Source organism: Pseudoliparis swirei, chromosome 17, assembly GCF_029220125.1.
Source record: "Pseudoliparis swirei isolate HS2019 ecotype Mariana Trench chromosome 17, NWPU_hadal_v1, whole genome shotgun sequence".
NCBI classification, from domain to species: Eukaryota; Metazoa; Chordata; class Actinopteri; order Perciformes; family Liparidae; genus Pseudoliparis; species Pseudoliparis swirei.
Genome location: NC_079404.1, coordinates 18,815,573 through 18,937,468, shown reverse-complemented (window position 1 = coordinate 18,937,468; position 121,896 = coordinate 18,815,573). Strand labels below are relative to the sequence as shown.

The 121,896-nt window shown below is 41.7% G+C and overlaps 3 protein-coding genes and 1 long non-coding RNA gene across 7 annotated transcripts in view; 1 reads left to right on the top strand and 3 right to left on the bottom strand.

The window, feature by feature from the left end:
- Positions 1-1,216: 1,216 nt before the first annotated feature.
- On the bottom strand, positions 1,217-3,338 carry LOC130206826 (uncharacterized). Its single transcript, XR_008834187.1, has 3 exons — positions 3,297-3,338; positions 1,395-1,528; positions 1,217-1,277 (listed from the first exon to the last, which is right to left on the bottom strand). It is a non-coding gene; the product is annotated as an uncharacterized LOC130206826 (long non-coding RNA).
- Positions 3,339-4,319: 981 nt separating this feature from the next.
- Positions 4,320-69,276, bottom strand: LOC130206805 (protein bicaudal C homolog 1-B-like). The gene is made up of 21 exons (XM_056434969.1): positions 68,828-69,276; positions 50,008-50,054; positions 38,158-38,227; positions 34,334-34,413; positions 32,360-32,518; positions 30,991-31,044; positions 25,834-26,016; positions 22,604-22,855; positions 20,906-21,037; positions 17,584-17,791; positions 15,744-15,902; positions 14,948-15,135; positions 14,701-14,842; positions 13,067-13,220; positions 12,569-12,707; positions 12,438-12,477; positions 11,822-11,976; positions 11,476-11,638; positions 10,942-11,105; positions 9,570-9,669; positions 4,320-7,276 (listed from the first exon to the last, which is right to left on the bottom strand). The coding sequence occupies exons 1-21, from the start codon at positions 69,018-69,020 to the stop codon at positions 7,149-7,151; spliced, it is 2,910 nt and encodes a 969-aa protein (XP_056290944.1). The 5' UTR covers positions 69,021-69,276; the 3' UTR covers positions 4,320-7,148.
- A 3,416-nt stretch (positions 69,277-72,692) lies between these two features.
- On the bottom strand, positions 72,693-75,724 carry LOC130206819 (ubiquitin-conjugating enzyme E2-17 kDa-like). The gene is made up of 7 exons (XM_056434992.1): positions 75,573-75,724; positions 75,019-75,082; positions 74,605-74,636; positions 74,192-74,269; positions 73,917-74,022; positions 73,136-73,229; positions 72,693-73,043 (listed from the first exon to the last, which is right to left on the bottom strand). The coding sequence occupies exons 1-7, from the start codon at positions 75,594-75,596 to the stop codon at positions 72,998-73,000; spliced, it is 444 nt and encodes a 147-aa protein (XP_056290967.1). The 5' UTR covers positions 75,597-75,724; the 3' UTR covers positions 72,693-72,997.
- Positions 75,725-79,738: 4,014 nt separating this feature from the next.
- Positions 79,739-121,896, top strand: part of rgs7a (regulator of G protein signaling 7a) — a 52,879-nt gene continuing 10,721 nt past the window's right edge. For 3 of the 4 annotated variants that reach the window (XM_056434978.1, XM_056434980.1, XM_056434981.1), the window contains exons 1-4: positions 79,739-79,879; positions 80,896-81,014; positions 110,012-110,108; positions 113,304-113,354. In XM_056434978.1, coding sequence (XP_056290953.1) covers positions 80,937-81,014; positions 110,012-110,108; positions 113,304-113,354 — 226 coding nt within the window. In that variant the 5' untranslated portion in view covers positions 79,739-79,879; positions 80,896-80,936. Of the gene's footprint in view, positions 79,880-79,979; positions 80,035-80,895; positions 81,015-110,011; positions 110,109-113,303; positions 113,355-121,896 lie in introns of those variants that run through there. The other variant, XM_056434979.1, reaches the window with a different exon arrangement.

Here is a 121,896-nt window from a genome sequence, read left to right as displayed (position 1 = left end):
TGGTTCATTATCACTTTCTTATCAGACTCCCCAAACCCATAACACAACCTTCGGGTGGGAACGCGGAGTTCGGGAAGCTCCTCTGATTGTTGTGTTTAAGATACGGTAAGCAATAACATAACATACATTTATATCTCTGTCATTACATTCTGACATCAATAAGACAATTAGTCGACAGAGGCAGAAGTACGAGCGGATTGGTCGAGGACATTTAGTCAACTGCTTTGGACAGATGCAAAACAGACACATGCATGCGATGCGTTTGCATGCATGTGCACATGGCATGACACGGCTGTGATGGCGCTGGAGCAGCATTCCAACATTTCATTTCATGACTGGTCGCTGGGCTGAACTCTTGCATTTTTGTTCCTGAAATGCTAGGAAATGTCAGGGATTATTGAAGAGGGAAGGCAGGATTAATCCAAAATCCCACTCTGTAAGCATGCGTTACAGAGTGGGATTGTGTGAGGCAGCTCATGTGAGGCCTGAATCCACTTAAAAAATAAATGTTCTCTGCCAGGATTATTAAGAGTGCCCTGAAGACCGACGCTAAAAGAGGAGTGGAACTCGAGCCATGCAGAGAGAGCTGCTATTTAAATAGTTTTCCATGTGCTCTCATCATCCGGCCCGATGCTCCACACCTTGGAGCCAGTCGGCATAGCAACGCGAGGACCCTCCTTTGTCTTGGTTGAGGTCAAATGACCTGATGTGAAAGACACCGGAGTGGGGTGAAACAGTGGAATATTTTAACTGATGACATCAAAGAAAGTAAAAATCTGGTGATATTTAAGAAGAAATGTAAAGACATGACTCTGGAGAAGATTATTATTATAAAATAAATGATTATTATTATCGACGAAACAGCATAATAAGTAATAAGTAACGGTTAACGGGGACACGTTCTTGAAATTCTGGTTTGTTTGTTTTGTTTTATGTATATAAGTATGTGTATGTATATGTATGTCTGTGAATATATGTGTATCTATATATATATATATGGTTCTTTGAAATAAGTTTTTTGAGAAATCATAGGTTAGGGCACTTATAAGCTAGATAGCTTCAGCCTTGACCCTTTCGGTCAGCCACTTTCTTCTTTTGTGGAATTCTGATTGTTGTATATTTTGCTGATCGAAATAAACTAAACTTAAACTCAAACTCAAATCACACACCCAGTTTGTTGAGGGTCAAGTTAAACTAAGGAAAAACAAAAAATATTGTCAACTTACATGTGTGCTGCAATTTACATCCCTGTCTGTCCAAAATGTCATCACTTTATCCTGGTAGACATTTGGGTAAAAGACATAATTAGCACATGAATTCTTGCGTTATTGACAAATCGTGTTTCGTTCAAGATTTGTACATAAATTCTATTTTCTTTGTGTTCTTAATGTTACCTCAGTCCCTTTGTGATGGGATGCTTCATTGGTGAAAAGTAGCCAGTTAACAGGGCCGCCTGGTAAAGCGTAACACCGGGACTACGGGTGAGATAGTCTTTCATTATCAAGGGATGGTACTTACTCATTTCTTCCTATGGAGAAAAATACATTTGATTTTAAGACATTTAGTTTCTCGGTTATTTCGTTACTTTCATTTGAACTAAAACACATGCTAGTTATCTGACTGTCTCTCATCTGTTCCCGTTGATCTTTACGACCACGAACCGGCGCGGAAACCCGGAAGTGGAACTCTGGTTGTATACCAATGAAACATTAAACATTAGCCACAGAAGATGTTTTGTCAATCCGGGAGTATATTAATTTTTTCATAACTGAGTGCCACGTACATCCTGCTGGTGGGGCTTTCCTCTAATAGAGGTGAATGGTTGATGCCATCAGTTTGCTAATTGAGTTGGATGGGAAAACAACATTAACAAGAATACATTAAGATATGATTTTTGTGGTAATGATTGAACTATGAGTGTTTTGAGGATTGACCAGCATTTTCCCTCCTTAGAAAATATACAGTATAATATTTATATATTAATATTTAAACCCCAAAAAATAAATAATGGTCTGGCTTATTGTGTAAAACTAAATGTAGACTACACGAAATGCATTATAACCACACAGTCTCATCTTGAAATAAGGTTACTGAATGGACTAAGAGTTGCAGATATGCAAACAATAATCTGTCAGTTGTGAGATGTGTGTTGTTTTTCATGAACAGGGAGGAAAAAAACCCAGGTCGACAGACAGAATGAGCCAGACTGACACGATGAGCATATTGTCTGTTGGACGAGAGCCAGCAGTGGTGACAGCTCTTCTCATTTACACCTTTCCTGCGAAGGCAAGCTGCTCATGACAACAATATGTGACGCGACTGCTGTTCTCCAAGTGGGAGGCCGCAGGATGCAGAATAAACGCACGCTTGGTTAGTCATAGAAAAGCCCATTGCTCCTTTACTCTGTGTTTCAGCCGTATTTCACTCTGTCCCGTGTCTCACAATAGAGCGTTAAATTCAAATTAGTCATGCCGGCCACTGAAGGATTGCCAGCTGTGCTCTACACATAATCGTGGAAAGTGAGGCGAATAGAGGCTTTGATATTCATGATTTAATAGCTTTTCTCTGGGGGCCATTGTGCTTGAAGCGTCTGTGATTGCTTTATATGGTTTGAATATATGTGTATTTATTCCCGCGGAAGCTAGCTCTATACTTTAAGAAGAAAAAAAATATTACAATACAGCTCTGATCCATTAACCCGATGAGAAATTGGCAGCAGAGATGCATGTTTTGTCAATATCCTTCTTATAGATCACCCCTGAGCACCTCAGGATCACGGACCAGTATGTACGTCCTTCAGTGTTGTGCTATTAACACAAAGGAAACGATGAAGGAGGAGGAGGAGGAGGAGAGTGTGAGTGAGACACACGCTGCCACGGAACACGCTCAGTGGCACCTCCTGGTTCTGCTGAGGGCTCGTTTAGGCTCTCACTCCCTCTCGCTATTGTCACATCATGTTGGTGCCAGATACACAAAGAGGCCCCTGGGTGAAGTTTGGAACAGTAAATATGAACATGAAGCATTTAGAAAATGTAATCACCTTGCTTGAAAAATAAAATGCTGATATTCAAAACATACAAATTAGAGGTGACGAGTGAAATGTAAATGGCATAAGGACATGGCATTCTTTTTTTAAGGATTTTTAAATCCCCAAAATAAACCAGTAGTTTTGAGTGTTATTTCATAATCTGTAAACATGTAAAGCTGTTTTGCAGAGTAACCATTGCTCATGTTTTATTACAGAAGTGTCTTTTTAAGTGGCAACACTGCCCCCTAGAGGTTTTCATCTACATTACCTGTGCAGAGAATTAATCCAACTGGAGTCGATGAGTTTATTCTCCTATTTTGCCCCTCTGCTTGGATTAAATAAGAGACATCGTCATGACTTTATGTAAATGTGGCACAGTCAGGCGACAGTGCGGAGTCTTATGACACATAATGAAAACATAAACATCTCAATATAAATTCCACCTACTTAATGGTCCAGAGTCTATGCACTGGGCAGGTGGCCAGTAAATTAAGAGCCATCGATTTGAGACTGACCTTTTAAATGCATTTGTTCTCGAGCATTACACTATATTTCTCCATTAGTGGCAGCAGATTCATTCTGTTGGATTAAGCAGATCCTGGCTACGCGGATTAGGCGTCATGTCGGCATGCATGGCATCGGAACCACATGGCACGGGACCGGGCTGCTTCTCAACCTGCAGAGGATGTATGCGGTTTAGATTATCGCTGCAGGCCTTTCAAACCGACAAGACAAGGGAATTTAGTGTGTGTATAGATATAGATATGTATGTATGTATGTATGTATATATATATACACACACACACACAACCATAATATATACGTGTATATATATATATATACATGTATATGTGTATATATACATGTGTTTGTATGTGTATATATATATACACACATATACAAACACACATGTATATATACACATATACATGTATATCTATATACACACATATGTACACACATTTATATAAATATATACATACATATATAAATAAATATAAATATACATATAAATATATATATACACACACACACACACATATATATATATAAGAGTATACTGATTTAATACACACAGAAACACATTATATCCGAGTATACTGATTGAATAATACTGTTAAAGCAGGGACTTCAATGGTGCTGTAGTTAACCGTTTTAAATACTTGAGAACATTCGGGCTTAAAGCATCTTACGGATACTGAATAACTTCGCGCTACGAACATCTTCCTGCCCTTTAGAGAATATATCTGTCCATTCTTGTGTTATGCAGAAAACAAAACCAACAAAAAGGGACTTTGTTTGCATAAATTTATTACTGTCATAATATTTGAACAAACATTTTTTTTTGTTTCTGCTTGACAGTTTCTCCAAAATGTCCTGTTTATATCTGTACTACAATACAATTAGAATAACAATAGCATCAACAGATGCCGCAGTGAACAGAGCTTTGGCCACATGGCAATGTTTATACACAAATCCTTCTCTGGAACTTTGTGCAGAATTGTACCTTTCTCACACAAAAACAATGGTTGCATAAGATGAAAAAGTTGTACAAAAGTTATGTATTATCCTTAGTGGTTTACATTTATTATAAATGTACCATTTGATTGCAGTACAAAGACTCCTTCAAATAAATCCCTTTGGGAACAACAATATCACTAATACAACAAATCAAAGACATAATTGTGATTCTCCTCTCATCGGAGGGCAACGGCGAGACACGCTGGCGGTAAACGTTTCCACTCGAGTCCCTTTCGCCGAGCCTTCATCGATCTGCAATAACACGCGGCAATATTTGTTGAACATTCACTGGATAAGACGAGAACCTCGACGGCCCTCTGAGCAGACGCATCCGAACAAGGTAGGGGATGAAAACAAATGTCTGCGAGGCAGAAACACGAGTCACAGCACGTCGGTGCTCCACGGTTTCTATGTCGTACCATGATGCGTGGGGCCCGACCGGCCCCGGGTTTCCTCTGGGGACAAAGAATCCCATTAGCGTTCTCCCCCCCCCCCAAGATAAAAGAGATAATTACCTGGTTGGCGTCGGCAACCGTGTCGCACTATCATTTCGTATCGTGTTATTTACTTGACAACCACATTGAGAATGGCTCAAATCAGAAGCGCGGGAGGCTGGAAAGTGGTTAAAAGGGGACATGATGCACGACGAATCACCGTAAACGTGGACATTTAAGAGGAATAATGGACTTCTCTCTGTGGGAGACCACGTGAGGACCGCTGTTAATTTCTTTCCAAGTAAAACTCGGCGAGGTTAATGTCCACGCACTCGACCGTGATCCTATCTCAAGAGCGTCCTAGATTATACACACACTACTCTCCTTCAAACAGAGAAAAGACTTGTTGGTCTTCGATGTTATACACTAAGGAACACATTTTGCCAAAAGATTATTATTTTTTGTTTTTACAAAGAGGCACTTAAGACTTTGGAAGGCGGATCAGTGTGTCGGCTCAATCCTCATACAGTTTAAGAATACCACGCAAAACAACACTTGAGATATCCAAAGTTAAAGAACCGTTTGAAGAGGATGAGTTTCTCTCGTGAACGAACATCACACAGGAGTCCAGGCCGCTTTGATGGCGAACACGAGCGCGGCGTGTATAATCCTGGAACTTCATTAAACTCTGCTGAACCGGGTTTCCTGGAACAGTTTCAGATTTGTATTTGTTTTCATCTTAAACGTCACAGTCCTTTTGATGACTTTGGTTTCCTTTTTGCATCTCCTGAAGATATTCTCACGAGACACAATTTGCCTGTGAACTAACTGCTTGTTTGTGTGATGCGCCTCCCTACTGGAGAGGAAGGTCGGATCAATATGTTGTTATTCTTAACTTTTTTTCGCTGCAAAAAGGCACGGCTGGGTCCTTCTTTGCTGGGAATGGAACAGCCCGTTATTGGGAAGACCAAAAGGGCACCGCACACAGTTCTAGCGTAGCAACTCGAGCTCTGGATACACGAAGGAGTGCTTTGTGAGATCTTTGGCGCACAGGCGGGGCCACGGAGAAGCCAACACTGACAAATAACAGATGAGACAAAAGACCGTATTACTATAAACTAACAGGGAAGGAGAGCCATAGAAAAATGCCCGTTGACATAATCAGAGAGAGGCATTTAAAGCGTTGCCCCACTGCCTCTTGGCTCTGCTACTGTGTCATGGCACAGCCACATCACGGCTCCACGGATTAAAACGGGCAGGAAAAAAAGTAGAATATACTAATAATCTAATAACAAAAATCATACATGTATAAAAAAAAATACAAATGTAAACCGATTACTGTTAAACATCCCACCCATTCCCCTAAAATGGTAAAAACAAAAAATAAAATCAAAATGCGGAGTGAGTAAAACATATTAGATTTTTTTTTGTCTAGTAAACACACAGACATACAAACAGACTGCGGTTGGACACAAACACTGACCTCGGAGGAATGTCCACCAATCAAAACACTTAAGGCAGCCAAAGGTCAAAGGCCACGCGATACTTTCTTTTGGTTCAAGCGGATCGAGTCACCACTTTGCTGCATTGACACATGTTGCACTTCCTTTGGTGGCGCCCTAAACTCACTAGTAAGTGCTTACATTTGGTTTGGTACAAAAAGGCATCTGTGCTTTTAGTCAATAAAAAAACAACAACAAAAATGCAGTTATTTAAATCTAATGAATTAGGCTCTCACAGGCAAAATCTAGTAATATTAAAGTGCATGTCACTGATACAACAGCATAATACAAATGCAGGTAGTATCAATTTGTAAAATGATTTGTACTAATCATTCTGCCTGTTCCCTTGAACGAAAATGGGACAGAAATACTGGACAGTACCCTTCATCAGAACCATAACAACAAACCTTCATATAGAAATGCTCCAGATAGACTCACTGGCTCTATAAGGAGTGAACACTGAACCTCACTTTTCGGAGAAATCCCTTTTTTCTCGTTGGCACTTCGGGTAAAACTATGGCTTTTTTAATATATATATTTATACTATATGGCAACAACAACAACAACATTTGAACAGTCTTCCTTCAGCTTGAACCAGGGCTGTTGAGGCACAGAATGACACTGGAGGCGGGGCTCCAGGACGGCCCGTGGGTCTGGAGGCGCCTACCACCGGCCACTGACGCTGGCTATGTCTGCTTGAAACTGACGGGCAAGGCGCCCGCTGGCTCCCCCTTCCAGGAAAGAGGACCTGATGGGCGGCTCGAATAGTTTCCTCTGGTTCTTGTTTAGTTCTGTGTCGGAAAAAAAAAAGCACCGCAGAACATCAACAGAAGCGAACAGAAGCCGGAGTAAATCACAGGAGAGGAATGGAGACAATGAAAGAGGAAGTGGACACCTCGGGTAAAAACATTTGACACGGTGGGTTATTTTGCTTCCATAACATGTCGATACAAAACCTAGTGTTTATTTAACTAAATTGTCTATTTGGGTCTGTTGATTTCTCCTAAATTAATCAAAGGTTAACATTAGATAATGCCTAATTTGCATTATTACACATAATATTTCAGATAACCGGTTTTAATCCAAGTAATCAATTTGTTAAGTGTCATGGGACATTTATAAAATGTTATAAGTATTACGTTTGAAATACATATCCTTACATTGTCTCCAAAGGAGCTTTTCCTGGACAAACTTTCCAATTTCATTGATATTCCGAAGGCTTTTACAACCGGGTTTGTTCATATATTATTCATCGCCTCAATAATAAAATGTAATTCCTAAAACAAGGCCATTTGTTCATTTTAACGGGTGTTGACAGAATTGTCAGAGATATCCAAAAAGCTTCTCTCTAATAACCTTTTCCCCTCACACGTCAGCAAAATGAAACCAGAATTGTGAACATTACCAATGTTCAGATGTCTGCTCTCTAAATCTATGCAAATTAGCACAATGTTAATAAAATAATGCCCAGTTTGCATATTTAAACATGCAGTTTCAGAACACATGCAATACAAACAGTGATCGTCTTGATGCAAGTAATGAACTGGGCAAGTTCCACGAGGATATTTACTAGTTCAATATTTTGCCCCGTGCAGCTGGTCTTTTTCAGCCTCCGCTGATCAACAGACCCAGCAGGCTGACCCAGACTTCCCTCTGACCCGCAACACTTTCCAGCTCCCTCTGGGGGATCCCGAGGCGTTCCCAGGCCAGCTGGGAGATGTAATCCCTCCGGCGTGTCCTGGGTCTTCCCCGGGGTCTCCTCCCAGTTGGGCGAGCCTGGAAAACCTCTAAAGGGAGGCGTCCGACTAAGATGCCCGAACAACCTTCGCTGACACATTTCGATGCGAAGGAGCAGCGGCTCGACTCCACGCCGCCTCCTGACGTCCGAGCTCCTGACCCTCTCTCTAAGGCCGAGTCCGGCCACCCTACGGAGGAAACTCATTTCGGCCGCTTGCATCCGCGACCTCGTTCCTTCGGGTCACGAGCGCCAGCATAAACCGGCAGTTGGATTACTCGCAGCTCGCTCCGGCAGCTCTTTTTACTGGCAGACCGGCAGGAAGTCAGAACCTGGACCGCCACCGACTCGCCTTCTATCTCTTTATAATGAGCAGCAAAAACACAGAACGCCAGAGAGAGAGCGACGTGCATGTTCCGGGTTTGCAGCCCTCGAGTCCGTCAGCGGAGACGAACATTGAGTTGTACTTGGCTGAGGCGCCAGGCAATAAAACCAGTTCTGGCCTTGGATCGCTCTGCTTTGGCCTCGCCGGTTTCCCCGCGCTCCTCTGTCGGTCAACCCCGGCTCTGGTCTGAGGTTTCTGACCTATTACTGAATGCCCATGACAGGAAGCTCCCATCGTCAGCGTGATTAACACACGCAACCCAACAACTCCAGCCATTACAACGTCCAAAACATCAGTAATAAAGTGCGACAGCCACAACGTTCCCATTACACCCAGTTCAAAAACACGACGGAGGCTGCGTCGGCATCAGGGAGGCAGCTGGAGCAACTGGAGACAAAAACAACACGCTCATGTGAGAAAAATGTGCCTCGATCCCATTTAGTCCTGGCGGTGCAGATGACGTGTTTTCATGCATCTTTACAAGAAGAAATGTGTCGTCACATTCCTCTCTGGTACTTCTCCACCCGTCTGACGATATTAAAAAAAGCCACCTCTGGCTTCCCCAGCCAGTGGTTGGCGGTGTCGATGACCTCTGCCAGTTGGAGTTCACCCTTTGACCTCTGCACAGCTGGGCTCCACTCGGGCTTGTGCCAGCAACCGACAAAATAGGAAATATTAATGAACCGCACGAGTCGATTTGTGTGAACTGCCTCCAGCGGGAGCGGACAGGACGAGGCTCCAGCTGCTCTCGGCGGTCATCCGCACAGCAAAGAAAGCAAACCGGAGACCGGCGTGGTCGTTGTCAGGCTTATCTTTCCTGGCGCTGCTCTATCGTCCATGTGTTTGTTTTATTGGTCAATTTCGGTTTTCCCAGACAGATGATCGCAGAGAAAGACCGGGGAAGGAGGAAAGGCACGAAAGACAAAATGTTCAGAAAACAAAACGTGCTTTTCTTCACGTGTACCTGAGATGGCGAGCAGCATTTTCCTGCGGGCGCCGAAGGTGGTGATGCCCAGTTCCTTCAGGTCCTGGTCTGTTAGAGTCAGGAATGTCTGGAGGTCAATCTGAAAGCGGCAACAGGCCCGTTTAACACCACTATTACCACAAGTCAGCAACTTCTACAAGTGCTAAAAAAACTAAAGTAAAACTTTAAGAGCTTTTGCATCATCACATTGTCCAATGCACGACTGTACATACCCTGCTCCAACCCGTATGCTTGAGCAACGAAAAAGTCACCACATGTCCTTTCGTTTCTCCCTACTTTTATCTTGCGTGTACAAACATATACAGTATATACTTTATATTAATTCATAAAAAAAGACAATAAAACGACTGCACTGATTGTTCTTCAGAAGCTAAAGGAAGAGTAAATATGTCCATAAAGGGAGTAAATATTCTAGTCTTTTTTTCCCCAGACACCTTTTCATATTCAGCTCATAGTTTTACTTTCAGCAACGCTAAGCGAACACCTTTACCCACAAATGTGAATCTCAGTGCTGCAAAAATAGAAATGCCCGTTGATGCCCGTTTTCAGCTTGATAACCCAACATTAAAATAAGTGTAGAGGAGTAACTTGTTACATGCAACCGAGAGGTCATGAAGTTACAGTTACTAATCAAAATGTTGCCGATTACAAAGGCGTTACATCCGAAAAATCTCATTTTCCGTATAACGGTCTGTATAATGTTGAATATAACATTAATGCTGTTGTCATATTATAATCACAGTTCAAGTTATATTGAAGAACATTGAAGCTAGACGGTAAGTGCTGTTGAAAGGTTTTCACTGCCTGGTTTGATTATGAGATTTTTCAGCTTTATTGCTCACCTTAAATTTTTTTTTTTAAAGTCACAGAACTTTGATGAAGTAATAAAGATATTGATATACCTGATCATATGTTCTCCGGATATCCAGAAATCTTTAACCCATTACATTTAAAAAAAGTGTCCTTAACCCTCCTGTTACATTCGGGTCAATTTGACCCCATTCAATGTTTAACCCTCCTGTTACCTTCACATTTACTGACATATTTTACCCTTGGGGTCAATTTGACCCCAGCAATGAAAACCTCCAGAAAATTATTAGAATTAATATTGTTTTCCAAGTTTAAGTGTGAGGTACTTTATGTTTGTTTGTTGACTACCTAAATAGCCCTTTAAATATATAAAAAAGTTGATATTTCTTATATGTTTGACACAGTGAAAAACAGCCTGGGGTCAAATTGACCCGAAAGAACACCGACATTAAACATTGAATGGGGTCAAATTGACCCTAAAGGTAACAGGAGGGTTAAGTGGTGAAAATCCCAACTAGAAGAAGAGTTCCCGTTGCGCTACCTCCTGTTGCTGGAAGACGTCCGTGTACTTCCCCAAGCCCAGCGTGCTGAACAGCTCGGGCAGGTCCGAGCCTTTCAGAGACGAGTTCAGGCTGCAGCCGTTGCTGCCGGTTATCGAGGAGATGCAGTCCATGTAGTTGCTGCTGCTGAGGTAATGCTCTGCAGCTGCTCGTCGGAGGGGCAAAAACCAAGAAAAAACACAATGATCATTTCAAAAGAACGCAAAAAAGCAGCAACAATGAACTCAGGTTATAGTTATCACAGTCGGTAAGTCACAGAAGGAAAACGAAGGATGTTTAGAATAGAGCGATTGCACCATTTGTAATTAGTCAACAAATGGAGACAAAACAATGCGCTCCAATTTGAGATTGATGAGACGAATACAGGAGGTTGGTTTAAGAGGCCGACGCAGGGAGCGTCAGCTGAAGTGCCATCTCTGAACGCAACACATCGATAGCTGCCTCTCTCCAACAAGTGATGGACTGGCTAATTGTCCACTCATAGTTTCTAGCCAATGGATCAGTGCTTAACTGACCAGATTTGTTCTGCTTCCTCTTCGGGCTGCCGACAACGGAGGGGAACTCGTCGTGACCCGGCAGGCCGTTAACGCCGCCGTTCCGGTCTCGCCAGTTGTCGGATTCACTGCCGTTCCCGAGGCCTTCCCTGCTGCCGGAGCGAGACAACGACAGCGGAGAATCCTGAGACGGAAAGAAAAGAGAGAAAGACAATCCGAACATTTAACGAAGAGTTCGGACACTGCGCATCAGTAGAGGGGACGGAAACATCTACCTACAACGTACATGCTAAGACAAAGAAAACATTGCTTTAATATGAACGTGAAGACAGCAGTTATTTATCCAAGACGACAAAGCGTGGCTAACCTCGAAGGTGGTGCTCATGCTGGGCTTGTAGGAAACGTGATTGGCTCTGCGCAGCTCCTTGATGGTCTCAGCCGGCATGGACTTTGAGAAGCCCAGACCGCTCCAGGTGTTAGTCGGAGTCCGCACCTCAGTCACCACGGGCTTCTTTAACATCGCTGCGTGAATACAGACTTTCAGTGACACACCGACGGAGATAACACGAGGATATATTTCTTGTAAACATCTCAAATCTAGTCTGTATTTTTATGTCATCACTTGAATATTGTCCAGTTTGATATATTACATCCAGTGAGAAAAATATCAACTTGTTTAAGCATTGGATTTTACTGTATTTTATACACACATATTGAACCTTCTTGGCGTCGTTGTAAGCCCACATTTTTAGATAAGAGTTTTGTGTGTTTGAGCAATTATGGATCCAAAAAAGCTAAAAAGAATCAATGATGTTTCAGAGTTAGGATGAACAAGGGGAACGTTTTTCAGGGAACACATAATTATTGTGACCTTCAGATTTAGTGGCAGTGTTCACGAAAGGCGCATCCAGGCACCACTAATTAAATAAAATAAAAAATAGTCAACATTGAATTATTTGATCAGACAACAAATAACAACTAACCTTTGGTTGCCAACAGCTTCTTCTGTTCATAGTCAAATGCCTGAAATGACAGCACAGCGTTTTATTCCCTTATAATTTCAGAAAATCTCCAAAATGGTGTATTGTTTTTCTGTGCGTGTGTGTGTATCTACCTGGATGTTGGCGAAGGAGGTTTGTGGGTCCAGTCTGATTCGCTCCCTCTCAGCCGCTCGCTCGCTGCCGGGAGCCCGTTTATCGGCCACAGGGCTGTCTGAGGAGCTGGACTCGGCGTCCGAGAGGAGACAGTCGGAGCTGTTGGGAATACACACAAATATAGTTTAAAAAATGGATCTAGTCCTTCATCTCATTGTCTCCTCACCTCATCACAAAGGCTGGTCGCTCATACTGGTTTTCATCATGACAATTCTTCTAATAACCATGCTGTCCAGGGCGAGTGTGTGTAACACAGCCAATATGGGACAAAATAACCATCTCCTTCACTTTGGGTGTTAAAATCCAATTTTGTCAAACTTTTAAAAAATAAAATAAGTTTGCTTGGGTGAGGCCCCTGAATGCTATTTCACACCAGTGATTGTGCGACAGCATTTGCTGTAAAAGATGTCAGGAGAGATGCTGAGCAGGAGCAATGAGAGGTGTCGATTCAGACATACTGGAGGTGGGAGTTCTTGGTTCCCTGCAGCAGCTCCAGAGCCTGTCGCTTCCCTGATGACGTCTTACATGAAGCCAGCATCTGTTTCAGCTCAATGCCATTGGCTGAGTGCGAGGGGCTTCTGGGCATGCCCACTTCCACAAATGTGTCTGAACCTGAAGGAACCACACAAAAACATGATTTGATTATTTTCTTAACTTTTATCTCAGTTAAGCTCATTTAAAATGAGACATTTTTACAGCCGTAAGAAAATACAATATCGTAACAACTACAGCTGAAACGCTTCCCGTTTGATGTTATTTTTCAAAGTATGTCCGGTCCCTCAGTGTAAACGAGGTGTGAAGCCTGGTGGGCGTATACTATGCATGCATGTACTATGTGTGCATAAGTTTAAGTGTGACAAGTCTCAGTTGGAATCCTGGATTAATTAAAAACACAGCAGCTGTAATTATAGTGGTTTTCCTTCCAGCTCCTCTACTTTCAGCTTGTCAGGAACCTGCTCTGTGTAACAGGATGTGTGTGTGTGTGTGTGTGTGTGTATGCTGACTACATGCTCTGCTGTATAGCATAAAAATAATATGATGTCAGTCAATGTCATGAATTTCTCTGGGGTTTAATGTTTGAACAATCCCCCTGCACACTCTCATTCCAGAGTGGAGTCGGACTGGGCGAGCCAGTCCAAACACATTCTGGGACACAGGAGGTGGTAAGGGAGGGAGCGGAAACCTTACTGGGATGCACCGGATTGGGGGAGGACCAGCTCAGAAAACAGCAGGGAAAATGGAGATGCGTGAGAGTGAACGTTTGAGGGGAAAACCGCCGGCGTAAGACACAGAGGAAGCAAAGGCCTTTCTGAACCGCGAGCAGACCAGCAGTTAATCTGTCTCCGTTCCAACTCAATAAACGTAGTCAGAGGGAGGGTGAGGTTAGGGGGATAGTACAGAGAAACAGAAATAAGTTCATTCAAGGCATTTTTCTCCAAGTGGGTTTCAGGGTTACATAAATCTCAAGTGGAAAAGCTTAAATTGGACATTTGTGTTAAGTCGGCAAGGTCCAGCAGAGTTGAAAATGTGGACTGTTTAAAAAGAAATGGTCTATCCAAGGTTAAAATAAAGAGACTTTAAGTTTGTCACGACCATAACTGACCCGCAAGAGGGCAAGACTCCCAATATAAGTAGACTTAACAATAAACTTTAATACTTGATAAAAAAACAAAAAAAATTGCATGGCTAAAAGAACAAAATAGGCTCATATTTTGGATGGGGTAAAGAACAATAAAACTAAGATGCATTATTTAGGGCCTAATAGTCTGAATATACTGAAAACAGACGGGGTTGGCTGTCTGCATACAATGTTTTACATGTTCTTGGTAGCTTCAGCCTGCACAGTGATGTATTTCAGGATGCACGTGGCCCTTTGTCACATGGGCAGATTATCCAAAATCCTTCACGGCTACGAGGCCAGAATAAGTAGAATTTGCTATCACAACACTTTTCTTTCTAAAAAATATCCGATAAAAATCAAGTTGTAATAAAATCAGAGCAATAACTGTAGTTCAGACATATAGAAAAATCCCACAGAAAGTTGTAGGCTGGTTGAGTTTCTCTATATACTAGAAGATCATAAGAAGAATACCGTCATCTGGGCTGGACTTGCTGGACCGCGGTTCTGAAGGATTGTGTCCACTGGCCTCCTGGACCGAGTCACATGGGGCTGGGCTCAAAACGGTTTCTGCAAGGGACGCACTCGCTATCCTCCCGTAGACGGAGCTAGGATGCTATACATGCACATGTGGAGAAAAAACCCATAAAAGACACGTTTACTAAACAGAGAAGTCAAAGTGAACTCAAGGTAATGCAGCTCGGTGAATTACTGGGCCAACCTTGACGTGTCCGTTGAGGGTGCAGGGGCCCTTGGTGCAGTCCGGGACCCCGTTGGGCTGCTTATCTATGGGGGCGAGGCCAGGAGGAGGGGACGGCGTACTCTGTGTGTAACCCTGAACACTCGACAGCAGGATGCTACTCAATGTGGCCTGGGCGGCGGGGTGCAGCAGCAGCTGAGATGGGAAGCCTGAAAACACGAGCGGTGAAGAACGTAGCATTAACCATTTTAAACTTGTAGTCGCTCATCAGGGATATGTACAACGTTTTCCTTGAGACCTGCAGGTTTCTGTGTATTTGTCCATCCATCTATATTTATACAAAACCCAACAACATAAAACCCTGAGAGCATTAAAACAAAAGGATTAAGCACATTTTATCTGTGCAAATAAGCCAGTGAATCTTACCGTTTGTGGGTGCTTTGAGAATTACACTAAGTGCACTGCCGAGCAAATAGTGTCTAGATGGTCCCGGGCCATTGGCATACATTTAAATGAGTCAATACAGATTAAATGCACAGCATTTATCTTGATAGGCAGGCACAGTTATTGTTTCTGCTGCAGTGGGATCGCTGCAGGTATTTAATGAATAAAAATAAAAGTAAAAACCCTGTTAGAAACGGTCCACTAACTCTCCTCTTCACAACCGCTGCGTCGTCTTCAAGCACATTTTTTATCACATGGATAATTGCAATCAGATGCAGAAAAATGGAAAATTGCAAATGTAGCTGTTATATCATTAGCGCCATATCTTATAAAAAGAAAAGAAAAAAGAAGACGACATGGCCAATAAGCAGACCGTGGGTGCTGGTGAGTGAGCTGGGCCAGAGGGATGTGGCGGGTGTGGGGGTGCTCGGGCTCTGGGTCTGCATCGGGTTCATGGAGGAGTTCAAGCTGTTGAGGACAGCGTTCGGTGCAGCAGAGTTGAGAGAGTGGGCCGCCGCCGCTCCCAGGAAACCTGAGCGGAACAGAAAGGAGGGAGCAGGGGATGAATGGATCAGCGGTGGTCCCGTCGAAGCACAGAGACATCATTCAAGCTAATCACATGTTGCACTCAGGCCTTCAAAAAACTGGAATTTCATCAAACTGTCATCAACCAGAGAGCAAATTAGAGGAAGAATTTCCTGAATTTCTACAAGGTCGTGAATGCTAAAGTACATAACTCGTATGTCCTCATACCCAATAAAACCATGTTATTGAGAGCACCAACAATGTGGCGCTCGGTGTCTTAACCCAAACACAGCGTATGAAAACAGAAAGAAGCAGTTCTGTGGCTTTAACAAGGGGCTCGTTTGGCTCCAGGAATAAGGCCCAGTCTTCTTCTGGCTGACGGGCCTGTAATCTGAGGAAAAGAAGCATGTAGCAATTACTAAAAAGGCCAGGATGTGGCGGTCCACATTTCACCCCCGGGCCCTGGGTTTAAAACGAGACAGCGAGCGAGAGGGATTCTTCTGCACCGAAAAACTTTATTGTGAGCAATTAAAAAACTTTTTATTTTTTTATTTAATTGTCCCATCTCATTTGGTGGGGATTCAAGGACGTCAAATAAAACGTAATCCCAAAATCGGACAAAATTAAATAGAAAATAGAATCCAGATTTAACTCTTCTACAGTTGCAAAGAATTTGACCCAAACATACAGACTGGATATCAGTGCTCACATGGTCCTTAGAAACCCATGGTCGCACATATAGATAGGATATTATTAAATTATTGTCATAATACTCCTCTCTCAAACATGGGAGCGAAGTGAATATAATGGTGTCTGTGCTGTGGTCAGCATTTTATGATAAAGATACACAAAACAATAAATCTATTGCTGGTGTGTGCTAACAGCCATGATCTACTTCCTGCCAGCTCATTCCATCATCTGCTTTTCCAATATCCACTGACGCATAACTAATGTCCTCATTTCCATGTTCTCAAAGTCAAACATCATATGAGAGCTAAAAACAGATAACTGGAGTTAAATATACAACAAAAACAAAAATCGTTCTAAAGAAATCCATTTAAGTCACCCTTGGAAACAAATCGCCTCTTCCAGGCTGAACTTGGACTTCATGTTGAGGTCAGCGCTGCAGACAAAAACTCCTCCGCCAGTTCTAACCGTTCATCACTCGATGATTCATGAGCTCACGATTTGTTCAAAGTGGCGCAACTAAAATCTAATTTGAGGTTATTTTCTGATCAAAAATGTGGACATGCGGGACGCATTCCTCGGCATGATAATCATACCATCGTGGTGAGGTCAGTCCTGCAGAAGAACAACTCCTACTGTAAAGTGCATACAGATGACGGTGCCATGACTCACTAGCTGTGATTTATGTGGACGTTGAGGAGATATTTGTGTCCGATTAAGAAAAATCACTCGCACCCAGGGATTCGGTTAACCAGGTGATAACAAGCGTATGAGGAGATCCGGCCCAGAGAGCGCTTCAATAGATGTGTCGCTCAGGGAGAACTCTCTCTCCCCGTGTGACGTTGACGTATGAGGGCATTATCTCCCCTGCAAAGACATTTCATCTTTAAAGCATTTGCTGGAAGGAAAAAGAGGGTCACTTCTTTATCTTTGGACACCAGTCTTTTCCTCGCGGTGTGGAGAAGAAGAAAAAAGGAAGAAAGTTGTATATAGTGTCATACCCAGATTGCTCAGCCCCAGGCCAGCTGAGGCCAGGATGTCCAGGCCAACGGGGCAGATGAAGGACGGGGACGGGACGGTGGCGGCGGGATTCAACAACACGGACGGCGAGGAGGAGGACGACACGCCGCTGCTCTCCAGACCCAGGAGGCACTTTCGGGCTTCGTACATGTTCACTGCATTCCTCTCGACACTCTTGACTATGACGGACTGAGAGGCGATGGAGAAAAGAATAAGACAGGTGGAGTGGAAAAGGACGTGAGAGGAAAACGTGAAGGAGAGAGTCAGAAGAGAAGGGAGGGTAAGGACGTGAGAGAGAGAAGAACGAAGACAGGGGGGGGGGGGGATAGATATGAAAGGGAATGTTGGCAGCAGAGAGAGGGAGGATGAGGGGGAGACAAACATAAAGGGGAGGAAGGAAGAGGGAATTAGGATAGATTGGAAGGATAAACATTGATGTAGTGTGGGAGAGAGATGGAGACACAGTTTGAGGGAAAGCTTTTTTGAATCGCATAACAATAACATAATAATATCTCGCTCATTGATCGGATTGAAGAGCATGTGAGGCAACGCTCGACTGGTAAACCGTGAGGCACTAAAATCACCAAAATAATGAATGATAAAACAGGATATAATTTAAAATCAGTTAGAAAAAAAACGACATCTACATTTTCCACATTTCCTTATGAAACATCAAATAAAAACGGTAAGTGAGCACACATCCCGTTGCGGCTACGGGAGCGGCGAGCCTACGACATGCATTTGGACGGGTCCTTTTGGATTACTGCTGTCGCCTCGTTAAAAGGGTTTCTTAAGAGGATCTGGGCTGGGGCCGTGTTTACACTGGCACCTCAACGTCAGTCCCCACGGGCACGCCGGGTTCGGGCACCGAGCCCCTGGCTCAGGGTGGGACGTGGGCACCTCGAAGAGACGGGCGGGACCGGGCCAAGTGCTGGAATGGGATTAGCACATTGCACGACGGTGGACCGCGAGCAGCATCAGAGCTCGGCTTTGGAAACAACGCAGAGTTTGTAAATCACATTATAAAATGGACAGGATCAAAATATTTCCAGAATTATATTCCATTTAATAAAAAGTAGAATGAGCGTACCTCTAATTCACGTTAAGAACAAGCGAATCAAGTCGGTTATTATTTAGTTGGAACAGACGGCTCGAGTCCAACAGGTGAGCCGCGCACGGCCGGCTGCGATTCCCCACTGGGACCGATGAGGATGATGCCAGAACTCTCCTCAGCGTTGGCGTGACACGATTCCTCTCGGTACGAGGTTTCCAGTTTTTTCCGTTTGGATTTCATCAAACGGCAATGAAATGTGACAGAGATTTATATTTCACTTCAATGTCATGCTGTGGCGTTTGCCGGAGGGTAATTCTCCGATGGAACAGTGGCTCCTCTATTGCGTGGTGCTCTCTGCCAGACGCGGCATTCGAGTGGGACGGCAGCTTGGTGTTTCTCACGGTGAGAAATTAGGATGTGTTTACTTTTAAAGTTTGTTTAAATATTACATTTCATCTTTCTTGTTCATTCTCTAACATCGCGGCGAAAAAAAGAAAATAGTTCCGAAAAACGTGTGTTGAAGACCGGGACGTTGGAGTGTTTCACCGCCACGAGCCAATTGTTCGAATTTTCACGGCAATCAAAATAACAATAATAATGTTAAACTAGTTTTCTGCGTGCGCAAAGTGTATCATGTTCTTTCCAGGATGTTCATTTCTTTGTAAAGTACCTGGCAAAGTAAATGCTCAGTTCTGCAAGGCGATATAAAAATATGATATTAAGATGGCCGGATAGCAATATTCAAAACAATGTGTGTGCATAAAGGCATATATGTGCATGTGGTACACTCAAGTCAGTTTTTATGTCTTCTCTTTACTGCCATTTTATGTTTTTTACTGCCCTTAACCCTCCTGTTGCCTTAGGGTCAATTTGACCCCATTCAATGTTTAACCCTCCTGTTACTTTTATATTTACTGACATATTTTACCCTTCCAGTCAATTTGACCCCAGCAATTAAAACCTCCAGAAAATTATTAGAATTAATATTGTTTTCCAAGTTTAAGTGTGAGGTACTTTATGTTTGTTTGTTGACTACCGAAATAGCCCTTTAAATATATAAAAAAGTTGATATTTCTTATATGTTTGACACAGTGAAAAACAGCCTGGGGTCAAATTGACCCGAAAGAACACCGACATTAAACATTGAATGCGGTCAAATTGACCCGAAGGTAACAGGAGGGTTAACATGCTCAGTAGATGTGGTGCTGGACACACTGTAAACCTGATGAAGAACGCGTCGCTACTAGAGGATGTTTTAACTTCTACCAAGTCTGCAGCCATGCTCGCTGCTCTGTGAGGCTTTGAGCTACATGCTAACATCAGCATGCTCACAATGGCAATACTAACTTGCCGATCTAACAATTTGCACTGCATACACGGTACAATGGAGGTTGGTGGGCATTGGTCATTAGTTTTTCCAGGTATCTCTTGTATTTAGGCATTTAAAAGCCTATCCAGAAACATGGACGTCAAACTAGCTCGGGTTGAACATACTGTTGTATGTGGCATCGGTGCTAGATATTGGATTGGATTCAATCTGTTGTCATTGCACAGAGTACATATGTATGTATGTATATGTACATGTGTATATTTATTGTCAGCTATTACATTCTTATTTGTTTTTTATTTTTATGGGTTGCTTTAACTATGTTTTAATCGGTTTTATTTGTTTTCACTATATGTGTGGCACTGAGATTCTTTGAAGGAAGAGTGCGATAAAAATGAAATGCATTATTTATTATTATATGTATATATATATAGGTATATGTATATGGTTCTCTGAAATAATTTTTTTCGTGCAATTATAGGTTAGGGCACTTCTAAGCTTGATAGCTTCAGCCTCGACCCTTTCGGTCAGCAACTTTCTTCTTTTGTTGAATTTTGTATATTTCGCTGATCAAAATAAACTAAACTAAGTGCAGGTTCACAGGCAACAACATTTATTCTCTGCATTTAACCCATCCTTAGTTATTAAGGAGCATATTTATTGTGGACATATTCAAATTGTGGCCTGAGGAGGCTACATTAAATGTCGAAGGACTCTGCAAAGTTAATTAAATGCATAATCAGGGCAGCGTGAATGCGTGTGCAGAACGTCAACAGCAATCCATCTGATAATGGTCAAGAAATGTCAGTCTATTGTAAAAGTGACTGTCCGACCTCTCCCTCCATCGAGCCCCACTGAGAACAAGGCTAGAAATCCACTGAATCTCTCATCGTGCTGTGCAATTGAAAGCCCGGTGTCCTACCTTGCTGGGTTGTTTTGGCTTTGGTTTGATACTGATGAAGACATCGAGCTGCTCCATTAGTGCCGTGATACACTGGGGCTCCACCTCAATGTCCTCCTTAATGTCAAACATTAACACCAGAGGCAAGCAGCCCTGTGGAGCAAACACAAAATACGTTTATCATGTCAGCTGCAGACTAATATTCCTCAGAGCCGGGCGAGTACAGTGCAACATGACCATGTTCCTACTTTATAAGCTATTTCCCTTTATACTATATTATTTGTAGATCTACATGTTTGGCATGCCAATAAATGCAACATTACTGCTAAATTTCTACCACAGAGAGCTGGGAAAATTCCACCAAGAGCAATCAGTTTTGTATGATCACCACCACAGACATCTATATTTTTGGCTGAATGCTGGACAGCGCGCCTATTGTGAGTGGGTGTAATTAGCAGCACAGCTTAGAGCCTCCTCCTCCTCCTCCTCCTCCTCAAGTTGTTTTACGGCCTCACTCCAATCAGACAGTGAGAGGCTCCCTGTTGTGCGTCCAGACTTAGAGAGTCATGTTTAACCACTGCAACAACTTTGGCATTTGCTAAATGTCTTCGGGGCCAAATGGGAGACCGCAGACAAAGAAGGCTGCGGCAGAATTACTGCCCCACATTATGGATCTCCAAACAGAAAGCTGAAGCCACTCGGGGCCCCCGAGATGTCTCATGTGCACCAGCTCGGCAGAAGCGTTTAGCCAATGGCAATTAAACCACCATCACTTTTACACATTTTTGAAACAAACATCTGATTATGTTCCCGAGGAATTCAGATCCGGGGAGCCTCAGCGGTCGCAGACTCACAGGCAACAATGCAAGAATGACCACAGAGCATTTTTTAATTTAAATGTGAAGCGCTTTCACAGGGTCCAAAAGACGGTAACGTGCCGGCCTCTGCATAACAGTCTGGGCTGACGTTTAAGTCCACCAAAATCAACTGCGTACGCACGCCAGACCATTATCATTCCACAGAGAAGGATCGTCTGTGTACAGTCAGGACTCAAGCCAAGTGGATGCAAATGTGTGTGTTCATCTCTCATGCAGGTATGTGGCTCGAAGTCACGCAGGCTCAGCTGGAGTCGGCTGCAGATGGTTGGACACATGAACGATTCAGCGGCAGAGCCGAGCAAATCTATCACGGGGCTACACAAAACCCCAAAAAGGCAATCATGGTTTACTTCTTAAATCCCATCTCAAAACCCACGCATCCCATGATGAATGTTAGTGAAATAACTACATCCATTAAAGTTACCACAGTTGCCTGTGGAATCTGTACATGTAAAGAATATAATGCCAAAGCCATCCCTGACCCCCCAAAACAAAGCTGAGCAGTTCACAGGGTTCTTACACATTTTGACCGATGGATTTCCATGACCTTTCCATGACTTTAAACCAAATGTCCATGACCAAACTGAAATCTCAGTATAAACATTAAAACTGTAGAAAATGTTGCGTATTGAGAGCGTACGCCGGCTTATATTTTGAGCGTCTTTCTTTAAAAAAATATATTAATTATTTCAAACTCGGCGTAAATGAACACGTGATTTAAACAAATTTCCATGACTTTTCCAAAACTTTTATGATTTAAGTTTTTACCATGAATTTTCCAGGTTTTCCACAACCGTACGAACCCTGTTATTTCCCCGCAGCGCACACAGAAGGTACCCACCATGAGGTACTGCCGTGCCAGGCAGACTGATTCAATGGTGCCTTGAATGTAGACCGTGGATTTCTTCTGGGGGCTGTTCGGGTCGGGGAAGTGGATCTGGGCCCCCGTCCGCTGGGTGATGTGCTTGATGTTGCTGCCATTGCGGCCCTTCATGAAGAGGTGGTGCTGGGGTGCGATGTCCAGGTGGGTGGTGACGGAGATGGTGCTTGCCAGGCTCCCAGCCAAATGCTCCAACAGCAGAGCTGTACCTCTCTGGGGAAACGAGGATGACAAGCCAATGTAACGGGTAATATGACAATATATGAAGGACGTATAAGAAAATACACGTACAATTTAATAAGACCAAGAGTCGACATTCATTTTGTGAAACTAGGCCAAGTCGTCAAGGTATAGGGCGGAAATTAAACATTATTTTATATTGTAGATCATTTTTATGATTAATTGATTAGTCGTTTGGTTTCCTAAGGATGACCTTCTCAAATGTCTCGTTTTGTACACATCTCAAAACACTCAGTTTGACAACCATGCTATCAGAGTTTCTAATAACAATTTTTATAAATCATTTAAATTTTTTTGTCTATGTCTTATAATTGCTTATATTGCTAAACCAACATTCCAAAACACCCACATATTCAATTAATTACGATATAAAACAGAGAAAGGGCGAAACTCCTCCCAGCTGAGGCTGGAACTAGCAGATGTCTTTCATTTGTGTTTTATAGATACATAATTCAAACCATTAATCTAGAATCAACAAATCAACATTGCTGTAGATAAAGCTTTTGTCAATTGCACAATTTATTATCACCATTGCACTTATCTATGTACGTACAAGCAGTGAACAGTGTGAGGGTCAATATAAAAAAAATATTCCAACTCATTATGGATGCCTGATAGTTTTAGGATTAAACAATGAGCATAATGGACAATTTATGGACTCGCACAAATCTAAAACAATGAAATCCCATGAAAAAAATCAAGAAAGCTGGAACAATATTTAAATTAGAGCAATTGTCAGACTGAGCAGTGGAGCCATGTTGCCTTTTGGCCACAGAAAACATTGTTTTTTCTCTTTATAATCAATGGAAACTATTATATTTTCCACTGCATCTGCCGGCCTGTTGAACAACCTCATTCCTTTCTGGCTCTGCAAACCATCTCTCGGGCCAGTAAAGCAAGTCATTTCCAGCGTGCAACGAGAATCCACACACTGCGGCCAGCAGAATACAACAATCCACGGCGGTTTTGGCAATCAAAGGTATTCTCAGTGTCTCACACCACCACATAACAAGGCACACATATTCCTCTAATCTTCGAGCCTTCATCTGTCATACTTCCCCATCCCGAATGAACCCCCAGACCACACACACACACACACACACACACACACACACACACACACACACACACACACACACACACACACACACACACACACACACACACACACACACACACACACACACACACACACACACACACACACACACACACACACACACACACACAATTCCAAAGCATACAGTATCACCTTAAATGAGAGACAATAGTTTGATTAAAACAGACATTTATGTCTTTTCGGTGAAGGTGCGTTCACTTGCAGCACGAAAAGTTTGCGCTGCAAATATGAAGAGCGTATGCTGGCTTATATTTTGAGTGTCATTCTTTTAAAAGCATATTACTTATTTAAAACTCAGCGTAAATGCACATATGAATATTTCAAATTTCCATGACTTTTCCAAAACTTTTGGGATGTTTTTTTCCAGGACTTTTTCAGGCCTGGAAATAACCATTTTACAATTCCATGACTTTTCCAGGTTTTCCATGACCTTACGAACCCTGTATACACTGTACACCCAAGACGGTGAACGGATGCACATGCAAATACATCACTGGATAAATAACTGCATGGATGAACATATGCCAAATGCAGCCACTGGTAAACAGAACTGAGCTCCATATTGTTAACGGAGGCTCTGGAGTGGAAAGAAGTGAGTCGGTAGGCATGACTTGGCAGAGATGATGAATGGATGCCTCGGCAGAATTTGATTAGCCACAACTCAGATACCAGTTGAGGAAGTGCACCTGTGTGCAGACATAACATATACCATATGTTGTTGCAGAGTTGAAACAGCAAGAAACACCCAAGTCCGTTTGAAATAATACTCGAGAGAGTCTCCCTCCTACTGGAGAGCTGAACCAGCAGCTGTCCAACTCGAGTGACCAAACATCTCTCAGCCCCTGTGGTGCTGAAAGTAATGAGGCACTTAAAACGAGAAGAGTGAGGAACGCCGACAGTGTCGGTGGGCCTTGACGCGGTGCAGCTCTGGAAACCTTCTCTTGGTGTGTAACTCAAATATTGTTACAGGGAAATGACTGACAAGGAGAGCCCAGCTCAGGGTTGGGTTAGTTATTCTAGCAACTTTAACAGGACACACGCTGGCTGTGGGGGGAGGTCAAACTATGACCTTTAGGATTTGGTCTCTTCGTCCTTTTGCTCTAATTTAACAGAATCTATATTGTTGTCGTTGGTCAATTAGTACGGAAGCTGTTGTCTTCAGGGTTCTTACACATTTTGACTAATGGATTTCCAGGACTTTTCCAGGACTTTAAACCAAATTTCCATGACCAAACTGAAATCTCAGTGTATACATGAAAGTGAGAAAATTGAGTATTTAAACAATGACAATTATCCAGACTGCTACCCGAGCTATGGCCAGTGAACTTTCCAGTTAAGGTGCGTTCACTTACCACGCGGAAAAACTATAATTGCGTCGGCAGCTTATATTTTGAGCGTCTTTCTTTTAAAAACATATTAATTATTTCAAACTCAACGTAAATGAGGATGTGATTATAACTAATTTCCATGACTTTTCCAAAACGTTTGGGATTAAAACATTTTCCATGACTTTTCCACGCCTGGAAATTACCATTTTAAAATTCCATGACTTTTCCAGGTTTTCCATGACCATACAAACCCTGTGTCCTATATGGAACATAATTTAGCCGTAAAACAATTATTCAATGGACATCAAATTATTAGACAACAATTTTTACATGTTTTCTGAATTGCTTAAGTCACTTATGAAGCAAGCCATCACATTCCAGCGGCTGGAATGCGATTTGCTGCGTTTCTTTATTTCATGAATTTGTAAATGTCTTTTTTTCCAGGCACTGATCAGTCACTCAACTATCCAATATTCACTCAAAAATTAAGAGCCCCTCCCCACCTTGACGGCGTTGGCGTTGTTCTGCGAGCCGCGAACCACTCCGGTGGCCCTGTAGAGGCGGGTCGGGGGCTTGAAGGAGACGGTGAGGCTGTAGGTCTGCGAGATGTGCTGCACGGTGGGGGAGCTGGGGTCAGACTGCATGATGGCGGGAAGCTCGAAAGACAGCACGAGAGGAAGCAGCTCCTGCAATATGGAGGCGCAGAAAGAGAAATGAGAAAACCACCAGCATGCTGAAATACTGCCGCTATGATACGTTTGATAGATTATCATTATGCTGCCAGTGCTGCTGCCAGAAAAGATAGAAACAAAACCCGAAACAGGCACTGGATGACTTGTGTCACATTGTGCTGTCATTCAGACGGATGAAGACCATTTGGATAAAACACAGAAAAAGGGAGATTTCTTTAGATAGATAGATAGATACTTTATTAATCCCCAAGGGGAAATTTGTCGTCACAGTAGCAGCACCAATAAACTAAACACACGAGAATAAAATATAAAGATAAAATATAAAAAACAGGGATGAAAGATATAGATGTATACAAGTAAAATATAAAATGAAGTATATATATGTATATAACTAAAATGAAACATATATGTATATATATATACACACACAAATATAATACAATGACTGTGCAAAGTATACAAAGTAAAATATAAAATACAAAATAAAATATACATATATGCATACACAAATATAATACTAATGACTGCAGTGTAAAATTAAATTAAATATAGACAGTGTGCAAAATGCAAAGTGTGTGTAGTGTAAATGAAATGTGTGAAGTGCAGATCAACATAGTGTAAATATGAATGAATTTAGACTTATGTGAACTGACACACCGACATAACAGCGGTCCCTTGAGCAGAAGGTGGTACAACTTCACCTGTCAGCTTAAATAAAGCCAGACAAGCTAATCAAAATGAGGTCAGCAGTGGCAGCAATACGAGAGGCACCCTTTGTTACTTGAAGTATGCTACAGATATAAACATTATGGCTGCAGTTGATCTTGTGCTTAACGGAGATGTGCTCAAGGGGTGGGCCTCGTCTCCGGCCAGCTCATTTACATACATTCATTTCACAAATCACGGGATTAAACCACAGGAGCGGCAACAGTCATCAGCTCTCGTCATTTGTATCGCCGCCAGATATTTAAAAACAAAAGAGATGCAGACGGGAAGGGCCTCGCTTCATGCATACACATACTTATGCATGCATGGGAGAGAAATCACAAAGGCACACACCCATACACACGCACAAACTGAAGGGAATGTACATTCACAGACACACACACACACACACACACACACACTTATCCAAACACTGAGTCTCGGGCAGAGTGCCACTACGGTTTGGGCTGCCAGTGAAGGGCAAGCAGCATGAATTGCTCTGACCAAAGAAATGCTCCCCTGATCAGTCCCATATGCGCTTGGCCTTACATGTATATCACGTTTCAGCACTCGCTCTCAGAGGGCTTGAGAAATGTAGGTCAGCACTGAGGGGAACACAACAGAGGACAAGCAGAGCAGCAGGAGTCGGGCACTGAATGAAGAATGGACTGATTTTTATGGTGGCGCTGACCTCGGTTTGATTTATTTTTTAAAGTCCTGCCTGGAAGATATGAGATCCATATGTATTCCAACTGAAAGCACTGTTAAAAAGCCTCAGCTCTCCGGACATTAGGGTGAAAGATGAAGAAAAAGAAAAAATATCTTCGAGGTACAACAACCGACCAGACTTTTCACCACCTGCCTGTCAGCTCCGCCTCAGAAAAAGCTTCGAGAAATCCCTCGAGAATCCATCACCTCAACAACCGACTTGTTTCACGCTCAAACAAATCTCGACTCGAGAGAGCCCCAGAAGTACAGTCGGCCTTACAAGTGCACTGTAGTGGCTTAAAGGGATATTTCATTCACTGCGAGGGCACCTCAGGGAGAAGGCACAACCGTCGCCCCTTTGTGGTTTCAGGAGAGACGGGGGAGGATGTGGTGTCAAGGCCACCCAGAACCAAACACGCAGCCCACTGTCCATTGTCATGCACTGGCCACCTCAACAGCAGGGGGTCAACAACTGGAATAAACTAGGCTGACCAGACGTCCTCTTTTCCCCGGGCATGTCCTCTTTTTGAGACCTACAAAATGCGTCCGGCAGGGATTCCAAAAACGTCTGGGATTTTGCTTCGTCGGATATTTGCGTTTCTCTGGGTCTTTCACAAACTAGTATTTACCCCTTACACGTTTTGGAAATGGTATCTCCCTTACGTTTCACTTTCTTGCGCGAGCACTGACGGTATAGAGAACAGTCATTGGTCGACCGATCTCAGGGTTGCCAGATACACAATAATTATCCTCCAAATACGACCATTTTGAGCCTTTGGTACGATACTTCACCATTTCCAATCTGGCAACACTGAGCACCTTGCCGCCTCCACTAGTTCATTGTTGTTTGTGCGGCATGCTATACACCCCCCCCCCCCCCCGGCGACGAAGTGTCCTCTTTTTCACAAACTCAAATCTGGTCACCCTAAATAAACCCTCCTGCGTTTTACGATGTGGCGTTTTAATATCGACACAATACCACCTCCAAACATTCCCCTGGCATTCCTCTAACATCTGGGGGGTGTTGCATCGATACGACCCTCATGCTGGTCAGTTCAATATGAAACTGGAGCCAGGAGACAATTAGCTTAAGTTAAAACAACAACTTGTCTTGTTACACTCCTATTTCATACAAAGTAAACCAACGAGATACAGCATGACAATTGGTCAGCGTTTTTTTTTCACCTTTGGGCCGAGGCTCGGCTACCCGTCTAGTCTTTATGCAAAAGCTAAGCTAAGCTATGCTAGGTTAAGCTACGCTCAGCATCTCATTACTCCGGCTTCATATTAGTATTAGTATCAATCTTCTCATCCAAGACATTAAAGTATATTTCAAAACATTTCAAACTATTCCCGTAAAGCAAAACTGGTGCATAATTACACACCTGCCATTTAAAATAAGGGTCAAATAGGCTAATATGGTGATTGCTAACATTTACAAAGAATCCGTTCAATTAAAGTCCCTCCGGACAACTTAGTATGCATTCGTTTTATGACTGCGCATAGATTTTACTCGTGAAGAAATAAGTTTGACAGTCTGTATCCCGTCAGTGTCGGTACTGATAAAGTGAGCAAAGTGCAACCAATTAGATGAAAAGAACATCTCTATAAAATAGAATGTTCCCTTGCTGGATTTGAGGAAATTGCCTTCCAGGGTCAGTGAAGTAGTTCAAACATAATTAAAGCTATGTGTGGAAGGGCTGTCTAGTCGTGTTTAAAAGAACAGCACAGGATATTTCCGTGTATCATAGGAGAAGGTGATTATCAGAAGAAGCCAAGTTGACAGAGGGAAACCTTTCTTTTGATCCTCCCTCGTCATCCGCTGACTGCGTGTTCTTTGGGAGGCAAAAAAACAATCTCTGCGGTTTTCTACAGCTTATATTTGAAACCTCTTTCTACAACACTGCTGCTACGGTTGGGTTTGATTATTCTTTCTTTCACCCAGAGCAACAAAAAGAAGTAGACGATCTGGGTTGTGGCTGGCTGCTTATGAAAACAACCTCTAAGCACGGAGCGGTATGGGTATGCGTACATGCAGACATTTGCCAATACACACTGAACAAATACCCAGCATGACCTTCTCCTGTCTCCCTCTCCATCACACACACTTCACTTGTTAGTTTTGGTCTGCCCATAGTGGAGGAACGTGCTCACCGTAGACGTTCGCTGCGGTGTTGAAATACAGCAGAAGTTCAGGGATGTAACACTTCACACAAGCACAGAGGTCCTCACCTCAGAGCTGAGGCTGGAGGTCGGGATTCCAGTCGGACCGAAACTGAAGTTGAAAAAGAGGCTAGAAAATGGGCTGGAGATGGGCTTGCCAAAGGGGCCGAGTCTCAGGCATGTATTTTACAATTGTTCAAAGGAAGTGGTCTGGGAATAGATTAAGATGATCGGTGCTTGTGGCTTTGAGGAAGTGCTGAAACTGAGCCTGGAGTACACAATCGACTGCAACCCTGGAGCTCTCCGTCGGTCGGGTGAGGTAGTGAACTTGGCTTCCTCGAGTCTGATGTTCGGTTGGTGGAGGAAGTCACTGTTTTGAGCCATGTACTTGCGAGCAAATAACTACAACAGAGATTTGAGTCTGACGGATGTAGACGGTGGTGTAGCCCGTCATTGGCCGTGTACCTCATGGTCTTCTCCGCTATCTGCTCTGTCCTTTTTGCACTGGGCACCGTCGCCGCACCGTGTGCTTAGTGCCGCCTAAAACGATTGGTTTGAAGAAATATAAAACAAGCCAGAGCGGTTTCCCCTTCACTGCAGACCTTTTATTAGCATAGAGACAGCGCTGTGGAGATCGGCCTGGCTATGCAACACGAGAGGGGGTTAGTCAGTATCGCTAATGATGGAGCACAGATGGAGAGGTTCAATGGAAGAGCAGGTGACTGGCACGCCAAAGCTTCAGTCCAACATCGTCGAGGGGATTGTGGGAAGGGGGACGAGAAGATAATGAGGGTAGAGTGCACTTCAGTGGCACTCGATTGGCTCTTACTCATGGTATTTTTGTAGTTTGGCTTTCTTAAAGAAATGTTACTTTCTTGGTTCTTGTTGTTCCGAGCTTGTACTCATGGTTGAATGCACTTATTGTAAGTCGCTTTGGATAAAAGTGTCAGCTAAATGACATGTAATGTAATTATAAAGAGCAGCTTCCATGGCGTGCAGGCCAACAACAAAAGCCTACACACATTAATTACAGTGATTTTATCAAATGCATTCCTGTTATTAATCTGTCACACAACAACCAAGAAGCATCCCTCCTCTCTGTTGCTCGTATTATTTTGCATGAGGTGTCAATCCTACTGTCTCAAAGTAGCAGGACTCTGAACTTTGATAAATGAGATCCAATCTGATTGAAAATGTTTGCAAATTCAGGCGGCAGAAATATGACATGATGATGTTTTAATACTTTTCCCCCCCAAAGTAATAGTGGTCAATACTAAAATAAATTGCAACTGTCAGAAATGCATGTCGCAGTGGTTCATGAAGGTTAAAACTATAAAGTTACACGTCTGCAGAGAAATATCCCTTTAAGACAAAGGATGGATTCCTACTTACTCTTATTTTTACTCGAGCCGCCTCCACTCCTCCTGGCTGGCCTGCGATGGACACCTGTTCACAATGAAAAAGAAATATTTGAAAATCAGCTCGCCAGTGACCCATTCCAAGACCAATAATGGTTCAGATCATCGCACTTCATTTCAATGTGGAAAGGAAAATCCAGAACAAACATAATGAAAACGTCAAAAGTGTAACAGCGTCCACCAAACTCAAACCCAATTCCTTTTTGTAGCATATTTCCAGCTAATGTTTTAGAATCTTGAACCACATTATTACAGTTACAATGAATCCAACATTGCGATTACAAAAACAGCCTCTCTTTTTTCTTAAACAACCACCAAGGTGAAAAGCCAGATTAAAAGGAGCAGCGTGTAGGATTTATTGGCATGATTTGTCCTTTATTCTTTTCCCTATTTCAAAAACGCAACTGCTCACTCTTGTAGAAACAAGAAAACGGCGTTATAAAAAAAAAAGAAATGATCAAGCAAATAAAGTCGGTCAGTCTGGATTCTTCTCTGGTCCTCAGTACTTCCACATGAACGAAACAAAAAGAAAACGACTGTTACGCCTCATGTTTACGTGATGAAATGTGCTTGAACAACGTCCTGAATCCTTCAAAGCTCCACAGAGGGTAAGGGAAGAAGCCACTTGGATTTTCAGTTATGTATTATTACTTATCAACACCACTGCATTTCAATATGCTCTGTCGCAAAAAGACTCTGCTGCAGCCAGTCAGCTTTTGACACCAGGAAAAGAGACGGCTTGGGTCTTGGGCCTAAGAAGGAGTCTCTTGCTACTTATCAGCCTGTACTTGCATCATATGAGAGTAGGACTGGAGGGAGTTTAACAATGGAGTACCTTACTATGCAACATCCACAGAGATACGTTGAAATCAGTGAAGTAGACCTTTAAGATTATATTAACAAAGCCCCTGACAAGTGAATTTACTGGCTGCTCTGCTGAGCTCCTGGACCACTGCTCTTCTACACCGAGTCCAGGCAAAACACGCCGGCTTCCTCTGGCTCGGCCAATCAAAACAGCCAGCTGACCAGCCCGAGACCCTGTGACAGGTAATGAATGAGCCGAGGGTTCAGCCTGCAGGAAGAAAAAACTACTTTGAACTACTTGAGCTACTACCGAAGATCGTAAGTCGTGGAAGGGTGGCAAACACTCCAGGCGGCGGAACGCAATGTTGTTGCACTGAAAACATCAATCGTGAAAAAGTGTGGTTCAAGAGATTAAAGCAAAACTATTTGACAGGGAGAACCGTTGGATCGACCGGCAGTAAACGGCTCGCTTCCTCCATCTATCTCTCAGGCCTCGGTGAAAACAGCACAGTGTGAATCCATGTCGAAGCCCCACCAACCTGGTTGCTTTTCTCTGCCTGGTTGTTCCTGTTGGAGTCTGGGAAATGGATGTGGCAACCCGTCTCCTCCATCACCCTCTTGATGTTGTTGCCACCTTTGCCAATAACGTGAGAGTGCTCCGTGTGAGAGACGTCCATCTTCAGAGTCACCCTGTTACTCTAACGGGCGGAAACGGAGAAAACAAGCTCAGTGAGTGGAGAAAGGTGCATGTTATTATTCTCGTCTTTGAAAGGCAAAGACGACCAAGGGAAATGACCTGAAAACACATTTGAACTAGAATGGGCACTCGGTAGAGCGCATACCTTCGCATATCACAAGATTGGGCATTGAATTATGAACATGTTGGCATTAGTTGCATGCCAATTGGATAAGAATTGACCACGCTATGGTAAAAAGAAGATTTTGACCTTTTCATGACCTTGACCATGACCTTTGACCCAATCGATCCCAAAATCTAATCAAATGGTCCCCGGATAATAACCAATCATCCCACCAAATGTCAAGCGATTCGGTTTAATACTTTTTTAGTTATGCGAGTAACACGCATACAAATAAATAAATAAATACACGGCAATCAAAACATAACCTTCCGCATTTTCAATGCAAAGGTAATAAAGGATATTTGTTAATTCCTTATATTCTTGGCGACGATGGCTCTGCTGCGAGGAACTACAAAAGCACTTAACCACATCAGTACCGTCACACCTGCCGGTCGGGTTCATCATGCTTAAAGCACACATGTGCTTGTACTGACCCACTGCCAGAAGGGCAAACAGAGCTCCACACACACCTGTGGAGAGAGAAATAAACCAACGTGTCTGTCTGCTAGCTCGTAGCTTGCCAAATTGGTGTTTTTTGGTTTAATGCAATATATCTTTGTAATGCCCCATCGTTAAACCTGCAGTGTGGACCTGAAGCTGATCCCCCCTATTGGGAACTACTTCAACTGAAAACATATTAAAAAGTTAATTCCAGCTTTTAAAAAGTTTGACATTAAAAGGATGGTAAAGCTGGAAACTCTAAACAAGATCATATTTTAATAATGTAATTAAGAGACAAAATGATGCAATAAAGAAGCGCCCTAGTTCAGGTATCAACATTCACACTGATGGACAACTTTTCAGATCAGTGATTAATGACCTTGTTCCAAACATCGCCCAAACCAAATAAGTTAACTCTGTTTACTTTTAGTTTAGTTTTTTGTTAGTGTAACATTTATTATGCTTGCTATGTTTTATATACAATATATTGTTTATATTGTTTGCGTCAATGATTTGTACATTAGTTTTGTTGATGTAATCTTAATATTTGTAGACAAAGATTATAGAACATCCGGCCAAATACCACACACATTTCATGAACTGCATTTATTGCACTGTACGAAAAAATTGAAAATGATAGTGTATCAATTAAAATGTGTCTGCTGAGAGGCCATCCGTCTCCATCTTAAGAGTCACAATACTCAAAACTTACAATTTCCCCTGCATTAAACATGTTCACATGTCGCAGCCATTTCAAAGAGAGACTGATGAGTATCAAAACATGCAGTGCATTTGAATAAACCAATCATCCCATGAAATAAACTTCTCGTGACAAAGCCATATCTGTAAACTAAGCCAATAACGTGTTGTCCCTTTTGCCTTTGGCTGTTGAATGGGTGCTTTCTCACCCCCAGGGGGTGCTACAGTGCAGTCCCCCAGGTACTTCACTTCTTGTGTTGCCATGGCAATGAAAGCCTGCATGCACACACAGAGGCAATCCACTGCAAGGCTAGGGATGAGAGTATCTGGAGAGAGAGAGAGTCGTGCCAAGTTCGTACCACACTGCTGTGAGCAATCTGTCACTTGGCCCAGCGGGAGAGCCGAGGTGAAAAGCAGTCGGTTCACACCGAACACGGAGAGAAAGGCGAGAAAGAGGCGCTGTGAAGAGAATTACAAAGTTCATCTTCGACTCGATGAAGATGTTCACTGTACCTTTGTGTCAAGGACGGACATTATTCTGTCTTTGGCTTCCCTCACATTCTCCCTCTTCCCGCAGACCTTGATGTGTGGATCTGCAGGGAGACATTCAAAGAGGGAGAAAGAGAGAGCATGTTTAATATACGTTCAGTGTGTGTGTGTGTGTGTGTGACTAACCCTTGTTGTATCTTTGAAGAGATACAACGTGAGAGAGTGGGACACAATTTAAATCCATTCTACCAAACGCGACACAGCAGTCTGGATGCGTCAACAAATTAGAGCGTGTTGGAGAAAAGCTCTGCAACAGTAATTGCTTTGATATCTGTCGAGTCTCATTTAAGTCGGCGGGCAACCCCACCGGGCGGGGCGGGGGCTCTGTGGAATTACATTCAGACACAATCCGTCAGTCAGTCGAGTCGACAGGGACACCATTAGTCGATGACAATTGCTGCAATGTAGCCTCAATCGAAAAGATCGTCATGTGACGCGTATCGCCTCATTTTCCTAGACCCCATTCTGTCATTCACTGTTTTTCATTGTTGCACATGACTATCAGTGGACACGCACACACTTACTCAAAAGAGGACCAGATACGAGCCTGCGACAGAACGGCCTCATCCAAAAGTTCTTGTATAAATACACTCGCGCACACCCACAGAACATCGCGCTCGTAAAAAGGTCCCAATAGGTTGAGTAAACTGTGCTTCCAGAGTCTCGAAATACTGCAGTGAAAATAATCAAACACTGCATACCAAAAGCCATTCACAGCTAATGCTTTCCTCTGTGTCGGGTTGGGTAAGTCTACATCTGGCTCTGCCGCACGCCGGACCCCTGGAGGACGCAAATGCGAAAACACACGAGCACGGGCGTGTACTACACACTCGAGATCCATCGCCCCTCTGTCAAGCCCCCTTCCAGGAATACCCCACCCTGTCCACACACTTAGAGCATCGACAGTATAGTCTCACTGAAGCAGATTTAGTGTCACTAATATTATTTTATTAAAAAATTATTGAGTTATAAATGTAATTAAAAACGTATTAATATGGAAGATGTATGTGGTAGTATATATAAATATATTTTGATTTTGTTTATTGTTGTTTTTTTGTTGTTTTATTTTCTTCTTTATTTTATATTAATTTTCTGATTTCAATTTAGGATAGGAATTTAAAGCATTTTTTTGCTTCTACCTATACCTTTTCAGTCTTTCTCTTTTGTATATTTTATAGGATAATATTGTATTGTATTTGATTTGATTGACTGAATAAAAAATACAAACAAAAAAATACAAACAAACAATAACCACTCGTACGGATGCATGTTCAGACTTCCAGGGAGTGAAAAGTCCGAAACTAGAAAGAAAGACGGTCGGGAAAATAACATTTGCGCCGCCAAGGGGAAGTCCCCAAGTCACAGAATGCTTTTGATGAGGACTAATTCTTAAAAGGCCAAACCGAGACACTCTCCACGGAGCTGCAAAATACAAGACGGAGCAGCAGAGCGCGGGTTCGCGAAGAGGAAATTGTGTTTTATGGGAGGTATCTGGTTCTGCTCTCCATTTAATGTGCACTGGGAACTGTGGGGAACACAGAGTGCCAGCAAACAAGCACCGGTCTCGTTAAGAGTGTCACAGGGGTCAGGAAACCTCGGCACACACGAGATGCAAGATCCTAAGAGCAACAGGCGCTCTTCGAAGGCTCGGGGGCAAGGAACTAAACAAAAACAAAAACAAAGGAAATAGAGCGGAAAGATCGGTCGGAGGCTTATCTCCGCCTCGGCGCTGGTTACAGGACACGTTCCCATCATACAGCTGTCGCTGAGGACAATAGAAATCCTTCCACTTCCCACCGTGACCATCAGAGGGAGTCTAGCTCTTCCAGTGACTAACCTGCACATCTGGCAATCATTAGCCGGCCTAAACGAGCGTTTCAGTCGAGATGTAAAACACCCCCGCATTTTAAGAAATGGAGTTTGCTCTATGCTCTTTTTAAAAAAAAAAAAATGTTTTATGATTGATTGTGGAATAAAAAAGGAACACCTTCATGTTTTTATTTGGCACACACAACAGCTGGAAAAGCAAACAGAAAACAAGAGTCTCGCAGCTGCACAGAGCGAATGTTTTCAGTCGCACGGATTTGACACGGTTCCACTCGACAGGAGAAACTTTCTGACCCAGAGCTCCGTGCTGGCAAAGCCAAAGCATTTTTCCAGCTGAGGACTACGTTCGAAGAAAATACCACACAAATGAAGTCCTTTTTGGCTCGGCGCTGCTCATTCAAAACATCTGCAGATATGTGGGGACGCGTTACCGGCACGATACGAGATATTTATCACGCACAAACAAAAATCTTGAACCAGACTTTTAGAAATAAATATCTATGGCGGAGACAATCTCAAGAGTATCGACCGCTCTGCCGCCCGGTGCTGAGGGCCAGCCGTGAGGGATACGGCTCCTCGCTGGATTCAATCACCAACAGAGTGCTGATTATCACACCTGTGCAGGTGGCAGGGAGGGCCAGTCAGCCGCAGGTGATTCATCAAATAGAGGCTCTGGCATTTAGATGGAGTGTGGCCGTGTATGGTGAGAGGTCACAACCCCCACCCCCTTCACGTCTGCCAGTATCCTGCCGAGCGTAACCAATCCCAGACGACACATGATAGACAACACTAATGTGAGACACGGCAAACCAACACCTGTGAAAGGAGTATTATGTCACATTACAATAACTCAAAACAACGACATCATCGGCTGTTTTTAAGGACAGAGCGAGAATGCTGTGTTGGTCATATCAAATGAAAGGGACGAAAGAGCCTCCAGTCATTTGAAATGAAGCGGAATTTAAAGTCGAACTATTCTCTCGAGCTCCCATGAGCTCTGGTTGCTAAAATGCAGTCGGCTCGACATGCCTTTACTCTCACCAACGCACTCGCTCCTCAGATAACTGGAAGCGATTAGCCGACATTCTTCCCCTCCGCTCCTCTCGGTTTACGCAACACGGGAACAATGTCATTTTAAATATTTGTACACAGAACAACATTCCCAGGTGGTATTGGTTTTGTGAATGAACGGATACTTGGGATGAATGGGTGGTTGTGTGCGAATAATCTGCGAGGCCTTACAGTTGATTAAGTATCTAGAGGGAGGGGTGGGGGAGGGGGAGGTTCTGATGCAACGCCGTCGACTATTTTCCATACAGAGGGAGTGAGGAAGTTGCATTATGTCATCGGATTCCACATCTGGATGAAGACACACACACACACACACAGGCAATTCTCCCGAGGACAACAAAGCAGGCACAACTACACCTCCTTCAACCCGGCCCTCCCGGAAGAGCTTTAAATAACCATGATAATGTTTTATTGGTAACAGAGCGCTCGAACAACTCGGCAATAAATGAGGGAACCTCGATGCAAGAGTCTCCCCCACCCCCACCCCACCCGCACAGCAAAATCACAGATTCTTTAGAGCAGATGAAGTTTCATCGTTTCAAAGATATTTTTTTTAATAATGAATGCTAGAGCAACCCTGAAATACTTCCCCGTCTGAGTCCAATGGATTTCCTGGAAACATATTTCTGGTTGAAACAACAAGGACTCATAATCATTAACCTCTGTTGGGTTGAAAACGATCACAGCGATGTCGTTACCTGCCGGTCACACATTTGATTCAGTTTAGCTCTCGGTTTTGTTGCGAACGTGTCAATTCATAGATTATACAAACCCGTCATTCAACAAATACTCATGTCACAACAAGGCAACACAACAAATGGAAGGGGTACATCGATCCAATAAAAGAAGGATATGGGATTACGAAGGAAGAAATTAAATTAATTGATCACCCTTTTTGGACTTGGCTCCGATTTTCAGTTTGGAGGGCCAGGCGATCTGCGTTTGGGTCTCATCCATGATCTGGAACAGAAAGAAGAGGGCTGAAATCAAATTATCACAGATGTCAGGATGGGCGGATGAAAACAAAAACAAAATAAAACACAATGTTGATTCTTGAAACCATGACAATCATCAATTATGAATATATAGTTTTGGAGCAGCACACTCTGAACTCCACTGCTCACATAGTTGGCAAAAGGATAATGAGGAATAATGAGTCTACATATAATATTATACTTAAATACAAGTTTTGGTCACACAAACTTGGGCTGGAGTGAGTATTATACAATGTAGGGGTTTACCCCCGTGTTTTAATGTGGGTTTGGCTTAGCCGTGTGGAGAACTCTTCACTGCTTCTCCTTTACTCGGAAACATCAATTATCTGACTTCAGAGAACATGAAACAAGTATTAACATCCAACAGCCTTGCACGATGAAAAGTTAAAGTGTCAAAAGAAATAACCAGATTCATAAGTTATGGAACGCCGGGGAAAAGCCAAAAGAACTGAGAGTCCAGTTTAAAAAATGTCTGCTGGTATAAGCTCATGTGTCCAGACACGGCCTTGTTTCCACTCAGCACCTCAAATCCTCCCTCCCCAACACCACCAAACAAAAAATAAAATCCACAGAGCAGTGAAGAATATCCATGTGTGAGTGCTTTGACGAGTCTAGTCGTCGTAACCAGGTGCACCAATGTATAAAGAAATGCAAACTGCTCGTAGCACAAAAGGCAAAAAACACCTTGCTGTGCTTCCTGGCTACAAATCCACAAACAAACCCTGTGAGAGCCGTCTGCCACGGCGAGTGGATGATGTTAGCAGGGGAAAAGAAAACAAGGGGAAAACTGTCAAACCTTCCAAAAAACGGGTCGCTTACATGCTCTCTCCGAATGGCTCCGTCCTCGATGTGCACTGCACTTGTTTTCACACGGGGCTTTTTGTTTGATTAAATACTTTCTAGGGGTTTGAGTTATTTGGAGCGGAGGAGATATGAAGTTGAGGTTATGAAAGCTCCAGACAAGAACCCGAGGACGGCTCCAATCCATTACATGAGCAGCACTTACCATTCCTCGGTGGTCCAGTGCATTAACCAATGAGCCACACATGGGAGCGAGAGAGTGAATTAAGAGCGCCAGCAGTACCAATGAAGATAGGATGTTAGTCAGAGATATGAGTGTTTATTTATTTATATATATATATATATATATATACACTAGTGCTGTGAAAAATAACGCGTTAACTCAGTTAATTAAATTACAGGTTTAACTAGTTTTTTTTTTTTACGCATTTAACGCATGCGCAGAATGAGCTTCCAATCCGTCTGTTGTTGGTCGTCTCTCCAGCAGCATGTCATTCTGTCTCTAGTGTTGCGTTAACACGACTCCGATCTCCGTCTCGCGCGCCGCAGAGCTCGGATGCCGACGAAAAAGTCACTTGCAAAATGAGCTTCCAATACACCTCTTCAATCTGAACTCTGTCCGCTCTCATGCAGACGGTCTGTTCATCGGTAATGATCCTTCCGCAGGTTCACCTCCGGAAACGACTTTTACTTCCTGTAGATCAGGGTCTCAACACGTCGATCGCGACCTGCCAGTCGATCGCGGCGTAGTGTTGGTAGATCGCATGACATTAAAGAGATTGGCCCGCCCCCTGACATGTTCTCTAGAGCACGTCTTTGTTCTTTTATTAAACTAAACGTCTGTTGTTGATCGTATCTCCACAGCAGCATGTCATTTCTGTCTCTACGCGTTGCGTTAACACTTATCGAGAATTAATATTGCTTCCCAAGTTTAAGTGTGAGGTACTTTATGTTTGTTTGTTGACTACCTAAATAGCCCTTTAAATAAATAAAAAAGTTGATATTTCTTATATGTTTGACACAGTGAAAAACAGCCTGGGGTCAAATTGACCCCAAAGAACACCGACATTAAACATTGAATGGGGTCAAATTGACCCGAAAGGTAACAGGAGGGTTAAACATTCTGTTTAGGATGAAGATGTATTAATGTTCCATATGGAAGAAAACTGCTAAATAACTGCTGAGTTGCAGCACCATTGTATAGAAGAATGTATAAATGTATATATCCGTCTTTTGTCATAAATCTCTATGTTCTCACAAAATATACCGAGAATATCGGTAATATGTGATTAATCATGATTAATCCACAAAAACCTGTGATTAACCCGATAAAATTTTTTAATCGTTTCACAGCCCTAATATATACACATATATACACACACACATATATACATATATATATATATTAGGGATGCACCGATCTGATCGGCGCCGATCCATATCGGCCGATATTCCCATTATCGGTTTTGATCGGCGTTCTCAAAACGGCCGATCAAATTGGCCGATCAGATGACATAAAATCTGCGAGAATTATCAGACGTTTCAATCGCCGCGCACTGCAACGGAGACAATGCGCCCAGCGAGGGCCGGCAGAGGTCAGAGGTCAACGAGGGGATCCTCACGCACCGAGCGGCGTCCCCGTCCCCCGAGTTTAATCACTGGGTCAACTCAGCCGACACTTCCATGTCTGCCCCTATCGACTGATGGTCACGGTACACGCATTCGATCGAGAGCACGCGAGGGTTTTGATAAAGTTATCGGAAGGATTTACGTGACAACATCCGGTTTTGCAAAATTAGCGGAAATAACCACTTGAAACAACATCCGTTTTTCAAAATAAGATGTTGACAAACATATAAAAGTAAACAATGAACTGATTTTGTATCTTTATAGATCGTTTCTGAGATTTAGCTTAAATTATGCTAACATTAAAACATTTTTACTGGACCAAGGAAGAGTTTATAAAAATAAGTCAGACTTTTGTATGTTAAGAAAAGTCCTGTATATAGATTTCCCCAAGAGTCCCAGGCAACGACTGATGCAGATGTGTTCAGGACGTCCCTGACTTCCCCTAGCCTGGCAATCAAACATATTTACTGTCGCAATTAAGAGATTTTTCAAATTAAAAGTCCTAAATGTTTAAAGAAATCGGTAATTTCTTTAATGTTTGAGGTGCTTTATATATGTATTTCCTCATAGTCCTAGGCAATAATGCTACACAATAAATAGAATGCTTCAATCGACACCGTGATCGGTGATCGATATTATCGGATCGGCAGATACTGATTTCAATGATCGGCACCAAAAAACCTGATCGGTGCATCTCTAATATATATATATATATATATACACACACACACACACTTTATTCATCCCCAGGGGAAATGTGTTAGTAGCAGCAGTAAGCAAAGTTAGAGTAATAAGAAATGTTGGGCTTATCAGCACAGCAATTCACAGCCTTCATTACACATTTGTTTTGTTTTGACAAACATGTTCAAATCTTATCTGCTCTTTTTGCCTTGCCAACTATACACAACAGCCTGACCTCCTGGGGGAACGAGTGCACAAATCCAAAAAGGAAGTTCTTGATTCCCCCATATGCCCTCCTGGAAGCAGCACGGTCCGTTTGGCATCCTTTACAACACATTCCGACGGCGTGTCTCCCGTACCTGTCAAACCATTGAGACGGCCCTGAAAGGCCTGATGTGGGCCTCTCTATACTTTGCAGCTATAAACTCAGAGCCCATGATGGTTGACTGGAAGCTTATTCAAGCCTCACCGATTTTCTACAACATCCTATAATCACATAAGGTAATAAATGGACAGACGAGCAACAGATCGAGGTGCTTGGCCCACCGTTCTGCCACCGGCGGACCAAGATGCACCAAATCAGTTTGAACTTGTGTTCGGCATCATTTGATTCATTAAAAGGAAGCTGATACTTATCTTTTTAGGCTCTCAATGTTGTAAACAAAGCAGAAAAGGAAGAACTCTTACTTCCAAAAGAAGAGTTTATCCGCTCTGGATTCTGCAATCCTACGAACAATTCACAACAGATTGTTGCGAGCCGATAAAGTTATTGCAAAACACAGTCGTACAACAGTTGTTGAGTGTTGATGCATTCCTCATCCTCCCTCTTAAGCTGCTGGACTAAGTTTTATATTTTTGGGCATCATCATTACGATCAAGCGGCAGAGAAACGTGCTTCTGGTATCATTTGTCTATTGAGTGAATCATAGAACCAAAAGGAATTTTAGTATCAGTCTGTGTAATAAAAATAATGGAGTTTTTCTTCTTCTTCATACGATCTTAACTATTTTCGTTTGGGATTCTCATTTAGCATGACTAAGCTGAAAACAGTTCCAGGTTGCTAATGATCCCACACTAATGTCCTCCGACTGGAGACCTTCCCATTCATCCTGTCGAAATAATATTATTATTACCTTCGCATTGAAAATGCAGAAGGTTATGTTTTGATCGCCGTGTTAAAATTTTTTATTTGTATGTGTGTTACTCGCATAACTCAAAAAGTATTAAACCAAATCTCATGAAATTTGGTGTGAATGATTATTATCCGGGGACCATTTGATTAGATTTTGGGATCGATTGGGTCAAAGTCATGAAAAGGTCAAAATCTTCTTTTTACCATATTAAATTTGTATCCAATTGGCATGCAACTAATGCCAAAATGTTCATAATTCAATGCCCAATCTTGTGATATGCGAAGGTATGCGCTCTACCGAGTGACCGTTCTAGTTACCAACGTATTTAATCAGAATGATTTTACACGCTATGAAATTTGGGCCTGAAACCAACATCTGATGGTTCCGTTACAGGGTTCTAATCTACAACATGACGGCATCACGCAGTCATCTGGTAAAAGGACAATAAATCACAAATACCCTGTGACTTTTCCTCCATCAACTGAAGTCACGTGATCACAGCAACAGCTGGAGGCATCACAACATTAAAGGCCATCGTGTTCTCACCGATGAAGAAAGTCCTCTACCGTTCCGCCCTTTCTTTTGGCTCGTTCTCCCGCGACAATGACATACGCGTCTGGTTTTAAATTAAACGCCTCCTTGACAAAATCCACACGTTTAAGAAATACAACACTGCCGCCCGCAACCTCTCAGAGGATGCTGAAATTACAGTGGAAATGTGGGGGCCAATGGCAGACGAGTGATTGTGAATTCCATATTAAGGTGAATAAAAAGTGCCAAGATGTAGAAATCTGCAGTGTGGAACAAAAGTATTAGAAGTAACTCAAATTACACTTTCATAAAATGATCAAACGTCATGGCCTATGCCTCATCACTTTTCTCTCTACAGAGGGCCTTGTTCAGAAAGACCCGTTTCCTGTCCAGCGTTGCTGCTCTTGGCAACGTCGTGCAGATGGGACTGATTTCTGACAGACCACACACACCATTTTGAAAAGGGTGGATGGCGTTTATTTTTCATGGAGGGGCGAGCGAATACCTCTCAAATGGGTCGAGACGTTTGCACAAATTACGTTGCCTATACATTTAGTCATAGTCTGTGGCACTCCACCCATTCTGAAATGAATAAATACATAAATGACTGTGGCTGTGATCGGTTTCCCGGCACGACCTTGACACGATAGCTTGAGAGGTTTGCAGCTGGTGTCCGTCTACATGCTCTGCAGAGCTCTACGTGAAATCAAACAGGATATCATTAAGGCAATGTCCTGGAATGCCACGTGTGTGTGTGTGTCCAACACGCGTGTGTGTGTGTGCGTGCGTGTCTGGATGTGTGCACTTTACTAGAGCACTGCAGCAATCAACATGGCAGAGACATGTTTCCTGGCCCGCACTGTTATGGTGCAGCTGTTGATTCAGCTGGAGTGTGTGTGTGTATTTTTGCGAGGGGGATTCAGAGGGCTGTTGGAGGGGACGGGGTAAGCCTGAGGGAACGGCGTGGCCTGAACATCCCCCACGAGACTCAACAGTCATAACCGAGTTCATGTTAACAACTCGAGTGCGAACGCTAACATGTGCACGGTTATGAAAGGGCAACACGCATTAGTGGAAAAGCTCTTCTGCAAAAATATCTACTGTAAAAACATCTCACAATTTCATGCCAACCAAATATTTCATCTTTACAGTCTTCGGTTCTCCTATTTTCCCGGTGTCAGAGCAGTGAAATACAAGATGCTACAGAGCTAGAAGGCAAATAAAATAAATGACACCTGGCCTAAGATCTGAGTGCACTTGCACTTAAACACCATGCTTGGCATTATTTACAGAACCGCAACTCCTGGGAAACGGCGATGGAAATTCAGAGGATGAACTTGCAGAAGGGTTCAAAAGCATCGTTCAGATCCAAGCGCCTCAGTGGCGCAGGGATCATCTCAAGCACAGGGTTCTTACACATTTTGACCAATGGATTTCCAGGACTTTAAACCAAATTTCCATGACCAAACTGAAATCTCGGTATAAACATGAACAATTTAGAAAATGTTGCCTATTGAGAGCGTACGCCGGCTTATATTTTGAGCGTCTTTCTTTAAAAAACATATTAATTATTTAAAACTCGCCGTTAATGAACAGGTGATTATAACAAATTTACATGACTTTTCCAAAACTTTTATGATTTAAGTTGTTTTTTCCATCACTTTTCCAGGCCTGGAAATGACCATTTTAAAATTCCATGACTTTTCCAGGTTTTCCATGACCGTACGGACCCTGCAAGCAGCCGAGCTCCTCGGCCCTCCGCTGTCCCGCGGCTCAACTTCTGCACAGCCCTCCCAACAGCTCCGCAGTCTGTGCCATGATTCGACTCTCCCAACGGTTCTCCGTCCAAAACCTGTGACGGAACTGTTCACCGACGTGGGCTTCGAGCAAAGTAAGCCATTTGCAAAAAAAAATAAACATTGTTATAAACCAGACTGATAACAGTGACACGCCAGAGCAAAGACGAAATAGCAGGAGGGAAGAGCAAAAATGTGAGATAGGAGACCAAAACAACACCCGAAGAGAAAAAGAAAAGAAAAAAGCTGGCGAGTGTCGCCCATGTGGGCTGCGGGGACTTCGGCACGAGGCTCGGTTCCCGGCTGTGGGACCCTCCTGAGGTCCTCTTCACTTTCTCACCGACGCCATGAAGGGGAATGTTGCTCCGGACTCAGAGGAAGTCCAGCAGACGATGAGTAAGCGGGTTTGATCGACCGCAGCCAGCGGCTCTCGGGAGAAGGCACAGGGGCCGACTGTTTCATTTTGCTCTCGTCAGGGACTGAACTCCAAATGTCACTCCCAGAGCCCGACATGTCGAAGTGTGTGAGCCAACACTTGCCTCACGTCAGGGAGAGTAGCGACGCATGTACTTTAGTAGTCTCACCGAGTGTGTGTGTGTGTGTGTGTGTGTGTGTGATAGATGGGTGTGTTGGACGGGGAAGAAAGCAACTAAGAAGTTTCCACTTTCATCAACGTCGAGGTATTTCACACACCTCATCCATTTTCCTTCAACAATACCGTTCCACAGTGTTTATTTTCATGACTTTTTGACATGAATGACGATGATCACGCTATCAGAAGGAAACTATACAGTTATCCAAATGGAAATTGTACAATAAAAACACGACTTTCGCACTCCTCCTTCGCTGCTCTTTGCCGGCCTGCCAACCCAAACCGCTGCACGGTAATTTCTAATTGCCAACGTTACCGCTCGTCTTTGAACGAGCTTGTGACAGAATTCCAGCCAGAGGCTTTAAGACAAAATGTAAAAACACCAACAGACGGATTTTGTCAGAATGGCGTGGTGGATCGAGGTGGACACCTACACATCTTAAACATTACGGCTATATCCAAACCAAATGAGGTGGAGACAGATTTAGAGAATATCGAGAGTCCTTGTTAAGATTCCTGGGAGGAGGATCTGAAGGCGCCTGGTTTGCATTACTTGCTTCAGGGACAGTTAAATTGGCTCCTTCTTTGACAGTTAACTCGGCTCCCTAACCGCCAAAACCAAATATGGGGGGAAAAAATTACAGAAGAAAGCGAAAACGAACCGATGTCCATCATTTATTTCATTACAGACCATTAACATACTACGGAGGGAGTTGAAAACATATCCAGGAAACTGGATTTTAAACAAGACTGAATCCATTATAGTGCTTCGATAATTAATGAAATACCAGCTGTCAAAAAATACAATTAGCCATTTACTTTGTTGAAAATGTGATCCCTTTCATTCTCAGCGCCATGTGATTAGTCTGTATTCATTTTGAAACGGCACAGACACTTTCCCTCAAATACTTGAGGTTCAAGTTAAACAAATAGAGCGGATCAAGGTTATTTGACAGTTCGTACATTCGACATCTCAACTCATGTCGTTAATCGCCGCCGTCTTCCCTCTCCGTGGTGCTTTACGAAGAGAACTTTGATTAGAGTTGGCCAGCAAGGCAACATTTGGGGTTTGTTCCATTACAGCGACTAAGAACCTGAAAGCGACCCGGGGCTGCTCTGACACACAGAATCTGTTTAATAAAATAAAAATAAATCCAATCTGCAATCTTGTCAGTGCAATATAAAACAGGGTTCTTACACATTTTGACCAATGGATTTCCAGGACTTTTCCAGGACTTTAAACCAAATTTCCATGACCAAACCGAAAAATTTAGAAAATCTTGCCTCTTGAGAGCGTATGCCGGCTTATATTTTGAGCGTTTTTCTTTAAAAAACATATTCATTATTTCAAACTCAGCGTAAATGAACACGTGATTATAACAAATTTCAATGACTTTTCCAAAACTTTTATGATTTAAGTTTTTTCCATGACTTTTCCAGGCCTGGAAATGACCATTTTAAAATGTCATGACCTTTCCAGGTTTTCCATGACCGTACGAACCGTGATAAAAGTTAAAAGTTTAATTTCTGTGATTCGATTGGTTGCGAGTAAGCAGTTAAGCAATAAAACGGATCAACTGCAGATCAAATCTCATGATCGAGGACATTTTCCTTCACGATCGGTGTTATACATCGTTGTAGGAAGAAACAGGAAATGTCCCTGGAGCGTTATTAATAAAGAACATTATTTCCATGTTAGAGACATTGAGGCTTTAATAGAACATGTGCTTTAAAAAACTAATCCTTGAGGCTGGACCTGCTATGAAAGACCATACGGTAATGAAAATTACCACATTTAGTCACACACACGTGACTGAGCAATGAGCACTAGAGACACGATGGGAGCAGCTTTCAAGACCCTTTAAGAGGCAAATCCTTCTATTATTGGACGTAACGACGCCTCAGAGCATTCACTAATTAAATCAGTGACAAAGAAAAGTCAGTCTCTCTCGCTTCGAACACGAGGAGACGAAGTGGCGTATTATGGTATCAGGGTTCTTACACATTTTGACCAATGGATTTCCATGACTTTTCCATGACTTTAAACCAGGCCTATTCAACTAGCGGCCCGCGGGCCGGATACGGCCCGTTTGAGTTTAACTATGGCCCGCAAGACTGCCTGCAAATCAGTATAGCTTGGTAAGAAAAAATAAAACTGACGGACACGCCTCTTTTATACATTGAGACATCTAACCCAGAGCCATTGAGTTTCACTGTTGCCTCAACCAAACCTGTATGGTTACATCTTTATGTTACGCACCTGTGTTGGTTGCCGGTGTTACACCCCTACTGGTTTTCAAACCTACTGGTTTCCCTACGCGTGCGTGCGTTGTGTTCTCTTAACATCTGCAGCGGGGCTCTGTCTCGCTCACCAGATTAGTCACACATTCACAAACATATTGCTGGAGATCTTCAAGCCACCGTTCATATCCATTTGGGCGATTACGATTGTATAAGTGAGCAGTGCATCACAGCCACGTATGAAGAAATACATTTTAGAAAAAATAAAAATAAAAAGATCGCCCGACCTGGTTTCGATCTCTTTCACGCAAAAGGAGACTGCACTCAAAGAGGCACAGTCTGTGCGCTGCGCCACCAGATATTAGTTTCAGCTCAAGTAATTCATATATTGATCCATAGTGATGCTTGTTCGCAACACTTTTGCCACACAATACCGACGCATTTTCGTGTGTGACTGTTTACCTGTGGAAATATACATTACTGTTTTTCATTTTTAGCCATTATTTGATCAATATTCTGTGCGGCCCTCACACCCCCCGTGAAAGTTGAATAGCCCTGCTTTAAACCAAATGTCCATGACCAAACTAAAATCTCGGTATAAACATGAAAAATGTCGAAAATGTTGCGTATTGAGAGCGTACGACGGCTTATATTTTGAGCGTCTTTCTTTAAAAAACATATTATTTCAAACTCGGCGTAATTGAACACGTGATTATAACAAATTTCCATGACTTTTCCCATTTTTTTTATAATTTAAGTTTTTTCCATGACTTTTCCAGGCCTGGAAATGACCATTTTAAAATTCCATGACTTTTCCAGGTTTTCCATGACCGTACGAACCCTGTGCAGGGTTTTTCCTTGGTCAAAATGAGTCTTCGGTGCTCCCCAAAAAAAATGTTGCCGCGCTACGCGCGCACGGTCTGTGTCGCTCTATCTATTCACGCACCTCACAGTTGCGTTTTGATCAGACAAGAAGACACACTTATCAACTCGATTACTATTGATCAAAACAGAACGAGGGTTCGGCTGTAGCCTACTTGAAACATACTATTGAGAACTAGAGATGCACCGATCAGGTTTTTGGGTGCCGATCACTGAAATCAGTATCTGCCGATCCGATAATACCGATCACGGTGTCAATTGAAGCATTCTATTTATTGTGTTGCATTATTGCCTCAGACTATGAGGAAATACATATATAAATCACCTCAAACATTAAAGAAATTACCGATTTCTTTAAACATTTAGGACTTTTACTTTGAAAAATGTCCTAATTGATACAATAAAATTGATTGATTGCCAGTGTAGGGGATTTCAGATATGTATGGAACACATCTGCATTATTCATTTCCTGGAACTTTTGGGGAAATCCATTTACAGGACTTTTTTTAACATACAAAAGTCTGACCTTTATTTTTATAAACTCTTCCTTGGTCCAGTAAAAATGTTTTAATGTTAGCATAATTTAAGCTAAATCTCAGAAACGATCTATAAAGATACAAAATCAGTTCATTGTTTACTTGTGTATGATTTGTCGACATCTTATTTTGAAAAACGGATGTTGTTTCACGTGGTTCTTTCCGCTAACTTTGCAAAACCGGATGTTGTGTCACGTAAATCCTTCCGCTAACTTTATCAAAACCCTCGCGCGCTCCCGATCGCATGTGTTTACCGTGAGCATCAGTCTATAGGGGATCAGACATGTGAGAGTCGGCTGAGTTGACCCAGAGATTCAACTCGGGGGACGGGGACGCCGCTCGCTGCGTGAGGATCCCCTCGTGGACCTCTGAGGCCCTCGCCGGGCGCATCGTCTCCGTTGCAGTGCGCCGCGATTGAAACGTCTGATAGTTCTCGCAGATGTTACGTCATCTGATCGGCCAAGTTTGATCGGCCGTTTTGAGAACGCCGATCAAAACCGATAATGGGAATATCGGCCGATATGGATCGGCGCATCCCTATTGAGAACATATTCGCTGACATGCACGTGATGAACACAGTTTTTTTTTTTTCTCCATCGCAGACTTTTTTTTGCCTTAGGCGCTCGGGATTTGTCATAGGCGTTCGGGAAAACGGCTTAGGCGCGCGCCCAAATGTTCTCTATGCAGGAAAAACCCTGCTGTGGTATATTATTTGCGTGAGGAAGGCCCGTGGTGTTGAGTCAGCTGCGTTATAGGATCAGAGCCCCGGAGCGATTCAACGTCATTGTTGCTCCGTTGTCGTTTGTTTTGATCCGTGATTACGAGCGACCGGAGGAGCACCTGCCACCTGCTCCCAGCTCAGAGGGCTTGAACACAACCGAAAGACAAAGCACACGCCACCCAAGTGCACACGACACACTCACCTTCTGAAAGAAATCCTCCCCGCCGTTGACTCTCCCCTCAGAGGCAGCTAGAGTGGGACAGAGAAAGAAAATGTAAATCACGAAAGACGGCTCAGTGCAATTTATTTTATTTTTTAAAACACGATGTAACCCTAAAACGGCCAAATCACACACAGATTATCCCGTTGCCTCGAAATGTTACGGTATCTTCACGTGAAGCATTTATGGCGGATCTGTATTTTTTGGGATATTGTGTTTGGTTACCGTTACCGCTCATCGAAATATGTCCCGAGTCATTATCCATAATCCTGGAGATTAGATTCATCTTCTGTGTGACAAATTGATGGATATAGTGAAAGTGTTTTGAAGTAGGCGTTAATTAAGTACGTTATCCCACACTTGGTGCACTGGTGTCTATTTCCAACTTCATAAAAAAGGCGTTCACACTTTTGAAATGTGTCCGTCAGCATGCTGTACACTTTCCCCCTGTGGGGACTACAGAATGTAAACACCTTTAACCGAACTGCCAACCTGGAAAAAATAAAATAGGCGCGGAGAGTTCCGGTGTTTTAAAGGCATTTTTAGCTCAAAATGCCAAGAAACTGACAGCTGATCCAGCGAGCTGGATGGAAACAGAGGTCCAACCGCTGTGGCCAACGGGCCGGTAGTCGCTCCAACACATCTGCAAGCGCTTTGAGCCGGAGCCGCTTTGGTGAGGCCGGATAAGTGTGGGCTCTCCGAGGAGGATTCCCCCGTTCCTCGGACATTTGAGATGACAGCGACGGTCCCGAGGGGGATTTGTTGCCGTATTTTGGAGATAAATTCATCTCGATGTTATTTGAGCACATCGAAAAATCTGTGCGCAAATATAATTTACAGAATAGTGTTACAAATGTAAAACAGAATGAAACAAAAATCGATGAATACATTAAATTAATTCACAAATCAAAGCATTTGTGAATTTTCTTCGGAACATTTACAACTTGTACGCTTAAGCCTCAATGTCCCAAAATGCACCAGTATCACTCGGCCATTTTGGGATAGCACGCCGATATTTCCATATTTCAAAGTAAGAGCATGCAGTCGTTCTATGAGCGATTTACTTTTTGTTTTTTTAATAGCCAGAGATAAGTACCATGCATTTATTATTCTATAATGTAATTTTTAAGGAGTATTAGTGCATATTTATGTTGTGTGTCTATTGGATAGCACACACTTACATTTCTGATTGAGAACGAAAGGCACCAGGACTCTCGTGGGCAACTTTAGGTCCACCTGAATATATTCAAATATATCTGGTGCAGGCCCTCACAGGCCACATGATTGCCAACTCAAGAAGCAGCTCAATTCGTCTTCTAATAGGACGATAAAATATAATGAATTGCTGAAGCAGCATCTCATAGCAGGGCTCCAGACTAACTTTTTTTACTCGAAGCACAGTGGCCCCCAACTTAAAATTTTAGGGGCGCAAGCAGAAAATTTAGGGGCGCACACTATAAATCGACTTGCAAAGTGTTCCCATCATTTTTACTTACTGAAAAATACCCCCCCCCCCCCCAGAACGCAATTTTCGGATATTAGTCGGTCGCGCGCAATTCCAGGATGCTATATTTTCATTGGTTGCTGGATTGACTCTTACCCAGATACGGGTTGTTTTCTGATTGGCTATTGTGTTGCCCATTTCTTTTTTTTGATTGGCTGATAAGTGGCTCCTCACAGCAGAACTCCAGGGGAGCGCTTGATTCCTCCACGGTGAGGGCAGCGCGGCCAGCTCATGTTGGCGCGCTGCGGCACATTAAAACATTAAATAGCCGAGAGTTTTTTTCAGCGTGAGAAATACGATGTGTGGCGGGAGTGCGTGACTTAAGACCGAAATGCGTGAGTCTCACGCTCAATGCGTGACACTTGAGAGCCCTGAATTCGGCCTCCTCGGCGCACTGGTTAGCAGCCTCTTGTCTTCTAAATGCGACTGGGAGTGGAGCTGCACTTTCATTGCACAGGTCCCGGCACATTTTATGTTTCAGACTGGCGTTGTGTTTGATCAGCGTGTCGTGTTTTAATTGTGTAGTGCCAGTCTTATCAGCACATTTCTTGTTCCCCGCATGTTGTGGGAATCGACAGCAGAATGTACAGTTCATTGAATTGGTCTCCCTGAAATACCTCAGCCAGGTGAACTCGCGCAGCCACTCATCGCGAAAGCTGAATTTCCTGCCTTCCTCACAATCTGAGTCGGACTCATTCTCGGGATTTGTCTTCTCTATATCATTAGGTTTAGGAAGAAAGTACGAACTGATAGTCCGCTTCGCCATTGTCCATTGTTTACAGGAGACACCGCTATGTAAAATCTTTGGATTCGCGCGATAACCCCCAAGACCCGCCTCTTTTCACACATTAGCCTCTAACCGTGGTCATCCCCCCCCCCCCCCCCCTCTCACACACAGGCCAGCCTTCTTCTTCTGTTTTCGTCTCCTTTCTTCTTCTTCTGGAGTTAATGTCGGTTTGCAAACCAGTCATTCAGGCATTACCGCTAACTATAGTGGGCTGAAGTGTAGAACAAGTTTTGTCAGCAACAAAAACATAAAAAATCTGCTAATTTACTGGTCGCGCATGCGCGAGTTGATGAAAAATTTACTCGTACTGTGTCTAATTTTAGGCGCAAAATGCGACCATTTGGTCGCAGTCTGGAGCCCTGCATAGAAAGACTGCGCTCTCCTACTTTTGAAATTCCGAAATGGCGTTGGCAGCCGATTGCACGCTTCCCCCAAATGGTCGCGCGATACAAGTACATTTTAGTCCGGACCGGCGGAAACTTTGTCTCAAAATTCTGCGTTTGTGTATAAAGCGAATCCACAAGCGTAAGATTGAGATTCACAAATGCCTGAATGAAAGTTTCGAATGTTAGGAAGACATTCACAAATGATTTGCATGTGTACATGTGTGTAATATGTTGTGAGATGTGTGTATATTTGCAGGTTTTACAGTTCAGGCAGAAATGCTGGCCTCAGGAATGATGGTATGAATAAAAGAAAACCAAAGTCCGATGTTTCATCTGCAGAAGACAATGCGTCGACTTTAAAATGATTGGCCGAGCCTTCGTATACAAGGTGCAATCTTTAATTTCAAAGTATGCAACGTCTGCAGTAAGATGTGAAAGGCGTCCTTGTGACTTCACCCAGCAACACCGCATTTCAAAGCACAAAAAAGAGAAAGTTGAAATCCTCATCAAGCCCAATTTCATTTTCCACCAGACCTGTCATTATGCCCTTTCGCGATACACCGGGAGCATTCAACACATGCTTGTACTTAACGCAGGCTGCCCAGTAAACACAAGCAGGCCGCGGTCGATGGAGCCAAGGAGACGGGCAGACGGCCGAGTCGTCTTTCAGATGAAATGTGTGTACGTTAAACACTCACCAGCCCCCTCCATGACAATGTCAAGGGATTTGTCAGACTAAGGAAACCAGTCTTAGACGTGGTGGACCCCTCCGGGGTGGACTTTGCTGTGCCAGATTAAAAACACTGGTACTGATGCTGACTTGATTTGATGATGTAACCTTAAATATGTACTTATACTGGTGATGTGCGAATGTGTTATGTGCTGTGGTTTTTCGAATTATTTTGTATCCATTATCTATTTATTTTGTTGTTGTTCTTTACCCTTTTATTTCTCTTTTCACTTTGTATTGTATCCTTAATGTCCTGTCTTGCTAATTTGTAAAATCCAAATAAATATATATAAAAAATTTAAAAAAACACTCACCAGTCGATTACACTAAAAACAGAATTATGGCGACTCTTTGGCTCGTCGTTCAAGACAGATTAACAATAAAAAAGGACAATCTAAGAAGTATATGTATTAGTCACCAATGGCCAAAGTAGGTCAACAGCAATTCAGAAAACATTTTCATAAAGCGTTCCCAGAAATGAAAGAAGCACTCCCACCCCCAACTATAACCCTACATCACGATATTGTGAAGCCTCAATTTAAACAAGACAGTACTTCACCCACAAAGTAAAGCGAGGAAACAGACGCGTCCAAATACGTCAATGTTTTCGTCGCTTTACCTGCTTCGGAAACACAGTTTCACACTCTCGACTTCCATGGAAGAGTGACGCCAGCAGGTGGAGAGCGTCGCAAAACGGGGAAATAACAAAGTCTCACAGATCTTTGTTTAGAGTCACAGAGGCTGGCGCTCGTCGGGACGCACCTGGCGTACAGCCAGACGCCGTAAATCAATAGAGAAGACCGTGGAAAGGAAACGCACGTTCAAATAAAAAAAGGAGTTGGGGCTATCGTGTTATTAGAAACATTGATTCTACGGTTTGGTGATGGTAGTAATGTATTCGGTGGAAATAATAAACACTTGTTGGTCACCGCTATCCCAAACTGAAACGTGCACTACCGTTCAAAAGTTTGGGGTCATCCAGACAATTTTGTGTCTTCCATGAAATCTCACTTTTATTTATCAAATGAATTGAAAATTGAATAGAAAATATAGTCAAGACATTGACAAGGTTAGAAATAATGATTAATATTTGAAGTATTAATTTTGTTCTTCAAACTTCAAGCTCAAAGGAAGGCCAGTTGTATAGCTTATATCACCAGCATAACTGTTTTCAGCTGTGCTAACATACTTGCACAAGGGTTTTCTAATCAGATATTAGTCTTCTAAGGCGATAAGCAAACACAATGTACCATTAGAACACTGGAGTGATAGTTGATGGAAATGGGCCTCTATACACCTTTGGAGATATTTCATTAGAAACCAGACACTTCCACCTAGAATAGTCATTTACCACATTAACAAAGTATAGTGTGTATTTTTGATTAATGTTATCTTTATTGAAAAAACAGTGCTTTTCTTTGAAAAGTGACACCAAACTTTTGAACGGTAGTGTACGTTTGTGTGTCTTGATCTCAAAGGATTGCATTTAAATACCCATCGAGACAAAATGTAAACACTTTTAAAGATTGGAAAATTTGAGCCGTGGGATGTACACGGACACTTGTAGAATAAACAATAAAAAAAAGGTAACTGACATCGATGAAACATGATGGAGGGTTGCAGGCTTGGCTGATGATAAAACAAGCTGCTCTAAGTGGAAGTGTTTAGATCCAATATTTAGTTTAGATAACATTCAGCTTTGGAGGTAGAATGACTAAGAACAGTGCCGTCTCTTTTTAGGTGGCCTGAAGTAAGTTATCCAAACGGATGAAAGACCCCGTTACTGCCAGCGTTTCCTGAATGAACAAAGACCAACCAAAAGGACCCGAGCAACATCTAACAGACTGGGCTTTCTCTACTCGTCTAATGGTGCTCTTTGTATCTCTGGTGTTCTTTTAGCAACTAAACAAAAGTAAATCTCACAAGGTAAATTCTATTTCAGTGGCAAATTAATGAGTTGGATACAACAACAAAAAACATAGGAAGCTAATTAAAATACAAACGAGTCATAATACTCTCCTCAGTCATGCAGTTGAACTCTGGATTATTGACCATACACAGGGTTCTTACATATGTTGACCAATGCATTTCCATGACTTTTCCATTACTTTAAACCAAATGTCCATGACCAAACTGAAATCTCAGTATACACATGAACAATTTAGAACATTTTGCGTATTGAGAGCGTACGCCGACTTATATTTTGAGCATCTTTCTTTTAAAAAACATATAAATTATTTTAAACTCGGCGTAAATGAACATGTGATAACAAATTTCCATGACTTTTCCAATTTTTTTATAATTTAAGTTTTTTCCATGACTTTTCCAGGCCTGGAAATGACCATTTTAAGATTCCATGACTTTTCTAGGTTTTCCATGACCGTACGAACCCTGATACAATACATCCCAGCATACATTTCCCTAGAACGGTCATTGATTTGTAAACTTACTGGATACGTGACAGGTCTGTTATTACTCAGAGAAAACATTTACCGAGAAGGAAAAAGAAAAACGACGTGCGAAGTGACAGATGGGACCGAGTGTGCCTGCAGCTCCTGTGAGGCTCAGCAAGTCGGGCCAGTCATGAGACAACAAGCCATGTGCGGGTCGCTCTGGCATGATAACTCCATTTAGAGTTAAAAAAATTACATTTCAGCTGCACTCCAAAAACTGCCTCATAAAATGTTGAATTTCACATAAAGAAGTATTTCCTATAGAAACACTAAATTGCAAAGAATGACATGCCATCTCCTCTTCTCCTGGACACATCCAAGAAAGACATTACTGTCCAACACCAGTGTGGGAGAAGAAGGAGAGTCAAACACACACACACACACACACACACGTGAACATGTCAAGCGGCAGCACAGTCAGACTTTAAAGTCAACTGATCAGGGTTTTTACACATTTTGACCAATAGATTTCCATGACTTTTCCATGACCTTTCCATGACTTTAAACCAAATTTCCATGACCAAACTGAAATCTCGGTATACACATGAACAATTTAGAACATTTCGCGTATTGAGAGCGTACGCCGACTTAAATTTTGAGCGTCTTTCTTTTAAAAAAACGTATTAATTATTTTAAACTCAGCGTAAATGAACATGTGATTATAACAAATTTCCATGACTTTTCCAAAACTTTTATGATTTACGTTTTTTCCATGACTTTTCCAGGCCTGGAAATGACCATTTTCAAATTCCATGACTTTAAACCAAATTTCCATGACCAAACTGAAATCTCGGGATACACATGAACAATTTAGAACATTTTGCGTATTGAGAGCGTACGCCGACTTAAATTTTGAGCGTCTTCCTTTAAAAAAAACGTATTAATTATTTTAAACTCGGCATAAATGAACATGTGATTATAACAAATTTACATGACTTTTCCAAAACTTTTATGATTTACGTTTTTTGCATGACTTTTCCAGGCCTGGAAATGACCATTTTAAAATTCCATGACTTTTCTATGACTTTTCCATGACTTTAAACCAAATTTCCATGACCAAACTGAAATCTCGGGATACACATGAACAATTTAGAACATTTTGCGTATTGAGAGCGTACGCCGACTTAAATTTTGAGCGTCTTCCTTTAAAAAAACGTATTAATTATTTTAAACTCGGCATAAATGAACATGTGATTATAACAAATTTACATGACTTTTCCAAAACTTTTATGATTTACGTTTTTTCCATGACTTTTCCAGGCCTGGAAATGACCATTTTCAAATTCCATGACTTTTCCATGACTTTTCCATGACTTTAAACCAAATTTCCATGACCAAACTGAAATCTCGGGATACACATGAACAATTTAGAACATTTTGCGTATTGAGAGCGCACGCCGACTTAAATTTTGAGCGTCTTCCTTTAAAAAAACGTATTAATTATTTTAAACTCGGCGTAAATGAACATGTGATTATAACAAATTTACATGACTTTTCCAAAACTTTTATGATTTACGTTTTTTCCGTGACTTTTCCAGGCCTGGAAATGACCATTTTAAAATTCCATGACTTTTCCAAGTTTTCCATGACCGTACGAACCCTGACTGATTAATTTAAACGGCACGCAAGCCAGAACTAATAGTTTGCCGTTACCAAGTTAGCCGGACTTCAGCGCGTTCACACTTGTCGAAACAAACACGAGATATCCAACGCGTTTGGTTTTGGTCTTGTTTGGCACTTGAGCCGAGAGGAATCCGATACGGACCGCGAGTGGAAACATGAACCGTGTGAGCACAACATCCTGTTGGCACATGTGGTGTGGAGACCGGCCGTGGGAGAAGTCGCAGCAGAGGCAGGAGGGTGTCGTATGAACTCTGAAGAACACAACGATGGAGAGACCGATAGTCTCGTCCTCCTCGCCGCTTATTCTGAAACCGCACGGTGCCATCGGGTTAAAATACGTAGCGGCTCCAGCGCTCTAAAAAAAACATAAACAACAACATTTTTGACTGAGCTACTCGAGACACCATCGGGTCCACGGAGGGGCTTCTTCAAAAAGCACTTGTCTGGGTCAAGACCTCGGAATAAAGGTTAAGTGCACTACTTGATGGAAGAACAACTGAACGCTTTGTCGGTGAGATTAAGAGCGACATCATCATTAAGGATGACATCATCGATTAAGAGCGCCGGGGATGACATCATCCTGCGTGAGAGCCATAACTATGGTGACAAGCATCAAGGAGATGAGTTCCAGTAATAATTGTGGAATAATACTTGTAAATTGTTACGCCCGCTCCTCATGCTGTGCATGCTGCTTCAGGCGAGCTGCTGTGAGAGGAATGGAGGCACCAGGTTCTGATAACTAAGAAGAATGCGTGGGTTAAAAAACCCCACAACATCTCTGGTTCTGCTACACTGATTATGATCTTTTTTTGGGGGGTTTTCTTACTGACAATTGGTGGATATTGAATTAGCTGCTGCTATCTTCACCACCACTGCAGCGTCTTCGTGAACAGAGAATAATGTAATGTAAGGCGAGAGACGGATTAGTTAGAGCAAATAAAACGCTCTTCTCAAAACACAAAACTGCTTTATTGAACATGATGCGACTGAATAATTCAGTGAAAACAAATGATTATAAGGCTACTTCGTCTCAAACAAACAGTTTAAGAGGGTTGTTCGTCCTCGAATCCTCTGACTACAAGTCGTAGATCATGTGTGATCCCTGCTGAACAATTGGTTTTTAAAGTTATTGTTGCGTTGATGATCAACATCTGAGGTCAGCTGCTTACTGGAAACCTTTTCACATGCGGGAAACCACCACGTTCCATTGTGTTGGCTCTCAGATTCTCAATCCCTTCTTCACAATATTTACATTTGTTTGTGTCATGTTGATTCGATTTGCAAACATTCATCGCGGTCCCTCTTTCTCAAATAATTGACAGGCATTTAACCACAAGAATGCACAGCCCCTGCCTTTGATAGCCAAGAAGGCTAGGATTTTGTCCGCCATCTGAAAAAAAACCATTTTAAATTATAGGCTTTCCTTGAAACTGATCGGACGCTGAAAAGAACATCCCACATTTCTCATATTTTACTGGCTTTAGCAGCTCGGATTTGCATCAATGAGACCTCGTTTCCATTGTTTCTAGAACGGTCTAGAAGCGTTTTCTTGGCCCAGGTTACGCGAGGACAACACGGCTCCTCCCTTCCAGCATCACGGCTGAAAAACGAAACAAGACCCCCGAGCACACGCATCACATGTCGCAATCAATTCTGTCCTCTGGCGTTTCTTTTTTTTTTTTTCACACGGAGGAATGAATCTAAAGCAGATATTGATTTTGACAAAGTAAAAAATGACGGTGGCAGTTCATCAGATCCCCGCCCCGTTCTTGGCTCCGTCTAATTACACAATGCGTCAAATCGCCGTCGAGGACTCGACGCTGGCAGACTGCACGGGGTCTGGTATCCATTATTTTGTGGAGAGACGTGAACTTTCAGGGAGATTCCGCTGCTTTGACACCGAAGGAATGTAAACAGTGTTGACTTTTACAGTTATGGCTTCGATCAACACAACAATCAAATAATCAATAGAGACGCATAACAAACCAAACGGAGAAGGCTTGACGGGAATATGTTCACTATTAGCGAGTTTCAGTCCGGGTTCAACGGAAAGGTGAACCAATCCTTCATGACTTTCCACCAACAAGAGGACAAATACCTCATAGCACCTCAATATCCTTTTTTTTTTTTAAACACACACCACTATATCATAAAAAGGGGGAGTTTATACACATGGTTAACCCGACATTTGTGCCGTGCCAGAATGATCAAGCAAAGTCGATGAAGTCAAAACATCTCTATAAAGACAGGAGCTCTTTAAGTTACAAAAAGTAAGGAGAGACCCTGAAGGCACCGAGTAAATCTCAAAATTTGCAGAGCCGCTTACACAAAATCCTCTGCACTGGCACCGATCACAAGAGGAGTTAAGGTGGAATTTGGGATGTTCACAGAAAAAGTAGAAGAAAGCATTGCGAGGAGAAAAGTTAGACAACTCTTTATTTCACCAGGATAGGATTTCATAACAAAATGACAACTCCAATCCAGGAACGGTTTGACGTCTTCACACCAAAAGCTAAACTACTTTTCGCATCGCCCAAAACGCGTGAGTTTACTCGCTCGACCGTTCACCGCGTTCTCGCCACAAGCGTCGAGACGCTCCGCGAGGGGCGGGGCTTATCTCCGTGTCTCGTCTCCGTAAAGAGCGTTATCATCTCCTTCATCCACCAGAATAACTAACCACTAGTTCTGCTTTATATTTGTCGTGAACATCCCACACACTAACGCCCTCGTGTTTGGGTTCATGACATCACCCGTAGGCTCACTCGGCTCGGTCACTTTCACCGATGAAGTTACCGTTACGTCTGAAAGACTTCCGCTTCCAGCGCTACGAGAGCGGAACTCGAGAGCCGATTGGCCCGAGTTGTGAGATGACCGCCTCAAAGTTGAAATATTTAAACTTTACGAAAATTGCGCCGCTGAAAACGCGCCGCTGCAAACGCGTCGGCCACATCGCGTCGCCCCAAACGCCCCGCCCGGGAAAATATTGCGTCTATCGCAGCCACACGCGTCTGTACGTTGACTTTTCATGGGATTCGGTCACGCGAAAATATAGTTTCGCTTTTGGTGTGACCTTCAGTCCACTGTCGGCTCACACGCCTTTACTAAAGTGAGACGGATGGCTATCAGGGCCAGACACGCGAGCTCTCGTGAGAATGAAAGAACTACATTTCCCATATATTTAGGGGAGCGTGATGTTTTCACGCCAGATCTCCAATGCCCTCCTCACCGGTGTGTGTGCAGCAGCTGACTCAACACACAGCTAATGAGATGAGCCTCCGGGAGCCGAAGCAAAACACGAGCGCACACGCAATGGACCGTGTACTTGTCATTTAAACATGGGATACGTCTCCGTGCTGCGGCTGATTTAGCAAAACAAATAACAAACTTTGAGTTATTTTGACTGCAGCTGCTATTCAAATTGGGATACGAGGGGGAATGATAACTTTTACAATGTTAGAACTGTTATTGAAAAACAATACAATGATAACTGGATTTTTTTTTAGATGATCTGTACCAATCAAGTAGATTTATGAAGTCTATATAATATGACATGTAGGCCAAGACTTCTCTGCAGCACCATGTGGATTTGACAATAGTCCATATTGTAATTTATCACTTTAGTATTTTATACTGGACAAGGATCTGAATCTGCAATTATTTTTGACTGACTTCTTAAATAAAACAGTGGGAGTTTGTTTGGCTGTTGCACAAAACCGCACACGGGAGCCCCGAAGAACTGAACACTTCAGAACTCGGTGCATCGGAACCACAGTCACTTCTCTTTGGTAGAGGAGCGACCACCGAACACGTCGGCCAACTCCCGTATCGAGCAAAAATCACACTCTTTGCTGGAAACCGCTCCTCTCGCCTCTCAACTCCTGCCGGGTTGCCGAGCAACTGCGCTATCAAATCAATGCCCCCGAGTGCCACATGTTGCGGCGCTTTTCCCGCCGACCAAGACGACACCAGGACGGAGAAACGGGACTCTGCGACCCTGAGGTCACACAAACGAGAAGGTCTAAATATAATGAGAAACAGACTTTGAGTTATGGTTCCCCCCCCCATTAGGACCTCACTTTTATTTACACAAGAGGATCTTTTATTTTAATAAGACATAGCCTAGACTAGCATGAAACTGCTGCTGGTAACACGTTTGGGTTATCATCTCCTCCATGAACGCTCCTCCTGAGTGAACGGTGCCACGTGATTACACAACGCTGGACATTCCTGGTGCCTGGTATCCACCGTGTGAGATCCCCCACGGAGCGAAGGAAGTCAGTCTCACTCACTTTTTTTATTTTTTATTAATGCTCTAACGTGCACCTGCTGCTGTGATCCTGAAATTTCCCGACTGTGGGACTAATAAAGGGTTGTGGAAGTTGCATCACAATTAAAACGCAAAACACAATTCCTCAAGTTGAGCACACAAGTGTGTGTCTCGTTTATTCCGTATCACAAAAAGGAATGAACACAAGATGGCGCTGCCCAGATACCAAACCCGCATGGGGCTCCACGTCACAACAACAACACAACACTTAAAGGGACCGCGATCCCGGAACAGTCACACTGATGTGTGTGACTCATTACATTAACCCTTGTGTTGCCTTCGGGTCATTTTGACCCGATTCAATGTTTAATGTCGGTGTTCTTTCGGGAGTCAACAAACAAACATAAAGTACCTCACACTTAAACTTGGAAAACAATATTAATTCTAATAATTTTCTGGAGATTTTAATAGCTGGGGTCATATTGACCTCAAGGGTAAAATATGTTAGTAAATATAAAGGTAACAGGAGGGTGAAACATTGAATCGGGTCAAATTGACCCGAAGGCAACACAAGGGTTAATAATTGTGTAAAGAACTACACCAGGAACAAGGGTGAATTATGATATCACATTCACTACAGGGTTATCTTATCTTATCTTATCAGCTGGCCGAGAGTTGCACCGTACACCTGACGTTGGGCTATTGGGAAATGATGGACATTTCTCTCAACCTTAAGATGCGTTCACACCAAAAGCGAAACTATTTTTTCGCGTGACCGAATCCCATGAAAAGTCAACGTAGACGCATGTGGCTGCGATAGACGCGATATTTTCCCGGGCGGCGCGGTTGGGGCGGCGCAATTTTCGTCCCGAGTTGAAATATTTCAACTTTGAGGCGGTCATCTCGCAACTCGAGCCAATCAGCTCTCGAGTTCCGCTCTCGTAGCGCTGGAAGCGGAAGTCTTTCAGACGTAACAGTAACTTCATCGGTGAAAGTGACCGAGCTGAGTGAGCCTACGGGTGATGTCATCAACCCAAACACGAGGGCGTTAGTGTGTGGGATGTCCACGACAAGTATAAAGCAGAACTAGTGGTTAGTTATTCTGGTGGATAAAGGAGATGATAACGGTCTTTACGGAGACACAGAGATAAGCCTCGCCCTCATGGAGCGTCTCGACGCTCATGGTGTGAACACGGTGAACGGTCGAGCGAGTAAACTCACGCGTTTTGGGCGACGCGAAAAATCGCTTCGCTTTTGGTGATTCCGTTCGGCTCTAATATGAAATCTCTGCCCATGGACTCACTCCCCCCCCCCCTTTCTCTTTTGCTCAAGAGGACAATATTCTGTCGTCTGCCAGGAATTCAATCAATCAGGTGCTCTTGTAAAAATGCTTTCTCTCCAATCAAGGCAAGTGGGGAAAAAAGGCAGATTGTACTGGATGTTGAATGAGGAGAGAGAGAACAACAAACCAAAAGCCGAGGTTCTCCAAAGATAAACACGGAGCGCTCTCGGGGTGGGGTTCAGGTCGGGCGGTGTGCATGCGTGTGTTTCTGCATGTATGCCGGTGTGGCGAGTGCGCACGCGTGCGGGTTAAGTCGAGGGTGCCCCCCCCCCCCGCCAAAGAAACGTTTCAAAATACCAACCGCAAACCAGACAGAATGTAAATCCGCACTTTGAAAAGGGTTGAAGTCAAAAGAGCTTTGAGGGACGTAGAAAAACAGGGATTCATTTCAGCCCATTTACAGTTCCAGAAGCGGGTCAGGGCACTCCAGCTCCACTCGGTTGGCTGAAACGGGACTCCTGCTTTTATTTTCTTGGAGTAATGAATTACAGGTTTTTCCGCCGACCGAAGCTCAATTATATTACAGCTCCTGAAAGCTTCATCATGCCCAGGATGAAGGAATTCAACGCGTAAGCAAAGCCGAATAGAATTGTTTAATTGTATCAGCATGTCTCAGTAAGAGTGAAAGGGGGGAGGTGTGTGTGTGTGTGTGGGGGGGGGGGGGGGGGGGCACTGAGCAAAGCACAGGGAAGGGACAGCTGGAGATGGCATGGCTCTTAAAAACTACTACAATTTAGAACGATACACTCATTTCATCTTTCTCCTTGCACTTAATTAAAGCTATGCATATGCACATATAAAATTCATAATTTCAACAATAAAAGGAAAGAAGAGTCAATCGTACCCGTTGCCTCAAATTGACAACTGGAGAAGCGCGCTCTCATTTCAAAAGGTCAAAGTTCAATCCGACTGAATTATGTGCAAGGAAAATTACTGACGGAAGCAAATGCAGGACGACTGTGATGAAATTAATGATGTGAAGATTTATTTTGTCTCGACAGTGGCAACTCCTCTTATTGAGGTCCACAGCTACATAATACAAACTGCTGCTTTGACTCATTCACGACCCTCACACACACACACACACACACACACTCTGCACAGAATCTGGTTTAAACATCCCAATATCTCAAAATGACAGATGTCAACCTCGTTTGAGGGAAAACACAATTTCCCCATCAGAAAGGATTTCCTGTCTGGCGTCAGTTTATCGTTTCCACTATTCCGTGTTTTTCCTAAAAGGTGATCCGTGAGGTTTCCTCTCAGTTTCCTTCACATCGGACTAATGTTATGGCATTACAATGAAAAGAGTACATCTGTAAATGAATCCAACGTGAGTGTTTTGTCTCATTAATTATGGGGGAACAAGGTGTTTTATTCAAATGTTTACGCTGTCAATTTACCCATGCAAAAATAAAATGTTAAAATTGTATTATTTGGACTTTAATTTGGACTTCTCCCCCATGATACGGACCAAAGTGGCTTTTTAAAAATCACTAATATATTCACGATTATCGTCCCTCCCCTCATCATGATGTATCCGATTCTTCTACAGCCCACTTTCGACTTTTGAGCCACAAAACTGAGTCCGAGACAAAAATGTCTGTGGAGTGTTTACAATAATATTTCCACCTGGGTTCGGTTGGATTTGAAGGTGGGCTGTGTTGTAGTTTTAGGATGAAGATCAACAACTTCACAACGGATCTGATGGAAGCTGGAACAACAGAGCACTGTTCAGATGCTCTAGTGGGAGCAATAGAAAAGGAGACAGACAGAGAGAGAGAGAGAGAGACGAGAGAACGAGAGAGACAGCGAGAGCGACAGAGAGAGAGAGAGAGAGAGAGCCTGTAGCACATTCCCACAAGACACTCACTTCCTGTCTGAGCGTCTTACTCAGCACCCAGGAGGAAGAGGATGAGGCCCTCACACACTCGCCTCATTACGTTGGTACAGAAACCAGAGAAAGAATTCTCCAAACGATAAAAAAAAGGGGAAAATACAGAAATGTTCCCTTCTCAGGGGCGGAGCTTCCACCGGCTTCCAAATTAATATATTCATATTCTTTTGTGTCTCAACACACGTGGTCAGATCAACTCTCCGATGACATCATCACTGCATACCGGGGATACCTGCGAAGGCCTCGTGTTTCCTCATGACCGTGAAATGCAACAACAATGTTTCCATTCTGAAACAAAGCCACCCAGTTTGGGAGCATGACCGTACATTAGTTCAGTGAAGAAAATGATACACGTCGCCTCATTGCTGGCTGCTGTGGCGGTTACTCAGCAAACATGTGAAGTTGTGTGCACACACTGGCTCCCCGGGGGGGGGGGGGGGGGGGCACGCTGTGAGAAACACCACGAAACTCTCATCGTAGTCGCAGCTGGGGAAACCTCAAACCGACCCGTACATACCCGAATACATCATGTGTGGATACAAAAAAATGATGATGTGGAAAACCTTGCTGCACATGAAGAGGAGACGCACTCGGCTTGGTTGAAGGAAATGTTACATCTTTCCCACACTTTCCCCGTGTCTTCACTTTCTAACACATGTAACACAAAGTTATCTTCCACTGTTCCCTGTCGACATAAAACTATCTTTCATGCCTGTGTCGAGGCACCCAAGCCATTAAATGGGAGCTCTATTGTGGCGTGCCAACAGTCCAACAGTTAAACCCAGATGGCTGGCAGGGAGAGATTTTGTTGTCACTTGACACTATTTACTGATCGAAGCCCAGCAACCTGCACCCCTTGCCAATGCCAGGGACAGTAAATTCGTTCGGTGTGGACATGCTGCTCAGGAAGATGAGAATAAACAGAAATCAACCAAACGGTCAGCCAAGAGGTCGATGACGATAGCAGGTAATCTGGAAAACATAAACGTTTCATACTCATCTCTGTTTACCTGCATCACAGCGTAATTCCTAATCATCACAATGAGCTCGCTTGTTATTTAAACAATGTCAACGCAGAGAGCAAAGGAAAAGGTGATTGATTGAAGTATCAGGAATTGATAAGCCAATTATGAGTAGGGTACAGTGGACAAGTAAATGCAATTGAACTGCAGAAATGAAAATGTCAACTCGTTAAATAAGCGATATAATCCTTAATATAAGTATTTATGCTGTCGTAAAATATTTCCTCATTTCTATTTGAAATGAAAACTGTGACAATAACTTCCTCAATCGATTAGTTGATCAATAGAGTCTTCAGGAAAGTACTTTTAAATACATTAAATATTTTGTTTTTATAATGTTTCTTTTAAGAACTGAATATATTGGGTATTTTGACTGCGTATTTTGACTTCCCACACCCGTGGCCAGCTTTGATGAGCATTACGATTGTGTGACCTTTTATAGGTCAATCTGACAAATATGATCAATTATGAAAATAATTGTCACTTGCAGCCCAATTAAAAATGACTTCTCTCTCAAATCAATGTGTCCCTATTCTTTGTGCATTGTCTTGATTCATGTGTCCATCGGTTGGTATTTTCTCTACCAATTGAAAAAAGAAGCACGGAGGTGTAGGAATGAGTTATCCATAAACCAGAGTGAATTCATGTTCAGCATACCTTACACCTCACAGCAGTTTACTTACAAAATGAACCACCGGCATCATCCTTTGTAAAAGAGGATGTTGCGGTTGACACAGATGGCCATTTCAGCCCTGCGAGAAAAAAAATGCAAACGAGTGCAGGAACATTACCTGGATAGATGCTAAGCTTTCTTTGGAAAGTAATCGCTGCATGTATCAAGCCGTGGCTCTTTTTTCGGTCAAGCACTCTTCATTTTCCGGGAAAGAGAAGCCATAGATAGTCAAAAACAATAAAACACAAAGAACAAATATACAAGAGTTGCCATAAAATGATTTCATTAGAGTCCAGATTCTGGCCTTTGGAACATGATGTACCACACAGCTCGTCCAATCAAAACACAGCCAGATGTTCCAGAGATCGGCTCCAACTTGAGGCGCCTAAAAGACCCATATACTGGGGTTTGAATTTACATCTATGGCTCCGATCTCTGAAACAAATCTAGACGACCGCTGGAGCTTGTGGTCCTCATGTGCAAAAACTCAACAGATGCAAAGACTGTGTCGCTTCATAGAACGCAACCAGACATCCTGGATTAGAGGTCAGAGGCCAAAGGTTGGAGCAGTTTCACAGTTGAGAAACTGAGGCATTTAAACCTGAGCCTACAACTGACCGGAAAAACTCGGAGACAGATGAGCACGCCAGCCGTTTGTACTCGCGCAGCCTCGCTGATGTCACGAGGCTGCAGTTGGGAATCAAGATGTTGCCAGAGATACAAGACCGCACTGACAAAGCGGTAAAGCCCAGGTTGACTGGAGAGATAGACACGGCACAAACAGACGTAAAAAAAAAAAAAAGGGCACTTTTAGGAACGGCGCACGGTTTTTCCGGGACACTCAGATTCAGGGCCGGCCTCTGGTTAAGTTGTTTTCCTGGAAGAGTTGGGGATGACATGGAGCTTTGAGGAATGTACCGAGCAGTGAGGCAGCCACCGGGACATTCTCAAGGGGAACTATATCTATGCGCGTGTGTGAGTGTGTATAGGAAAAACGTACTTCAGGACCAGACACTCGATGTTGATTACTCCAAGAAGAAGTCACACATTTAAATCACAACTTAAAACATTACAAACGAACAGCTTTCTCCAAGTTACAGTGAGAAAACCAAAAGCTGTGCTTGTTAGAATGCTAAATCAGTTTTTTTTAATTCACAGTACAATTATGACCAATGTTCCTCCAGAAAGTTATTATTTGGCTGCTTCTCTGCCTTTTTGGAAATCACAACGAAAAACAGCTCATTCACCGCGGGCTCCAATATTCCACACGCTTGCGTTTTGAAATGTGTGATAAATGAGCTCAAGTTCCTGAGACTCAGGGACATTTCAACAGAGAGGCCTGGCATGGCTTGTATAATGTTCACTTGCACGTGATCAGAGGAGAGAATAAACTGCATCACCAAAACCAATAGTAACATTACACAGTCAACATGACAGTGAAAAACAAATGAGATTTTTAAGAATCTTGCATTACGTTTCGAGGCAGAAGTCATGATGGAAACTATTGCGATTGTACTTGTATACACTTTTTTGTGTTGCTTCCTGAAAAGTAACTCCATGTTCAGGTCAACATCAGTTTAGTCTACAAACAAATAAACGCACACCATGGGAGCTGGTGCAGCGCCAGCCTGTGGTCGGGGCGGGTTACTACTTCCATTAGAACAACATCGATCTTTTTTTATTTTGTTTATTTATCTCTAACTCTTCAACTTTCCGTTTTCAAACTTACGTTTTTTACTACACGTACTCGCCGTAAAACTACCAACTTATTTCCACGATCAACGTGTAATTTGCTTTTCTACCACTAATTGGAAGCCGAAAGCTAATTGAAGCCTAATTGTCTTAATTGGTTCGTTTCAGATCTCACGCACGCGACACGCGCGAGTCCCCTGGCCGCGCGAAGGAGTTACCAACATGGCAGCTCAAGTAGCGAGCGTGTAATTGTGTGTCTAACATAAACACAAGGGCCCAAAGAGGGCGGCTAAAGTGTGCAGCTTCTCGGAAACAACGGGGATGAAACTAGACAGGATACAAGCTATAAAAAAAAAGCCCGCGTCACCCAGTGGAAATACTCAAATGTACCCCCTTTGAAGTTAGCCGTTTAATTTATATTGTTACCTAATAGCATGACTTCCAACTTTTTGCGGTCCACCCGAAACCTCTCCTCGGTCCACTCCGGGTCGGGCAGCGGGCAGAGTCCGCTCAGGTCCTCCTCTGATCCCGGGAGAGGAGAGTCGGCGCTGCGCTCGCTGTTGGAGCCCTGGTCCGACTGCAGCAAGTATCCGCTTAAAGCGTCGCACTGGGCAGCCATTGCGCCGCTCAGCAACTTCTCCAGTGGCCACTGCGTTTTATTCAAAGTTAGGTCGAGCCGAGGCGAAGCAGTTTGAACTTCTGTTAACTTAAAAACAAAACAAAAAGGTGTTTTAATTCCGTCACTTCGCGGTGCTGTGCGGGCTCATTGCAGCGCGGTTGAGAGACATTTCCTCCGCAAGCTTCTTTTCAAGACCCTTCGTTTCCCCCCATTTACAGGCAGACTTCTGTAAAGTATGCAGCAGCCCGCTGGTCCTCTGAACTACAGGCTGTCCGCCGAGTTAACGGAGCACGTTCAGCACACAACCCAACTCCTCGGGAAAGTTTCACGTGTCACCCTCCAAAAAGCCGGGCTCCTCCCAGAAAAAAAAAACCATCTTCCTCCTCCTGGCTTCAAGTGAAGTCTCAAAACTTTAGTATTTGTGAGACAGTCACTAGCTAGATTCAAGTAGTTTTTTTCCAACTGTGGGAGACAACTTGTAATTCTCATTTGTGTGAAACTGTTGTGCGATTGTAGCCAACAAAAATCTTACTTTTTATGAGCTAAATATTACAAGTCAATTATATACCATGTGAAAATAAAGCAAGGCCAGCTTGGCTTTAAGAAGTGATCATTTTGCAGTGTATAATAAGACCCCATGTATTTGGGTTATAGAGGAAACACTCCACATCCTGAGATTGGGTTAAGGGAAGTACTCCAGGAAAGAGAAACTAAAACAAATGTGGAGGAAGCCAACATCAAACCAGGGGCCACAATCTCAAGATCCTGTCCATGTGCTGGTTTTGAATAAGTAAGAAAGAACCAGGAGGTCTGCCAGTATCATATAAATCCAGGCTCATTATTGTGATGTGGCCAAGACATGATTGAGTTTCCATATGGCCTTGATAAATGCAATTTTCCATTATATGGAAAGAGTTTGCTCAAGTGACATTTTTATGGCGTTAGTTTAACTTTTTTTTATTAGTATTCCCCCACACACTGTTTTATGTCTTTGTCAAATAATTTGTTCTGCTGTTTTTTTGTGATTTGTTCTCCACAACAGGAACCTGTTGTTGAAGTTCTACTATCGTTATTCTTCATATTTAAATCAAACTCATGCGAGTCGCACTTCCTTGTCCCGTCGGGCTTCAGACAGCCCAACCTGAATCTGACAGCAGGAGCTCTCATCACAAAGCAAAGTAACCAAAGTGCTGCTGTACCACGGTGCTCAGTTTAGTTTCCTGCTTACATATTTGGAGTGAAAATTCTATTATCGAGGATTAGCTCTTCCACTTAGGCAGTCACCTAAATGTTTTATTATTATCATCATCACGTATTTATATGGAAGATGTATGTGGAAGTATGTATGTGTGTGTGTATGTATGTGTATGTATGTGTGTATATAGAACTATATTTTGTTTTTCTTTATTTTATATTAATTTTCTGATTTATTTTGATTTTAATTTAGGATAGGAATTTATAAGCATTATTTGCTTCTACCGTCCTATACCTTTTCATTCTTTCTCTTTTGTATATTACATAGAATAATATTGTTTCGTTTTTGATTTGATAGACTGAATAAAATACACAAACAAACAAACAATCATCTGGAATCTCAAACTATGTTTTTTTCTCCTTCTGGTGGGTAATTAGAGTTGAAAAGGTGAGGCCCATATTTGTGTACACTAAACTTCACCAAAGCACCGCAGACATTAAATGTGTATTGCTGTTTTTACATGAATATCCGCATGTTTGCATTGTATTGTGGACATATCAATAGGATCATAAGCTTCTCGATGGCTGTGCTTACACTAACACCAGTAAATTGTGCTGGAAACTAGCAGAGATGATGATAATGCTCTCATTTTAATAGACCCTTTCCTTGCTGAAGCATGGCACTATAATGGCCACGATGAATAACCACTTAAAAAATTGACATATCCTCTATATGAAAATTAACTTGTCCAGCAGAGAAAGGTCTTGATGTGAAGGACTGGGGCGGTAAACAGTGAAGGCTACCACCTAGTGGCCATGTAAATAGGAGAATAAGGGGCAGACTGATTTGTTGGTTATATAAATATACTGTAGACTAGGGCTGCCTGCAACTAACGATTATTTTGATAATAGATTAATAGGTTGATTATTTTTTCGATTAATCGGATAAATTTTTTTTGTTGTAATTTTCAACCCTTTATTCAAAACAGGATTCGTACGGTCATGGAAAACCTGGAAAAGTCATGGAATTTTTAAATGGCTATTAGCAGGCCTAGAAAAGTAATTGGAAAAAATAAAATCCCAAAATAATTGGAAAAGTAATGCAAATGTGTTTTATTCAAATGTTAATTTACACGGAATATATACTGTATGCTTTGGAATTCTCATTGTTTGTTTAAATACATCTTCTCACTTTGTCATATATAGACAGAGTTTTCACAAAATGGTTAATTATGGAAATTTGGTTTAAAGTCATGGAAAGGTCCTGGAGATTCACTGGTCAGCATGTGGATGAACCCTGTTCACTGGTCATGTGTATGAACCCTGTTCACTGGTCATGTGTATGAACCCTGTTCACTGGTCAGCATGTGGATGAACCCTGTTTACTGGTCATGTGGATGAACCCTGTTCACGTGGATGAACCCTGTTCACTGGTCATGTGGATGGACCCTGTTTACTGGTCAGCATGTGGATGAACCCTGTTCACTGGTCAGCATGTGGATGAACCCTGTTCACTGGTCATGTGGATGAACCCTGTTCACTGGTCAGCATGTGGATGAACCCTGTTTACTGGTCATGTGGATGAACCCTGTTCACGTGGATGAACCCTGTTCACTGGTCAGCATGTGGATGAACCCTGTTCACTGGTCATGTGGATGAACCCTGTTCACTGGCCATGTGGATGAACCCTGTTCACTGGTCATGTGGATGAACCCTGTTCACTGGTCATGTGGATGAACCCTGTTCACTGGTCATGTGGATGAAACCTGTTCACTGGTCATGTGGATGAACCCTGTTCACTGGCCATGTGGATGAAACCTGTTCACTGGCCATGTGGATGAACCTGTTCACTGGCCATGTGGATGAACCCTGTTCACTGGTCATGTGGATGAACCCTGTTCACTGGTCATGTGGATGAACCCTGTTCACTGGTCATGTGTATGAACCTGTTCACTGGCCATGTGGATGAATATAAAATATTTTCCGCCACGGAATAAATAACCATGTTTTCTACGTTATACTCTTGTGGAAATGCCACACACATCGTGACATGTAGCGCCCTGGTGTCTGGGGTCATGACGTCACCCGTAGGCGCACTCAGCGCCGTGAATGTCTCCGACTACGTGAATGACTTCCGCTTCCAGCGCCACGAGGGCAGCAGCAGCCAATTAGATTCATCAACAGCGGGGCAGCTCAGCGCTGATTGGCTCTCACAACTCAGCATTCTGTCGCTCCTCTCCCTCCGCTCCTGTTTCTCCTGCGCCACTTTGCTCTCAACTCAACTTTTATTATAATCCGCGATTTATTGAGCGCCGTAATAATCGCGCGACACAACGAATCGATAATGAAATTCGTTGCCAACTATTTTAATAATCGATTTTAGCGATTCGTTGTTGCAGCCCTACTGTAGATTGAATCAAACATGTTATGCCACAACTTTACTCATGTGTATTGCCAAGAAACAAGTTGCAACTCGCATAACGATTATTGTCTTTAATGCAAAGTAATGAAAAATAAATCCAGTAAGGTATTGTACAATATAAATCTCTTAAAAGAAAAGCAGAATCAGGCCATTACACCACAACAAATTATAATAATGATGCTAATTTAAGGGGCAAATATGATAAACAGTAAAAACAGTTAAGTCAAGTAAAGTCCAAGTAGAGAAAGTGCTTCAAGCGAATAAAACACCTCAACTAGAACCAGTGGATGAGCAGTTGAAACAGTACTGTCATTATTTGAGGTGTTCAGGGATGCGTCATTGTTGCTGAAACTCCAATTCCTCACATTGCATACCTCTCAGTCCATTCTCTGGCTACTTTGTTGTACCTAAAGAGAGATAAAGAAGGAGAGAGTTGCTCAAGATTAGTTGACTGCTGCAAGTATTTGCACATTACATTATTATTGCTTTTTGTACTCACCTTGGTCTGTCTGATTTGTAGATGTGCGCAATGTCTGGGACTAGTGGATCATCTGGATTTGGGTCACATAGCAAGGAGCATATGGATAATAAAACTGGAAGAAAAAGTGCATAAATTAGTATGCACACAAGTTTCTATTAGGTTATTAATGGCTTTCAACTCCTTAATTAATTCTCCATAAACCAATGTAAATACAAAATGGACTAGCTTTGATTTCACACACCTTTCTATCAAAATGTCGTTAGTTTAGCGTCTCGAAGAAAGTACATTTTTTATCATTATTTTCATCACAGATTCTATTTTCTGCTCTAATTGTAGAGTACAAAATGTGCAATTTCACTATTTTCAATGTTTCAAAGTGACAAAAGACACAGATTTCAGAGGCTAACTTTGGGATCAGCGTGTTCGGAGAGGCTGGAAATCCAACATTTGCCAGATTGGTGGATAGTATGGTGGATCGTTTCACAAAGGGGCATCACTGCCGTGCCATTTGTGATGGAATTCAACATACCCATCTATGGCATTCCCTCTCCAGTATACATGCTGCCCATCCTACAGTGTTGGTGTAATGTACTACACCAGGGGTCACTAATAGGTAGGTGTATCAACATGCAGATGGTTATACAATATTGAAGTAGCCTAGTAGTAGACAATGAATCGTAGTGTAAGTTTGTCATAATTGTTCCATGAGGACATCTCCTCTAACTGGACCTTGTTGAATATGAATTCAATACCTCTGTACTCCCCTGTACTGTACAGGCAATGTGAAGATGTTCGTTACCTTTTGATACTGTAAGCGCAGGTGACCACTGCGACCTCAAGATGTCAAGGCAGATGCTGCCATTGCTGTTGATGTTTGGGTGGTAAATTTTCGTTGTAAAGGCAAGCTATAAAAAAACGACAAACAAAGCATTAATAGATTAGAATAAATTACTTTCTGATCATGCGAGTGGGGCTGCAACTAATAATTCATTTGCCAGAAAAGAGTGAAACATGTCTTTTATAACAAGGCGAAGCAGTTTTGAGCTACTAAATCTCCAAGATAAATAATCTTACCTTTGGCGGTTTAAAGGGATAGTCGGTGGGAAAATGGACAGAAAGGAAGAATACTCCTCCATGATATGGGCTGTCATTCTAAAATAGAGAGGGAAATTATTGTTAAATGATACCTAGTACTGTGTGGGATAACATATTGGTTTTGAGAGAGATCTACATAGAATATGTGTTGCATCTCATTTGTTTAAGATTCATTGTATTTGTTTAAACTTAAAAGTATGGCATTATGGTATTTCCCTTTTACCTATTGTCAAAGAAGTACCACGAACCCTGGAATCGAGTGTGCCAGTGTGTGCTTTCAATACAGAATAGAAAGGGCTGAAAGTCAACACAAAACACTATTGTCTAAAGATCCAGAAGAAGCTTGGTTTAAAAAAAAGAAAATCGAGGAAACTAATCCAGAAAAAGCTTACCGGTCCAGTGATGGTCGCTTGCCAGTGAAACACTAAAAGAAAAAAAAGATGACAACACAATCTGTGTGAACATTTTTTTTAGTAATACTGCAACAAAATGCAGCCCTGAATTTGACTTGTGTTGATTACTGATTAGCATTTCTGTTTGCTCTTTTTTATTTTTCGTCTACATGTATTGTATTCGTGGGTGTTTTAAAGAAGACAATTAATCTTTAATAACAATTGATTGGGCACAAAAACTTTGGCTCAGTATCTATGTTACTTATCGTGTTAAAAAAACTAAAAGGAAACTTGATATTGTGTGAACATTTTTTTAGTAATACTGCAACACAACAATAATGACAGATTGCAGGTTTACAAATAGGAAAATGTCAGGTTTATTTAACGCTACGTGTGCAGGCCTCTCAAACTTACAGTCATCCCCTACAGGTCCAGCTGAACATGAAGCTGGAGGATCCTTCCCCAAGTCTTGTAACTCCTGCACAAATAACCACATGTTCAGAGTTTGGCAGCTTTCGTCGCACTGTAACGTGATTTAAAACCATTTATAAAACATTTCAGTCTGCCTAACTATAAATGAACGCGAGGGACTAACGAGCTAACCCGTCGGCTAGCTCATTAAATCATCCTGAAAAGTGGCCCAAGTCCCAAACGGACAGGGCGTTGACACCGCTCGTTATGCCAACTTTAGCTCGATGTTAGCTCCTTTAAGTTAAAACCGCTACGCTTCACGTTAGCTAACTGGTTCTTGGGTATTTATCTTCGCCAGTGACATACACATCGAAACGAGGAAAGCTTCCTCGTGAATCCGTGAACGTTTCCCCTCGTTGAAGCGTTCACGATGGTCCGTTAGGTTAGCATACAGATCCTTCCACGACGGTCCGTTATGTTAGCACACAGATGCTAGTGCGTCGTTTCCCCGCATCGCCCCAAACCGCTTCTGTGCATTCAGGAAAATAAATACATACCTTATTTATTCTTTTTAGGGCCATGGTAAGTCTTTCAGATATGTTAGGCGAAGCTACGATGTTAGCTTGGACAGCTGGCAGCTCCAGATAAGCTCACTTTATACCGAACCGGTCTTATTTGTTATGACAAACTGGTTATTTCTTTTGTTTCCGCTATTTTTGTTCGACCATGAAGTATGAAGCGGTGCATTGTGGGCAACGGAGTTTTTAGCCAGTATCACCGTAACACATGGACCCAGTTCATCCAATAGAAACCATTCTGTTAAGAGATAACAATAAAGTTAACACAAATAGTAAAGTTTAGAACAAAAAAGAAACACTAGCAAATTGAGGCATAATAATAAGCAGTTATTGTACTCTGAGTGCACCTCTAGGACTACATATTATCCAAATGTTAACTTAAGAATATGTATAATATGTGACCAACAGGAACATTCTTAGCTTCTTAATCATACTTTAGTTTGACCAACATGGAGAACGGACTGACAATTTTGATCTGCTTTTGTTTGGTGTATTGCTTCTGATCTATGATGTTGTGGTACTTTATTATAATTTTGATTAATACATATTTTTTCATAAAGTACAATGTAGCCACTTTCATATCAATATGGTCAAACACATTACAGTTGACCAACCTTTTTATTATATTTTCACGATTAAAGTGAGAAATTAGGGAACAAATAAATCTTTATAAAATATATAATATTGAGATATCTCTCACTGCATGTCTATAGTACATAACCCTGGCCTGAAATGGTTAAGTATTAGCTTGTCTTTGGCCCTCCATTCAATGCATCTAAAAAAAATGTATTACATATAGAGACAGTGGCATTCTGTCTTTTTGTTGTTGTCACTGTTATGACTGTCATGTCGGGCAAATTAAATACATATGTATTTGATTTGCCGGACCTGATAATAGTGTAAGCTTCACTAATTAGAGGTTGACATCTAGTGATTAAAGCCATTCAAATATTCAAAAACATCCATTTCTTAGTGATTTGAGGACAAGTGTCTTACTGGTGAATAATGAGCTGTAACTGAGCATGTGTAGGTGTCAGGCTGAGGGGACATTTAGATGACATCATCCATACAATGAAATATCGTCACGTAAATATATATATATATATATATATATATATATATATAAAGAAGGCAATACACGTGTATTTATATTATACCTTTCTTCTTGCAGGTGCTAAAACAACAGTTCCAAAAATAATAAATGTATGCTAAAATGTATTGAAATAGAACAAAAATAACTCAAACAAATAAACAAAAATAATGGTAAAAGGCTAAATAAATGTGACTGGACAATGTGCAGTAATAATACAGAGCAGTAAAAAACGTCCCCATTTAATATATGAAATGAAAGCACAGCAAAGGATACAACCAATCCAAGGCACGAGATAATACGTCACTCATTTAGTTTGGAGAGTGAATCAAATTCTGTCTGCAGTACAGTTGCTAAATCCAAAATGGTGTTTGGCTTTGACTAAAGGCACTGCATGTTTCTTAAATATCTAAGAAGCCTACGGGGTTTACATGCTTGAAGCATATCAGAGATGTATTCTGTCCCTCAACACCAGCACTTTAAAACCACGTATCACTAACAGGAAACCAGTGTAAAGATATAAGAATGGTCCTTGCAGCAGCATCCTGAAAGGTTACAGGGATCTGTTGGGGAAACCAAACAAGCCACTGCAGCAAAAGTCCATCCTGCTAAAATAAACACCAACACTCAAATCTAATTCCACCAACATTTCTAAGTGACTTTAGGTCATATATTTCATTGGTATCCATGAAGCAAGGTTTGAGTAATTTGCAGGATTACAGAATTTTGCCTAAAATATGTCAAATAATTAAGGGCTAAGAACAGAATGGAGATTCTGCATGTCACAGTGATTGGCTCAGATTCATGAATGCAATGGTCATCAACAACATAGCCAACTGCAGACTAGAGCAGACACTCATTGTTGTCCAGTCTATCACAGGCTGCATTTGTATCCTGACGCACAAACTGATACTTTCCCTGAATCACCAATTAGACACAAGTTATTTAGTCAGTCAAGTCAGAATGAAAATGCTTAAGAACTAAATTAACATGTATGTTGTTGAGCTGAAAAAAGGGAACTTTCTAAATCATTTCCCAATAAATTGAAGGTTTACGATTTATGTATTTATTATGGAAGCAGCATCTCGTTGCATGTTTTTAAGGATGAATTAAATGACTTTGGAAGAGCTCCAGGACATTAATGGATGATTATCATAACAGATGATAAGCTAACAAGAAAATATTGCAAAGATGAATTGAAATATGGACATCAGTTGACTCAGCATCCCAGAGCTGGAAACATGTATTTTTCTGTTTGTCATTGTAACCTAATATCTTCATAAAGCGGTTATAAACTCATCCATTATGGTTGTACATTATGGGCTATACAAAATAAACTGAATTGTACATTCTTGTAATTCTGATGTTGCAGCTCAGGGAAAATGAGTGGACTGAATGTTTAGGTTCATCTTGCAAAGTCAAAGTCCCGAGAGAATAAAGTGGAAGACGAACAAACATTCGGATGCATACATAGCGCGGGGCGGCACATCTGTTATCTTTCACGCCTGGATCATTACATACCTCCAAGTCACAGATTGCAGCAAATTAAGAGATGTTCTATCTATGTATCGATCTATTTACATCTAAGCACCAGATGCATTGAATCACAGAAGCTTAGAGTTCATTTCTAACATGTTGCAGTCAGTGCAATTAGTTACATAGAAATAGCTGTAAAATACAAGTGATGAATTTAAAATCTTTTTTAACTCTCGCTTTTCATTGTTCTAAAAATAATTGCTAATCTGGTTTCTTTTGGATTAATATTCTGCTGACAGTGTCCGAAAACTATTCCTGGATGATCTCTCAAAATGCAGCCCTGATTTTGACTTGTGTTGATTACTGATTAGCATTTCTGTTTGCTCTTTTTATTTTTCGTCTATACATGTATTTTATTCTCGGATGTTTTAAAGAAGACAATTAATCTTTAATAACAATTGATTGGGCACACAAACTGTGGTTCAGTATTTATGTTACTTATCGTGTTAAAAAACTAAAAGGAAACTTGATATTGAAACACAAAGAGTCGATAAACTAATAAGGCACATGTAAACTCATGCTAAAATGAGAGTGACATTTGTCAATCAGATGCTCATAAAATAATAGTTAAGACATTGACTGTCATCGACCACCACTGTGTCTTGATACACAATCAGATGAGTTTTGACTCAGAGAAAGTAACATTATTATACATCACATCACATTAATTATATGTTAAGGACAGTAGTGGGGAAAGTATTCAGATCCTACTTATATCAGTATGTGTAATACTTTACCTCAAAAGGAACACCAACATGTAAAACAATGCCATTAAAAGTCCAATGCAAAAAAAATGCACAGAAAAGTCTTTATTATCAGCAAAATGTACCTAAATTATCAGCGTAACATTGTCATATCAGGCAAAATGAGCTCTGTCATGTAATTGGATAATCTTTAATGATAATTGAATACTGACCCATTATCATTTACTAATTACACTGCACTATAGTCCTGTTACAGGCTCTCTTTATCAGTGTATAGTTTAATTTATTTCATAACTGCGTTATGTTTTATCTGTCTTTTTATAGGTTTGTCTGAAATGTGGTGGAGTGGAAATATAAAGTTTAAACACGTAAACGGAGCACTGTAAAGCACACGTTCCTCAGAGTGTTGCAAACGTGTTCAGTCACTTTCTGCTGAACATATTTTTACGTTCAACTCCAACAGCTGTAACACATTAGTTTGTACTTCCCCTGGTTCAGAAAATAATGGGAAATCAAATCAGGGATTCATCATGTTGCCCCCTCGCGACCTTTGATAAAGATTGCAAGTGCGAAGATAGTCCATAGTGCCCTGGCTTTCGGGGCCAGCATGAGACCGCAGTGCATAACTTTGACTGGCAAAACATAGCCGAATGTCTCCAAAACGCGCTGTAATCTATTCCTCACACGCGATTGGTCATGGATCGATGCGCGTTCGCGGCGCTCCGAGGCGGCGCGCCCGTGCTTCTGAGCATCGTTTGGAGGAGAGAGGAGAGATAGAGACGGAGCGCTGTGCCACACCAAGTGACCACCGAATGTCTGCCTCCGCACGTCGCCAATGAACGATCCTCGCATTCCTATGTCTGCCAGTTGACACGCTGAACGCGAAGCACCAGGTTCCCACCTTTGCACGGATTCAGGACTCCGACAGCGGGCTGCACGTTTTTCTTCATCTTCAGGTAAGCCCCCCTCGTCCCCCGCCCCCCTCTCCTCCTCCGGTGACAGACGTCGCTGTGTTACCAGCGCATTTACGCGCTATTCGCGATGAAGACAATAACGGGCGAGGGCGGTTTGCGGTAGCTGTCCAAGGTGCTGTAATGGGCAGCGACTTGTGGTGAGAAAAACACACACACACACACACACACACACACACACACACACACACACACACACACACACACACACACACACACACACACACACACACACACACACAACGTATAGTAGAGATGACGGCCTCATGTTAACAGCAGGTTTCATGACTTCGCTGTTTGCGTGCTATGGGCTTTTGTAGTGATGCAGACTAGACCTCCCAATGATGTCGTGTGGGTGTTGTGTGGGGGAATACATAATGGTGAAGCTGTAACGTGCATGTACCGTATCCGTTTCATGTGCACAATCGTGCACGTTTCGACTATACGGCTGTCACGCGAATGGACGCGTCTAAGGCATTGTACCTCCCGCGGGGACGGCGTGTTGTTGTTTCCCGCTGCATTTATCATTGTCAGGGTCCGGGTCTCCACCTGCAGCTTATCTTGATAGCCTATTGCAACCTTAGGATGCACGGTGCCATGCAGGAGTCGAGGATTGCTGCTGAATCCTCTGATATCAACAAAGATGATCTTTTTTTCCCGTGCAAAGTGAAACTGAGAAAAGCGTAATAGTTCTACATGGCACCAATTATTGCGGTTCGAGTTGAACTTTTGCCCAATTCACTGGGAATTCAGATTGGACCAGTAACCACCTTGTGCAAAACCGCCTTACTTAAAAAAAAAAAATCCTTGTCAAGACCCTGTGAAACATTTTAGAATGGGAGCTCTGCACATCTCTTCCATGTGGAAATGTTAAATATGTTGAAATGTGATCCAGGCTACAAGTTATGTAAATTGCTCTCTTCTCGGCAACATAAAGGCAAGTCACGTTCAGGCCCCGTTGTGCTTCTGATGATCCAAAATATCCATTCTGTCCACACCAGGAGCACCTGACATTTCCTGTGGCAGATTTACTCTCTGGATCATGGCGCAGACCAACAGCGGTGGGCAGGGGACCAACGGGGTAGCGGATGAGTCCCCCAACATGATAGTATACAGAAAGGTAAGCTGCTATTTTTAGACTGCACATGTGTGTGTGTGTGTGTGTGTGTGTGTGTGTGTGTGTGTGTGTGTGTGTGTGTGTGTGAGTGTGAGTGTGAGTGTGTGAGCGTGAGTGTGACTCTTGCATCAATTTACTTGGTTGCCATGGTTGATTTAGGGTTGTAATGCTACACCAGCTTGATGAGAGCATGGAGAGAACACACAATTCTTCTCTCACAACATACACTACCGTTCAAAAGTTTGGGATCACCCAGACAATTTCGTGTTTTCCATGAAAACTCACACTTTTATTTATCAAATGAGTTGCAAAATGTATAGAAAATATAGTCAAGTCATTGACAAGGTTAGAAATAATGATTTGTATTTGAAGTATTAATTTTTTTCTTCAAACTTTGCTTTCGTCAAAGAATGCTCCTTTTGCAGCAATTACAGCATTGCAGACCTTTGGCATTCTAGCTGTTAATTTGTTGAGGTAATCTGTTGAAATTTCACCCCACGCTTCCTGAAGCACCTGCCACAAGTTGGATTGGCTTGATGGGCACTTCTTGCGGACCATACGGTCAAGCTGCTCCCACAACAGCTCAATGGTTGAGATCTGGTGACTGTGCTGGCCACTCCATTACAGACAGCATACCAGCTGCCTGCTTCTTCCCTAAATAGTTCTTGCACAATGTGGAGGTGTGCTTTGGGTCTTTGTCCTGTTGGAGGAGGAAATTGGCTCCAATCAAGCGCTTCCCACAGGGTATGGCATGGCGTTGCAAAATGGAGTGATAGCCTTCCTTATTTAAAATCCCTTTTACCTGGTACAAATCTCCCACTTTACCAGCACCAAAGCAGCCCCAGACCATCACAATACCTCCACCATGCTTGACAGATGGTGTCAGGCACTCTTCCAGCATCTTTCACCTGTTCTGCGTCTCACAAATGTTCTTCTGTGTGATCCAAACACCTCAAACTTGGATTCATCTGTCCATAACACCTTTTTCCAATCTTCCTCTGTCCAATGCCTGTGTTCTTTTGCCCATACCAATCTTTTCTTTTCATTGGCCAGTCTCAGATATGGCTTTTTCTTTGCCACTCTGCCTAGAAGGCCAGCATCCCGGAGTCGCCTCTTCACTGTCGACGTTGACACTGGCGTTTTGCGGGTACCATTTAAAGAAGCTGCCAGTTGAGGACCTGTGAGGCGTCTATTTCTCAAACTAGAGACTCTAATGTACTTGTCTTCTTGCTGAGTTGTGCACCGGGGCCTCCCACTTCTCTTTCTGCTCTGGTTAGAGCCTGTTTGTGCTGTTCTCTGAAGGGAGTAGTACACACCGCTGTAGGAAATTTTCAGTTTCTTTGCAATTTCTCGCATGGAATAGCCTTCATTTCTAAGAACAAGAATAGACTGGCAAATTTCACATGAAAGTTCTTTTTTTCTGGCCATTTTGAGAGTCTTATCGAACCCACAAATGTGATGCTCCAGATAATCAACTAGCTCAAAGGAAGGCCAGTTTTATAGCTAGTCTCATCAGCAAAACAGTTTTCAGCTGTGCTAACATAATTGCACAAGGGTTTTCAAGGGTTTTTTAATCATCCATTAGTCTTCTAAGGCGATTAGCAAACACAATGTACCATTAGAACACTGGAGTGATAGTTGCTGGAAATGGGCCTCTATACACCTATGGAGATATTTCATTAGAAACCAGACGTTTCCGCCTAGAATAGTCATTTACCACATTAACAATGTATAGAGTGTATTTCTGATTGATTTTATGTTATCTTCATTGAAAAAAACAATGCTTTTCTTTGAAAAATAAGGACATTTCTAAGTGATCCCAAACTTTTGAACGGTAGTGTACATGCCATGCAAGTATATATTTTGATCATGCTCAGTCTCTTACATACACCCCCCCCCCCACCCCCCACACACACACACTTTTCATTTTAAGCATCAGCTTTGACTGTGAACATGTAGGAGGATGGATATTTAACTGACTGACATTAATGGGACCAAAAGGAAGCCACAGGCTTTTTAACCATTGTGCATTACACTATAGTGGTGTATCGTATTCCTGTTAAATCTGTTACGACATTAGAGAATTAGAGAAAGGGAGGGCAGTGAACTGGCCCACTGCTGCAAACATTAAACGGGTTCATTACATAATAATCTGCCCGGAAGATAACATGTGTTTACTTTGAGGCCCAATTGCAGTTATATGTTATATAGGTATACATACGTATATGAGGGTGTGTGTACTGCTCCTCAAACAATCATTTGGTTTTAATCATTTCTTCTCCCTTGAGGAAAACAGCTAAATGTAACCTACAACTAAACCGTTCTGAAAATTACTTTAGCTACCAACAGGGCTTCTGTTCCCTGGGGGTGTGATTATTGTCTTATAGTTTGCGCATGTCTCTGATATCCTGTAGGAAGAACCATGCTGTGTGTGTCACATGTCTTGCAGATACAATTACATTTCTAATGAATCATCCCAGGTGTTATTATTCCATGAGCAGGTGAGGCTGGATTATATGGCGTGCATTCAATATCTATCACACCAGAGCAACAGCAGCCGTATGGACGTGGACAATGTAATGTTTTACTTCGTTCTCAGATGCACCAATGAAGTGAACGTTTTCTCATCTTACTTGTGGAGGATTCAAGCGCTGAGTGAATGTCTTCGTTTCATTCTCTTCACCCTTCAGCGAATGCTCCCATTCCATCTGTCACAGCATCTGCACGCCAGGAAGGGGATACACTTAGCATTACATCATAGATTGACAGCCTTTTATAGCACTCGCAGTGTGCTGGGCAATGTTACTGCCAGCGTGGGACAAGATTTGCTGAAAATGCTGTTAAGGAGAAATGTTTCAGAAATGTGGTTTCTAAGTCCCAATTTTCATCCTCCCAAAGCAAGAAGACTGGCCATGAACAAGCCTGTTCATACAGTAAGCCAAACAGCGAGAATAAAGGACGTATTATTGTGACTGGTCTGGTCATCCCTTGTAATGTTGGAGGAAACCATTATTACACTCTTATTACATATAGTTACAAGGGAATACAACATTTAAAAAGTAAACTGTGAAACTCCTCCAGCTGATTTCTTACATTAAGAAAATTACATATTGGTTTTATGTTCCGAGTTTTCAGAAAATGTATGTTTATATGCAAATGAAGCATTATATTATCAAATATGTGCTTATTTGCATACATATCCAAAACAGAAATTGGACTAAATAAAGCTTCAAAATTCTTGTTTCATTTTGTTGACACATTAGAGGCAACATTTTTTACTGAGGAGCTTTGGGATATCTCTTTTAGTCACTGCATAAGGATGACTGTGTTCTTATTTTCACCATGTTTTTTAGAAATAAAAATGTCATACAAATCAGGCTATGAATGATAAATGAAAAAAAGCCTATAAAAAATATAATATATAATATATATATAAACTATAAAGTTTGGTGTGAGTAAAAATATTACAAATTACATGCATTTATGGAACACAACAGGTGAATAAAAAAATAATCTTTTATACATATGATATATAATGTTATATATGCTAAATAATCATTGTGGATGTGCTCTTTCCAAGTCTCAAAGAAGCAAAATAACCCAGACAATGAAATTGACCAGCGAATGAAAAACAATCTTTATGCCTGGGGTGACCCCTTTAATATAAAACCAAATCAAAAAATATGAAAGACATGAAAGCTAGCAGCCTCCCGTATATTAAATATTACCTTGAGGTTTTTCCAGCTATTTAATTACTTTTGATGTATTTTCCTTTTTCCTGCTATTGATCTAAAAGCCCAGCTTTTTTGATCATGCCATTAAGGATCTGTAGAATCAGGCGTGCACATGAGAAAAATATCAATAGCTTGTGTGTTTACTTTGCAGCGTTCACCTTCAGAAACCAAATTTAGAAGTTGTTATTTTATGTTTTCAAAACGAGAAGAACACATTTTGAGACTCAAGGGTCTGTTTATTCTCAAATGTTTGGTCAGATTAATATCTTAGTCATGAAGCACTCCTCCATCATCCAGTTCTTCACTTCTCAACACTTGACCGCACATGGCCGCAGTCTGGCGCTGACTGACCTAGATACTTTGCACAATGAAAGAACATGGCGAGGATGGAATTGTGTTTTTGGAGTGGGTATTATTCAAAACTGCGATGAGAAGAGAGCTGTCTGGAGACGTGTGGATACGGCCGGGATGAACAGGTGCCCCAAATGCTTTTCAGATGGAGATTACTTGGCAGAGGTGTTGCAGCCCACACTGCCTGGGTCTCGCTAAACAGGCTCAATTCTCAAGTGGAAAACATGCTTTTATATTCTGTTTTGCTGTTCAGACATCTTGTGCAGGAATATATATATATACACTGTGTACATGATTTACAAAATGTTGATAATAAGCACAACTACTTGATAGTAGAAATTGTGCTAAAATCTGGAAATTAATTTTCACTTTAACACTGCCAGTTCCTTCTTTTAGGAGTCAGCATCTTAATGTTTTGTTCTGCAATATCAAATACATCAATACATACCCTTCTCTTGAATTTTGAAGCTTTTATGTGTCTAAACCGTCTCTTACGAATGCTTAACACAATAATCTAAAATCCAATTTAAAAAATCCCATTGGCTTTTGTTCGAGAGAACCAGAGCGATGCTAACTTCCTCTGTTGGCCTTCACAAATACGTCATCCCTGAAGCTCGAGTAGTGGAAGGATTACGTAATATGAGCAGAGGGAGCTTCATGCTAAAGGACCGCGGATTCTGGTTTGATAGTCTATCCGCCGGGAGCACGTCGACATCCTTGAACTCTCTGTCTTTTTGTTTCTCTCGGGCCCGTCCACTCCTCCACTCCTGTCGTTAACGCCTGAATGGAAATAGATGGGGGAGCTGAGGTGTTGACCTGCTTGCTGTGGACATCCGTGAGGAGATGTCTGTTTTCCTCAGGGATGCGTGCACACAGGCACCTTGCTCGAACGCACACTCCCGAGAGCTGTCAAAAATGCAAATGCAGAAGTAGACACACAGCATTTAAACACATGCATTTACTGAAACAGATGTACACACACACACACACAGCTGGCTTCGTGATAAACTGATTTATTGTCGGTGACCCAAAACTACAAGTGACATGTCAGAACTCTTGCTGTTTATAAAGAAAAGCAACACAATTTTCAGTGGAAGGATTCAATGGATATACACTGCATGTCTGAGGGTCTAGAATCATTACTTACCATAAAGACGTGCCATAACAGCCTTTGTGATGTCTGGTTGTTCCCACATGAAACGTGTCAGGCATTCTATATATTATCAAGTGTACCAGAGTGTAAAGTATGTGTCTGTGTGTGTGTGTGTGGTCTCTGTGTGTGTTTTCATGCCTGCTCAGATGTGTGCACCATGAATAACGCTTTGATGCATGTGTGTATGCTGTATGTCGGGCGACTGTTGCGTAGAGAGTGTCCTGAATTTTTTATGGGAACCTAAAACAGCTCTGGCGAAGTTCTTCACCACAAGGAGGAAGCAGCAAGCGCTGTGTGGTCGAGAACATAAGTGATTTAACATAAAGTATAAATAGATATAGTCGATCGAGTTTTCTCGACGTTCACTTCATCCTCCGAATGTGAACATCTGCAGGACTTCACCAGTCACTCCTCCAACTGTATTCAGTGAGTAAAACGCTTTTTAGTGTCCACCAGTTATTTGGCTTGAAATGTAATAAGTTATTGATCCAAATACTACCAAAATACTTTGATTTTAAGTCCTTGGACCTTTTGTTGTTGTTGTAGTTTAACATAGCTACTGTTCTTCCTCTGCGGTGTAGTATCTGACAGCCCACTCTTACTTACATCTGAGCTGCTGACGGCATTTGTATCAGTCATTTCTATTCTAGCAGTCAGCTTGTCTTCTGTCTCTGTGTATAGAGCCAATTTATTCTATATGTATTTATTTAAACCGAACTTTCATCGTTTAAATCACTAATCAAAACCCACCTGTTCAAAACTGCTTTTAATGTGTGATTGTGTGCTCTGAACGTTCTTATTTGCTTTTATCGTTTGTTTTTATTGTAATTTTTAATGCATAGCTTTTAAGAATTTTTTTATTATGTGTTGTAAAGCGTCTTTGAGTATTATGAAAAGCGCTATAGAAATTTGATGTATTATTATTATTATTATTATTATTATTTCTTCTGTTCCGATGTTGAGCACATGTAACAAATGTCACATTCCTATTGTTGTCTTCAGGTACGACGGGAGAGTACTGTTTTAAAGTCTGGGTGCTTACATAAATGTCAATACGCTGCATGTTGGAAGTAATTGGTCCCTGGTGAGACTTTTCTGCAAATAACAATGATGTGTAAAGAGTGTATATGAGTCTGCATTTTTTTTATTGTTCCTGCACCACTTTACAATATGTTAACAAGCTAACTGTGGGTATGATGGCCAAACAAATGTCAGATAATAAAACAATCTCTCTCTCTCTCTCTCTCCTCTCTCTCTCTCTATATATACTGTATATATGTATATATATATATATATATATATCTATATATTTCTTATTGCTGTAAGAAATAGTGCAGTGGAGTGTATTATTTTGTATGAATTTAATAAATTATATATATATATATATGAATTTAATAAATTATATATATATAATATACAATTTGCGAACCACCCTACGTCGCTTGTGAGTCATAAAGCGAAGGGGACTGAATACATTTTCATATTTCTTCTCCGTTGAGAGCCAGATTGAAGGATTCTTGTACTGCCTGTCTCCCTCTAACTGCAATCAGAAGATCAGGAAGACCGAGAGAAAGAGGGAGTGAGGAGGGGGGTGAGGTGGGATGATCTCTAATTGCCAGATCAGAGAGAAATCTTTGTGTGTGAAGTAGGGCTCTTTGTACGTCAGCTTGCCAGCCAGGCGATTTCTCTTCCTGTGTGTGAAAACATCCATGTTCGTTTTGGCATACACAGTTGAGGGAAAGTGTGAGTGTTTGGCAGACACGGTTGGATGCAAAATTGTCATTTATGGCTTTGTGTGTTTAAAACTAATCCATTGTGACTGTCTTTGCTGACGTCAAGACCTAAATGGCAATCAGAGAGGCTGACGTCATACGACGGGGGCTGTGATAATCCACCTAGAAATGCTGTGTCTTGTCACAATGTAATTTATAACTGATGCATTCCACAAACACCATAATTGACTGCAGGCTTTCTTGCTAAAAAAACAACAACAATTTAAGTGCTCAGTCCACTTTCTGTGAGTTGTTGACTCTCCTCTGTCCTACTTTTTAGGCTTCAAAGAGATGATATTAAATCACAAAATGGATAGAAAGAAAGGCACACAGAGAAGGTATCAGAGTTATTACTGTTAATCTATCACCTAGCACATCGGAACAATCAGCTTAGCAATTAGTCAATATTAGTGGCTATTGCCATTTAGCAAGCTTTGTTTGCGTCTATAAAATATCTTGGGCTGGAAGCAATCGTTCTCATACAATTTGTATTTTGTTCTCGCAGAAAAAAACATAAAAAAACTGTCAAATATACAGGATTTACTCTCAAACTATAGTTTTTGTATATTTCTAAAAATAACTCTTTCAATGTGCTACATTTCATTCATATTAGAACATTAAACTATTTGCTTTGTAAAGATATAATGGGGCATTGGTGTCCTGAGCAGAGCATCGCTCTCCCGCTGTGTGTGTTGTAATAAGAGCTTTGTTTACGTAGTTGGTCTTATGGATGACTTTGCTCCAGTAAAAGTTAAGACCAATAACAAACAGAAAGTACAGTGGACACAACGTCCAACATTCCTGAAAAGGAAGTCCCGAGTGTAGGAAGATGGAAAGATTGCTACATTTGCAACTGTCGAGAAGTTAACTAGCCCCCTTCACGGTTGGCAATGAGTTTGCATCTTTTTTCCGGGTTAATATTGATGAAATCAGACAGAATATATACTCCTATCTCTGAGAGCGCAGACCTCTGCCAAGGCCATTCCTTATTTTGCAATGTTAACGAAAGTGAAATATAATTAGTTTTTCCAATCTGCTCCAAAATGTAATTGCTTTTTCCTCGGTCCACTCTACACTGGGCTCATAGTTTTCCATAATCCTGCCGACAAACAAACAAACTGAACTTAAAATAGAACCTCCAAAGCAAAGGGAAATACCAACAACTCAACATTTGGAATAACTAGCAGCAAAGCAAGGGGAACTCAATAATTTTGTGATATATATATATATGGAAAAACACTTTAGAATCCAAACATCAATCATTCAGGTTTAAACGTGGTTAGATATCAAGAAAGGTGGCCCAGATATAATAACACTTTTTTTTCCATGACAGTGTAATTTCTCAGGAGTAAAATAAATTCCTTCTTCAAGTCAAATGGGTCACTTTGAGTCAGGCTTCCTTGCTTATCTCTGCACATAAACAGTTCACCTTGAGGTTTTAAATGACACCTGAATACCAAAACAGGCCAAACATCAGTCGTAGTGTTACTGGACCTAAGTGCAGCTTCTGACACCGTTGATCATAACAGACTGTGTTCCTGCACAGACTGGAGGATTGGGTTGGATATCCAGGTTTTGTTGTCAAGTGTTTTTGTTCCCATTGTAAACTATACCTCAAAAGCAACACACTTGATCTGAGGGCTTTTATAGGCTGCCACTTTCTTAATATAGCTGTGCTGATGATACCCAAATGCATTCACCAAATTAACATCAGGATGTCTCAAAAAGTTCTTTGGAAATAATCTGGAAAGGACACTGTTGAAAACCTTGGTGACTTAATTGATTATGAACCTGTTTTAAAAACCATGTAATAACTAAATTCCATATTTTACCATCTCAACTTGCAGACTTCATGTCAAGCATTATTTTGAAAAACTCATCCAGGCTTTCGTTATCAACAGGCCAGGCCAAGACCACCAGACGGTTACAGCTTGTACAAAATGCAACTGCTCGAACTCTTACCTAAACCAAAATAATTAATTAAGTTAACTTAAGTCCTCAGTATGGCACCAAAGAATCGATTTTAAAGCACTGAAGAGAAATCTTCTGGTAATACCTTCTGCCAGAACATGGTGACGCAGCGTTTAGCTGCGATGCTGCTATCCTGCGATGCTACTAAACTGCTTTGCTACAATGCTGATATGCTACGAGTCTACTAGGCTGCTATGCTGCTATGCTACTATGCTATTTTGCTGATATGCTGTTATGTTGCTATTCTACTATTCTACTATGCTGCTATGCTACTATGCTGCAACACTGCTATACTACAATGCTACTACGCTGCTAAGCTGTTATGCTGCTATGCTGCTGGTCTCTAGAACAAACTTCGATGTTTAAAACCCAAATGATTGAATGTGCACTTCCTTCTATGTTCTGTTCACTAATCTAATCTTTTAATTTCATGTGATCTTTTAATTGTTTTATTTGTACTGTTATTTTGCTTGCTGATGTGCATGAATTGTGCAATAAAAGGAACCTGCCTTGCCCATAAGAAATATGTTTATTCACTTTCAAGACATAAAAGAGGCTCACTTCTGTCTTTTCCGCCCACCCACAGTCAAAGCTCTCTAATTAACACGTTCTACATGTTTGTACGGATTGAATATATTATATATAATGTGTTAATTAGTGAGCGTTAGAGATGCTGGTTGGCAGATTTTCTTTCCCGCCTTTGTTGGCTAACTTGCTGCTCCCTCCAGATTCATGAGAGTGATATCAATCTTGGCATTAAACTTCCAGAAAGAAAGTGAAATAAGCATATTTCGAAAAAGGTAGGACTATTCATTTAAGTATAGTTAGTTTTAGGCTGAGGTAACTGATTGATCATGGTTAAACATGACAACATTCAATATGTATCTCTAGTATATGACAGGACCTGGATCTCCAATGTTAAAGTCACATTCTTTATTTCGCCATCAATGCCTTGGCACTAAATGCTGCCAGTGACCATAAATCATAACTGCATTTGAACAGTCTCGTAGCAGAAAATGTGCAGTCCATCAAATCACCAATTTTGACATTGTTCCTCTTCAGATGAATGTTAGAATATTTAACAGTGGACTTGGGTGATGGTTCGGGCTGCTCTTTGAAAATAGACTCTCTAAGTGCTCCCTTTTGTGTAGGTTGCCAGAGCTTGAGTCTTTAGTCCTGTCTGTTAGGGTTATATAAGGGTTGAAGGAAGCCTGGGCATTAAGATAGAGGCTGACTCAGGCCTCGCCTCTCTCCAGTCATTTAACTCCCGCTCAACATTTCGCAAAAGATTACAGGAGTACCCATGCCAGAGTTGTGAATGAATCCAGTTTGATGGTCTGAATGAGGACAGATATGCTCCATTAGGACTCGCGGGAAACAGACGGGTAACATGAAGAGGAGAGAGACGGTGAGCGTTTTATTAAGCACACTGTGGATACATCTATGTGGCCTTGTTTATACCTCCGTGCCTCCTCTCTTGACCATCCATCCATACGTCATCTGAATCCTCAACTAAGTCCGTGTAGTTTCTGCTTGTGTCAGACTTCAGCTCCGCGCCCTCCTCACTCTATGTTCAGTCACTCCCACCTCGTCAGCCCAACTCCCTTCACTCACCTGCTTCTGATGACTCCCACCTCGTTAGTCTCATTCCCTTCACCTGGTCCTCATGCCCGTCTCACCTGTTGCCCATCACCTCATTAGGCCCCTCACTACTTACATCCCCTCACTTGCTCTTGTCCTCTGCCAGATTGTGTTGTGTTTTTCACGATTAAGCCCTCCAGTGTTCCATACGGCGTTTCCCTATTTCTGCCTGTTCTCTTCCTGATGGTACTCCAGTGAAACATCATTATTTGCAGCTCTGTCTCCTGAGTCGTGCGTTTGGGTTCATGGTAATCGCCTTGTAACAGCTTGTAATGCTCTCCGCTGTTGTTTCTGTCGACGATGCGTTTCTTCTCCCACTAAAGTTTATGGTGTATAAGTTCCCACTTGTCTGCCCGTCTCTCTTGATGCATTAGACATCGTGTCCGTTCATTATAGAAACTTGGTATCCGTTTTGCTTCTTAGTTTTTTAATTGTATCCCCTTCCTATATGTTCACATCCAGTTGCATTTAGTCTAAAAGTGCTTCCTTTTTATTTTAAGACGGGTGATGTCAGGGAAGTCTTTTCTTCCGGTTGTGGCTTCAGTCTTTAGAGTGCTGCTCAAACCATGAACATGTTTTGATGCATTTCATTTAGAATGTAGATACAATAATAGTTTAATAGACAACAGAGCCATCATGTGGAACTTGAACCACAACAATACCACCTAATTATGGAAAAAATAAGTTTTTCACAAAATGGCATTGCTTCTCAAATCATTAATAACATTCAGTCAAGCATTTAACCAAAGAAAGATGAAATATTGGAGGAATGCCGTTTTCCAAAACAACCCTTGTATGTTTCATCTCAAATCATTGCCAAAGCTAAAAGCATATTTGCACATCTAGAGCTTTCAGGAGTAAATCGAATGCATTACCTCCCTTTATCTGCAGTGTATTTTGGCAACTCTGTGTCTCTGTCTCCCTGTCTCTCTATCTGCCTGTTTGGCTGTCTGTCTCTCCCTCCCCGTCTCTCTCTCTCTCATTCTGTCTTTGTCTCTCTCTTTCATCCCAGTTTCCCTCAGTCTCTCACTCTGGTGTTCACACTTTGCCCTTTCCATTTCTATCTCTTTTATTTCCCTCCCCGCCCTCCTGCCCTTTTTTGTTTGTTTGGTTCTCATATACTCGCAATATCACACGCTAACTTTGACTCTTTGTCTCTCTCTCACTCCCCCCCCCCACACACACACACACACACTCCAGCGAGGCATCCGTCCACCTCTGTCCGTCCCCCCTTCTCACATCCCTCGCCTCTCTCTGAAGTCTTCACAGCCGACGCCACTCCAGTTAGCTTTTATCATTGCAAACAGAGAAGGAGAGGAATGTATTCACACCCTGCCGGAGCGTTGTCATCTCTCCTCCTGTGTGAAGTGATTCACTCGTGACTCACAGCTTTATTGGGAACTCTCTCCAAACAAACAACTTTTGGCGGTGGCATTTTCCATCCAAATTAACTGTAACTGAGAGCACTGTCCTGATTGTCCCCCTGCAGCTCGGCACCGCTCTCGACAATGAGGAGCCATTCTCTAAAAAGCAATCACGTCTCCGTGATTAGCCTGCCATGACTGAGTGCCATCGTGCAAATCCAATACCAGAAAAATAATAAACCTCAAACAACAAATGCTCCAAAGGGCACATTTTCATATGTTTTAAGACATAATCTTAATTTTCTAAATAGACTGAGACAGACCTTCGACTGAAACCGTGCACTTCGTCACTGTGGCGGACAGACACGAACACGCTTAGCTTAGCTTGCAGGTTGCAGTGTGCTGAGCAGCTTCCACCTGCAGCCTACAGAGCCTCACAGCTTCACAACCATTAGTTCAGCTTAGCAAGCACAGACGTCCACGGTAAAGCGTAGTCTGTAAACCCCGGGCGCCATCTTGACTCAATTGGATGCAGCATTTTTCCCCTCATCTTATGTCTTTTCTGTGCTGAAATGCAGCAAAATAAAGCAGCATCAAACAAAATGTATGCAGCCGGGGTGTGAGTTTCTTAACCCTTGTGTTGCCTTAGGGTCATTTTGACCCGAATCAATATTACCCCCTTGTGTCGCCTTAGGATTAATTTGACCCCATTCAATGTTTAATGTCGGTGTTCTTTCGGTAGTCAACAAACAAACATAAAGTGCCTCACACTTAAACTTGGAAAACAATATTAATTCTAATAATTTTCTGGAGGTTTTAATTGCTGGCGTCAAATTGAACCCAAAGGGTAAAATATGTTAGTAAATATAAAGGTAACAGGAGGGTGAAACATTGAATCGGGTCAAAATGACCCAAAGGCAACACAAGGGTTAAATAGATTGGCTGTGTATGTGTCTGCTTCAACAAACTTTAAAACATATCCATTAGTTGAACTGTTATATGGTTGAGGTTTTATGTTATATTAGAAGGGACGTGGTCACTAATCAACATGTGCGTTTTGAAATCTTGAGTTTATTTTTTGGCTGTCGCCATCTTGTCTTTCCGTAACAAGAAGCGACAAGAAAGGGCGGAGCTAAGTACAACGGAACAATACAATTCACTTTCACCAGCTGAAAACACTGGGAAAGAGTTAAACTGTCAGATGAAAAGACCCGGACACCGCCGTGGTGTACTGCTGTGGACGGGGGCAGCAGCAAATTGTATTTTCACCCCGGTAAAGAGAAAATATCTAGAAATAAGTCAATGACGAGTAAAATCGGTTGCCCCCCAAAATGGCCATGACGGAGAGGGCGAGGAAGTAAGCGATGAGTGCAGCGGCCGATAGCTCCCATCTTCTCTTCAGCCAGTTTGAGCTCTTGAGCTCCAGGAGGAGCTTTAGAGTCCCTCTAAGCACCATCAATATTCTTCACTCAGTGAAATGACGGAGAGTATTTAAGACACAGACACTGATATGAATTGTTTTAATGCGTCACATGACATATGCTTTTTATGTTGTTGTTTCCTGTGTGTGGTGAGCTGAGGACACATTTTCCCCTCTGGTGGACAATAACAATATATATTCTAGTATCCTCTACTTACCGAATGCAACGTTATTGCAGTGACGTACAATTGAATGCATCACTAATTATAATTGATATGATTTTTAAGTGGGCCATTATCCAGAATGAATACTTTCCCGTATCGGAAAATTACATATATTATGATGCTGGTACTAGAACGATTTTTATTGCAGGACTTTCAATTGTAATAGAGCATATTTAAATAAAAGTATTGCTATTTTTACTTCAGTGAAATACATGAATCTTTCTCATCCCACTCTCTGCAAGTGGCTGAACTTATGGATATTTTACCAACACTTTTCAACTATAACTACGTCAATTCGACAGAAATGGGATTTCAAGCTCATCTTTCTGGGCATTTTGCTGCTAACACTAATGCACCCTTTTCTCAAATAGCATGTTCACTCTTGTTGACACTACACTTCCAATTTTAATTAGAACATACTGTGTTTCAGGTCCACTATCTCATCTCTGCTCGGCCTGTAAATCAGAGGCTGGACCTTGTTAACAGTGTTTCCCATCTGCCAATAAAGCCCCACCACCGATCCCGTGGACATGTATATTGGCAGCATCGGCTTTTCTTTCCTGCGGCCTTTGCTTGACAAAAGATAAAAGGTGTTTTCTAAGCTTGAGCAGAATCAAATTAGACAAGGTCAGGTTTAACAATGCATTAGTACATGGAAGGACAGGACTCGATTCCTTGCAACGGACTGATTTGATTTGTTGATATTGGCTTCCCTTCATTTCAGCATTGTGTGAAAAAGGAAGAGCTGATATTGGAGCAGGTGAGAGAGGATACGTCAGAGTAAAGATCAAAGAACATGATTTGAATCACCAGATGTTGACACATTTAGCAAACAGTTATCATATCCTGAATGACCGCATGAATCTTCCAGTGGCCTCATTTGCAACATACCTATCACCTAAATGGTATCGATCAACTATAGCAGTGTTAACGTTTTTATTTTGCCTTAACCCTTGTGTTGCCTTAGGGTCATTTTGACCCGAATCAATATTACACCCTCCCCCCGCTTTAGGATTAATTTGACCCCATTCAATGTTTAATGTCGGTGTTCTTTCGGTAGTCAACAAACAAACATAAAGTGCCTCACACTTAAACTTGGAAAACAAAATTAATTCTAATAATTTTCTGGAGGTTTTAATTGCTGGCGTCAAATTGAACCCAAAGGGTAAAATATGTTAGTAAATATAAAGGTAACAGGAGGGTGAAACATTGAATCGGGTCAAAATGACCCAAAGGCGGGGGGAGGGTGTAATATTGATTCGGGTCAAAATGACCCTAAGGCAACACAAGGGTTAAGTCCATCTATGTATTAGAAGAATCACCGCACTATTCTACCTGATGACTGTCTGAATCGCTCCACAAGTGACCGTTGTTTTGAGTGGTCCACCAAAGCCTTTGGTCCATTATCTTCATCGCTCCGTAGTTCAAGTGTCACTCGCGTCAAACAGTCTGCCCTTATCGGGTTATCGTCTATCCCGACTGCTGTGTCCTCTGAAGTGTGCATGTCCTGTCAGATACCCGGTCCTCGTCTTGTCTCGGTTCTGCCGACAGGAGAAGGCAGAAGAATGTCAGCCTGCCAGTATCCAGCTGCTTCTCTCTTATTGGTATTCAGGGCACACAGGGTCGTCCTGAGTGTCTGCTGCACGTGCCAAGGAGGAATGTGGGAAATGAGGGGATGGAGAGAGGAATGAGGACCCCTCCCTCTCATGTTTTCTGAACCTAAAAATAGACTGCATACTCCCATTATTTTGTATTCACAGTTCATCTGTTTCCACACCCAGACTCCCTCCCTGAATCTTCCTTTGTTTTCCTCTCATCCTTGTCTCGCTATCTGGTCTGAGAAAACATGCTCTCTAGTTCCTAAGTAATTTCATTTCACACTCCATTATTCCCATGTCCAGACAGCACTGTTTAAACACCCAAAATAAAAGCAAGAAGATTAAAATCTCCGAAGTGCAAATCCCCTTAGTGTCTGCTGATTGCACTAATACGTGTCTGTATGACTGTTTCATTGTAATTGTCCGTGCATGGCTGATAAAAAGATGGTAGCATGTTTATTTTTTAGAGTGTCTGATAAGACGCCTGTCAGCATCTTTTTTCACAACCATTAGTATTTAGATATTAAGTTCAATTTTTTTGCCAATTCATCTGAAAGTATTGTCGCTTTTTTACTTTATCTAATAATTTAGGATTGCATGCTGTTTGAATGATGAAATCACGGTAGGTGGGCAGGAGGGATATTGGCTTTCAGTAGATTATGTTCTAGCACATGGCCAACCTTGGCTTAGTCATCACGCCCACTGACCACCCACCAAGGAGATGAGAGTGGGAGCGCGAGAGAGAGAGGACTTGCCCTGGGAACATTATCCCACCAGCAACCAGGAACACCAGATCATAGTGGATTTAGAAATAGGCAGAACTCTTGCGTCTAGAAAACAGCCAGCTGGAGACAGACGAGTGAAGAAGGTCCAGCCTCAGTAGTGCTACTCCAACATGAAACTATAGTGTTGAGTTTGATACGGAGAATAAAGACAACAATGAAACCTGAGGTAATACAGGACAAACGAGTGTGTGTGTGAGCGTGGGATACATGGGCCTCGGGTCACCCGCGTCAGAAAAAGCACACTGTTATTTTTTTGAACCGTCAAATAAAAGTACAAGCAGATTTATATGAGCTCTTTTCCCACACATTATCAGAGTAACACTGCTTACCGTCTCCATTGTTACGGCTGCCCACCAAGACAAACACCACCGCCACGACGAATATTGCTCGTCTCCTGCTTGTGCCGCTTCTACTTCACTTTCTGTTTCTGCAGCTGCTAGTACACTGATTTCAAAATACATTACAGGACGAGATTAACCTCATTCTTTGTTTGCTTTTCGCAACTTGGAGTTTAGCTTCTAACCTGTATGTAAAATGTGGTGAAAATGTTCGCAAACATTTGGTTATTTACATATTCAGTTTATCACTTGAATATAATTCTGATATTTAGGGACGTATTTTGCTGCTCGACACTCCATGGTGTCGCTGGTTAGAAGAGGTTTGATGTGAATAATTGTTGATTTGACTTAACTAGGTCAGATATCAGTATTAGTGTTAAACTTCTTCCACGATAGCACCATCCCAGAAGAAAAGTCAGAAATTGGAACTGCAGATTATTTTCTTCTTCTTGACAATAAACAAACCCGATGCTTGCAGATCACAGTAAGTTGCGAAATGCAAACAAAACCGCACCAACATTCTTTTGTACCTTTCAATTATAACAAAACAAGCACAAAAGAAGCAGAAGACAGCCCTTTCTGTTTAGAGTTACACTTTTCGTTCACCACTCGTAAGTGGTTCTGGAGGGTCTGATGTCAAGCCAAGAGGTAACAGTACATCCAGTTCCTGACTTTACGACTATGATGGTAAAATGTAGATAATTTGTGATAAAAAAGTATTGCATAGAGCTTTTATTCTCATTGGAACACAATACTTTATCCTTCTGGAATTGAATGAATCTCTAAAATGTGCTGTTGTTACATAATGCATGAGATGGCAGAAACCTACCGGCTGGCAAATTTGGAAGAATAACCGAATTAGCCGCAGCAATGTCAAACCAGGATAAATGCTCGTGTTTTTTTCTTTTACCAGGGAGCAGGCAGAGCTGGCTTCCTACCTCTCATCCATGATTCAATGCTTGTCTCTTTGCCATTTGTTTTCCCTTGGGTAGGGATGTGTTGAGGAGTCAGGGGAAAAAAGTGAACATCCTTCTGCAGCCATACACCAGGGACCATGATACTCTGAGGACCCGAGGAGGAAGGAGGCCATGTGTTCTGAAACGCTGTAGGAGTTAATGAAAGTCCTGTGAAGAAGGGAATCGTGTATATGCAAGTATCTGTTGGCAACCATCTGGAAAGCTTTGTGAAATAAATAGTGATAATATCACCTGTCCATCAAACTAGATGACGGCAACTGTTGCTTTTTCTGTTTTGAGAAATGCTTCACCAGTGAGTTTTGATCATTAGACTTCCAGCAAGGGAATGATGGAGAAGATTATGCACTGCCAACCACGTCATATATCATGAGAGGCTTTTTATGATGTTGGGGGTGTAAAGAGAGATGGACTATTATACAGGAAAATGTTTAAAGAACAGTACTGAAATTTCCTAGAAAGATTTTTAAAAAAGCTGATTTTCACTTTGCTGAATGTGGTCGAATTAGCTTGAGACAGACATCAAAAAGGACGTGCCACAGATGACGCATGTTTTCCTCCTTCACTCAGACATCCACTATAACCTTTTCTAGTCCTGGTTAGACAAAGGCCCCACTCACGGGGCTGTGATTATTCTTTGTGTCCGATTTCCAGAAATATACGGACTATCCACTAAAATCTGTCTCTGAATAAATTACATCATGCAGCTCCAGCATTTAGCTCACTTCATGGCTTCAACACCACATTATTTATTTATTTATATTTGGTAATGAGGTAAGGAGCGACCTTTCATACATGTGGGCGTTTTTTTCTCGGTAATAGAAAACTTGGCAGAAATATTTCAGCAAAAATGAGACGTCGTGACTTTACTAGGTTGCGACTTCCGTTTTATCTATATTTTATTCGTCTTAAAAAAGCAATCTGCAACGCTACAGCAGGATAACAGGAGGAGAGTTAAGATCTGGTCCTAAAGGTGTGAGTTTGCTCATAAGACGTGTTGTCCAACGCCGTCTGAAGACAAAGTGAAGGTCGGGTGAAAAGCCGGATGTCACATACATGGAGCAGATGCAATGACCCATAAGGCTCATAAGAATCGTGATAACCATGCACACTTTTAGATATTCATTCTTTGAAGGTATATATGGTGTTGCGCTCGGTTGTCCTTACAAAACGTGATAGAAGCAATTGTGTGACAAATCAAAGGAGAGCTTGAAAGAGAAGTTCAAACCCTGCCTTCTTTCTCCCCTCTGGCCACCTGGATGTGTGCTGAGTGAATTTGGCGAGCATCTGGTATTGTTGGTCCCGGTGAATATTCAGTCCGACCAACGGTTTCACACTTCTCCACCGATGTACAGGTGGCGGTGGAGCGCGTGAAAGATCTGCTACGATGTGCCACAAGGTCAGGGAAGAAGACGACTCAGAGTAAACACAGATATAAACTAGAATGGCCACTCGGTAGAGCGCATACCTTCGCATATCACAAGATTGGACATTGAATTTTGGCATTAGTTGCATGCCAATTGGATGAAAATTGACCGCGCTATGGTAAAAATAAGATTTTGACCTTTCCATAACCTTGACCTTGACCTTTGACCCGATCGATCCCAAAATCGAATCAAATGGCCCCCGGATAATAACCAATCATCCCACCAAATTTCATGCGATTTGGTTTAATACTTTTTGAGTTATGCGAATAACACACAAACACACACACATACAAATAAATAAATAAATACACAGCGATCAAAACATCACCTTCCACAGAATGCGAAGGTAACTATGCTGGATGTGAAATAATTTACGAAATTGACTTTATTACAGTAATCTTTCACGAGGAGGAGAATGCCTTCAATAGGTTTGTCAGACGTCACATGCGTTTGGGTGCGTAACACAGAGCAGCTTCAACAGCGTGGCACAATGCAGAATTCAGTTTGATTCACGTATATTTGATTCACTTCAAATCGAATGCATTATTCACATTATTATGCTTTCAGCCTCGACCAAAAAGATCCTGCTATATTTAAGCACGCATTAAACAACACAACATGCCACTCTGGTAACCTTAGGTCAATAAGACCATATGGTAAATCAGAGATCTTTTTGTTTGCCTGCAAACATCTGTCTCACTTTCATCCATTAGCAAATCAGACCAAATCGGATCAAGCCATTAAAAGGCTCTCAGTCACACCTAGAGGAGCATTTCAAAGATCAGGAGGCATCATGGTTGACAACATCCATTTGTGATCATCCAAATAGACCAAAGTATGTAGTAGATGGAAAGACATTTGTCCTGCACTGTCCATCTAGGCTTGCTTAAAATCAACAGTGTTTAACAATGGCATCAGGTTTTTCTCATCACAGTCTTCCATGATGGAAATAATGGACCAAGCAGTACACCACCAACTGGTGCAGTATAAAACATATTGATATTAGGTGTGAGGTGAGAGTGTTGGCGTCAATGAGGAATAAGTATAATCTAAAAAAAACATATATCTTTGTAGTTGACTGGAAAGGAAAAGTTGCAAATGTCAGAGAAGCGTCCTCAGGTTTCTGTACATTGTACCTTCAGGGACGCACCGTTATTACAACATACAATGAAGAACAAGGACGGCAGAGGGAACACATGTGCAGGCTGAGAAAACATCCTGAAGTGAGAAACAGCAAAGTGACATCCGAAGAAACAGATGTTCTATTTGACGGATGGCTGAATGGAGCTTGATTGTGAACACAGAGACAGAAGAGTATTGATGAATGCAACCGAAAGTTTATTAGGCACCAAACTGCAGATGTTGTTAAATGGCTAATCACTGGTTGGCAGCATCTGAATTGCAGCGTACAAACACACGTTCAGTTTGGATAGAGTAATGGCCTTCTGTCCAGTCGGCCCCCTCGGCATCTGTTCCTCGGGGTCCGTTCTCGTTCAACAGCCGAAGGCCTCAGCGTACCTATGAGAAGTGAAGCGTTAGGCAGATAGAGGGCCATGGGGACAACGGTAATGCAAAAATATACGGCTATAAAGAAAGAAACTCAAGATGGGGAGTGAGAAGTAAGCAAAGCAACAATCTGAAGAGTATTTTCCACTAAATAACCCAGAAGGCTTTATGTCTAACATCCTCGGGCCTGTGAGTGATAAGTATAGCTTTGACACAATTAGACTTTTAATCGATTAATCGATTAGTCTATTGACAGGAAATTAATCGCCCGCCATTTTGATGATCTATTAATAAGTAAAAATAAGAAATATTTTCTGCTTCCAGTTTCTTAATTGTTATAATTTGCTGCTTTCTCTGTTTTATGTCAGTGCAAATCGAATCTGTAGATGTTTCCTTGTAATTTTACATTTTGTAGGCCAACTGCTCAAGAAAATATTTGAGAGATTAACCAATAATGAACAGAACTGTTCGTCGGAGTGCTATTGATAAGTGGGCAGCAGTTTGTCTTATAATAACCAACACAAGCACATCGAAACAACAAAACAGAATCAACTTCTCTTTCTTTACTCACACAACAAGTAGGATATACAACTAACTCAAGGCAAAGACACCAGTGGGCAACTTAAATATCACACTTCAACAATAATATTAATATTGTACCAAGTGATAATTAAATAACAAATCCTGGGTGAGTACAAATAAAACTCCCTCTACTGACTACAGCCTAGAATTATACAGTGGAACCATATAGCAACACAAATATGACTGTAATGTACCACATGGCTTAGTTAGACAATGTACATGAACAAAGGATACTACGTTATTAAGGTAAATCATATGTAATAGGTACAGGGGACAAGGACGCCTCCCCCTATAGACAATATATATCTTTATCTCCATACTGCCCCCATCATGCTACCCCACAACCACCTTCTTTCTTTCTCTTATCAATGAGAGATGGGGACCAAAGATGTCCTTGCGATCGTGGTCGCAGACGGTGTTGCTGTGGTAACTCGGAGACCTAGGATTCATGGCATCTATTCAACAACCTTGTCAGCATGAGCTCATTAACTGCCCCCACCTTCCTGCAGGGTAATCTTTATTTCGAATGCCCAAGTATCACAGGCACATCGTGAAGTGTCTGACCAACTTTGTTTGAATTTAGCAGACAGCGTAACAACGTTTTGTTCACGTTATTTGAGCGAATAGGTTGTATTTCGATAATGTATGTGGTAAATATCTGAATTTGACTTGTTAATATAAAGATGAATACAAAAGAGGCCAACAGATCTACAGAATCATTACACATGCCCATGAAAGACAGCCTCATAATCACACACAAACAAATATGGAAGTTAAATCAACATACCAAACAGGAGCAAAAAGGGCAGGTCATGTCACACATCAAGAACTGATAATTACAAAATGATATATACATAAAAAAAGGTGCCAGTTGCAATATATTTGAACAGGTATTACATCTAATATAATAGCTTAATCACACATGTAGCCCTGTATGTCAAACATCCAATAGGTGTTATATCTAAAATAGGCTGTGGGAGGTATATAACCTATCCATTTCAGCACTATTGACCAATTTGTACAGAAAGTATTTGCTTGTATATCAGGCAAAGTGAGCTGATATTTGATTGGTTGGTTTTAGTTGAGTGTTGGATTTCAAGCACATTGCCAGCAGTAAATCAATATAATTTAAAGATTGACGATTGGAAGGCAAGAGAAAGAAGAAGAATAGCATATTTTGCTGTCTACATTTTTGGATTTAATTTTTTACTGAAATAGAGATTAATCTCATGCATATACAGTATCAACAAAATTCAAAAAACATGTGTGCATTGTGAGAATTTTCTTATTTTATTAATCAATATTTTTGGCCTGAATATAATATACAGCATGATTAATGTGAGCTTAGTCCTGTTCCTGTTACATTATGAGGAATTGTTAAAATGTGATACTGAAGCAATATTACTGATTGATTTGTCTGACACTCTGCAGAGATGTGCATTTATTTCACTTTAATATTTAAAATAGAAGCAACGTTTTATTTTGTTGCCCAACGGCTGCTTTACATCACTGGGGATGTTTCGTTAATGCTATACTGTATATATGATTGATTAAAAAAAGCTTTGTAGTCAATAAAAAAGCTCTATAATGGCCCTGCAGAGTGCTCTCCTCTCACAAAGGCCATTACGTAATACCTTTGGTCAGCAGATCGGCTTTGGGTGGTGTTTGTTTAATGCCTCTCCAGAAGTAAAGAAAAAAAGAAAGAAAGTGAAAGAGAGAGAGAAAGAAAGAGCTCTGTCTTAAGAGATTTTAGAGAATACACAATACATGAATTCATAAGGTATTTGAGTTCATCAAGTGTTGAGACTTCTCCTCCTCCGCCTATCTAGGTCACCACCGGAGAGAAGAGCATCACATTGTATGCAGACGGCAACCTCATAGCAGACAAAATACATTGAACAACATCTGAACGGCACTGGAATCTTTGAGGCCACGAAGAATGAAGGCGGTGCTTTGGGATTTGTCCGTACGCAAACACACCAGCCAGCCAGACTCGAAGACGTGTGTCTCGTTTGTCAAAACACATCACTGTGCTTATGTGCAGCTGTAATGTAAACCTTTAAGTGCTTGTGTTAAAAGAGTCGTGGTCCTCTTAAAAGTAATTGAACTTGAAACTGGAATGCATTCGGTCCGTTTCGCTAAACCGCTGCTAGTGTTTGAGGGAAGAGGAAAATGTGAAATATCATCTCTGAGCCTCCACCGCAGGTCCGTCCTCATTCACGGCGCCGAGTGCTGCGGTTCAAAAGGAAATGAGATCAAGCAACTGCAAAGACTTTTTTATCTCGTCGAGCTGTCATGCTATATAGCCACAGGTCCTCTTTAGGCGGCTCTGGCACCGCCTGAGGAGCCAGACATGAGCTGGGTTGCTCACCTATTTTTATACCGCACTTTAAAAAATATGATAATCCCCACCTTCTGGGTGCATAAGCTTTCACAATATGTGTCAAATGTGTGTGTGTGTGTGCCTGAATTCTGTCAGACTATATATGTTCTGCTCGCAATGTTCCTGGTAATCGCTGTGTGTTCAGTGCCTCATGCCCTGATGGGAGTATCTGGGCTGTGAGTGTGTGTGGATTCACGTATTCCTCTGTGATAGGCGAGTGCATATTTGTGTGACGCAGAGTTGGGGGATAGTATCTGTTCTCCTCATGTCGACGTACTTGTCCTCAGATAACACTGTCAAGGTAGTACCACTCTCCGCACAACGCCTGATGCAGTAATATTCACCTATCGAGGGACAAGCGAGGGGAAGAAAAAAGGAAATGAGAGCTTTTAATTTCCTCAGCGGCTCATCAGCGAGGTTCTTACATTTGCACAGGCGGAGAGAAATGGGAATGGACTTTAGATGAGTTTCCAATTGAATCACGAGACATGCTGCAATCTAAGAAAGACCACTTGTAGCCTAATTTAAGAAATTGTGATTGAGGATAAGCTCTTTATGGTATGTGAACTAAACTAGTGCATTTGTTAAAGCATTTCAATGGGTCCCTCAGTCTCTAATAAACAATCATATGCTTCAGGGATTCAAAGTGGATGGAGGTAATGATGATCTAATTAAAGCAGTTTGAAAAATAAGGTTGAGCTCATCAAGGACTGATGATTTTTCCTCCGTCACTTCCATCTAGGTCAAAACTATTTAATGCAACCTGTGGGTTGTGCAGTACACTCAACATGGAACTTACAATCTTACGGTGACAGTAGTTTACAGCGTGTATCTTCCAACATCAGTTGGTAGAATGTCTTAAAAATGTTTACTTCCGAGTTGTCCTCCGACTGTACAGCGACACGAGTGATCAGTCCACCTGCACGAGCACAACTTGTGGTTTAGCCCCAAAAAATTGAGCTTTGGGTTAAAAGAACTTTGCTTCCCAGCTTGCGTAGATAACTTGTGTTAAAGGTGCTAATTTTGATATTCGGAGCTTTAATATAGCTGCAAACAACTATTATCTATTGTGGCAGCTTTCTCCAATTTGGCCTCGGCTGCTGGTGATTGGCAATCAGTCAGCAGCCGAGGCCGCCCTCATAAAAGCTCTCGGTTGAGAGGCAAGTGAGCAGATGCGTGCTGTGTGTTGGTAAAGTAAAGTGTGCTATCTAACAGAACCTCGCTGTTGTCTGGTAATCCTTGGTGCTTTGTTCCAGGGGGCCCCACATTGGGCTCCAGTGTGACGATTCCCTGGCCGTCACCGGTGGGTTTCCCCCAAAAGCACCAAGGATTACCAGACAACAGCGAGGTTCCGTTGGATAGCATACTTTATTTTACCAACACACAGCAGACCACATGTCTGCTCACTCCTCCCACCCGCCTCCACTCTCAACTGAGAGCTTTTATGAGAGCGGACTCGGCTGCTGACTGATTGCCAATCACCAGCAGCCAAGGCCAAATTGGAGACAGCTGCCACATCTATGCAGAGATGAAGTGAGAATGAAGTCACGTACGTGTTGTTATCTGAGCTTCTCCCTGCTTTGTTGTATCCGGGCCGGTCGTGCGTGCTGCTAGTCCATGTCCGTGTACTGGCTCGCTCATGGCCGCCGCTCTGCACTGCGCTTATACGGCGGTTACAGCGTAGAGCATTTACCCGACATTGCAGAATTGTAGCACTCGTACCTGCGGTAGGTAACTACAGACAGTCAAGGTCGAGCCGTGTGATCTCCTGGTGTAGTACAAAAGGGCCAATTGCCACTCAACTCGTAAACACACCGAGGCCATCTAAGTAACTAAAAGGTCTCAGAGCCAGGTGGTTCTCAGAAAGCTCCAGGTCAATCTTCTGCCTTTCTTACAAATTCTAATTACTTGGTCCAGGATTTACAACACTGATCCAAATGGACGTAACCACATTTCAGCCTAACACCATCAATCCCAAAGGTGGAAAAAACAACCTCCTTTCTCTCTTGCCCAGGTAACTGATAAAGGGCACTTTAAATTGAGCTCTCTGTGAACACACAATAAAATTTCTGAAATTTCCTCCCAAAAACCTCCCGCCTTTCAGATGTGCTCAAGATAGAAGCTTTATAATAGCGGATCCTTCTATCGGCTTGCTTTTCTGAGAAACAGCCCATCAAATAAGGGACTTATGTTGCACTTAACAGCAGCTAAAAAGACATCTCACATGCCAGCATTGATTTACAAACCTGCTTTTTTTTGCTCCAAATGGTGCTTCAGAACATTCTGATTGCTCTCCGAGTGCCCCAGTGATAGTCTTTGAAGTGCTCAGAGCCGTGTGCCGAAAGCTCAGTCTGTGCTTATATCTGGAGCTTTTGTTAGTCACTTCATATGGACTGAGTCCTGTACCATCATTATTCAATGATTCACACTGTGCAGCCAGAACACTCCCTCTTATCTGTTAAGAGGCTGCAGAGATGCTGGGTGGGTGGATGGGTGGGGGCGAAGACAGAGAGAGAGAGAGAGAGAGACTCTTCCTCTATCTCACTCTCTCCAGAGGGAAATGGCTTTCCTCTCTTCCTCACAACATGAAACCAGAGAGCATCCCGACTTCAAGAGCTTTAGATCCTGGGTATTCACGCTGGTGGCATTCTACCATGTGTAGGCGGTGAGAGGGTGTGTAGAAGTATTGATCACGAGTGCTGTTGTCCTTGCTCCGTCTCCCTGTGCTCGCTCGCTCTCAGAGAAAGACAGCGAGGCATAGATACAGAAGGAAGGTTGGCATTTATAAGGCACACTTATTCAACGGGGGATGAGCTGAACACAATGATCATTTATTGAGAAATGGGTTTGAAAACAACAAAAGAATTGATGCATGCGACACATGAAAAGGAGGCCACTTGAATATTATTAATTTCTGTTTTTCTGCGCGTCAGTTTTAGGTGCTACAGCTTCACACGCCTGAATTATATAATTATGTATTTATAGTATTTATGGATTGATTTTGGCCCGGTTGAGCTTCTTACTATAGGATTAAAATCACATATGTATTCTTTAAATCACACATTGTCCTCTAACTTGAAACAGTGGTTGTTGAGAAACAGCAAAGAAATACATCACCCTCTGATACTTAAACTGTTAAATGTCAACATATTCTGACTTCAACAGCTTCCATTGTGTTGTGATCAAATATTAAAAGCCTCTTTGAGATATTCAACCTTTTTCCTTCAACCTGGCTCGTCTCGCATTAATTCATTTCCCGGAACAACTTTTAATGAAGTAGTGAACATCTAGGATTTCAGCACTGCCTCTTATTAAAACATTATCTTCGTGGCGGGAGTACATATGGGTCCAATAAGAATCCCGCTGGTGAAGACATCGGTGTAACTTTGGTGTGACATTGTTTTCATTGGGGAACAATGTGAAAATAAGAGAAATCTACCAAATAACAACAACATGGAGGATCTACCCAGGAGCAGTTAGGATTGATTTGTCCACTATGGTCTTGTAATTGCAAAATAAATGTAACTTGTTTTCAGAAATGTAATTTTATAGCACCATAAGCGCCCACCTGAATCACAGTGCTGAACCTCCAATGAAATACGTTGTAGAGACAGATCTACTGGCCTGCCTCATGCAGGATGTGGGAGAAAAAGATTAAAGGAACAGGTTGAACTAACCTGTATGTTTAATTTCTCTTCATTCCTCCCTCTCTTAGTCTTGCTGGTTCACCAATCATCTTCCAGCAGCTCTCTAATTGCACTATTTGCTTGTGCTCCATCATTGTCAATTAAGCTCCAGTCCCAAACTGGGATGCTTTTTAACTCCAGGGTATTTTACTAGCTAACACAATGCTTCTTCAGTCCTAGCTCATGAACTGCCAAGTAGACACAGATTTACATATCAAACCCGGATTTTTTTCAGCTGAAGTGTTCCCTCCTCGACAATATGGCAACAGAAAATCACCGTCACGACACTTCATTTGTACCAAGTGGAACTGATTGTGTTACCTTTCCCAAAGGAGTTCCACGGATAAGTTGTGTTTATGTCACAAGAAGACGGAGAGGAAACTAAATGGAGGGGGATGATCCATGAAGTTGGAAAAACATCACACTCCAGTGCAGTGCACAATAAGTACAATTGATTATATGTTAGATGTAATCAAATGAAAAATGAGTCGTTTCAAACCCCCAAAAAGACCATTTCAAACATCAATACACTGCACACACTATCACAAAACACATCTATATACACTAGATAGATACTATAGTTTAGTACTTATAATCCAGTAGGTAAAGTGCAGAAGCTACCACAACTAATACTCATGTTAAATAAACAATGACTCTTTGTAATATTTGATTGGAGTAACAAAACATAGAACACTTTCCCCCTCAATGCCGAGTAATCGTAATAAACTCATCTCTCTTACGCATGGACTACTTTCTCATCTTTGTACAAGTCGTGTAAAGAAAGGAGTCAAGTATCAAATGTGTTGTAATGAAACTCCAGCGAGCACAAATCATAACGGTGCTTTATTTTCATCGCCATGTTCAAAATGAATCTTGGCATCTTGTGCACCATTGTCAAGCATAACTTTATGATTATCTTTTTATCGACACGGCTTGTCTCGTTGAAGGGTATTCTTTAAGACTCGGACAAATAAACTATGCTGTTTTTAGATCATTGCTAATCTTCTTTTTAGTGGATACATTTTCATCTTTTCACTGTTTCTCTTCGCTGTGTGGTTTAAACTATAAAATGTGTTATTGAAAGAAACATTTGATTGATTTAAGGAATATAAAAAATAAAAATAAAACATTTCATGCCCTCGACTGTCTTTTTTCTGAATAATCGTTCAGTAGTAAATCCATAATCAGCTGATTGTGGTATTTGTCTGTGAATAGACAAACCTCAATTCATATTTCTCAGAACAAAAAAAATCCTTGACAGGTGGATTGATGTGAAGCAACACATTGAGCATGTTTGTTAATGTGTAACTGTTTGCATAGCACATATAAGGTGTGTTGCCAGGCCTCTGTGTACATATTTTCCATGTGTATATTTCCACACCAAGTGGTGAGTGTGGGGAGATCTCCTTGCCCCCGATCCGACTGACGCACCTCTGCTTTGCTCCCCTCTGGGTTCTCTTGGAAACGAGGCTGCCTTGTGTTGCCATGCCAGACCCTTGAGAAAACTCCCAGTGCATTTATGTCTCAGTGGCGTGTGCAAATGTTGCTGCAATTTCATTTGTGTCTATTTGGTTCCTCGCTGCAGCTTTTGGTTCAAATGTGTAAATCAGAACACGTACAAAACCTCCGTGTCCGAATTGCCTTTTTGAGTGGCTTCATGTATTTCTCTTCTCTGCGATGTAAAGTTTGGGTGTACAGTATGTACATTTACTGTGATGGAGCATAACAAGAAACTCCATTGTTCGACTTTTGAAATTTTAATAGAGCATCTTACTGGAGCTTTTTTTGTGTGACAAATGACACAGAGAGATTCGTCAAAGGAGAGGCAGAAATCTGACAGCAGTGATTTCTTAGTCACCAACTTCCTCCTCTCCCCCTCTGGAAACACGGTTGAACCACACGAGAATTTGTTTGTGTCCAATTATTTATTTCCGTCTTACTCACACACACACACACACACACACACACACACACACACACACACACACACACACACACACACACACACAACCTTCACTCACTAATGCAAGTTGATGAAACCTCTCTCACTGCTTCCTCCTCTTCTCCCCCACTGTTTCTGTTGTTGTCCAGATGGAGGAGGTAATAGCACGCATGCAGGATGAGAGAAATGGCATCCCCATCCGAACAGTGAAAAGTTTTCTTACCAAGATCCCCAGTGTTTTTTCAGGTAAGGCTTTTAGCTCTCTGCTGTTCTGTACGCTCTTCGACTGCCTCCTCTCCTCTTCCTCGTCCTCTCCTCCACTTCGCACCCATCCACTAAGTACCCGACGAGTACTCATTTCTCGCCAAACAAAACACTGAAATTATTTAGAGTTTACATTTCACACCAGCAGTAACCGAATGTCAAGAGGATCACATTGGATTGTTCGAGCTATGCAACTTAACATGTAAGAATCCATGTTGGAGTGATAACCTATAAGAGACTATTCAATTTAAACACTACGTTCAAAAGCGAAGCCATCATCGCTGTCATGCACTATATAGACAGAAATATAAACTCACAGGATTACGCAATCAAATTAAAAGCTTTTATCGGTTTATAAAAGTCAGAGCTTTACAATGCAACGGCATCAAAATCTTGTTAAATATAAAGGATTTATAAATAATCCAACAATTTATGATTTTCCGATGAATGCTTGTTCCCTGAATATTGTGCAAAAAACCTCATTTTTTGCACAATAACGTGCACAAAGCCACCAACAGATGCCAGAACCCTCACCGGTCCCCCTTTCTGCTATAACTAAGAGCCACTCAGGCCCTGCGATGAGGTTGGATGGTTGGCAGTGAGCAGCAACATATGGACTCAGATCAATTTATATCACTAATTTGAGCCTCAGTGATGTCAGCGAAACAATGACGAATGCTTTGTGCACATAAAGGGCAGCTGATGCACAGGTCTTTTTCTGTTGTTGGGTTCCTTATTCATTCCAAGCCTTCTCCACAGGGTTTATCTATCTACGTTCCAAACAGTGAGAGGCCGTATTGATTAATTATATTTGATTATTTTACATCTGGCTAAGCAATAACCGCTCAGATCCATCGCTGCTCTTTCTTTTCGTCAGGTATTATACAATCAAGTACACTGGCTTCATCTGTGGGAACATGATATGATTGAAACAGATGTCTTATTTGTTATTGCAGCTCAACCTAAAGACTATAGTTACACTTCATCATCATGTCTAAAAACACACCACAACCATTAGTTGTAATATATTATTTGTACAAATGCATGCAGTGTCTATCAATAATGCCTCGCGAGAGAGTGTAATGGTCAGACTGGATGCTACTTCCCGCAAAGAAGAAGAATATACCACATAAGCAATGAGGAGATATACACTCGATATACAGATACAAACATACATATAGGGCTTAACAGTCCAATAATATATAATTCATAAATACCTCATTAAATGGGAAAAATTGTGAAATATAAGCTCACCCAGTTTGAGCAGCTGTAAATTGTTAAAATACATCTTTATAATTTGGGTCGCCAGTAAAATAAAGAAGAAATAGCCACATTTGTCATAGTTATTATGGAAAAAAAGTATGGGATCTGTGTAGCGATATATTTATTTGAGGTGAATGATTGCTGCTCACTGGAGCTCCCGGACAAACAGCCACGGATGTAACCAAGGTTTCTGTTTTTGTGTTTTTCCTCTGCACCACTTTTTGTAGCCCCACAAACTGCCCGGGGACGAGTGCTCAGCCTCAATTCTGTATAAAAAACACATTTTCCACTTGCCAATTTATTCACCTTTTTGAGTAACAGCTCTCGCTCTCAAATAAATATATCGCTACACAGATCCCATACTTTTTTTTCATAATAACTATGGCAAATGTGGCTATTTCTTCTTTATTTTACTGGCGACCCAAATTATAAAGATGTATTTTAACAATTTACAGCTGATCAAACTGGGTGAGCTTATATTTCACAATTTTTCCCATTTAATGGGGTATTTATGAATTATATATTATTGGACTGTTAAGCCCTATATGTATGTTTGTATCTGTATATCGAGTGTATATCTCCTCATAGCTTATGTGGTATATTCTAGCATTTCACACATTTTCTCTGTGCATAGTCTTTATTTTCAACTCATATGGCTTTACTACGAGGATTTTTACAACCTCTAAAATATAATTTGTACTTTCACTTAAAATCATCTCTTCTTAATATGTTGATGTTGAGTTGTGCATGATGCCCTCGGGCTGTATGCTGTTACTTTTTGCTGCAGCAAATATCCAATATTAGCCATGCTTGGTATCATTTATCTCTTTATATTATTGGCACATTCTGATGCACACACATGCTTGCAGCTGCACACACCCGCAACCCCACAAACCCACATGCACAGCCCAATCTATGGGCACGATATTAATAAATCCGGAGAACAGCCTTGTTAGAGGATTAGCGTACACATCTCATTTAAGTGAAAATGGGGTTGTGTTAATGATGTTAATCCATGGAGAATCTCATCTGGTTATGGACGTTGAAAAACAAGGACGACTGACAGAAAGACAGCTTGACGGACAGAGAGACAGCCGCAGGGCCGACTGTCTCACGGCATGAATTCCCTCATGTCTCCATTTTTACACCTTTTCTCCCTCCTTCTGTGGCTCTCGTCTCCTCAACAAACCGTCAGCCGTCAGCATGACGGACTGTAATAATAGCTTGGAAATATATATATTTTTGCTAAAGTGCGAAAGTTACATGTTGTGATTGGGTGGCAAAAAATACCCAGGGGACAAAGGATGCTGTTATGTTATTCTGAGATGTGAAAAAGATTCAGTTGCATTCTCAAATGGAGAAGATGAATTGCAAAATGACATCCACCATAAAGGTTTGAAAAAATGGCAGTGGCATATGAGTAATCCTGAGACATTTACTGAAAAAAACAAATACACATTCACAGCAGAACCTTCTCTCCTCCTCTCAGACCTTATTTCACTCAGTTACCGTCTTAATGTGTGTTTATGACAGTTGGAAATGTCCTCTGTGTTACATTTCCTTATTCAATCAAACAATTGCGACTGCAATGTCCGTGCTGTGACTAAGTCAGACAGACTGTGTTGTCAGGGTACACAATAGCTGCTTCATTGTGCCGTTGTAACTCGCTGGTCATTTATATTAATGGAGTACATCCAAAGAGAGATGGCTTGGAGAGGGTGCGAGAAGAAATAATGTGGAAATGGATGGACGATTAGCCACCCACACGGTGCAAGGCGAGAGGAATTGGTATGCACTGTGATGATAAATGGAGGTGGATAGGGTTAAGAGATTCATTGTTTTCCCTGAAAAAGTGTTGCAGCACAGAATATATTAGATGTCAGTGATTCATTTGTAATGTCTCTCTCATTTCAGGTTCTGAAATTGTACAGTGGATGATCAAGAACCTGGACATTGAAGATCAAGGTAAGAGGGAAGCCTCTGAGCGGCAGGGCGTGTGCGTAGGCTAAGATACTGCATGAAAGGTGCATACCGGTGTTTAAAAAACAGATTTGGTTTTGTAGTTTGGATGCCGAGTTGCAGTTATGGACGTGAACCACAATCCCGTGAAGGCAATTACTTTAAAACCCTCAGCACACAAATACCACAAATGTGCATTCAAATCTTTCTTTCTAGTCGTAACTCAGACGTGAGAATACACAGACGGGATTTAACGATTTAACGATTTAGTGTTAGACCTTTCGATGATATAATTTACTCCTGAATCCATTTTTAATTAACGTGTATAAATCAGAGAAAAAATACACTCTTTAGAGACTACTCCAGAACAGAGAATTAACGGGTCTTTGTCAAATTAATCCATTTTCATTGTCTCAACATCGACATTTAAAAAAGGAATCTCTAACAGCTAATTTGGCATACTTTTAATGGTGCCAGTTTGGCAAAATTTAAATGAATATAGTCTTAAAAACAGCTCGAAGTTGTAGCCCACAGCTAACTGACTCTATGGCAATAATACTTCCTGTTTACATCCCCCAAACACTCTCCATAGAGGAGTGGGTCCGACTTTCTATCCTGATCTAGAATGGTGTGGGATTATTTTATTAATCATAATATATAATATACATATATAGTTATCTATTAATGTTGACACAATTATGGAGATAGCATTGTTACAGGTGGTTATTCTGTATAATCCTAAACTGCATAGTTCTGCTGGCAACTGCATGCCTTTGTGGAACCTTTTGAACCAACGTGTGTGTGTGTGTGTGTGTGTGTGTGTGTGTGTGTGTGTGTGTGTGTGTGTGTGTGTACAAACATACATACGTTTACAGTGATGCATTTGTCTTTCTTATTATTCTTATTTGAAGTATGATGAATTAGAGTTTGACAGGAAGTTGTCAGATCATTTCTTGAGCCTCTTATTGCACAAAGAATGACTCAAAAGTGCTGGCTTGCTAAATATGGTGATAAAGAAATATCTCTAACAGTGTAGTTTAAATGTGCGTGTACGTAGTGTTGGTGTGGTTATTTAAATACCGACGTGTTTGCTTGTGGGTGCACATATCAGTGTTTGTCTGCTCCAGTGTGTGTGTGCCTCGGTATTCATAGTTGTGCCTGCTCCCAGCTGGGAGATTTAACCGACTCATCAATTTTTTGTGTTGTTTCATTTGTATGCAAGAGTCGACCTGTCTTCGCCTGCATTTGTCAATTGTGCATTTGTATCAGAAAGATCACAACAAGTCATGCTCTTATTTATGTATGTGTGTGTGTGTGGGTGTGTGTGTGTGTGTGTGTGTGTGCTTTTTAAGGGCATAATGAAGCAGTCGGATCATAATAAAAACATCTCTGCATTGTTTGGTAGCAGTTGAACCTTCCAGAGCGTACAGATTGTTCTTGTGCTTTATTTTTATTTTTGTCTTTTCATTTACGTCGAGGAACTTGTTTGAGTAAAAGCACAGTTCAGTCATTTACATTTTTTCCCCGAGAGATTCTGCTTTTCCCCAGCCTCAGACAGCACTGATTCATGATGTATCTTTCGTGCTGCACCTCTGATATGCTGAAACAAAAACGTCGTAAACTATGTAAAACAAGAAAGCCTGTCATATTATTTCTGCTTAATGTTCCCTGTCATCCCCTCGAGCAAATTGACATTTATTCTGTTCCATTTTGTGTCACCTGCAAAAGGGAAAATGCATTTCCGAATGCTATTCCAGAGAATAATGTTCAGAAACGGCCATTTTGTGAAGGGTCTGAAAACAGGTGTGAACAAGCAGATGTTCTCTGACCTTTAACACTTTTTGTTTTTCATTTTTATTTGAGTGTTTAGTCATTTGCAAACACAAAACAAGCCGTCAGGTGAAGAGAGTGTTCAGCTCAGACACACTCCTCGGGGGCGGACAGACACGGCAAAGTGAAATGCAATTAATTTGTCTCACAGCACAATATCAGCATGTTTATTATATAAAGGCAGATTAGGTTATATATCAACGTAAACAGGGGAAAGAGAGGTTTCTCCGAAATGAATGCAGTGGGTAATATATTGAAACGCTTCTGAGGAACTCAGTATCTTGTTATTTTGCAATATTTGTGGTCCCCGATTCTGTTTGACTAGCCGATGCAAATTCCTGCCTCAAAATCTGAAATCCTCTGGGACATTTTAGCAGCAGGTTGTGCACATGTACGTGGCCTCTTGCCATGATACTTACATTACAATTCAGGCCATTACAAACCATTATGTTTCATTAAATATCTAAAGCCAATTGCTTTATCTGGCATGGGAACTATTGGAATGAAGTGCTTACCACCTTAAGGGTGGCCGAGGCTTGTTTCATGAAGGTGCATTATTGGTCAGATTAGACAGCTCATGAAGGGATCTGTAAAGGTTACTCCTACCGGGGCACACTGGAACCCAAAAGCACGACACAGAGACAGATGGACCAGGACAGTTTAATTTACTTAAGTTCAGACAGGGCCAACACCTGGAGATGAGTCATAAAGCAAACCAATCCACAGGCGGATTAACACTGGCGAGCTCAGCCGTAACACACATCTGGCAGGGAACAAGTGAAAGGGCTTAAATAGTGAGCGAGTGATGAGGGGATGTGCTGCAGGTGAGATGGGCGTCGAGAACCAGGGGAGGGGAGGATCTGAAATGAGAGGAGAGTTAGCAAACAGTCAGGTGGGATGGAAACAAACTAACATGCGGAATGTGTGACAGGGTCAGAAACATGGAGAAGCTAGACGTGAATGGAAAGCCACAGGTTGACACGATCGACGACCTCAAGCGGACACCTCAAGCTTAACATTGAGAAAAGCCTTGCTCTTCTAAATAATGTCCATGGTGTTTAACACATTGAGATGAAAACCAGTGTGACTGGTCTTTCTCGTGATATGAGCATCCCTGAAGCATTTCTGATAAATGTCCATAAATCCAATTTCAGATCTGCTCTCATAGCTCATAATTGAGACACTTTCTGCCGTTTCGTAATCCAGTTAATTGTCCCCTACACGTCTGTGTTTTCAGAGAAAACAGGAATTGCTGGCAGTTAATTCAGCATGACTCTCCAGGGGGGAATATTCACCAACATGTACATATAAAGCCTAAAGAACAGGGCTTAGTGGAGCCGACAGCTAACTGACTGAATGTCTTACTTCCTGTTTACGTCATCCAAAGCTGATGAGGAGGCAGCAGGAAGAGCTCGATGATTTATTTATGAAATTAAAAGGGTGAGAGTTGAGAAGCAGGCGGGAAACCAAATCCCCCCAAAAACTAGAAGGTTAAACACTGGGAAGAACAAAACGAACAATGGCTGGAAAGAAAGATACAATGTGCAATGACAAACTGGCAAAAGGAAAAGGGAGCCCAAAGCCAGCCTAATGACATATATTGTATAGTTGTAACATCACAACCGTATACGAACAATGTGACGGATTGTTATGCGTGGGAAACGCCAGCCGTGCCGCTTTCATCCTTTTATGCAAGATGCTTGGAGGGTTTGCTCTCCTGACGCTTCAGAGACAAAGCGTACAGCAATAAAAGCACAACACTCACCAGATGCTCCCACAAATGGGCTTTTCTCCCTTTGTACTGACAGACGGGACAACGCCGTGGTAGCAACATGTCAATCACAAGGTCCAGGCCTCGCTTTATCATCTATTTTACTCCAGACAGGACCCTCAATTACTCAATGAACATCACGCTGTATTGAAGAGGACTTGAAACTAGCTATTGAGACCATACACTTGTGTTGACCATGTTTACTGGTCAATACATCAATTGAGAAGTAGGGACATTTTTTAAAAGGCCTCTTTTTTTTGCAATCAGAGGCGTCGCCCCCTGCTGGCCACTAGAGAGAATGCAGGTTTAAAAAAGCACTTCTACATTGGCTTGACACGTCAGAGCCTGGTAGCTTCATTTTGCACTGAACGTTCAGCAACGACCACTTTTTACCACTCCAAATGAAAGCAAAGGCTTTGATTTCAATCCCTCTTGTAACTGGACACAGCTCACATGACAGTACAGAAGCTGAAGAGGTTCTAAATTCAGTCTCACTGGGACGCCAATACTATTAAAATGTCATCACAGTTTTTAAAAAAGTAATACATACATACATGCATACATAATACATACATACATACATATATACATACATGAATAATAGTAGCTTTGCAAATAATAATTTAGATCCTTCTGGGAGGAATTTAGTTGTCAAGTTGCAACAATTAAAAGACTTAAAATAAAGAAACGACACCAGTTGAATAAAATAGGCAAATTCACCACACCATCAACAAAAAAGCTGTCGGGGAGTGTGTACCTGGTGTGTTATTAAGAGGGTGAATTGCATATGAAAGAGCACCTAATCTGCTCAGTGGAGCACAAGGGAAATGATCGTCAGCATGGCGAGGGCTCATATATGTATAATAATGTATGTATAATGGTCCTGGACTTCTCCTCCAGGATTCTTTAAGCCTCCTCCTCATCAGACTCCAGAGTCACTCTTGTATATTTTTCAGTCAGACCATCCTTCTGTACACTGTTACACTGGCATATAAATGATTATATCTTACTACAAAAGAAATGCATGGATTTATAAATAGTTGCATTATTTCCTTAATCATTCAGTTGCATCTTTATGAATCCTCTACCTCCCACCTGAGCTGATTAGAACCAGTGTTGGAACAAGTATTAAAATCCTTAGCTTATGTAAAGGTAACAATATAATGATCTAAAAATACTCCACGAGTGAGCCCTAAGGAATACAATATACATCAGATACGTTGCGCAATGATTACCGGGGTAGAAAGCAAGAAAAAAAACACAGTACGAATCCACATTCCGAAAAATCTTTTTAATGGAGCCATCTATGAAGTTAATAGACGAAATAGACATCTGACTAACCGTTTTCTCAGGGGTCACAAGCTTTATTTGTTCGGAACCACAAGTTAAATCTTAAATATTTCAGTGTAGGCCTATTTCTTATGTTAGCAACAAAGTGGCCGTTGATGTTTCTGTCTTAGTTTCAGGGTTTACACTCAAAAAAACGATTCAAGCCCTTCTTAGAGGTGACACATTTAAATATAGTTTGATACATTTAAATAAATCAATTACAAAACGAAGATATTTATATTTAATGGGTGTAACACAAAATGTATGAATACTTTCATTTCTTAGATTTATTTAGGTTACACTCACAAAAACGATTCAAGCCCTTCTTCGAGGTGACACATTTAAATATTGTTTGATACATTTAAATAAATCAATTACAAAAATAGATATTTATATTTAATGGGTGTAACACAAAATGTATGAATACTTGCATTTATTAGATTTATTTAGGTTAGATGGTGTGCATATCAACTCAAAATAAATGTGTTTAATTGAGGACTACCCTTTGCGCATGCGCCAGCTGAAAATGAGTTGTTTACATGAGGTGAAGACACTTTCAGGGCTGTATGGTGGTGTAGTGGCTAGCACCGTCGCCTCAAAGCCAAAGGTCCGTGGGTTCAATTCCCAGTCTGGGTGTTCCTTCTGTGTGGAGTTTTCATATTTTGTTCGTTAGTTAGTTTATATTTTGAGTTGGACAAACACAAATTAATTAAATTTAATGAATATAGTTATTTTATTTTAGATGTATTTGATACAAATGAGTTGGACTAACTTAATTACATTTTATTGCACTGATGTGCTAAATTTGAGTTGGAGTTGCATATAATTATTGGATGGAAAACCTGCCAACAATTTAATTGAGTTCATCCAATGAGTCATTTCTTTGAGTGTAGCGGTGTGTTGCTGAAGTCACCTGTCTGAATTATCAAAGTCCTCTTTTCGAGTAGTCCATCCTCAAAGCATAATATCCGGCCCGAATCGCTGTCCCAGTATAACCAGTCCTCAATTATGAGGTCAATTATTTGACCTGAGTGAGGCTCTACCTTCACATCAGGGATCAACGACATCGTCCCTCCTGTTCAGGTCATGGACATGTTGGGTGTGTCATCTAACATATAGCCAGATGATGCATTAACTCAGCCTTTAATACATTAGATTCAATGTTTTTCTCCAACTATGGCGAAGCACAATAATACAAAATGAACACATGCTGCTCAGCTTAATCTAATTTTATGTATCTACCTTTTAATGTGTGCTGGAGGATTTCTGAACTTTGAAATAGCAGCAGGCAATGCAGAGTCGGGATTGCCTTGGGGATTTAGAGAAATCACTTAATGTCCGTGGGGATGACGTTCAACATTCAGTCCTCAGGTGGCATCAGAATACCCCTCAGCTGCACTTCAACAGAAGCAGAGAGACCGGGAGCAGATCATCCCACTGGTTGAAGAATGGGAAACAGAAAGCTCCAACTTCCCTGTCCCAGATGGCCTTTAAAATACTTTGCTGACTTTCATCTGATAAACAATCCAGAACATAAACATTCTGAATGGATAATAAGTCAAATGTAGGTAAAGGACTGTTTTCCTGAATAACCCTATAGCTCTTTGACATTTTTTTCTGACTTAATAACACACCAACATATGCATTTAATAAATTATATATATATATATAATTTATTAAATTCATATATATAATTTATTAAATTCATACAAAATAATACACTCCACTGCACTATTTCTTACATCAATAATATGCCAATATATATATATATATATATATATATATATATACAGGACTGTCTCAGAAAATTAGAATATTGTGATAAAGTTCTTTATTTTCTGTAATGCAATTAAAAAAACAAAAATGTCATGCATTCTGGATTCATTACAAATCAACTGAAATATTGCAAGCCTTTTATTCTTTTAATATTGCTGATTATGGCATACAGCTTAAGAAAAAACTAAAAAACCATCTCATAAAAATTTAAAATTTACTCAGACCAAATAAAAAAAAGATTTATAACAGCTGAGTGTTTGTCAAGGCTCAAAACCCTTGCAGGTGTTTCGAGTTAATTAGACAATTCAAGTGATTTGTTTAATACCCTACTAGTATACTTTTTCATGATATTCTAATATTTAGAGATAGGATATTTGAGTTTTCTTAAGCTGTAAGCCATAATCAGCAATATTAAAAGAATAAAAGGCTTGCAATATTTCAGTTGATTTGTAATGAATCCAGAATGCATGACATTTTTGTTTTTTTAATTGCATTACAGAAAATAAAGAACTTCATCACAATATTCTAATTTTCTGAGACAGTCCTGTATATATATATATTGGCATATTATTGCTGTAAGAAATAGTGCAGTGGAGGGTGCAGTGCACAAGGAGGAATGGGTGTGTTTATAAGTAAACAGGTTTAAATAACTTATGAGTCATTATGTATTAATAAATGCAGCCAAGTCTTCTCTCACTCACACACACACACACACACACACACACACACACACACACACACACACACACACACACACACACATTCATATCAGCATCCTGACCTCTCAAGGCTCACCTCTGTGCTGATTCATATTCATCTCACACACGCATACACCCCGGTGCGTGTGAATATATGGATGTGTGTATATTCCAGAGAGCAAGAGAAAAGATATGTGAATATTTTACACATGCATAGAGTAAGCTCCTGTTAAAGCATTCATAAGTTTGCCAATGTAGACTATGTCACGCATTTATATGTTCGCCTGTTCCTGGGTTAAGATCACAGTTGACTGTCAGACTCCCCGGGGCGTCACACCAAACTCAAAATAATCAAGGCAGAAATAGACAGGAACATTATTGTATAAAACAACATGTCAACAAACTCTCTCATACACTGTTCCGAATTACCCCAAAAAGGGCCGATTTCCTCGAAAATTGTCGACACATTCCATGAAACATGAATAATACCCGTTGACACCATGAGGTTACAGGTTGAGAACAGCAGGGAGCGACTGGTGGCAGACGAGACACACAGTTGATGATGATTACATGTTTTCATCAGCTGATGGTTTTATATCTGGGAGAGTCAATCATGTGCTGTGGAGCGCCGGAGGGAAGCAGGTTTTCACTCCAACCAAGCACAACACCAGGTGATTCGTCTGATGAGTTCCGCCTCCCCGGCTTATGGTGGGCTAATCAGCGGGCCCTCCTGCTGTGGTGTTTGGGGGGGCCTGCCTCCCCTGTCAAAGCAGTGTCAGACCTTATTATAGTGTTTGTATTCCTATTTCACACATCCTTTTATTGTCTTCCTCTGTGCTCATGTCCTTTGGTCTTGTTCACATTGTATCTGCCTTTTCTGGTTTTCATTTCCTTTGGTAAATGCCATACAACTAAAGTGTATTAGCGTATTATTATTATTAGGGCAGCAGCTCCCAATTAAGGTCCTGGTGTTTATTCTGATCAGTCTGTCAACAATTAATGTATACCTGAGGACGAAGGGTGAATAAAGTTAATTTTCTTGTGTGACCTCCAAAAAGAAAAAACTGCATGCCGGCTCAAGATCAGTGATGAGGAACTATTGATTGCAGGATAATCAGAAAATCTTCTTCTAATGATCTTTTAA

What these genes read in the sequence shown, in the direction of transcription:
- LOC130206805 (XM_056434969.1), bottom strand. Translation starts at nt 69,020, where the DNA reads ATGGCTGCCCAGTGCGACGCTTTAAGCGGATACTTGCTGCAGTCGGAC. An exon ending in GAAGCTGTTGGCAACCAAAG is followed by an intron (nt 11,977 to 12,437) that starts GTTAGTTGTTAT and finishes GTATTCACGCAG; the next exon opens with CGATGTTAAAGAAGCCCGTG. An exon ending in ACGTCTTCCAGCAACAGGAG is followed by an intron (nt 9,670 to 10,941) that starts GTAGCGCAACGG and finishes TGCCGCTTTCAG; the next exon opens with ATTGACCTCCAGACATTCCT.
- LOC130206819 (XM_056434992.1), bottom strand. Translation starts at nt 75,596, where the DNA reads ATGGCCCTAAAAAGAATAAATAAG. An exon ending in CCCTAAAAAGAATAAATAAG is followed by an intron (nt 75,083 to 75,572) that starts GTATGTATTTAT and finishes TTATTTGTGCAG; the next exon opens with GAGTTACAAGACTTGGGGAA. An exon ending in ATCCCTTTAAACCGCCAAAG is followed by an intron (nt 74,023 to 74,191) that starts GTAAGATTATTT and finishes GTTTTTTTATAG; the next exon opens with CTTGCCTTTACAACGAAAAT.